General features: G+C 52.9%; 3 protein-coding genes across 7 annotated transcripts; 2 read left to right on the top strand and 1 right to left on the bottom strand.

Annotated features, from left to right (window-relative positions):
• Positions 1-5,927: 5,927 nt before the first annotated feature.
• Positions 5,928-32,163, top strand: RAB3IL1 (RAB3A interacting protein like 1). 3 transcript variants are annotated; one of them, XM_049892191.1, is made up of 10 exons: positions 5,928-6,222; positions 17,919-18,171; positions 18,994-19,089; positions 19,172-19,249; positions 20,009-20,224; positions 21,986-22,114; positions 22,201-22,313; positions 26,952-27,051; positions 30,109-30,175; positions 30,981-32,163. In XM_049892191.1, the coding sequence occupies exons 1-10, from the start codon at positions 6,071-6,073 to the stop codon at positions 31,061-31,063; spliced, it is 1,287 nt and encodes a 428-aa protein (XP_049748148.1). In that variant the 5' UTR covers positions 5,928-6,070; the 3' UTR covers positions 31,064-32,163. The 3 variants fall into 3 exon arrangements, with proteins under 3 accessions (XP_049748148.1, XP_049748150.1, XP_049748151.1); XM_049892193.1 differs by lacking the exon at positions 5,928-6,222 and adding an exon at positions 9,451-9,765 and having other exon boundaries at positions 30,981-32,161; XM_049892194.1 differs by lacking the exon at positions 5,928-6,222 and adding an exon at positions 16,433-16,454 and having other exon boundaries at positions 30,981-32,161.
• Positions 32,164-37,626: 5,463 nt separating this feature from the next.
• On the top strand, positions 37,627-52,146 carry FADS3 (fatty acid desaturase 3). 2 transcript variants are annotated; one of them, XM_049892190.1, is made up of 12 exons: positions 37,627-38,026; positions 45,912-45,968; positions 46,393-46,590; positions 47,006-47,107; positions 47,240-47,362; positions 47,614-47,674; positions 48,343-48,419; positions 49,145-49,242; positions 49,685-49,781; positions 49,942-50,021; positions 50,231-50,356; positions 51,784-52,146. In XM_049892190.1, exons 1-12 carry the CDS (start codon positions 37,820-37,822, stop codon positions 51,833-51,835), a joined length of 1,278 nt encoding a protein of 425 aa, XP_049748147.1. In that variant the 5' UTR covers positions 37,627-37,819; the 3' UTR covers positions 51,836-52,146. The 2 variants fall into 2 exon arrangements, with proteins under 2 accessions (XP_049748147.1, XP_049748146.1); XM_049892189.1 differs by having other exon boundaries at positions 37,628-38,026; positions 45,858-45,968.
• A 10,657-nt stretch (positions 52,147-62,803) lies between these two features.
• FADS2 (fatty acid desaturase 2) lies at positions 62,804-106,765 on the bottom strand. 2 transcript variants are annotated; one of them, XM_049892187.1, is made up of 13 exons: positions 106,430-106,765; positions 96,831-96,941; positions 94,699-94,896; positions 94,479-94,580; positions 86,790-86,915; positions 75,939-75,999; positions 75,391-75,467; positions 66,057-66,154; positions 65,717-65,813; positions 65,323-65,402; positions 64,457-64,582; positions 63,994-64,071; positions 62,805-63,679 (listed from the first exon to the last, which is right to left on the bottom strand). In XM_049892187.1, exons 1-12 carry the CDS (start codon positions 106,634-106,636, stop codon positions 64,020-64,022), a joined length of 1,335 nt encoding a protein of 444 aa, XP_049748144.1. In that variant the 5' UTR covers positions 106,637-106,765; the 3' UTR covers positions 62,805-63,679; positions 63,994-64,019. The 2 variants fall into 2 exon arrangements, with proteins under 2 accessions (XP_049748143.1, XP_049748144.1); XM_049892186.1 differs by having other exon boundaries at positions 62,804-64,071.
• Positions 106,766-114,836: the final 8,071 nt, after the last annotated feature.

The following is a 114,836-nucleotide window of genomic DNA, read 5'->3' as shown; positions in this document are numbered from 1 at the left end:
ATGTCTTTGAGAGTTCCTCTAGTCTCAGTCAGACCATTAAGTCTGGTCTTTTTACGTGAATCTGAGTTCTGCTCCACGCTTTTCTTCTGCATTGTCAGGGACTCTCTGTTGTGTTCCCTGTCAGGGCAGTCATTGGTGTAGCCAGGCATCATCTAGTTCTTCTGGTCTCAAGCTGATGGAGTCTCTCGTTTATGTGTCCCTTTTGTCTTTTGGGCTAATATTTTCCTTGTGTCTTTGGTGTTCTTCATTCTCCTTTGCTCCAGGTGGGTTGGGACCCATTGATGCATCTTAGATGGCCACTTGCAAGCTTTTAAGACCCTGCATGCCACTCACCAAAGTGGGACGCAGAACATTTTCTTAATAAACTTTGTTATGCCAGTTGACCTAGATGTCCTCCGAGAGGTTGGGATTTATAACATATATTTTTGGGGGACACAATTCAATCCATAACAGTAGTCCAGTGCTTTACCATTTGCACCACCCAGGGGCCTCATAGGGTTTTCTTGGCATATCTCCTGGTCTTTCTCCTTTGGAGCTGCTGAGTGGGTTCGAACCGCCAACCTTTTGGTTAGCATTTGAGTACTTAACAATTGTGCCACCAAACCAAAGCCAAATCCGTTGCCATGGAGTCGATTCTGACTCATAGTGACCCTATAGGACAGTAGAACTGCCCCACAGGGTTTCCAAGGAGCAGCTGGTGGATTTGAACTGCCAACCTTTTGGTTAGCAGGCGAGCTCTTAACCACTGCACTACAAGGGCTCCTTAATTCACACATAGCCTTTCTATATTGTGCTCTCTACAGCCTCACTATTTGGAATCCTAGAGCTTCTAAATCTGTTTCATGTGGTTTCTGCTGATTCCCACTCATAGTGGCTAGTCTTCTTCTGTGCTGATGATCTCTGATTGTGAGCTCAGTGCTTGACATCACCCAAAGGGAATCCTGAAGTTCTAAATGTGAACACATTCCTCCAGAGAGGATCTGCATCTGTTTTTGCCAGGAGCCAGGGGATGCTTCAGCCCTCCTTGAGGGTCCTATCTCCAAGTAGTTGCTTAAAACTCAGCTCCCCAGCCTGCTAGCTTCATTCTCACTTTACTTTGTGGATGAGGAAGTGATGTTTGGAGATCTCAGGAGACAACAAGGCCTCAAAGAATCGTGGCCTGTCTTTCCAGAATATTCTTTTTCTGTAGAGGGAGGTCCCTCAGCTCTCCAAGTCCATCACATCATTAGAAGCAGAAATTCTCCAATCCATTCCACACACAATCATAGGAGGTGTCTTTTTGACATGCTCATCTGATCACATCATACTCCTGCTTAAACCTTCAGTGACTCCACTTTGTCCTTACGTATTGTAAAAAGAGCGTGGGGGCAGTGTCTGACCTCCTATAACTTCACAAGGGAGAGGAGAATCAAGATCAACAGCCCAAGGCTGATTCCTATGAGGCGGAGGTCGGACATGCCTTCTCGCTCTGCCTCTTTACCAATTCTGACACCAGCCGTCCCTCCCACAGCACACTCTACTTCTCTGCTGGGTTGGATAATTCATTGTAATGGTCACACAGAACTCACAGACCATACTCACCATTATGGGATTTACTAGGGAAGTAACAGGTTACAATTCAGGCTCAGGAACACTCAGGATACAGTTCTTTCATCAGGACAACCTCTTCCCAGCTGTGCCGCAGGCACACTTCTCTCTGGTCCCTTGGCCTCTGCCCTGCTCAGGGGCAAGTGTTACAGAGCTCTTTTAGCTCTGCCAATAAGTACCCAGAGGCACCCCACTCTGCCAGTAAACCTCAGCTCAAGGGCCCTCAGCTTTCTCACTCTGTGGGCCAGGATGTCCGCTGAGCCGTTTCCTGCTGGTCTCTCCTGCCACCATTTCTTGCTGTCTTCAGTGTTACAGCTGTCTCTCTCTCTCTGTGTCCTGGTTCCCGTAACTTCTCAGCACCAGGATCCCAGGTCCAAAGATGCTCTCCACTCCTGGACGTTCTTCCATGGTGGTGGTGGTGGTAGTGGGATCCTCTCTTTCCTGTCTCTGGGATGGCTCATTTCAAGCCCAGCAGGATGGCAAAACTGACCAATCCCCTTAGTGGGCCACAATTACCCTATTTGCACAGTCCCACCCCATCACTTGGTTGGGAGTTACAAGACCATGGTGAGAAAGGCCACACAAAAACAACCCATCACACATATAAAATTTGAACTCCTTATAGGGTCTCTATGAGTCGGAAGTGACTCAATGGCAATGGGTTTGTGTTTGGTTCTGTGGGGGAAATGGAGAAGTTTAAAAAAATGTAGATAGATTTATTGATGTCTTCTGTTAACTTTTTTTTTTTCCTGTTGAGATCTCTTCAAATGCTTCAGAGTTTAGGAAGTCTTTCCCTCTCTGGGTATTTGATACATGTTCACTTCTGCTTTCGACACACATGGCTGTCAACTTCACCTTCACAAAGCAGGCTCTGGTCATGTCACCCCTGCTCAAAAATGTTCAACAGCCTCCCTGGAGCCAGAATAAAGTCCAAACTCTTTAGCTTAGTGTTCAAGGCTTTTCACGATCTGACCTAAGCCTGCCTTTCTGGCTATTTCTTTTCTCAGCCATAGGGAAGGATCTGCCTGTTTCTCTCTGTGCCCTGCTTTTTCCCATCTCCAAGCCTTTGTTCCTGCTGGTCCCCCTGCATAGAACGCCCTCCCTCTATTTCTGTAGATTAAAATTTCACTTAATTTTCAAGTCCTATGCTCTCTATAAAGCCTCACTTTATGCTTTATCCTGAGAGGGTGGGTGGTGGAGGGATAAGAACAGGAGTTTTGGAGTCGGACAAATCTGGATTAAAATCCTAGTTCCTTCCCTTGTTAGCTGTCAGCCAAATCCTTTAAACTTCCCAAGCCTCAGTTCCCTCATCTTTAAAATGGGAACAGAAAGCAATAAAGGATCACGTTGGGGGCGGTTGCAGGGTTGGAGGGTGAAGTCAGTCAAATAATATATGTAAAGGTCCGGCCTCACCCTGCATTCCACTGTTCTGGAACAAAGACACCAGCTGACCAGGTGTCACTAGCCATGTCTATCCCTGAAGGTTTGGCTGGTTTTCAAATTCCATTTGGTGGCTAAACATGCCTGCTGGGAAGATGGGAGTGGGCAAACAGGTTCCACTTCTAGCCCTGGCCCCCCAGGCACCTCAGCGGGTTCCCATGGTGATCTGAGCCCAAAGGAATGCCCTCCCTCCTATTTTCTTTATTTGTGCGCCAATGGCTTTAGCAGATGGAAAATACTTGAGTAAGTCTCCAAAGAGGTCCACCAACAGCCCCCCCCACCTTGCCATCAGCACCCTACAATATGATGATGAGTCAAGGATAATCTTCCCAGTTTGAAGGTGGGTAAACTGAGGGTCAACGGTTAAGCGCTCTGCTGCTAACCCAAAGCCAACCCAGTGGCTCTGCAGGAGAAAGACCTGCAGTCTGCTCCCGTAAAGACTACATCCTAGAAAATCCTGTGGGGCAGCTCTGCTCTGTTCCGTGGGGTTGTTATGAGTTGGCTTCTACTTGAAGGCACCTAACAACAGCAACAGTAAACTGAGGCTCAAACAATCTTCTGTATACTTGAGTCTAGAACTCATGTGTCTTCCTCAACCAGAGAAGGGATTTCTTCAGGGGGCTCCAGGAGGCCTGGGCAGCTGTGTGGGGGGGAGGAGCCTGGGGGAGCTCTGGCCCCAGAGCAGGAATCCTGGCTCTCAGGGCCTCCAATCCTTTGTCCATAAGTGGGTTTCTGCCCTTCTCTTGGAGCCTGGCTGGGAGCTTTGTCTGCGTATTTTTGTGTGTGTGTGAATTTAGAGTCCCGCACTTGAGAAAGTTATTTTGCTCATGTTGTTTGGGGAACAGCAAGGATGACGGCTCCCTGGCTGGGGTCTGTGTGTGTCCCTAGGGGTGGGGGTGAGGGCAGGGACTTTCCGGACAGTGAGAAGTGCACGCTTAGCATCAGGAGTCCTGGATTTGAGCCCAGGAGTACCCTGGGGCGAGCGCTTGCCCACGCTGGATCCCAATTATCCTATCTGTAAAGCGGGGGTGATGGTAGACAGATGGTCACGTAGGGCCTTAGCATTCTCAAAGTGCTTTCCAGGCCGAGGCCCCGCCCCAGCACAGGATCTTGGGGCCTGACTTCATTGGGTTGGTCTGACCAAGTCTCTGACATAATTTGGCTCTCCACACCCTCTGTCCCACCCTTCCCTGAGGGGCCTTGGCCTGACTCCAGGTCCCCACCGAGGGGTCTCAATCAGGCCTGGGATGAGGGTGGGGTGCTCCAGGACCACGTTTGACCTCCTGAGCCCTCCCTCTCTCCCCGGAGCCATCATCCTTTCCTCCCTCCCTCTTGAAATCCGAGCTCAAGGATCCAGGGAGAGCTCTCACTGTAAAACATTCCATCCAGTTGTCCAAACACTCTGCACAGCTGGCAGAGGGAGGCGCAGCCAGAGCCCGGCTTTCAGGGAGCCCATGGGCTGTTGTTTTCAGGGAAACAGAGGAGTCCTCACTGCACCGGCCAGCCCCTGGCTGCCCAGAGGGAGTTCATAGAAGCTGAAGTGACACGCCAAAAGAGCCTCTCTTTCTCTCTCTCTCTCTCACGCGCTCGTGTGCACACACACACACACACACACACACACACACGCCTGGGCCTGGCCTGGCGGGGACCCTCCAGCTGCCTCAGGGTGGGTCCGGCCAGGTGCTAACAGCAGCCTCCTGCCTGCAGCCAGGAGGTGGCTGGAGCCTCCCCTCGTGACTGGGCTCAGCTGCTGGAAGGTGGGGGAAGGGGGGCAGGAATGACGCAGGGATAGTAAGCCAAGGAGGTGACTTCGGGCAGGGCAGCAGCTCTTACTGGCAAGCAGTCCCAGACCTGGCTGCCTCTTGGCTCCCACTCATCCCAGGCAAGTATCCCAACCTCAGTTTCCTCATCTGCAACAGGATAGGGTAGGGATGGCCTCTTCTGGCTCTGAATTTTCTAAGAAGTCCCAGCCAAGGACAAAGTCCTCACAGCTCCCCATCCAGCCGGGGCTATGTCTGTATGTCTAGAAAGTAACAAGTTTGGCTACACAGTCCCCAGAGCAGCTCTGACTCAGTTTCCCTCTGAGGTGCTATCTGGGGCTTGACTCTCCCATACTTTGCCACCAGCCAAGGCCGGCCCCTTCCCCTCCTGCCCTGTCAGGGCAACTAGGTGATTCTCCCTACTTTTCACACATCCTGTTTTCCATGAATTGTTTCCAGGTGGGCCCAGAGGTTGCCCCACAGAGGAAGGTAGGGGCAGGGGAGAATTTAGTAGGGGGTTCAGCAAGCAGCAAAAACAGGAAGGGGGTGGAAGCAGGCCATGGAAAATTCATTGCCAGGAAAGGGAGGCCAGCATCTGGTTTGCATTAGGCTGAGAGAACTTCGAATGAGAGATATTGTTATCCACAGGGCGGGTGGGGTGTGACGACACTGGGTAGAGAACTGGCAGCTTCTTCCCAGCTGGGGCTCAGAGGCTGACACAGAAAGAAGAGGGAAGGCGAGGGAGAAGGAAATAGGAAACTCAATTCAGTCTACACTGCAGCAGACACCTCACAAATTCTTTGTTTGTCATGACTTCACAGAGCAGAATTGTTCTCATTTTATAGATGAGGGAACTGAGGCCCAGAAAGGTTAAGTGACCTGCCCAAGGTCACACAGCCAGCTAGTGATAGGGCCAGGATCAAACAGGCTTTTTTCAACATTCCAGCCTGGGTGGGGAGGGGACAAACAGCCCCATCTACAGGCCTTGTTGAAGCCTGGGCCTCAGGCATAGAGGAGATAGTCTCAACCAACCCTCAGGTGTCTCCCCTTCCCTGGCCCAGAGCCTGGCCCCCAGCGTCATCTTCTGCCCGCTGAGCCGCAGGAGTTAATAATTACAGGGTTTCAGAAGATAGAGGCCTGTCAGGGAGGTGCCTCCCTTCCAGCCCACTGCTCCTCAGAGATAGCAAAGGTTAGCATGAGGCTCAGCCTGGGGGTGGGGAGAAGGCTCCTGCACCTGCCCACTGGGCTGTCTCCAGAGGGACCCTCAGCCTAGCCCTCCAGACATGGACTGTTCGAAGGAGCCTACCAGGTGCCCCGCCAGAGGGAAGTGTCCCGTGTTCCTGGCCATGAGCTCAGGGGCTATCCACTATGCCCCATCAGGCCTGGGCCCTGTACTTGAGGGGAACTTGGGAGAGGAGCCCTGGGACACAAACAGGTGAGCCAGGGACCTGGGATGTGGTGGGGATGGGGTTTTGCCACTCTGCAGGGGAGTTTGGTGAGAGGGCACTGAGAAGCTGGGCCCCAGGTAGGGGGGGTGGGGAAATGCATGAAACTATGAAGAATTTAAGGAGCTTTTTAAAAGGTCATAGACCTGGTGACATAGTGGTTAAGAGCTTGGCTGCTAACCAGAAGGTTGGTGGTTCGAATCCACCAGCTGCTCCTTGGAAACCCTGTGGGGCAGTTTTACTCTGTCCTATAGTCCACGGCAATGAGTCAAGTCTTACAAGGTCAGCATCAGGAGGTGGCTGATTGTTTTGTGCAACTCGATTGTTGTACCAAGGTAGAGACTGAGGCTCAGAGAGGGCAAGACACTTGCCCTGGGTCACACAATGAGCTGAGAACAGACCTAAGTCCAGAATCAAAGCCTGGTTCATCCAGGCTGGCTGTCTCCTGTTGTCATCTGCCTCCAAGGGTCTGTGGCCAAGGCTGCCAGGCTAGGGGTGGAGGTTGGGGAAGTGAGAGTTTGGCTGGGGCAGGACAGTGGCTCCTGGGCAGGGGACACACTTTTCTCTTCTTCCTCCCTGTTACCACCACCAGGTACCTAGTAGGCACTCAGTAACCCCTTGTTGCCTGACTTTACACAGCTGCAGCTTCCAGAGGACCCTCTGGTTTCTGGGGCGTCTTTTTGGAATACTGGTGGAAGGAGTCTCATCCTCACCACCACTGGCTGTGTGACATCAGGCAGTTTCCTTAACCTCTCTGAGCCCATCCTTTTCAGTTGAGGAGCAGGGCTCTCTGGGCTGCTCAGAGGAGCCATGGTAACTTGATGCAGTTGTTGTTGTTAGGTGCCATTGAGTCGGTTCCAGGTCACAGTGACCATATGTACCACAGAACGAAACACTGACTGGTCCTGCACCATCCTTAAAATCATTGCTGTGCCTAAGACCATTGTTGCAGCCACTGTGTCAATCCACCTTGTTGAGGGTCTTCCTCTTTTCTGCTGACCCTGTACTTTACTAAGCATGATGTCCTTCTCCAGGACTGATCCCTCCTGACAACATGTCCAAAGTATGTAAGACGCAGTCCCACGATCTGTGCTTCTAAGGAGCATTCTGGTTGTACTTCTTCCAGGACAGATTTGTTCGTTCTTTTGGCAGTCCATAGTATATTATTTTTTGCCAACACCACAATTCAAAGGCATCAATTCTTCTTCAGTCTTCCTTATTCATTCTCCAGCTTTCACAGGCATATGATGCGATTGAAAATACCATGGCTTGGGTCAGGCGCACCTTAGTCTTTAAGGTGATATCTTCGCTTTTCAACTTAAAGAGGTCCTTTGCAGCAGATTTGCCCAATGCAAACGCGCCTTTTGATTTCCTGACTGCTGAGATGACAACATATTTGTGGTCAGTCCTTGGAGTGTCAATGTTTCCAGAGTGGCGACCCCACAGTTGTCCTTTGGGACCTCCCTCAAGGGCTTCCTCAGGCCACCAGCCCTCCTTGGGCTGAGAACTCTTCCTCTGAGTCTGTAGCCCTGGGCTGACACCTCCTGCATCCCTTATCACCACTGGTCTGGGGTACCATGACTTGGACAGGTCTTATCTCCTGCCTGGGCTTGTGAAGACTTGGAGGGCAAGGGCCCTGTGCTAGGCTATTTTACTCATCTTGTCTTCCTTCCCCTAAATAGTGTACAGAGCAAGGGGCAGGAAGACAGCAGTTGCTCAAGACTTACTAGAGAAGGATTCAAGTAACAAACATAGGATCAGGTCACTTGCTTGGGGTGGACCCTGTGGTGGGGAACACAGGGCCAAGAAGGAGCTGGTCCCTGCCCTCAGGAAGCCTCAATCATGGAAACAATTGCCCAGTAGAGTGAAGGGCATGGGAAGCCTGAGCTGAATGATCCTGGAAAGCCAGAGGGATGCCATGCAGGGCTATCCAGGTTGTTCACTGTACAAGGTGCTGGCTGAGGGAGCAAGTAAGGCCTGCAATCCAACCTGCCCTCCACTCACCAAGCCCCGTACGTCAGCATGGGCTGTGCTTACCTGGGGAGAGGGCCCTGTTTTCTATTTTGAACAAAGACATCGTTCACTTGGCAAGGTGCGCCTGGGGCAAGCGGTGGCTGTGGAAGTGGGGGTCCTTGGCAGTGTGTCCTCATCCCTCCACCAGACTGGAGCACCAGAAGAGCAGGGTCTGTGTCTGTGTTGTTTCCCTCTGCATCCCCAGCCCTTGCATGGCACATAGTTTGTGCTCAGGAAGTGGTGGCTGAATGTATGAATGATGTATCCCCAAGTGGGAATCCGCAAACTCAACCCTGGAGCTCCTGAATCTGTGGGCCTGGAAGTGGAGCACCAAGAGTTGTGGTGGCATCAGGAAGGGAAGGAATTCCCTCCTTCCATCAAGTTCCTCTCCAGACACTGAGGGTGGGAGCATGGTCCCTGGCAGGAGAGAAGGAAGTTTATGTTCTAAGTGGATCTGTCCCCAGGCTGGAGTGGAGGTGTGTGTGTGGGTTGGTGTGGGGGGGGGGGTGCCTTCTGGAGGGGTAGATGATGGGCCAAGGCAGGAATGAACTGAGGTGTGCTGAGAGGCAGGTGGGGGCCCCTGTGGTGGGAGGCTGGGTGGGAGGCTTGGGCCAAAGCTGAGTTCTCCCTGGGATAAGCACTCAGCCAGCAGGACCCAGAAAACTTGTTTTGAGGTCTGGCCCCCTCGCTCCTCCCAACTTAGCCAGGCTGTTGGACAGAACAGGGGCAGAGCAGGAAGCCCAGGGAAGGACTTCATGGAGGGAAGGAAGGGCCAGGGGCCACCTGCCAGTGGCATATTGAAGGGTATGGCTGGTAGGGTGCTTGTCTTGGGCACAGCTTGGCGGGCGCGGGGCGGGGGGATGCAATGAGCAGTTTCTACTGTCCACAGAAGTTTCCATTGTCAGTTGTGAGAGATCATTCAGCAATTCGTAACTAATTGCTGTAGGCGCTATTTTTCGCAGATAGGCGGCTGGCATGGGAAGGTGTCTGCTGGCCTCGAATGACAACCCTGTGATGATCAGGGAGTCCGGGAGCCATTGCAGGTTCTTGAGCGGTTGAGCGGGAGGGCGGGGAGGCTCTGTCCTGGGGCGGAATCTGCCCGGAAAGGAGTCAGCTGGACGAGCCTGACTGCAGCGTTGGCTGTGAGATGAGCGGGGGTTGGGGGAGAACTTGCACTGTCCCAGGCGGGAGGCTAGCCGGGCGGAGCCCGGGAGCGCGCGTGAGCACCCCGCGCCGGACGGCGGGGGGCGGGGCTGGGCACGAGTCCTTGCCCGCCCCCCCTCGGCCACGTGACCCGGTAGGGCCGGGTCGGGCTGGGGGCCTGGGGACCGGGACGCACAGAGAGACTGGCTGCGGGCAGGACGGACAGGCGGCAGGCTGGCCCGCGGGCCGAGGCGAAGTCGCTGGCGGGTGGGGACGCGGCGCGGGGCGGCGCAGTGAGACGCGGCGGTGGCGGCGGCGGCGACAGCAGCGCGGGGACCGGACGCCCGGGGGCCCCGCGGCGCGGGGATGTGGAGCGGGTAGGTCCGCGCGCGCTCGCGGCCACGCGCAGGATTCCGGCCCGCCTGCTGCAGGGGGAGGGGGTGGGAGTCCCAGCGTGTCTGCGCCCTCCGTCCTGTCTGCGACTGAGGGCGCACCGAGCACTAGGACAAGCAATCCGAGGCGCAGAGAAAGAGATGGAAGGACACTCCGCGGGGAGGGTCAAGAGGCCTCCTGGAGGAGCGGAGAGTGCGCAGCGCCAGCTCGTCCTGTCTCAGAGCGCAAGTGAGATGGGGGGGGGTGTGTATTACCAGAGTTAAGTTTGGGGTACGCATCTACAGTAGGGACCCCCGGGTGAAGGAACACTTGGAAAGCAGTGCAATTGGGAAAGAGGGCTGGGCTTCTGCCAAGACCGCTTGCAAGTTGCTGTTGGGGCTTCCCCCTGGGGGGTCCTGAAGCCTGTGGGCCTCAGAGGTATGAGCCTGGAGAAGGGCAACACAGACCCTGGGTCCGGAGTTAGTGGCCCAGTACCCATGTCTGTCCAGGCCATTAGTTCTATGTGGTGGTCCCAGTCCCTGGTCAACCTGGTGCCTCAACAGCCAGAAGAACTTGGTATTCTCTTGGAGTTGGACACACTTCCTCTTTCCGGTGGCCTGGACAGACCAGGTCCTGGAGGAGATGTGGCCAGAATGGGAGTGGGGATATTCTGTAGAGCACAGACCAGATGGGTGGTGACAGGCCAGGGCCCCTTCTGCAGCCACAGCTGGGGAGCGAGGGGAGGGCACCTGGGTGGTGGCGGGCGGTGAAGGAGTTTTCTCACGTGGGCTGGTTTGCACTTCTTTTGAAGGCACCTGACAAAGCTTGAGTTGGGATGCCAGGGGAACTGGGGGGGGGGGGGTCCCGCGCCCTGCAGGGGGTTGTTGAGACAGCGCTCTCCTGGGAGAGGTGAGGTGTGGGGAGGCAAGACTCTTACAGGGAGGGATTTTAAGCAGAGCCTGTATTTGTTGGAATTGTGCCCCGGGGAATTGGGCTGAGTTTTTGGAGAAAGCGGCTGAGGCAGTTTGTGGTACCTAGAGAGGGTAGGGCAATCCTGCCTGGGGTTGAATGTGTTTGAGGAGGGACTGGAGAAAATTGGTGATCCTTGTGTTGGATGGACCCAAACGAAACAGCAACTCGGTGTGAGGGTGTGGCCTCACGTCTCTGGGCCTTTGGGTGAAATGAGCTGATTGTGGGGTGGGAGTTATCCAGGCTCAGAGAGTGTCCTTCCCTGGGGGTAGCCAGGCTAGGGCCAGAGAGATGAGGCTAGGGGCTGGAGGTAGACTGAGTTCACTTGAAGGACAGTCAAAGAGACCAGACCAGCCTCCTACTGTATTCTCAGGACCCTTCTAGGTGAACCAGGTACCAAACAGACTTCTACATGATCCTCAGTACAGCTTACTTTCTGGATGCATCTCCGGATCCCCTGGGGCCTGCCTGGGTGCAGAGCACTTAGTAGGTGCTTCATAAGTGCAGAGGAATCATGAGCGGGAACCTGGCTGCCTGGGGAGTGAGGGCCACAGTTTGGGTATTGAGCACTGCATTTGAGCACTCCTCAATTGGGTATTGGGAGGCAGGATTCAGGGATCAGGGGCCAAGCTGCCAGCACCCCAGACCCCAGAAGCAGCTAGGAAGGACCCTGTTCGGGGTCATACTTGCCCAGGTAACTATGACTAAGCTTCTGCTCTTATGACCCCCAGTAGCTCACGGCTCCCGAAGCACTGGGCAGATATGCACTTGGGTGTGTTCATTCTACATTAGGAATGGGTAACTCTGGGTACATCATTGATGTCTTTGGAGCTTGGTTTCCTCATCTGTAGAACGAGCCTATCTATCTCTCTTTGGGGACTGTGCTTCGTTAATGGTGAGACCCCAGTGCCAGCTCATCCCCTTGGCCTTCCTGAGGGCCCTCAGGCTGTGGATCCTTGGCTACTTCCTTGTCGGGTGGGTGTCAGTGTCCTGCCTAGAGCCCAGCTTTGCTGGACTCTGTAGGAGCTTGAGTGGATCCTTTTCCTTGTGACACCCAGAGCATGGGCTCTGAGTTTTGCAGCTAGAGCAACTTCGGGGTGCTCTTTCCAAAAACTGGCCTGCTGTCCCCCACAATTCCATATGTCCCCAGTCTTGGGTGCCAAGCCCGCTCCAGGTGATGGGGTGAGGATAGCATCTTGGGTACTTTTGTGTGTAACACGGTGGTGCTAGGCACTTGGGACTTCATCGGCAGAAACCAGTGTTTGCGTTCGGCGGGGGAGGGGGGTTTAGCCACAAAGTGTCCACATCTGTTCTTTTGCACATGAGGTCACTATGAGTTGGAAGCAACTCAGCAGCATCCAATGAGTGGCCGCATGATGCTAGGACAGCCCCTTGGTCTCAGTTTCCCCACCTGATACCCAAACCCGTTGCTGTCGAGTACCTATTTCTGGAGAGGGCCAGACTCTGATGGACTGCCCAGGCAGGAGATGAGATAACCCCGGTCCCTAGGATGGAGGACTGTTTCTCTGCAGCAGGCAGGTTGCTGGAGAGGTCCAGGGCTTCAGGTGCCATGGACTGGCTGTGTGTTCCGGAGCACATCACTTAACTTAACTGCTGTGGGTCTTGGCTACCCTAAGGAGCTTGGATCAGTGTAAGGCCTAAGTCACAGAGGGCTACAGACTCTAAGACAGGATCGGAAGCATGGCGGGGAGCTCCAGGGCCAGGCAGGGAGATTTCCACATTGGGAAGGGGTTGAGCAACCCTCCCCACTGCCACCTCCTGGAAGCCCTCCATGGTGTAACCACTTACCCTTCCACCTTCAGACAGGTGGAGATATCTTTCCTGCTGTTCCTTAGCCACCCGTGTGTGGGACTCAGCCCTTTGGAGTTCTGCTTGTTCTAGACTCTCCCAGCATCTGCACAGGGTTTGTGGCCAGTAGGCCTTGGGAAGGGGAACCAAAATGAAATGAATGTGGTGAGAAAGGGGCTCGGTGATGCTGCCTGATTCTGCATTGTCAGGCAGGTTGGACGGACCCGGCCTGGGGGGTGCCTGGCACAGGATAGGTACATCCTGTCTTAATGTTGGATGTTTGAGGCCTTGGGGTGTCAGATTCTTCTAGGACTGATCAGAGGGGGAAGCCCCAGTGCCCTGCCTTGGACCCCACCCTCTCGGGCCTTGTGCTGGCTCCCAGTATGGGGAAAGGGCCGGATTCCCTCATCAGGGCTGGGCTGCCAGGCCCGGGGCTACGCACGGAGATGCTTGGCCAGACTCACCTGCTTCAGAAGGTGTTGATGTCTGTGCTTACCACCTGAGGCTATTCCTGACCTCCTTCTTCCCCTGCCTGCTCTCCTACAGGGAATTGCTCCTGCCTCCACACCTGCTTCCCCTTCTTGGAGGGGCCCAGCCCACCCTGCCCCCCACCTATCCCTCTGCCCCCTCCTTGCCTTGAGCTCATTGCTCCCAGCCCCACCGCAGGCCCTACCTCAGTGAAACTCACGATCCTCCTTGCCCGTCCCGCCCTGTTGCACTCACCTCCCTGGCATCCCTCTGCCAGATGTATGGCTGGGTTTCCCATTCTTTGGGAACCTTTCTCTGTGGCCTGTGGCAGCAGTCCCTCCAATCTCCAGGCTGGCTGTCTGGCCCTTGGCTCCTTTGACCTTCATTCACCCAGGCTCAGGCTGTGGCTGTCGCTCTGGGCCAGCGCCTCCCAGCAGAGGCCAGGCTGCCTTTTCCTCTCAGCTGCCTACAGGACACAGGATGTCTCAAACCACCCCTTCCCAAATGCCTCACCCACCCCTTCCCTTCCCTGAAAGGCCTCTTCTGGTTCCTCATTTCCATCATGGGTATCACCAGTCTCCTCATTCACCCTTCCCTTGATTTTTTGATTGATCGATTGATTAATTAACTGATGTTAATTTTTTTTTTTTTGATCCCACTTTCCAGTTCCTGGTCCTATCATGATTTCCCCTCTGGTGTCTTTTGTCTCTGTGTCCCCTTGGAGCCCAGGCCCTGCTCCACGCTTTGGGTGTGACCCTCCCCCAGCTGCCCACACACACCACTGGGCACTGTCTCCAACTTCCTCAAACCCGTCTGCATCCTGCCTCACTTCTCTGAAACCACCATTCATCCCCTTTCCCCCTATCCAGACTTCTCTGGGTGAGACGTCACGTGATGCAACAGTGCCTGGGCTCTGGGTTCAAATCCCACCCTGCTACTTGTTGTGTGGCCCTGCCAGGTCGCCGTCCCTCTCTGAACCTCAGATGCCTCGTTGTTAAGTCCAGGCTGGTGAGAGCATCTCCCTGCAGCATTACCGTGAGGCCCACAATTGATGGACACATGGAATGGAGGGTGGACGTGGTGATGTGGACATGGGTGAGAGAGCTGGGGACCTGGTGTGCTTGTGGGTTCTGAGCCCTTCTCCATGGGCTACGCCCCTCGGCCAGCCTCTGGACACAGGTCACTTTGCTGTCAGCCCCAGTTCCCTACTGGACTGTGAAGGGGTGGGAGCCGTACACTCCCTCCAGGAGCAGGTGGTGAGGCCTGGTCTGGGACCTGGGCCCTGCGTCAAGGTTTCTGCAGATGAAACCAGCTGCAGCTTTGCCAGAGCTTGGGCCTGGTGGCCCCGGGCAGCGGGTGCTCAGTCTCAGCATGCCTCCCAGCCCACTCTTGCGTCCCGTTTCAAAGCGGCCTGCTTGTCTCCTCCCCAGCTTATGTAAGAACTCATTGTGCCTATTAGCGCAGGGGACTTTCACTCAACAAGCCAACCTGAACAGGGTCACCTGGGCACTGGCCACAGTGGGGGAGAGGTGGAGGGGCAGAAAGACCCATGGTAGCCTGCTCTGGCCGGGGGCCCTAGGATGGACTGGGACCCCTCAGAAGGGGCTCCAGTCAGGCCCTCCTGGCCCAGTGGGGCTCCTGGTGAGTCAGGTTCAAGTGTCTTCGGCTTCATTCTCTGATGTTTTATGGGCAGGGAAAACCCTGCTGGTCCTGCCAGGAGTAGGCCTGGTGGGTGAGGATGGCAGGAGCTGTGTTTCCTTCCGCTTGTGTGTGTTTCCTGGGGAAGTGACCCAGCTGGGCCTTTCCGGTGTGAGCTGGGTGGGCTCCAGGCAGCAGAGCTGGCTTCAGGATGGGGGATGTTCGCTCCTGCACCTACCTCTGACCTTAACTTACCCTCTCTGGCCCATGAGTAGACCCCATCCCTGTAGTCTGAGGACATATAAACCTCAGCAGTTTATCCCAGACAATGGACTCTGTTTCTGGAGGGGATGGGGACCGAGAAGGTTTGAGTGAGAGCCATGGCCCTGGACTGAGGATCAAGATGAGACCTAATGTAGGAGCACCTCCATGGTAACCCAGACTTGCCCCGAGTGTGAGTTCCCCACCACCTTGGGTATTCAAACCCAGGTGTAGGCCTCTGGTCTGGGGGCTGGAATGTGTGGAGGGTGGAGGCTCTGGCTTGGCGGGACATGAGAGGCCCAGGTCCCTCCTCTGACTGTTCTGAGTTACAGGAGGTGGCCTCACACCCTGGAAGTGGTGAGGGGAGGGAGGAGGGACTGGAAATTTCCAATTCCCTCCAAGTGCACGGTGGCCCTTCTTCCCCTCCTGCCCTTACCACCCCTTGGCCCAGTGTTGGTGATATGGGGTGGGCCTGCTGTTCCCATGCTTCTTGCCACTAGAATTTGGACTTTGGCTTTTCTGCTGAGGACGGGGGGAAGGGTGTCAGGGAGTCTGTCTCAGGCCTCCATCCCCTGTCTGCCTGCTGTTGGGAAAACAGTGGGGGACTCTCGGGCCACACATCAGCCCTTTCCCTCGGGGAGAGCAGAATTCCAGACTCTTGCCACGGCCAAAGGCCCAGATTAGACTGGTGGATGAAGCTGCATCCATGTGGGAGGAGCTGGCAAGGGGAGACGGGGGTGGCAGGGGTGGTCCTTGCAGTGAGAAAGGCATTGGGTCTGGAGGTCTGGGGACCTGGGATCCTGCCCCATGCCCTGTACTCCCCCTGTGCGTCACCCTACCCTCGGCCTGCAGCTTTGGCTTCTTGTATTGAAGTGGGCAGCCCATGCAATGGGGTCAGCTGCCTTGCCAAGCCTGAGTGACTGTTGCCACTGTCTCTTACCTTAGTAAGCAGGGCTGGGCCCAGCGGGGGCACTTGCCTAGGGCCTGTGGTTTCAGCTGCCAGACCCCGATCCTGGCCAGGGACCGTGGGTGTACGCCAGGTATGGCTGTGGATGAATGATATTTACTTGGCACTGTGGGGAGCGACGTCTCATTTGATTCTTATGGTGCCTCCTGCAGGTGGGGAAATGGGTTCAGAGAATTTCAGTCACATTCCCAGGGGGTTCCGTGTACCCCTGTCAGACCAGCCTATGCTCTCAGCCACAGACTCCCTTCCCCCCGGCCCCCCCCCCCCCACCCCCCAGGGCATCCCTCCTGGGAAGGAAGTTTCTGGGCCTGAGCAGAGGCTGACAAGCCAGTTCAGGCTGTAAGTGGGTCAGATTTCCCTGCAGCGGCCACAGCGGAGCCTCCGAGTCCCCTGGGCACAGGACCCCGGACCCTGACCAGACACACTGATTCTACATTTACGCCCACTCCTCTCTGCATGGCCGGAAGGCTTCAGGCCTGGGTGAGGACCTGGCTATAGTCCCAGCACTACCACCAATGGGTGTGTGACCTGGGCAAGTCCCTTCACCTCTCTGAGCTTCGGTGCCCTCATCTGTAGAATGGGGTCAGTATCACAAGGGTTGTTGAGAGTTTTAAATGAGACAACATTGCAGAGCACCCCATGGGAGTCACCTGGATGCAGACCACAGCCTTTGGGGCCACCATAGCACTGTTGGGGGAGGGCTGCCCCAGTCCCTCAGGCCTCAGGGGCCCCGTACTCACAAGATACCCCTCTCCACACCAACAAGGGCGCTAGGAGAGATGCCTGTCTGGCTCACGTGCTGTTGTTGTTGGAGGTCGATGTGGAGTGATGGATATATGTTCCCATCTTATTCATCAAAGCTCTGGGCCCCTGCCTTGCAGGCCCAGACGGGGAGGCCTGGCAGCCACATTCTGAGCCATTGCCAGCCTGGAGGGCAGGCCGGGTTGGGTGGCTGGTTCGGACCTTGTGAAAGGCTGGGAATGAGTTCATGGCTGGGATTTCCTGGGTACCAAAGGGGAAACTGAGGCTCAGGGCTGCTTGGTGGCCCTGTCAGGGTCTTCAGGACAGGGAGGGGGTCCCATCCCTAGCCCTGCATCTCACCCCTCCCCCTCAGCAATCCCGAATCCCGATGATCTCCTTGTCCTTGGCCTTACCCCCTCCTGTGCGGTCTCTATCAGCTCCCCCACTTCCCCGCTGTTATTAGTGTCCCAGCCCCCCACCCCCACCCCGGAGAGGCTCCAAAGTTGCTGGCTCAGGAACCCCTGGCTTTTGCTGAGTGAGCGAGTCCAGAGGTGCTGTCTCGGCACAAACCACCGCTGGCGAGCCATCTCCCTTCCCCCTCCCTCTCCAGGGTCTGCTGTAAGGGCGCAGGAGTGTGGGCGAGGGGGGTGGGTACTCCAACTTCAGGAAAGGGGGGTCCAGAGGCCCAGAGAGGGGTGCTTGCCTAAGGTCACATGGCCCGCAGGGCAGTAGGGGAACTGCAAGGATCTCCACAAACTTCCTGCCTGAGCCCTGCCTGTCTGCTCAGCATCCCACCTCTCTTGACTGCCCTGAATGGGGTAGAATTTGTATATCATTTGTACGAGTAATAACAGTGCCGGCAGCTTCCCCCTGAGTGCCCGGCGGGCTTTACGCACATCTCTAATCCCTTCAGCGACCCTTGAGGTAGGGTCATTGGGATGTGCCCCACTTTCTAAATTAGAAATGGAGACTCCAATTTTCAGCATTGTTGCACTGAGAGCCATGTGTTAGATACACACAGACGGAGCACCTACTGTGTGCTGACCACCTACTGTGTGCCAAGCACAAACAGCCCCAGGCCCTGGTTGACAAAGATGAATGAGCCCTGCCCTTGCTCCCAAGAGGCCTTGTGCTTGGTCACTCTGCCCCTGTGACAACTCTGGCTATAGCTGGTGGTGCTCTTTTACAGGTGGGTGGACTGAGGCCCAGAAGGGTGGGTACATTGCCCAGGGTTGTCCCTGGGTTCAGCTCTCCAGATCTCAGGACCCCACCCTGCATGTGCTGATGCCCTTGTTTGCCTCACAGCCAGCCCCCTGCGGAGGAGGGCCACCCGCCACCCCTTGGGGTTGTCCCAGGCCCCTGGAAGAGCGTCAGCCTCTGCAAAGGCCGCAGGGAGTCCCAGGGAACCCTGTCAGACACCTCTGCAGGGGAGGAGGCCCAAGGGGAGGAGGGCCCTGCAGCCGCCCAGCTGGACGTGTCCCGCCTCCGAAGCTCTTCAGTGGAGATCCGTGAGAAGGGCTCAGAGTTCCTGAAGGAGGAGCTGCACAAAGCCCAGAAGGTGCAGCCTGTGGGCAGGGGGAGGGGGCTCAAGAGGGGGTGCTGCCTGGGAGAGCTGTGGTGTTCCACCGAGAAGTCAGTGACATTAATTACATTTGAGGTCACGGGTGATACAGTGGTAGAATTCTCACCTTCTGTGCCAGAGACCCAGGTTCGCTTTCCAGCCAGTGCACCTCATGTGCGGCCACCATCCATCAGTGGAGGCTTGTGTGTTGCTATGATGCTGAAAGGTTTCAGCAGAACTTTCAGACTTAAGACGGACCAGGAAGAAAGGTCTGGCAATCTCCTTCTGAACATCTGCCAATGAAAACCCTATGAATCACAATGGTCCCATCTGCAACCAATCAGGGGGATGGTGCAGGACCAGGCAGTATTTTCATTCCATTGTACACGGGGTCGCCATGAGTCAGGGGCTGACCGGACAGCAGTTGACAGCAGTAACAGCAGAAATCACCTTCGACATGTTGTATGTCCATCACCACTATCCATTTCCGAAAGTTTTTCATCAGCCTCAATAGAAACTCAATATCCCTTCAGCAATAACTCCCCCTTCCTCCTTCTTCTCAGCCCCTGGTACCCACTAATATCTTGTGACTTTAAAAACCACTTTTATAGAAGTCTTTTTTGAAAGCCGGTACCAAGCTTTAGCGGACTGACAGTATTTTTAAGCTCATGCTATGAGCTACATGGAAAATGGATCATATACTGTCAGGCAACAAAGAAAGTATACTCGAGGCCCTGAGCCTGGTCAGATGGGCCTGGGGCCTCCAGTGCCAGGCCTGGAACCCTGGTGGGGCTGACAGCGCTTGCCTCCCGCCCCCAGGAGCTGAAACTGAAGGACGAGGAGTGTGAGCGGCTGTCCAAGGTGCGGGAGCAGCTGGAACAGGAACTGGAGGAGCTGACAGCCAGCCTGTTTGAGGTGTGTCAGATGAGGGGGCAGGCTGGGGATAGGGTACCCTGCACCTCCTTACCACTCACCCAGAGCCCACCCCTCTTCCCAGGAAGCACACAAGATGGTTCGAGAAGCCAACGTGAAGCAGGCAGCATCAGAGAAGCAGCTGAAGGAGGCACGGGGCAAGGTGAGGCCAGTCTGGAGCTCCCCTCTGCCTCCCAGCTCCAGGAGCACTCATCTTTGAGGCCTAGTGGGATTGTTGCCACGGCCCAGTAGGGTCGGCAGGAATGGGCAAACCAGGGCCCAGAGGGGTGGGAGCACCGGAGACCATGCAGCTGAAGGTGGCTCACTGGGGTGGGACTCCAAGCAGTGACTTTGCTGGGGAGCCGAGGGGGCTGGAGAGTCCTGTGGGTATGGTCATTTCTCCTCTCCCCTCTGCTGTTCCCCTCTTCCAAAAAAACCAAAACCCGTTGTCGTCAAGTCGATTCTGACTCATAGTGACCCTATAGAACAGAGTAGGTCTGCCCCATAGAGTTTCCAGGGAGTACCCGGTGGATTCAAACTGCTAACCTTTTGGTTAGCAGCTGTAGCTCTTAACCACTACGCCACCAGGGTTTCCATTCCCCCCCCCCTCACAAAAGTAGAAACTCCAGGCTGGTCCTGTGAGCTGAGCTGTTTGCCCATCTGTAAAATGGGAGGGTTGGGTTGTTGCTGGCTCGGAGGGGGCCCAGAGCAATCAATGGCTAGCCAGCTCTCAGGCATGCACTAACACATAGGTCGTGTCTCTTCTCTAAACCTCAGTTTCTCTGTAAAATGAATATCTCAGTCCCTGCCTTGAAGACTGCTGTAAGGGTGATGGGTAGGGGTTAGGTGCCGGATCTGAGCTGGGTTGGTGGGCTGTGGCAGCCATGGCGACGTCAACTCTGGGTCATCCTGTCTCGGCCAGATCGACATGCTGCAGGCAGAGGTGACAGCCTTGAAGACCCTTGTCATCACATCCACACCAGCCTCCCCCAACCGTGAACTCCACCCACAGCTGCTGAGCCCCACCAAGGCTGGGCCCCGAAAGGGCCACTCTCGCCACAAGAGCAGCAGTGCCCTCTGCCCAGTCGTGTGCCCTGCTGCAGGACATGCCCTCGCCCCGGACAGGGAGGGCAAGGAGGTGAGGGGTGTGTCGGGCAGTGGACACAGGAAAGGAGAATGCAGTGCCTGCTGTCAGTGGGCTCAGAGCCTGACCCTTCGCTGTGTGACCTGGAGCCTGCCCTGCCCCTCTCTGAGCCTCTTCATGGCCATGAGGCCTGTGCCAGTTCCTTCCCGTTCAGCTTCTGAGACCTAAGGCCTTTGTTTCCCAGTCTCGGGGGTGTTTGTAATCTGGGAGCTCTGATAGCCCTTACCTGTCCTGCTGCTCTGTGCAGTGCGGTGCTCTCTGCTGTGTGGTGAGGGTCTGCCCTGGGGGCCTGTAGAGGCTGGGTAGTGGCTGCTGGGCCTCTGGAGAGAGGCTGCTAGGGCCCTGTGAGGCCACCATCATGAGGCCCAGGACCACCTGGGGACACACCTGTGCACGGTGGTCCTCAGTGCCCCCTGGCTGTGGCACTGGGACAAGCATGGTCTTTGAAGTAGTGGTCATCCTCCCCTCAGGGGGGTGCAGAGGTCCTTGGGCCAGCTTGGACATGGGCTGAGGTGTGAGACTGACACTCATGGCTGTGGTCCTTGGGCACATGGGGCCACCTCTCAGCGCCTCGATTTCCTCAGTGGTAAGTGGGGCCTCACGGGGGCCCTGTGAGGAATGGATCGGACTCGGATGCTAAGAGCTCAGCTCAGGATTGCACCTCGTGAACCCTCACAAGGGATATGGTGGAATTCTGCTTCTGTGGGTCTCTGCCACCAAGCCTGCCCCCAGACTCAGCCCTGTCCTCTGACTCCGGGGCTCCCAGGGAGGAGGTGCTAGGCCTGCTCCTCTCCCATCAGGGCGTAGTCTGACCCCCCAGACCCCCAGAGTTGCACAGGGGAAGCCTCCATCCCGCTTCTGAGCTTCTGACTGGGACACTAACATCTCTTCCTTCCTCCTGTCTGTCTCTCTGCAACCGTCTGTCTGCCCTGCCACTTCAGCCTGCCCAGCCTGGGCTGCCCCCCCTCCTTTCCCTGCTCCTCTGCGTGGTCCCCAGCAGGGCGGTCCATCTCACCTACGAGCCAGCCTGGCAACTTCTGCCAGGGGAGCCTCTCACGACTCCCACCTCTGCTACCTCTCTCTCCTTTTCCCACCAGGTAATGGCTCCTGAGCGGGGCTGCGCCTCTGTCCTCCCGGCCTGGGTCTCTGCATGCGCCCAGGGTGGCCGATGAGCCATCCCCTGGGGTGGGCAGCAGGGGCAACCTGGTGCGTCCCCTCCTCCTGTGTGCATGTGCCTGTGTGCGCCCCGTGTACTTGTGTGTTCTTGCAGGTTAGCCCTTCAACTTTTCCTCCTCAAGGAGGCAGTGAGGGGAGGGTCTTTAGGACCAGGCCTTGGGCCCCAGTCTGCCTGCAGCCTGACTACCTGACTGCTCTGCTGGCCTCCTTTCCTTGATGTGCTCTCCAGCGTCCTCACCTCAGTGTGCTTCTCTTTCCCTCACGTGCGGATTTTAAAAAAAAGGCGGGGTTGGGGGGGAGGTGGATCCCAGGAATCCTATAGTGTGCCAGAAACTTTAAAATCCACCTGGAAATGGAAGTTTTCATTCCATATTCTTTGGTGTACAGGGAAGAAGGGCGTTCTTACTGGGGAACCTCAGACTCGTCTCAGCTGCATGGCCACTGGGCACCGACCTGCTGGCATTCTGGGGCCTGTCCTGCCTCCTCCCTGGCTCCTCTCCTCCTCCTCTTCACCTGCCTCTGCGGTGCGGGGCCTCAACACCCTGACTGCCCCCCGCCCCGGCCCACCCTTTCCCATAGGTGGACACGACCCTGTTTGCAGAGTTCCAGGCTTGGAGGGAGTCACCCACCCTGGACAAGACCTGCCCTTTCCTGGAAAGGGTGTACCGGGAGGACGTGGGCCCCTGCCTGGACTTTACCATGAGGGAGGTGAGTGAGTCCAGGTGGCTGGCAGGGCTCCAGACCCACAGCCAGAGCCTGGCCTCTTACCACCCCCCGCTGCCTGTCTGCCACAGCTCTCGGCACTGGTGCGGGCTGCCGTGGAGGACAACACGCTCACCATCGAGCCCGTGGCTTCACAGACACTGCCCACAGTGAAGGTGGCTGCGGTTGAATGTGACAGCACCAAGTAAGCTTAGCACCTCAGCTCATCTCTGCCTACTGGGAACCGCTGAGCTTGGGAAGACAACCTCGGGCCACCTTCTGAGTCCTGGTGTGAGACTCAAAGGTGCACAGGGGCTGTAGTGTCCAAGCTGGCCAGGGCCCAGGAGTGTGGGGATGTCTCAGTCACACAGGGCAAGGAGCACCTTTGGCAGAACTCCCTGCCTCCAGTCAGGGACCCTAAGCTCTCCAGGAAGTCCCGGGATGGGGTCTCTTTCTTCCTGGCTGGCTGACACATGTCCCTTCCTCCTCCTTCCCACGGTGGGGCTCAGGCCCCAGCTGACACGTAAGTGATGTTAGGTGCAGGCTCTGCCTCTTGCTAATAAACAACCTACCAGCCCTGGCATTTTGCCCTCCTGCTGCTTGTCTGGCATTGAGCAGGCCCAGTAGCAGAACGAAATAGCCAGGGTGGAGCAAGGGGCAGAGACTGGGGAGGACTTAGCAGGGTGGGCGCCATGGTGGGAAGCTCGTCTCGGAGAGGAAATTTTTTTTTTAAATTAATTTTTATTGTGCTTTAAGTGAAAGTTTACAAATCAAGTCAGTCTCTCACACAAAAACTTACGTACACCTTGCTGCGTACTCCCAATTACTCTCCCCCCCCTTTTTTTTTTAATGAAACTGCCTACTTCCTCCCTCCACCCTCTCTTTTCCTGTCCATTCTGCCAGCTTCTTACCCCCTCTACCCTCTCAGCTCCCCTCTAGACAGGAGATGCCAACATAGTCTCAAGTGTCCACCTGATCCAAGCAGCTCACTCCTCACCAGCATCCCTCTCCAACCCATTGTCCAGTCCACTCCCTGTCTGAAGAGTTGGCTTTGGGAATGGTTCCTGTCCTGGGCCAATGGAAGGTCTGGGGGCCATGACCTCCAGGATTCTTCTAGTCTCAGTCAGACCATTAAGTCTTGTCTTATTACGAGAATTTGGGATCTGCATCCCACTGCTCTCCTGCTCCCTCAGGGGTTCTCTATTGTGTTCCCTGTCAGGGCAGTCATGGGTTGTAGCCAGGCACCATCTAGTTCTTCTGGTCTCGGGCTGATGTAGTCTCTGGCTTATGTGGCCCTTCTGTCTCTTGGGCTTGTAATTACCTTGTGTCCTTGGTGTTCTTCATTTTCCTTTGGTGCAGGGGGGTTGAGACCAATTGATGCATCTTAGAAGGCTGCTTGCTAGCGTTTAAGACCCCAGACGCCATTCTCCAAAGTGGAATGCAGAGTGTTTTCTTAATAGAGTTTATTATGCCTATTGACTTACATGCCCCCTGAAACCATGGTCCCTAAACCCCCGCCCCTGCTACGTTGGCCTTCGAAGCATTCAGTTTATTCAGGAAACTTTGCTTTTGGTTTAGTCCCGTTGTGCTGACCATGCCTGTATTGTGTGTTGTCTTTCCCTTCACCTAAAGTAGTTTTTATCTACTAGATAAAAAAAAAAAAAATTGAATGTCCCTCTCCCACCATCCCTCCCTTCCCCCTCTTGTAACCATCAAAGAATAGTTTCTTCTCTGTTTAAACTATTTTTCAAGTTCTTATAATAGTGGTCTTATACAATATTTGTCCTTTTGCAACTAATTTCACTCAGCATAATGCCGTCCAGATTCCTCCGTGTTATGAAATGTTTCATGGATTCATCGTTGTTCTTTATCAATTTGTAGTATTCCATTTGTGAATATACCATAATTTATCCATTCATCCATTGATGGGCACCTTGGTTGCTTCCCTGTTTTTGCTACTGTAAACAGTGCTGCAGTGAACATGGGTGTGCATATATCTGGTTGTGTAAAGGCTCTTATTTCTCTAGGATATATTCCAAGGAGTGGGATTGCTGGATTGTATGGTAGTTCTATTTCTAGCTTTTTAAGGAAGCACCAGATTGATTTCCGAATTGGTTGTACCATTTTACGTTCCCACCAGCAGTGTATAAGTGTTCCAGTCTTTCCGCAACCTCTCCAGCATTTATCATTTTCTGTTTTTTGGATTAATGCCAGCCTTGTTGGAGGGAGATGGAATCTCATTGTAGTTTTGATTTGCATTTCTCTAATGGCTAATGATGGTGAGCATTTCCTCATGTATCTGTTAGCTACCTGAATGTCTTCTTTAGTGAAGTGTCTGTTCATATCTTTTGCCCATTTTTTAATTGGGTTATTTGTCTTTTTGCAGTTGAGTTTTGCAGTATCACGTAGATTTTAGAGATCAGGCGCTGATCGGAAACGTCATAGCTGAAAACTTTTTCCCAGTCTGTAGGTAATCTTTTTACTCTCTTGTTGAAGTCTTTGGATGAGCATAGGTGTTTGATTTTTAGGAGCTCCCAGTTATCAACTTCTTTTTCTGCATTGTTAATAATTTTTGTGTTCTGTTTATGCCATGTATTAGGTCTCCTAATGTTGTCCCTATTTTTTCTTCCATGATCTTTATTGTTTTAGATTTTATATTTAGGCCTTTGATCCATTTCGAGTTGGTTTTTGTGCATGGTGTGAGGTATGGGTCTTGTTTCATTTTTTTTTTGCAGATGGATATCCAGTTAATACCAGCACCATTTGTTAAAGAGACTGTCTTTTCCCCATTTAACTACTTTGGGGCCTTTGTCAAATATCAGCTGCTCATATGTGGATGGATTTATGTCTGGATTCTCAGTTCTGTTCCATTGGTCTATGTATCTATTGTTGTACCAGTACCAGGCTGTTTTGACTACTGTGGTGGTATAATAGGTTCTAAAATCAGGTAGAGTGAGGCCTCCCACTTTGTTCTTCTTTTTCAGCAATCTTTTACTTATCTGGGATGTCTTGCCCTTCCATATGAAGTTGGTGATTTGTTTTTCCATCTCATTAAAAAGTGTCATTGGAATTTGGGTCGGAATTGCATTAAATCTATAGATCGCTTTTGGTAGAATAGACATTTTTACAATGTTAAGTCTTCTTATCCATGAGCAAGGTATGTTTTTCCACTTATGTAGGTCTCTTTTGGTTTCTTGCAGAAATGTTTTGTAGTTTTCTTTGTATAAGTCTTTTACATCTCTGGTAAGACTTATTCCTAAGTATTTTAACTTCTTGGAAAAAACTGTAAATGGTATTGATTTGGTGATTTCCTCTTTGATGTTCTTTATGTTGGTGTAGAGGAATCCAACAGATTTTTGTATGTTTATCTTGTATTCTGATACTCGAACTCTTCTATTAGTTTCAGTAGCTTTCTGGAGGATTCCTTAGGGTATTCTGTGTATAAGATCATGTCATCTGCAAATAGAGATACTTTTACTTTTTCCTTGCCAATCTGGATTCCCTTTATTTCTTTATCTGGCCTAATTGCTCTGGGTAGAATAAGAGTGGTGATAAAGGGCATCCTTGTCTGGTTCCCCATCTCAGGGGGAATGTTTTCAGGCTCTTTTGGAGAGGGAATTTTTGAGCCAGGTCTTGAAGGGTGAATAGCAGTTTGCCAGGTAGGGAAGGACCTTTTAGGGAGAGGGAACAGCATGAGCGAAGGTATGAGAAACTGGAATTGGTGGGTGGAGCAGTGGGGTGGGCAGGGAGTTAGGACTGAGGCTGCAGGAGGTACTTGGGACCAAATTACAAAGGGCCTTAAATAAGGTCTGGGCTTTAACTCTCTAGGCCAGCATTTCAGAGCTCATCAACAGATGTTCTCTGAACAGAGGGCTCCCTGGTCACATCAGAGAGTCGTAGCACATCTAGAAACAGTAAGGCTCTGATGAGTCCAGCAGCCAAGGTGTCTACTTAATTTTCCTTTACTCGGGATTCTCCGGAGTTATTTCCTGGGCAGGAGGGGAAAATGATGGCCTAGATATGGGTTTTTGGAGGCGCCCTGGCCATAACATGGAGAAGAGGTGGTGAGACTGTAAACAGGGGCTGGTTTGGAGCAGCTGAGGGAATCCAGGCAAAAACCCATGCTGGTGTGACCCCACCTGGGGACTTGGTGGCCGAGTGGGGGGTGAGGAGCAGAGAGCAGCAGGCTAGATGAGGCCGATGTCGTCTCTATGGAGCCATAGCCCAGCAGCGGGCCAGGATGTGTCAGTGAGGCTCAGGTTGAGGCCTGTTCAGGGCCACGTGGGCAGCTGCAGATCCATGTGAGGTCCCAGGCCTGGGATGAAGCAAGAAGGTGGCTCAGGCTGGGGATCTTAGTGGGGGCTGGTGCCAGGCAGCACAGAGCCATGGCCTACTAGGGGTAAGTAGGAGACAGATGGGCAAGGCAGATGCGTGCCCTGGGGTTGGGAAGGGGGAGGCAGACAGACCTCAAGTCCTGCTTTGTTGGGCTGAGGGGTGACTGAGCCTGAGGTGTCCAGTTAAGTTTTTAGGGGCTGCTGAGGGTGGGGCTTTGGTGCATCTGATATGAGGTTGGCCAGGCTCTCCTGCCCAAGAGGGGTGGGGTGGGAGTACTAGGCGTGGGGTCCAACTTGGCTTAAAGGTCTATCCCAGGGACTGCTGGGGATACCCCCTACTCTGGCCTGGCACTGGGCTCCTCGGAAGCTGGGTGGGAGAGAGTATGCCAGGCCCACACCCGCACATTTACCTGCTTCTCCCTGTGCACCCTTCTGGCTGCTGCATTCAACATGCGTGAGCTGAGTGAACCCCCAGCCGACCTCTCATGGTCCCCCCTGCTTCCCTGCAGCACGTGTGCCCTGAGTGGGCTGGCCCGCACCTGCCGCCACCGCATCCGGCTTGGTGATTCTGAGAGCCACTACTACATCTCGCCGTCCTCCCGGGCCAGGGTGAGTTGTCGGGGGAGTCACTCAGCTCCTTAGGTCCACCTGGGCTGGGACTCTGGGCCCCAGGCCTGGGAGCACAACCAGGGCTACTGCTTGATCAACAGAGCAGGGCAGAGGCTCAGAGAGGAGCAGAGATGACTGGAACCACACAGTGAACCTGGTGTGTTAGTTATCTATTGCTGTGTAAGAAATTACCATAGCTTAGTGGCTTAGAACAATACATTCATGATCTCAGTCTCCCTGGGTCAGTTAGGAGTTCAGGCGTGCCTTTGCTGGGTCATCTGCTCAGGGTCTCATAAGGCTGCGGTCAAGGTGTCAGCCAGGCCGCGTTCCTTTCTGGAGTCCAGGTTCTTCTGAGCTCACGTGGTGGTTGGCAGAATTTAGTTGCTTATGGTTGTTGGACTGGGGTTCCCCTTTTCTTGCTGCTGTCGGCCGGGACCCTCACAGTTCCTAGAGGCTGCCCACAGTCCCCTGCCACATGGCCCTCTCATGACTTGCCAACTCACTTCTTCAAAGCCAGCAAAGTCTCTCTCTCTCTCTCTCTCCAGTCTGCTAAGACAGACTGAATGAAATGTGATCACAGGAGTGACACCCATCACCCAGTCGAGGAGGTGACACCTGGCCCAGGTTAAAGCTCTTGGCTCTGGACTCCCAGGCTCAGGCTTCAGCTCCAGCCAAGGCTTTTGAGAAGGTCTGGAGGAGTGTCATGCAAGGCTATGGTTGGCTGTGCGTGGTGCAGGCCCTCCAAACCCCAGCTTCTGCTCTCACCTGCTGTGTGACCCAAGCCAGGTCTGGTCACTTCACTGAGCTGGAGGTTGAAGACAAGGGTGATTTCCATCTCTCTGTCCCCCTCATAGACTGTTTTTATTGTTGGGTGCCATTGAGTCAATTCCAAGCCATAACGACCCCGTGTGACACAGTAGAATGGCCGCATAAGGTGGGAGTCTGGGCACACCTTTTACGCTTTCTGAGCCTCCAACTTCCTTCTGGTAAACCATAGGGTTTTCTAGGCTGTAATCTTTATGAAAGCAGATCACCAGGTCTTTCTCCCACAGAGCCACGGGTGGGTTTGAACCACCAACCTTTGGGTTAGCAGCCAAGCGTTAAACTGTTGCGCTACCAGGGCACCTTTCGTAGACAGTTAGGAGGATTGAAACAGATAAAAGTGAACGAGTTTGGAAAATTCCGAAGAGGATTGAAACAGATAAAAGTGAACGAGTTTGGATCCTTCATGAGGAGCCGTCTCCTCTTGGACCTACTAGAGCTTCCCCTGGGGAAGAACGGCTGACGTGGATGCAGCAGCCCAACCGTCAGGCAGCAGACTGGACGTGAGGGCAGTGGCCAGCGTGGTACAGCCATGGTGGGTTGGCCCACAGGACACTCGACTGTATTGTCCTTGTCAGTGGTCAGTTCTCCCAGCAGCGCTTGGAGCTCCTGTTTACCAGAAGGGAGTTGGAGGCTTAGAGAGCTCAAGGGGTGTGCCCAGAGCCACCTGGTTGAGACCTTGGATCTCCCAACTCTGAGTTTGTATTTGTTTATTGCTGTGACCCCCTGTCCCATGGACTTGTGGCCTGAGCCTTGGGTCCCCATCCCAACCAGGGCTCAAAAGAAGGGCCAGTGCAAGACATCCCATGTCTAGCAAGATGACATTACATTTAGCAGGCCTGTGTGTCTGCTGTGCTGGTTAGAGCTGAGGCTGGGAGAGGAAAGAAGAAGGGCCTGAGGTTTTCGGATGTGGTCTACCTCCCCCTGCCCTGAGACAGAAATTGGGGGCTGTGGAGTCAACAGGGAGAGGCGTGTTCTCTCCCCAAAGTGCAGTCATGGGGGAGTGGCTCCACCACCCCCTGCTCCTCCCTGCCCATGACCCTCCCATGGGTCCCCACTGTCACTTGAGAGACACTGTGGCACCCTGGCCTGGCACCACAGCCCCTCCCACCCCAGCCTCTCCTAGATCCCCTCATGTGGTACCCAGTGTACTGGTCACACCAGGCTCATGCTAGCCCTACCACACTCTCACATCTCCCTGCCTGTGCCAGGGCCACCAGCCCCTGTCCCCACTTTGTCCGCCTGTGTGTTTGAGGGCCCAGCCAGAGCATCGTCCCCTCTGTACAGCTCCTCCTCTCCACAGCCTGCGTGCCATCGCACTTGCCATTCCCCTGCAGAGCACAGCTGCCAGCCCCCTTCCACCTTCTCCTAGGCTGGGTTCCCTGGAAGCAGAGCCCAGGGCGGAGATTTTGTGCAGCTCTCAGAGGGGGAGTGAGGGAGGTGGGACAGGGTGGGGGGGTGGGGGGGTGGGGGAGGTGGGGGGAGCCAGCAAGGGCTTGGCCTCTGGTGCAGCCTGTCTTCAGCCTGATCCACAGGGCCTGGGGAGTACAGACTTGGTTGCAGCCCGAAGCCAGAGGCCTGCCTTTTAATGCCCATGCCAGTCAGTCAGTGGCTGAGGTCTGCAGGGACAAGGGGTGCGGGGAGGGGTGTCTAGGAGCCTTACTGGCCACTGCTCCCCAGCCTGGTAGAAGGCACCCTGGGAGGAGAGTCCACTTATTAGTTCTGTGATCTCTGCAGTCCCTGAGCTCCATTCTTGGAGCCTCAGTTTTCTCAGTTTTGGGATGATAAGCGTGTCTGCCTCATTTGATATGTGGGCGTGGTTAGATGTCACCTGCCGCTATTGCTGTTATTAGGGAGAGAAGGGGTATTGCTAGAGTCTCTGGGGGGTGCGAACGGTTAATGCTGCTAACCGAAAAGTTGGAGGTTGAAGTCCACCCAAAGGTGCCTCATCAGACGTGGTGATCAAATTCCCAAAAATCAGTCACTGAAAACACTATGGAGTACGGTTCTACTCTGACACACAGGATTCTGAGTCTACTCCATGGCAACGAGTTTAATAATAGTAGCATTGCTGTTGTTAATTAAAACGGGCCAGCTCTGTCCGACTCAGAGAGCATTTTCTGGCCCTGACGGGAATGTGGGGCTCCCTGCTCTGGCCTCAGATCCACCTTGGCTTGTTGAGGGATCTTGGAGTTGGGGGATTGGCTGGTCACACCCCTTCCCTTCTGCCCTCAGATCACCGCAGTGTGCAACTTCTTCACCTACATCCGATACATCCAGCAAGGCTTGGTGCGGCAGGATGGTGAGCGCCCCCTGGTGGTCGACGGAGGGTTGGCGTCCAGGAGAGGGAGAGCGGGAGGGTGGGTCTATCTGAGCCACTCTGCAGCCCCCACATGGTGGGCCCGCCTGGTGTCCCCTGCACACAGGCTCCACCTCCACCTCCCCGCCCCCCCCCGCCTTTGCTCTCCCTGTGCCCCTTCCTGGCAGCTCCCCCGTCCACCACTGTGCCAGGCCTGGCCTCCCACTCCTCCAACTGAACTCTGTTCCCTGCTGACTCTTCTCCCAGTGGTTTGCAGTCTGCACCTCTGCGTAAGGAGCTGCCCCTCCCCAGCTTGGGGTCGGCTTGCCCTTCAAGGTCAAGGCCAGTGCGCTTGGGGTGTTGACACCTGCCAGGCCAGGGCATGGGCCTGAGAGGCTGCGACCTTGCAGGGATGTGGCTGGACACTGTGGTTGCACTCACTGCTCAGGGACCTGTTAACTGTGGCTCCCAACCAGGGTCATTACCGATGAGTGTGCCGCCGTGGGCTTGGTGTTTGTGTCAGGGTGTGGGTGCCATCACTTCCCCCACCAGTGCCTGCGCACACCTTGTGTGTGTTCAGCATGCAACAACAGTTTCCAAGGTGCTCTCACACCCGTGCTCTCGTTCTTCCCCAAAACGCCCTGCAGCCCCGTTACAGATCAGGGCTGGAGTGTCCCAAAGCCCACAGGCTGTCTGTACCGGGGCCAGGGAAGCCCGAGGGCACAGCACCAGTTGGCCTGTCCAGAAGCCAGGGGAGGGGCCGGGCATCTGCCTGAGCTGTCCCTCAGCTGTCACCCTCTGCCCGCAGCGGAGCCCATGTTCTGGGAGGTCACGAGGCTGCGGAAGGAGATGTCGCTGGCCAAGCTAGGCTTCTTCCCCCAGGAGGCCTAGGGCGTGGCCTGGCCTGGAGGGGGGCTCTAAGCTGGAGCAGACACCTGCCTCAGGACGGACAGACAGACGGACAGGAAGACAGAGTCCTGGAGCCCGCCCTGAGTCAGAAGCCAAACATCTGCCCCAGAACGGACAAATGGCAGGCTCCGGAGGCAGCACTGAGCCAACACCAAGCACCTGTCCCAGGACAGACAGAAGCGACCCTTCTCTCTTCCCCACTGGGTTTCACAACCCACCGGAGTCTTTCAGAAAGCATCAAAGATGGAGGAGCTGGGAGCCATACTCAGTGGGCTCAGCCCTGGGAGGGGCACCTGGGGCAGCCAGAACCTCTCCTGGGTCCCGGTGCCTTGTCGCTGCCACATCCTCAGAGAGGGAGCTGCCTGGGGGTGGCCAGATCCCCTGGGTATCCTGTACCCTGGCTCCCAAGCCTGGGCCACAAGTATCCCTTTGTGGCCATCCCTTACCCCATTCTCAGGCGGCCTCCCTGTTGGACTGACTGCCCCAGACCAGCCCTGGCCTTGCCTGTGCACTTTCCCAGTGTCCCCTGCTGTCTCAGGTGCCAGCGAGGCAGCAGGGCTGGGATGGGCAGGCAGGACCTCCATACCCTCTCCACTCCAACCTGTGTATGGTTGAGAACTGCCCCTAGAAGTTCTTAACATGAGTCAGGACCCCTCCTTCTACCCTCCCCCAGTCTCCGCCTTGTGCTTCCAGGAGGCCCCGGAGCGCTTTTTCTCCCTAAGGACAAGCCTGTTTTCAGCAGTGGGTGGCCATGCAGACAAGGGGGGCTGAGGTCACCAGGCTTGCAGGAGGCACCGGGTGGGGTGGGCAGGACCTGGGCCCCACCTCACCCTCAGCCCACTCGGGCCCAGGGTTAGGGGCTCCAGCCTGGACACATCCCTCACCACGTCCGGATTTCCTTCTCTGAGTGGAATGTAACGCGATCTCTATTTAATAAAGGGTGGCTTTGTTGGTAGGGTCTGGGCTGCCACACGCCTTCACTCCTGCTTGCTGGGGCTCGGGCCAAGGCTTCGGCATTTGAAGGAATGAAACTAAATCCTTCTCTTGCCTGCCCTCATGCTTGGGATTAAACCCAAATCCTGGAGGCTCCCGCCGTCCTCCGCTTACTGCTCGAGCAGTCCTCCCATGGAGCTGGGGCTTACTGGGCAAGGAGCCTGACCTCTCTCTCCCTGTGAGGAGTGGCCTGCTCTCAGGGAGGAGGTGCTGAGGCTGGCTTGGCCACTGCCCCTCCCTGGGTCTTCCTGCCCTCAGCTGAAGGGACTCCTGGCCAACTCCAGGCTAATATAGCCGAAGCCTGGTGCTCAGAGTTAGAGCGTCAAGGATTGATTGGGGATGTCTGGCAGCGGAGCAGCCAGGGCTGTGGTGGCTTGAAGGCTCCGGGTTTCCCAGCCCTGGTTCTAGATAAGTTCTTGGCAAGGGGCAGCAGTCAAGGTAGAAAAAGGTGAGGTGGCCAGGTCCTCTGAGGACCCTGGGTGGGGTTAGGGAGTATCTGGTGGTGGCTGACCCTCCCCACCTATGGGTACCCTATCTGTGGGTGCTCTTCCTGGGGGCACAGCAGCTTCTGGGCTAGTGCTTTCTGGAGCTGGTGACACCTCAAGGGGGCTTCTCCATTGCTGTATGGCCTTGGGGCCATGTGACTGGTAGGCCTGGCTGGCTGCAGGTAGGTTAGGACCCCTTGTCAGGGCCTCTGTCCTGCCACCCTCTCCAGCCAGTAGGCTTTTCCCAAGAGGCCTCCTGCCCCCATGAGTTCCTCTCTCCAAAGATTCAGCCCAGGCTTCCCCCCTCCTCCCCACCTTCTCCTTTCCCCTCCTCCCAAAACCCGTTGCCTGCTCCATCTGGGACGTGCATCCCCACCCAGCCTCCCCAGTACCCTTAGGGCTCACTGGCCAGGACTCCTGTCACACAAGTCTATTCATTCGCTGACCAAATAACTGGGCCACTCTTGTGTCCCAGACACTGTCCCTGGCTGGAGACACCTGGTGCTTGATCTTACACTCTCAAGGGGAGAGACTGGCAATAAAAAAGTGCGTAAGTCACATATCCAGGGTGTCAGTAAGAGGAAAAGAAAGGAAGCAAGGCAATGGGGTGCCGGGGAAGGGTCCCCCATCCTCTGGAACAAATCTTTGTGTCCTACTCTGTGGCAACCCTGGGTCAGCTGGGGGCTGAAGGGGGATGATGACCTGGGCCCTGGAGCTGCCAATCCCTGACCCCTTCCCTGGTCCAGCTTCATCCAGGACCAAGGAGACATCTGCTAACACTTGGGAGTCTTGACTGGGGATCCCCCACCCCAGAGTTGCTCTGCCTGTCCCTTCCTATTGTCAGCCTCAAGGGGGAGCCATTGAGAGCAGGCAGATAACAGACCTCTGGAGGTGTGTGTGCGGGGCTGAGGGACACACACCCTGGCTTCGGTGTCCCCAAACTATAGCTAATCTCAGAACACTATGTGCCAGGCATGATTCTAAGCCCTTTAAATGAACTAGTTCATTTAATCCCCATTAATTGTCGTCCCCCTTTTGCAGGTGAATGGACTGAGGCACTGAGAGGTCCCACACAGGAAATGGTGGCCCCAGGATAGGAACGAAAAAGCCTAACTCTAGATACCCACAGCATCCTAGACCCCTTTTACTGAATACCTGGTGATGCAGTGGTTAAGAGCTCAGGCTACTAATCAAAAGGTCAGCAGTTCAAATCCACCATCCTCTCCTTGGAAACCCTATGGGGTGGCTATGAGTCAGAATCGACTGAATGGCAATGGATTTTTTTTTTTTTTATGGGTATGAGGTGCCTAGCACTGTATTAGGCCCTTCCTTCTTGTTAGGAAATGGAGAAACCGAGGTATCTTAGTTATCTACTGCTGCTATAACAGAAATACTACCAGTGGGTGGCTTTAAAGGAGCCCAGGTGGCACAGTAGTTAAGCACACAGATGCTAACTAAAAGGTCAGTGGTTTGAACCCACCAGCCCCTCCGTGGGAGAAAGATGTGGCAGTCTGTTTCCGTAAAAATTACAGCCTTGGAAACCCCATGGGGCAGTGCTACTCTGTCCTATGGGGTAGCTATGCATTGGAATCAACTTGACAGCAATGGTCTGGTTTTGGTTTTGGGTGGCTTTAATGAACAAATTTATTTTCTCACAGTTTAGGAGGCTAGAAGTCCTAATTCAGGGTGCCCATTCTAGGGGAAGGCTTTTTTGTCTCTGCTCTGGGGGAAGGTCCTTGTCTCTTTTCAGCTTCTTTTCCTCTTTCATCTTCATGTGGCGTGGCATCTCTCTTCCCCCATCTCTGCCTGCTCTGTGCCTGTCTGCATGTTTTATATCTCAAAAGTGATTGCCTTAAGACACAGCCTATACAGAGATGGTCTCATTAACATAACAAAGAAAACTCATTCCCAAAAGGGATTACAACCACAAGTACCAAAAAACCGTGCAACACTATAGGACAGAGAACTGCCCCATTGGGTTTCCAAGGCTATAGTCTTTACAGAAACAAACTGCCATGTCTTCCACAGAGGGACTGGTGGGTTCAAACTGCCAGCCTTTCGGTTAGCAGCTGAGCGCTTACCCACTGCACCACCAGGGCTCCTACCACAGATCTAGAGGTTAGGATTTACAGCACACGTTTTGGGGGGACCCAATTCAATCCATAACATGAGGCTTGGGCAGTGGCTGAGCTAGAAGTTGACTCCAGGTTTATGTCCCATATTGTTGACCTGCCTCACAGATGCATCACTCACCGCTGCTCTGCTGGGGGCAGGGGCCCTCTCCAGAGCTGCTCAGGGCTTTGGAGGCAAGTGGGGTGGGTTAGCTGACATCATCCACTGTGGAAAATCCACACAGGAGTTGTTCTTAAGTGAATTTTCTAGATAACCCACTCAGGCCTCTAAGTGCCCCTGGCCCATAAGAACCATGTATATATATATATTTTTTTTTTTTTTTAATTTTTATTGTGCTATAAGTGAAAGTTTACAAATCAAGTCAGTCTCATACAAAAATTTATATACACCTTGCTATATACTTCTAATTGCTCTCACCCTAATGAGACAGCACACTCCTTCCCTCCACTCTCTACATGAGAACCATTTTAACCCTCCTTGGCCATCTCTTAAAAGCCAGCACGAGCCTCTGGCCTCTGAGGGTGGAGGGCGTTGAACGTGAGCCCAGTTGTAAGTTGGCCGTACCAACAGTAGGAAGGAATCGCTCTTACTGGGTCACACTTTACAATCTGCCAAGTCCATCTTGATCTGAATCCTGCCAGGACTGTGTACCTGGGGCAAGTCACTCCTCTTTGGGCCTTAGTTTTCTCATCTGTGAATTGGGAAGATGAGGCTAAATGGCCTTTGCAGCCCCTTTTTACTCATGTTCTAAGAAGCTCTGCAATGCTGCCTTCTGGGAGGGTCTTTTGTGGCCAGTAGGGCTGTGGTCCCTCCACTAAAGGGCCTCAAAGAGCTCTTGCCTAATTCTATGGCCCCTGCCTCCCCAAGTCCCTCCTGTCTCAGAAGGGTTGTGTCCAGGTCTGACAGTCAAGCCCGTGGCGTGATGAGCTTCAACTTAATGCCAAATCGTAAAGCTCTGACTTGAGCCAGATTGATGTGTCTACAGCAGAACAAATGCCTGGGCTTTGGGACTGCTCTCTCTGATAGGCTGAGTTTTTTCTTCAGTTCTCATGACTGTGGCACTGTTGTAGCTATCCGCCTTGCCCGAGCCCTGCTGACTTTACACAAGCATCACTTGGCTGGTGGTTCCGTAGGGAGTAGAGACTTCAGTGTGTCCAACAAAAGGCCTGTGTGGCTGCTCGTGGCGGGGTGAAGGCAGGCCCAAGCCAGTGCAGCCCCCCCCACCCCCATCTAAACCCAGCACCCTGGCAGTGGCCCCGAGGCAGCTGAGGAATGTCGAGTGAGGCCCTTCCCTTTCCAAATGGTCTGAGGGACCTCAGCTGCCCAGAGTTGGGGGTTTGGGGACGATAGAGTCTCAAGCTCTCCCAGGCCCCCTGATGCCCTGAAAGTTGCAAGACTTACTCACTACATGGAAGCCCAAAGAGGCCAAGTGATCCTGGGAGGCCTGAGGGCCTGCAGGGAAATAACGGGGGAGTTATTCATTCTGGGCTTCGAGGAGGAACAGAACTCCACGTGGCAGGAGGCCAGGGCCACCTCTCCCCCTGCTGTAAAGAAGCAGCTGGAGGGGGTGGCATGGCCCAGGTGTGTCCTTGCTTCACCTCCTGTGGGACCCTATCCAGGACATAATCACCATGTTTCCTCCGGAAGCTGCCTTTCCCATTCCTGTGCCCATGCATGAGCATGGGGGGCAGGGGTGCCTGCAGGCACCAGGGGTCTGGGTTGCGCCGGTCCTCTCCAGGAAACACATGCATCCAAGTGCATGGTGACGTCAAGGGACTCACCAGTTGTCCTGGCAACTGAATGGGGGCTCTTGAGGTAGTCTCCAGGAAAACCAGAGCCCTCCACTTCCCTTCTGTGGGCCCTGGTTCACCTGTTGTGCAAATATTAGCTACAGTGATTGTCTACAAATTGTTAGACCAGATAAAATACTAGCATATCAGAAATAGACTTGGAGTTCTCAAAAGGTAGCAGCACGTCAGCATTGCCTGGGGACTTGCCAACTCTGGGGCCCAGCCCAGACGCACTGCTCTAGATGGTGGAGCCCTAGCGGTGAAGAGGTTAAGAGCCCAGGCTGCTTAAACCAAAAGCTTGGCAGTTTGAATCCACCAGCCGCTCTGAAAACCCTGTGAGGCAGTTCTACTCTGTCCTATAGGAGTCAGAATTGACTCCATTGCACACAACGACAGCTCTGGATGCAATAACAACAGCTCTGGATGGTAAGGTAGCTTAGCCTGACTCTATTCTTGGTGGATGTGAACTCTTTTCTGAACTTTCTGATCTTTATCAAAAAAATACTGAGCGATTTGGGGGAGCTACCTACACTATGAAAAAGACTTGATTTAAGTAAAAAATGGGGGAATAAGGGTAACCGGCAAGCCACAGAGCTAAGCACTCCCTACCCTACCCGCGGCTCTGTATCCACCTCCCCACCCCCCCCCCGGCCTCCCCCCGTCCCCAGTGCCCGCTGCTTAGCCAGTCCGGTGACAGAAGCCATCACCACCGGTCCCCAGGGGAGGGCTGCGCGGGGCCAGGTGGCCGGCCCGGTCCCTCCCGCCCTGACGGCAGCCTCGCCATGCAGATGATGGTGGTCCATTGTTTGAAGGCTGTTTTACAGTCACCCAGAGCCAGTGTCCCCACCTCCGTGCGCTAAGGGAGGAAACGTTCCAGGACGTACGGCTGGAACCCCGGCCCATTCTCGCAGACGGACATTCCAGGGCCTGCCGTGGCCGACCCAGGCTCCGCATAGGGCTCCGTGGGACAGACGCCGGGGCTGTGCAATGGGCCCCGTGCCCCCGCGCCAGCCAAGCCGGAGCCTGGTCGCGGGCGTGGCAGGACTGTGCCCCGGGCCAGGGCCGGCCGCCGGGGCCCTCCAGGGCGGGACCCGACCGCGCAGCCAATGGCGCCCGCGGGGGCCGAGCGGCGGGCCGGCGGGCGCTGACAGCGGGTTGTAGGGAAAGTTCCTGTGCGGAGACCGGCCGGCGCGCGCTCGTACGGCGGCCGCACGGCAGGGGCGGGGCCGCGGCGCTAGTGGCGGCGGAGGCAGCCTGGGACCGCAAGCTCGGGCCCGCTGTCTCGCTCGGACCTCCCTCGGACAGATCCAGGGTCTCGAGGACTTGGGCGCGCAGCCATGGGCGGTGTCGGAGAGCACGGCGGGGGAGCAGGGCCGCGGGGAGCGCCGCTGCCCACTTTCCGCTGGGAGCAGATCCGCTCTCACGACTTGCCGGGCGACAAGTGGCTGGTCATTGAGCGCCGCGTCTACGATATCAGCCGCTGGACGCAGCGGCACCCGGGGGGCAGCCGCCTCATCGGCCACCACGGCGCCGAGGACGCCACGGTAAGAAACCCACCGCGGCGGGGACGAGTCTGTTGCTCGCTGGGGCCTGGGTCGTGAGCGCTGCGCCCCGCTCCACCTGCAGGGCCTTAGCATCCTTCCTCCCTGCGCTGCCTTGATCTTCCAGGATCGGGACCCAGAGTTGGGATGGACGAGACAGGGGCCTTATGCGGAGTGAAAAGGCTGGGTCCCCGTAGGGTGGACCTGCGCACCGGGCCATGTACCAGGGCCCGGCTGGGGCAAACTGTACGGGAGGAAGGGGCTCCCAGGTGGGTGTGTCATGGTGGAACACGGGCCCTTCCTGTTGCGCTGAGGTTCCCTGTCTCAGCTCTGGATCCCCCAGACTGGATCACCTAACTGGGTGCTTGCTGGGTGCCAGGAGTCAGCAAGGAGGTGTCGTCAGATTGGGGGCTGGGCAGCAGAGCTGGGCAGCAGAGCTGGGCAGGGCGGGGAAGTCTGTGGCTTTCCCGGGAGCTGCTGTAAGTGGCTCTGGGAGCTGCTGTAAGTGGGTTCAGGGGGCAGTGAGTCACCTCTCCAGGGCCGGCAGCTGCATGTGAGAGGACTGTGCCGGCCAGCCAGGGTGGGCCTCCTCCCGAAGCAAAGTCACCCCAGGAACAGACTGGCCCCTGGGGACCCCGGCTTTTTCTTCGCAACCATGTCTAGACATGTCTTGGCCAAGGAGGGCTGTGGCCTGGCCCAGCGAGACGGGCTGGCAGGGGGCCAGTGGTGGAGCAGCATATCCAAACCAGACTCCGCACGAGCCCTTTCCCTCTGTCCCCCAGATGGAGAATGGGGGCAGGGACCACGATGTCCTGTCTTTGACCATCCAAAACTCTAAGCTGGCCACACTGGGTACCAAGAGGGTTTTCAGGGTAATGACTCCCAAATGAGGAACTTTAGGCAACAAGAGAGAAGGTGTGCTGTTCCAGCTGCCAGCGTCCCTGTTATGAGGGCTGCTTGTTGTTTGCCCGCTGTCTTCTCCCATGGGTTGGGCAGTCTTTGCAGGACTTGTTTAGGGATAAAAGTCCCTCTTCCCGACTTTACTCCAGGAAGCAGAGGGGTTTGGGTCAGAAATCAGTTGGAGGCAAGTTCTAAAGCTCTAGAAATGGGCAGGAAGCTGTGCCCATGGGTGCTGACCGGCTGGGTGTTGGCAGGGAAGATAGCACAGCCCCAGTGTTGAAGCAGCCTCTAGGCCAATGAGTGTGTCATCCTGTGGGAGTGTTTGTGTGTGTGTGCTCCAGGCTCCATGCCAGGCGTGTGGGTGCATGTGGAGGCCTGCACGTGTGCAAATGCCTTCGTGTGTGTGAAGGGCTGGAGGGGAAGGTGTGTACATGTGGGAATGCCTGAGTGTATGAGGGGGAGGGTAGTTTATATGTGCATACACCTGCATGTGTTTCTGCGTGTGGTTGTATGGGTGTGCATTTCTGCTACGGCACTGGGGGCGTGAGGTACCACAGCCTCTCCCCCTGCAGCCTATCTGAGCCCTGGCTGCCCTTCCAGTGTCCTATGGGGACCTGCCCTGGCCTTTTACAATCTCTGACCTGTAGGACAAGATGGGGGCAGGTGAGGGGAAGAAACACAGAGAGCATTTATTAATGTTGTTTCCGACTTAGTGCCTAGGTCTGTGCTCGGGGTCCCCCTCTTGCATTTAACACAAGACCCCGAGACCTCCATCTGACAGCTTTCTAATTGACTTGTGGCCAGTAAGATCTGATCTGCTTTCTGAGTTTCATTAAAAAAAAAAAGAGTCTCTGTTGTCAGGGCTGGGTCCTGGGTTTGCCATTGGAGGCTCTGAGTGACCTTGAACCAGGTACATCACTCCTCTGAGCCTCAGTTTTCTCATCAGTAAAATGGAAAAATGGGCTGGACAATGAGCCCACTTAGGGTAGGACCGTGTCTTCTCAAGCCTGTGGCCCCAGGGCTGGCATGTAGTAGTTGGTACTCAGTAAATGTTGCTGATGGATAAGCGTGAACCTACCTTGCAAACTGTAGAGTGCAGTGGAACAACTGGGGCACAAACACCCCTTTGCTGGGTGGCCTTGCCTCGTCCCATCCCTGTCTGTAACAGGAAGAGGTTGCCTTAGACCATCACTTAGCTCCCTCAAGGCCCCAAACACTGGGCTGGGGTTGCCAAAAATACCTGGTCAATTCTGGCCAAAGGAGCTATGAAGTGGCTGGGGTGGGGGACCTCAGTCTGTCCGTGATGGGCCCACAGGGCAGACCAGGGTTTGAACTGGCTCATTGTCCTGGCAGGTATGTGGCCAAGCCCAGACCCCAGATGTCTCATCCTCGGCCCTGGAGCTCGGGTAGGCATGGGGCAGCCCCCTTCCCAGGGCTCTGTTCCAGCAGCCACCTCTCACCAACCCCGGCCACCCATCAGCTGTTCTCGTGTCCAGGCAACAGAAGCCTTCCTGCCAGGAAATTCCCAGAGTTCCTGTGCCATGAAGTCAGCCTGTGGCCATCCTGGAATACAAAGCCGGTGCCCTGGGAAGAGTGCTCTGGGCCTCTGGCCAGGTTTGTCTAAGTCATAGGCGGCTTGAGAACAGCGGAGCCAGCCAGGGAGGGGTACTGCCAGGCCACTGCCAGCCACAGTATACCAGGGCCAGGCATGAGCACCTACCATGTGCCAGGCTCTGAACTCGGCACTCGCTTTATAGGCACTCTCTCTTTTATGCCTCAAGATACCCCTATCAGGCAGGTACTACTATTTTTACTCGCACTTTATGGATGAGAAAACTGAGGCTCAGAGAGGCCAAGTGACTTGAAATTCAGTGGTAGATCTGGGATTTGAATCCCCAGCCCACACCCTTAACCTCCATGCTCTACTGCCACTTGGTTTATTTCATTTATTCTTTCTTCTATTACTTAATCATTAAACTCATCAGGAAATATTCAGTAAGCATCCTCTATGTGCCAAACTCTGTTCTAACTGCTGAGGATACAACTGTGAACTAAACAAAGTGTGGAAGATCTGGGGAAACAGAGCTCCCAGCAGAGGGATCAACTAGAGCAAAGGCTCAGAGGTGGGACTGTGTTCAGGGAACAACAAGGTGATTGGTGTGGCTGGAAGGAGGGCAGAGGGGAAAGGAACATGAAGGTGAGACCGAGAGGTAGCAGGGGCCAGGTCCTGTAGGGAAAAGGAAGCCCTAGAGGGCTGCAGAAAAATGAAGGAAATCTGATAAACGTTTACAAGGATTCTTGGGGCAGTTGAGAATCCTGGGTAATTATTTTATGTTGGGGGCAGAGCCAGGAGAAGGGCAGGGGGCTAAGAGGAAGTATGATAGGAACTTGTCTCGCCTGGGGCAGTCAGGGGTGGCCACTTGAAAGAGGTGGCCATTAACTGGCCCTGAAGGGCACATGTGGCCCTGGCAGAAGGCAAAGATGCTGTGGGCACCTCCTACCAGGAGCCATTAGGATTTGGCTCAGTGTTGTCTTTAGAGACAGAGCCGGCCTGGCCTCACTCTATGACCTTGAATATTTCCCTTCCCCTCTGGATCTCAGTTTCCCTGTCAGTGTAATGGGGATAAGAATGCTTTCCTCCTGGGGTGAACTATAGGGATGGTACTGGGTACGCGCGTACCTGGTTATCGTGGTCACCACAGCCCTGTGCTTTCCACAGCTCCTTCATGAAGGGCTACAGAGGGAAAGTCCATCTCCTTGGCCAGAGGAGGATACAATTTCACCACATCTACTCAGGAGATGTAGCAGTTTTATTATCCACTTGCGTCTAGGCAATTATGTAGACAAATGGCTACAGATACTCCTCTCCTCCTCCCCTCACCCCGTACTGTCACTCACCAGCAATTCTTAGTTCAGGTTCCAAAACCTGTGACATGGTGAAGAACAGGTGACACTGTGCACTACAGATTCGTAAGTAAGCACAATTAAGCCCGTGTGTTCCTTGCATATTGGGTAATCTGTCCCTGCCCCAGGGGAGAAGTCGGGATTGTCTTGCACCGGAAGTGATGCTGAGTACAGAGGCAGGAATGCTAGCAGCCAGCAGGGCACCCGGGTGTTTCGGGTTCTGATAAAATAGCGGGAAGAGCCAGAGAGAAGCGTCGGGAGGGGACCAAATGCCAGAGGGCCCCGCCACTTTGGAGCCTCTGGTGGGTCAGCGACACCTGTGAGGCCAAGGGTGTGGGGTGGAGAAGAACATAAGCTGTGTGTCAGTCCTTCACCAGGTACACTGGGGCACTGGGGAGACAGGGCAGCTTCCTGGAGGCCTCTGCGCTTGCGCAGGGCTTGGCTTCATGGGCAGGAGTTCCATGTGCCGTGTTCAGAGTTGTGGGCCTCAGTTCCCTCACCTGTAAAGTGGGGATACTGATAGTGCTCTCCTATCGACCTCTTATGTGGGCTGTCAGGGGAGGACGGGAAGGAGCAGCTGAGTGGAGGGCACCAGTTCCTGGCTAATCTGGTACAGGGAGAGGGAGAGAGGGAGGAGTTTGGGGGGGGTGTCCTCTGAGGAAGGAGCCCTAGTGGCGCAGTGGTTAAGTGCTTGGCTGCTAACAGAAAGGTTCAAACCCAGCAGCTGCTCTGCTGGAGAAAGCTGTGGCAGTCCGCTTTTGTAAAGAAACCCCATGGGGCAGTTCTTCCCTGTCCTATTGGGATGCTGTGAGTTGGAATGGACTTGACCGCAATGGGTGTGGTTTGGGTTTGGAATCCTCTAAGGGGAAGACCCTGGGTGGTGCAGATGGTGAAACACTCAACTACTAACTGAAAGGTTGGTGGTTCGAACCCACCCAGAGGTACCTTGAAAGAAAGTCCTGGCAATCTGCTTCTGAAAGGTCACAGCCATGAAAACCCAATGGAGCACGGTTTTTAGTCTGCACACACGGGGTCACCAGGAGTCAGAGTCAACTCCATGGCAGCTGGTTTGGTTTTTTTGTTTGCTTGTTTGTTTTATCCTGCGAGACATATCTCCACAACCCATGCTGCCTCCTCAGCAAAGGCTTATGGAGGCAGCAAGGATAGACCCAAGACCACCTGTACCCCCAGAAGCCCCACCCATTTCCTGCTCCCCACCCTTCCTGATTTGGAACCTTCTTCTCTTCTTTGGGGAGTGACCAAAAATGCCTGTCCTCCCTGGCCCCCTCCCCCATCGTGTCTCTGGCAGGGAACGAGGCTGCCAGCTCCTTCTATTCCCCAGCCGCAGGCTTGGCAAGAACTTGAGACCAGGGCAGCCGTCTGCACTCTCCTAGCCCACGCCTGAGAGCCCCTATTAGCAGGCACTTAGTTCCTGTAAGTGGGCTCTCCAAAGAAGACAGGGCCCGTCAGAGCACAGGCCCCCATAAAAGCTGGTGCAGTGGGGCACTTGCGGACGCCAGGCAGTTAAGTGCCTTACCTGCAGTGGCTTGCTTAAGCCTCCTAACCCTCCCCCCCAGCAAGCTGGACCCTGGTGGTTCAGGGTGTAGTGGCGTAAGATTTGTTCGGGGAACCACGGGTAACGTGGCAGCTCAGGTTCCACCAGGGCAGGCTATTTCCAGAGTGGCCCCCACCCCTCCTGCCACTGAACCCGATGTTACCCAAGCTCATGGCAGGGATCAGGGCTGGGGCCTGGTTTGGAGCCACTCCAAGGTTTCTGGGGACCGAGGCAGGGCTGCTGGTAGAACTGTACCCTGAGGGAGGGTGGACATCACGAATACGGGCTGGATTCAAATCCCAGCTCTGCCTCTTACAAACTCTGTGACCTGAGCAGACGTGCCCACACTCCAAGCCTCAGTATCTCTCTAGTAAAATGGTTCATTACCCCCTGCTGTTGTCCACATATTGGCACCTGCTCTGTGCCAGGCTCTGAGGATGCTGCTGTGAACAGATCCGCCACTGTGCACAGATCCTGATCCTGCCACCAGGAACTTATATTTAGGGGACCCATAAAAACCCGTTGCCATTGAGTCAATTCATAACAACCCTATAGGACAGAGTGGAACTGCCCCATAGGGTTTCTAAGGCTGTAATCTTTACGGAAGCAGACTGCCACATCTTTCTCCCATGGAGTGGCTGGTACATTCAAACTGCCCTCCTTTTGGCTAGCCGCCAAGCGTTTGACCACTGCACCACCAGGGCTCCAGTATGTTTAAGGAAGCCCTCTTTATTCCGGCAAGTTCACCCAACTAGAGGCCTCAAATGCCACTTTTAAGCTGTTCACAAGGTCACAGGGTTTGGCACACATGCCATTTGGGGATGCCTCCAAGTGCACCAAGGGGACCCCAGCTCCCCAGGCTGCCCCGCACCCAGGCAGCAGCTGTGGGTCCCCAGTCTCCCCTTGCCTCTTCCAGCGTTTGCTGCCCCACTTCAAGGCCCAGCCCTTGAAGGAAGGAATGAGGTCTGCACTTCTGCAGCCCCCTCCCCTGCTCTGAGGTCTGCCTTCCCAAGGGCCCAGGTCATTCCTGAACACCTGCCCTTCTCCCCCACCCCAACCCGGTCCCCGGGCTGCCCTGGGCCAGTAGGAGAACAGGCAGCAGGAAAGGGGACCCCTAGGGTGGATCCTGCAGGTGTAGCCTCTGAATGGGGCCGGAGGGGCCTGAGGTGCTTTCTTCCCCCAGAACACTGCAGAGATGTCTGACAGTGATTCCAGGGGCCCAGCTGTCACTTCTGTTTTAACACACACAAGAGGGTGAGGGCAATAGGAAGCCCTGCTCTAGCTAAGCCTCCTTCAAAGGTACTTCCTTTAGCAGCCATGAGGCTCCTTGGTCACCTTCCCCTGGCCCATGGGAACAACACTGCTTCTGCAGTTCAGGCTGCTGTGTGGCCGTGGCTAGCCCATTCAGAGTCAGCCTCTGAAAATACAAGGATAAAAGTCAGTTGAAGAGCTATGAACAATTAAGTGGATGGTGCAGTTTACACTTGATTACCAACCGAAAGGTTGGCAGTTCGAACCCACCCAGGCCTGGCAATCTGCTTCCGTGAAGGTTACAGCCAAGAAAACCCTATGGACAGATTTACTCTGTAACATATGGGGTTGCCATGAGTCTGACTAGACTTGATAGCAGTGGGTTAGGTTCAATGTTCAAGTTTACTAACACTTTGCAACTGCTGGGGCCATTTCCTGGCTGGTCTCTTTCCCTAGCTCTTTTTCTTTCCTTCTTTCTCCTTCTCTAACCCCTCTTTCTTTTGTTTCCTTCCTCTGCATTGTACCTCACCCCACCCTTGGCTGTCACAGAGAATCACAGGGATGTTAGATTATTTCTTTCATTTACTTTTTCAAAAAAATTTATATTTTCTCCTCCTACTTTTTAAGTCAAATGAATTTAACTGTTCAAGTGTCTTTCTTGCAGCCCCCAGAAGAACTCAGTCTGTGTGGGCCTCAACTGATCTTTCCCCTGTTGGCCCAGTCGTCCTCCATTACGCGTCTTCCTACCCATTCTTTACCCAATGCTTGTGTTTCTAAAAGTTGGGTAAATCTAATATTTGTGGCCCAAATCTTATTTTACATGCAATAGAGAAGTGTGTGATTTAAAGAAAGCTTTCCAGAGACCTTCTTGGAAAAGCCAAACTCTTTCATAAATGGATTTGAAGTCTCCCAGGGAAGTCTTTTCTATAAATCCAGATTTTTGTACCCTCAACCAGGTTTGCAGAGGGGCCCCCTGTGCTGGGCAAAGAAGATGGGGTATTAAGCAGAGCACCCGGGGTCAGGGAAAGACCAGAGAGGCCTATGGACAAGGCCGACTCACTTGGTCTTATTTCTGTGACCACTGAACGACCCATTGACTTTCTATCCATCTGTCTGCCTGCCCTGCCAGTCTGTCAGCAGTCCTGTGCACTATGTCTCTGCCTGTCATCTCTGGGTGCCACTCCATTTGTCTGTCTCTTCACCTGACTGTCCGCTCTCCTTCAGGATGCCTTCCGCGCCTTCCACTCCGACCTCAATTTTGTGCGCAAATTCCTGCAGCCCCTGCTGATTGGTGAGCTGGCCCCAGACGAGCCCAGCTTGGATGGACTCCAGAACGTGAGCAGGGCCCTGGTGGAGCCTAGGCCCCGAGGGGGGTTAAGGGGTGGGGGACACCATCAGGAACAGCTCCATCTGAATTGGCTGGTGTAGGTGGTACTGTAGCGACACCCTCCAGGGTGCCAGATCTGGCTTGGCCAGGCACTTGTGGGATCCCAGCCCCTTCCCTGCTCTGGGCCTCACGTCCCCTCCACAAGGGGAGCTAGCTGCTAAGCGTTTTCGTTTCCCCCGCTGTGGCTTTCTCTGCTTCTCCTGCACCCCACACCATTGAGGGGCCTCCCCAGCTCATACCTGGGCTCTCTGATCCCTCTATCCTGCTTTGGCCCCTCGGACCAGGCACTGGAGGGAAAAGGTGAGGCATGAGGATCAGTGGGGGGCTTCTGGGGACAGCTTCCTCAGCTGACTGGCCACTCCGCCTGTGCAGGCCCAGCTGGTGGAGGACTTCCGAGCCCTACGCCAGGCAGCCGAGGACATGAAGCTGTTCGAGGCCAAGCCTGCCTTCTTCATGTTCATGCTGGGCCACATCCTGGCCATGGAGATACTAGCCTGGCTCCTCATCTACCTCCTGGGCCCTGGCTGGGTGACCAGCACCCTCGCGGCCCTCATCCTGGCCCTCTCCCAGGTAACCCCACTACTGTGCTACAGCCACCCTAGACTGCCCAGCAGACACAGGGCCCGGCCCACATGGCACTCCGAACATATTTGCTGAATGGGTGGGTGAAATGAATGAATGATGAATGAACAGATGAACAAACAGCCAGAGGGCCCCATGAATGAATGAATGAACAAGCAAACAGACAGAAAGCCTCATCAGTCATGTAGCTGTGGGTCAGGCTGCATTTAAAATGAGCCCAAGGAACGAAGCTCCTTATTTAACGAAGCCTGAGTCAGAGGCTCCATCATGGGCTTGCAGCCCCTCAGCCTCCCTGAAGCTGAGTTCTTCTGCAGGCACTAGCCCCCTCCAGCCTGGTTGGAGCTAGGCGCCCCCTCCCGCAAGTGTAGCCCCCTACCTCTCCTGACCCTGCCTGTCTGCCCAGGCTCAGAGCTGGTGTCTGCAGCACGACCTGGGCCATGCCTCAGTTTTCCAGAAGTCTCGCTGGAACCACCTGGCCCAGCAGTTTGTGATGGGGCAGCTGAAGGTGAGTGTAGGGGAAAGGCTGGCAGCCAAGGGCTGAGTGGGGGTAACATGCTGGGTCTGCCCAAGTGTGCAGACGTGGAGCAGTGGGCAGAGCCTTTCTCCTACCCCTGAGAGCCCCCCTCGCCCCCTACAGGGTTTCTCCGCCCACTGGTGGAACTTTCGCCATTTCCAGCACCATGCCAAGCCCAACATCTTCCACAAAGACCCTGATGTGACCGTGGCACCCGTCTTCCTCCTGGGAGAGTCGTCTGTTGAGGTTCGTCAGGAGGGATCTGGATACTCGTGGGCTGGGCCTGCAGTTGAGGGGGACCGCAGTGACGGAGCCCTCCGCTCTGGCTCAGCCCCAGTCCCTGCCCCAGTGCTCCGCCCCACACCTGTTGGGGAAGATGGCCCCTTTGCTAGAGTCTAGAATTGCCTTTTGACTGTTGGTCCCAGCCGGCCTCCTGACCTTGCCTGGGAGGGGGAGGGCATAGAGAACTGCCCTCCCCAGCGCACCTGTCTCCACAGTACGGCAAGAAGAAACGCAGATACCTGCCCTACAACCACCAACACCTGTACTTCTTGTTGAGTGAGTGTCCGTGTGTCCTGCTGGGATGTGGCCGGGGCAGGGAGCTGAGGCAGGGTCCTCCCCATGCAGACCCTGGACAACCACTTTCACCAAGTGCACCCTCATCAAGCTGCCCCCACCCTCTACGCTGGCCACCGCAGCCTGCAGCCCCTACTGACTCCACCCTGGCCTGCACCCTGTACTTACTGGCTGGGCCCCGGCCTGCAGCCCATACTGGCTCTGCCCTGGCTGTACCTTTGCACTGGCTGCTCCCCCTGCCTGGGGTGCCTTCCTGCCAGATGCAATCACACCCCTTCCTGGAGCTTCCCCACACCCTCCTCAGAATCCCTTTCTGTCCTCACATCAGAGTGATCAGATCCCTGGAGGGTTGGGGTGAGGATTCAAGGTGGGAACATGCGAGGCTGGCCCCTAACTGTGATGCCCCTGACCTGCTGCAGAAGGGACATGGGAGGGGGCAGGGCAAGGGCATCTAGGGAAGCCTTGAACACCCAGGTAATGAGCATAGGCCAGGCCTTGTGGGTGATGCAGGGCCCATCCCAGCTGGACGTGACCAACACCAAGCCCTACTGGCAGTCCTGGAGAGACAGAGTCCCACTCTCCAGCTCCCACTGCCCACCCTGCCTGGTCACCCAGCTCTGCTCCTGAGCCCTTTCATGTCTCCTCCTCAGTTGGCCCGCCGCTGCTCACCCTGGTAAACTTTGAAGTGGAAAACCTGGCATACATGCTGGTGTGCCTGCGGTGGACGGTGAGTGGGCCCCTGCTCAGGTCTCCCAGGTGTATGGCTGTGGTAGCAGGAGGTGGGGCTTCAGGAAGGCAGCACCTGTCCATGATGCTAATAGGTGTATGTGTGTGTGCGTGATGGTATGGGGTGGGTGCGTGTGCATACGTGTGTGTGCACTTGGGGGGGTGACCTTGTGTGTGCATTCGTGTGGTATCTGCATGTGTGCAGGTGGGAGTGAGTACATGCGTGTGTGACAGTAGGCTGTGTGTCTGTGTGTGTGCAGGGGAGAGTATACACGCGATACTGTGTGTGTGTGTGTGCAGGGGGAGTGGGTGTGCATGTGTGATGGTGTACATGGGTGTGTGCAGAGGAGTGAGTGTGCATGTGTGATGGTGTGCTGTGTCTGTGTGTGTGCAGGGGGAGACTGTGTACATGTGACAGCGTGATTGTGTGTGTGTATGCAGGAGGAGGGGAGTGTGCATGCAGGGGGCACGGCGTGGGTCTCTCATGATGGGGATGTTCCCTGGACAGGAAGCCTCTGGGCCGGCTCTGCCAGGAATTTGTTTCCTGGGCAGGGGGAGCCCAGGCACCTTCACATGGTCAGCCCCTTGAGGCAGGTGGGGCAGCAGCCCTGTCCTTTTACTCAGCTTAGAGAACCGAGGCCCAGAAAGGCCCACCTTCCAACTCCCAGGCTCCCAGACCCTGGCTGCCTCGAGGCCACTCAGTAACACCTCTACCCTCGCCCACAGGACTTGCTCTGGGCTGCCAGCTTCTACTTCCGCTTCTTCTTGTCCTATGCCCCCTTCTACGGCGTCCCCGGGGTGCTGTTCCTCTTTGTTGCTGTCAGGTACGGCCAGGTTGGGAGTGGCAGGGAGCTGGAGGGCACACGCAGCCAGCAGGATGACCCTCACCACAGCCCTGCATGCTTGGGGGCCTCCATTTCCCATCTACAGAATGGGCACAGTAGTACTGCCTCCCTGGGTTGTTGGGGAATCAAATGAACACGAGAGTGGCAGGAGCCCAGGGGCTGCTGTTCTGGGGAAAGTGGCCAGCCTTGCCAGTAGCCCCATGGTGTCCACCTTCACAAGAAGGGCTGCTCCAGGCTCAGCCTCACCATGGACACGCTCCGTTCGGCTGCTTTAAACCCCTGTGAGGGAGGAGTTAGTGCAGCCCCATTGTCCAGACGAGGAAGCCGAGGCCCAGGTCTGGGTGACAGCCTGCACTCCAGCCTGCACTGATGGTGCCTAAGCGGTGAGCTAGATGCAGGGCAGTGCCAAACTTCCCCACAGGGTCCTGGAGAGCCACTGGTTCGTGTGGATCACGCAGATGAACCATATCCCCAAGGAGATCGGCCGGGAGAAGCACCGTGACTGGGCCAGCTCCCAGGTGGGTGGTGGGGGTTGGGCAGGCTGAGCCTACCCTGGGGTGGGGGTCCCAGCTGGGAGCCAGCTAGCAAGGAGGGATGGGGGGCCTGGCATGGCTGCCAGGTGTCAGGGGTTCATTGGGGGCCAGCCTTCCTCACCTGCACCCCACCTGCTCCTGGCAGCTGGCAGCCACCTGCAACGTGGAGCAGTCCTTCTTCATCGACTGGTTCAGTGGGCACCTCAACTTCCAGATTGAGCACCAGTGAGTGTGGGCTGGTGGGGCCCAAGGGCAGGGGCTGGCAGAGGAGGGCATGAAGCCTGAGCCAGGGGCTGGACCAGGAGCCCCATCTTTGCCCTGGGAGGCCAAGGTATCAGCCCTGAACTCCCTGGGGTCCCTGGGAGAGGTGATGAGTGGGTGGAGGCTCCCTCTGCAGCCCCCCACCTCAGACACCAGTGTGCATGTCCCCCCAGCCTCTTCCCCACGATGCCACGGCACAACTACCGCAAGGTGGCCCCGCTGGTCAGGGCGCTGTGTGCCAAGCATGGCCTCAACTATGAGGTGAAGCCCTTCCTCACCGCCCTGGCGGACATCATCAGGTATGGCCCCTCAGCTCACGTGCCCACCTGCATCCCCATCAGCCCCTTCCCATGCACCCAGCTCTCTGTGCTTACACAGGCCCCTCCCTAAGAGCCTTTCCTGGTAAGCCCACCCCTCTACCCCCTGCCCGTGTCCTCCTTCTGTCCCCAGGGACCATTCACACAGCGAGGCTTTGGGGAGCCTGCAGGCCCTGTCCTAGGTGCCTGAGCATATCAGTGAGCCATGCAGGCTGAGACCTTTGCCTTCGTGGAGCTGATGTGCCAGCAGGGAGACAGGAAGCCAGCAATAAAAGTAATAAATAAGTTACAGAAAGTGTGAGGAGGGGAGAAGCATTATGGCAAGAAAAGAAAAAAAAAGAGGGGGTCAGGAGTGCCAGGGCAGGGGTGCAGTTTTTAATAGGGGGCAGGGTGGGCAGTATTGAGAAGGAGACATCTGAGAAGAGACTTGGAGGAGGAGAGAGGGTTGTCCATGGGACATCTGCAGGAGGAATGTCCCAGGCAGAGGGAACAGCCAGTGCAAAGGCCCTGAGGCCGGCACATCCTGTTAGACGCCAGGAGGTGTGGAGGCTGGCCTGGAGTGGAGTGTGCAAGGGGCAGGTGGGGCAAGGCAAGGTCTGCTGGTATCCGTGAAGACTGGCTTTTACTCTGAGTAAGATGAGGAGCCACTGTGGGCTCTGAGCAGCGGAAGGGCACAGCCTGGCTTAGATTCTAGAAAGATCCCTGACTGTGAGAATACACTGACTGGGACAGGAGTCACAACAAAAAGCAGAGTGGAGTCTCCCGCAGGAGTCTAGCTAAGGTGTGCTGGGGCCCCGACCGGGTGGTGGCCTTGGAGATGGGGAACAGAGATGGGATTCTGGGTATCCGGGCTGGTCTCCACGTTTGAGCTGTCTCCCACCTCGGTGCCTTTGTGCATGCTGTTCCCTATATTTGGATGCCCTTCCTTCTTCTATACTGGTGTTCAGACTCTTGCATCTCCTTCAGGATTCTTCCCAGCTCCATCCTCTGGGCCCCAACACTCGGCCACCCCTAGAAAGCACCTGGCACACGGCTTTGGCCCCGATTCTGGTGGGCAGGTTCCCTCCTTATAGGTCTCTGGGTTGTAGTGCCCAGCCCAGAGCCTGTGTGCATGGGGGGTGGAGGGGCACAGGGAGTGCCAGGTGAAGGAGGGGCAAGCCCTGCCCCAGCTCATGCCTGGTCCTGATTGTAGTCACCCTCCCCCATGCCTCGTTAATGGTTAATGAGCTAATGAGTGCTGAGCCTCTTCTCCCAGCCCAGCCCTCCAGCCCCATTCAGCTGCCTATCCCAGAGGCGAGGGGACTCATGAGGGAATGAAGGTATCTCCACACATGCCCTTCATCGGGGCAGGGGGGGATGTTAGCATCTTGCAGGTGAGTCCCTAACACCCACTTCCACCTGCCTCCCAGGTCCCTGAAGAAGTCTGGCGATGTCTGGCTGGAAGCCTACCTCCACCAGTGACAGCAGCGCCCAGGCGGTCGCAGCAAGGGCTCAGGGTGCCAGTGACCACCAAGCCAGCTCCAAGCAGGACCAACCCACCCTAGCCAGGGGGGCCCTTCCTGTCCTCCAGGGCCTGCCACTTCCCCCTTGGCCCCCTGCCTGTCCACTCAGGGCCCAAACCGGCAGCCATAAGGCTGTGACTCCTCCGCCCAGTGGGACTGGGAGTGGGGGATGGCATATGAAGCCACACGGCAACCATGGCATGTTTTCCTAGAGCAAAGATTTGGGGAAAACTGTTATTTTTATATTAAAATAAACCCAGATATATTATGGAGTGGAGTAATGTATTTGCATGAATTTTGAAGCTGGAGACTACCCTGTACCCCAGAGAAGTTCAGGCCCTTGGGCCATAGGAGGCTTGGGGGCAGGATGGTGACCTCTGCTCCAGGTGGGGGAGCCCTGGGCTTGGATCCACTGAGAGCCTATCCCTTCCTGCCCTTCATCCACTCAACAGCGACCTTGGGCCAGGCGTGCTGAGCTTAACCCACTTTGCCCCTCCACAGAATGGACGGGGCTGCTCTGGGCAGTTCAGGATGAAGGCCAAGGGCTGAGGGCCAGACCTGCAGGTGCTTCTGAAGCGTGGGGAGAGCAGGCCACTGTTTGTTCTGACCTGCACCTCCTCTTCCTATGCCCACTGTGATGAGGGACAGGCAGGTCACCTGCCCATCTCAGTACCCCACTTCACATCGCTCAGGTGGGGTGCAGCCTGGCTGCCCGAAGTAACCTACAGGAGATGACCAGGTCTCATCCTGCCCCGTCTGGGCCTGGGCCCTCCCACATTTGCTGTAGTGAATAGACTGGGCCCCAAGGTCTGGCTTTCTGCATCCTGAGTCCTGGGAATCTGGGAGTGGGATCTGTGGATGCACACGGGCTGGCCAGTGTCCTCGGGCAGGTTGCTGCCTCACACCAAGTCTCAGGCTCCTCAACTGGAAAATGGGTGCGGTGCAGTGGGCCTGTGATTGTCAGTCAGGAGAGGGCTTTGAGTTGCCTCCTGGGGCAGCCTGCAAGTGGGAAGAAGGGGGAACCAAGTTGCTGGGCCCCTTTTCTCCCAGCACCCATATACTTCAACTAAAGGAGGTCCATGCTGAGCTGAAGGTGTCAGGAGCTTTTAAAAAAAACGGGTGAAACTCTGAGCTAGGATTCTCTGAGGGCCCTTCTGCAGCGGGATACTGGCTGTCCACGCTGCAGAGACTGTCCCTGCCTCAGCCTGGGCCCATCCACCTGCCTGGGCTCCCTCCAGGGGTACAAGGGTGCAAATACTATAGTTTTCCTGTTCAGTCTTCCTGGGCCCACCTTCTGTGGGGGTGGAGCTGGGTAGGGAGTGGGAGATGCTCGTGCTGCCCCTAAACCCACCCCCAGGAGGCAGTGGTGGAGGCTTTGCCACAAGGCAGCCCTGGATGTCTGCTGGTGAACAGCAAACATCTTCCAGGACCAGGTTTGAAGGTCCCTGAGTGGTTCAATCGGTTAACACGCTCAGCTGCTAACCAAAAGGTCTGAGGTTTGAGTCTACCCAGAGGAAGATGGAAGAAGAATCGATGCCTTCGAATTATAGTGTTGGCAAAGAGTATTGAATAGACCACGGACTGCCAGGACAAACAAATCTGTCTTGGAAAAAGAACATCTAGAATGCTCATTAGAAGCACAGATGGCAAGACTTCATCTCACATACTTTGGACATGTTATCTGATCTGCCGGTGTTGGGTTCACCAACTCCTGCAGTCACGTAGTTAGGAGAAGCCTCCAGCCTCACCCATGGACTTGGGACTTTATAGCCTCTTCCTGGATATAAATCTCTCTCTCTCTCTCTCTCTATATATATAGACGCTTCACTGGCTTTGCTTCTCTGGAGAGCCCAGCCTAAGACAGCCACCAAATGCATGAGAAGATGCTCAGCATCTTTAGCGATCAGAGAAATGCAAATCAAAACCACATGAGATACCATTTCACTTCCAGTAGGAGTGAAAGGAGCCCTGGTGGCACAGCGGTTAAAGTGCTAGGCTGCTAATTGAAAGTTTGGTGGTTCGACACCTGGAGCAAAGGAGAATGAAGAACATCAAAGACACAAGGAAAATATGAGCCCAAGAGATGGAAGGGGCCTCAGAAGCCAGAAATTCCATCATCCTGAGACTAGAAGAACTAAATGGTGCCTGGCTACCACCAGTGACCACCCTGGCAGGGAACACAACAGAGAATCCCTGATGGAGCAGGAGAAAAGTGGGAGGCAGACCTCAAATTCTAGTAAAAAGACCAGATTTAACAGTCTGACTGAGACTGCAGGTACCCCAGAGGTTATGGCCCCCGGACTCTCTGTTAGCCCGAAACTAAAACCATTTCCGATGTCAATTCTTCAGACAAAGATTAGACTGGACTATAAGATATAAGATGATACTGGTGACGAATGTGCTTCTCAGCTGGAGTAGAGACATGAGACTATGTGGGCAGCTTCTGTCTGGAGGCGAGATGAGAAGGCAGAGGGGGACAGGAGCTGCTTGAATGGACACAGGAAATACAGGGTGGAGAGGAGGAGTGTGCTGTCACATGGTAGAGAGAGCAACTAAGGTCACATAACAACATGTGTATAAGTTTTTATATGAGAAACTGACTTGAATTGTAAACTTCCACTTGGCGGTTCGAACCCACCAGCCACTCAGTAGGAGAAAGATGTGGCAGTCTGTTCCTGTAAAGATTTACAGGCTTGGAAACCCTATATGGAAGTTCTGCTCCACCATATGGGAACCAACTCGAAGGCAATGGCTTTGTTTTATTTTTTATTTTTGGTTTAGGTTGGCTAAGATTAAAAAATAAACAAATGTTGGTGAGGATGTGGGAAAACTGGAACCCTTATCGATTGCTGGTGGTAATGCAAAATAATACAGCCGTTATGGAAAACAGTATGGCAGTTCCTCAAAAAAGTAAAAACAGAACTACCATATGACCCAGCAACTCCACTCCTAGGTATATGCCCAAAAGACTTGAAAACAGGCTCAAACAGAGACTTGTACACCAATGTTCATTGCAGTACTATTCATAACAGCCAAAAGGTAGAAACATGCTAAATGCCTATCAACAGATGAATGGATAAACAAAACGTGGTACATACATACATACAGTGGAATACCACTCAGCCAGCAGGAGAAATGAAGTCTTGATACATGCTATAGTATGGATGGAGCTTGAAGACATTATGAGAGTGAAATAAGCCAGTCACCAAAACCAAAAAGCAAACCCACTGCAGTCGAGTCAATTACTGGCTCGTAGCAACTCTATAGGACAGAGTAGAACTGCCCCCACAGAGTTTCCAAAGAGCGCCTGGTGGATTCCAACTGCCGACCTTTTGGTTAGCAGCCATACTTCTTAACCACTATGCCACCAGGGTTTCCAAGCCAGTCACAAAAGGACAAATATTGTCTGACCTCATTTACATAAAAGGCAAGGAAAGGCAAATGTATAGAGACCAAAGTTTATTAGTGGCTACCAGGGCAGGAGTGACGGGGAAAACGGGGGTTAACTGTGATGGAAAAAATCACACTGATTAAGGGTAGGGTTGCACAGCCCATTATTTTAATTATTGTGAATAAGTTGTACACCTGTAAAAAGTTGAATTGGCAAAAGTTATGTGATAGATATATTTACAGCAAAAAAAAAAAAAAGAAAAAAACAGTAGCTGCTAAGACTGCTTATGTACAACCAAAGACCTCATGGGATTTGGTTCCTTGGTTTGGAAGTCTAGGGTCATGGGTTCATGGGACATCCCAGGTAGTTGGCCTAATAACGTGTTTAGTGCTTCTGTTCTACCTCCTAGTTCGTTGAATAGTGCCTGGGATCTTAAAAGTTGGAAGTGGCCATCGGCCATTGGCCACTGAAGACACAATAATTGGTCTCTACTCACCTGTAGCAACAGAGGAAGAAGGACAGTCAGGAATAGGAGGAGGAAAAGGAATGTGTGGCTAATTGACTCCCTGAATAACTGCCTCTTTTGCCATGAGACCAGAAGAACTGGATGGTGCCTGGCTACCATTACTGCACATCTTAATCAAGGTTTCAGTAGAATAATCTTGATCAGAATGAGGAAAATGCAGGACAGAATTTCAAATTTTCAGGAACTCTAGACTTTCTGGAGCCATGGTGGGTGGATGAACCCCTGAAACTATTGCCCTGAGATAATCTTTAAACCTTAAATCAAAAATACCCCCTGAAGTCATCTTAAAGTTGAATGATAGTTTAGCTTAACTAGTAAAAAAGGTCTGCCTTGAGCATTATGCTGTTGTAAGAACTATCTATAGGGGATCAAACTGACAACAGCAACTCGAAAAATTAGATAGGAATCTTAGGGGACAGCGAGTTTATTGTAATGGGGGAGGAACAACTCAGAAAAGGAAGGTGAGAATAGTTGCACAGCTGGAAGAGTGTAATCAATGTCACTAAATTGTACGTGTAGAATCTGTTGAGTTGGTGTGTGTTTTTGCTATGTGTATTCTCAACAGCAATAAAATAAAATTTAGAAAAAGAAAATGAAGAGGCATATTATAAAATAGACTTGAGAAAATATACGCAGTACATATAACCTGACAAAGGAATTTTTTTAAATCAGGCTACATAAAGAATTCCTTAAAACTTGATACAATACTTTTTGTTTAGATTCTTCTCAAACTAATTTCTGTTAGAGACAGCTTTGGAGTTGTTGTTTTCTATATGGATATCCAGTTGTTCCAGCACGTTTTGTTGAAATGACTTTTTCCACTATTGAATTGCTTTCATGCCTTCATAAAAATCAATTGATCATTAAAAAAAAAAAAAGAGAGAGAAAGATTTATAGCCTCGAAAACCCTGTGGGGCAGTTCTATTCTGTCCTATGAGTTGAAATTGACTCGATGGCAATGCGTTTCTTGTTTTTAAGAAACTTGGTGGTCAAGATTAATGACACTCTAATGAAATGTACTTTAAAATTAAAATTAGTAAAAACAAACAAAAAGATTAAAAAAAAAGATTACAGCCAAGAAAACCCTATGGAGCAGTTCTACTTTGTAACACTTGGGGTCCCATTGAGTCGGAACTGACCTGAGGGCCACTAACAATGACATTGCTGATGTCAGATGGATCCTGGCTGAAAGCAGAGAACACCAGAAAGATGTTTACCTGTGTTTTATTGACTATGCAAAGGCATTCGATTGTGTGGACCATAACAAATTATGGATAAGATTGGGAAGAATGGAAATTCCAGCACACTTAATTGCGCTCATGAGGAACCTGTATGTAGATCAAGAGGCAGTCATTTGAACAGAACAAAGGAACACTGCGTCGTTTAAAGTCAGGAAAGTTGTGCGCAGGCCTGTATCCTTCCACCGTCCCTAATCAATCTGTATGCTGAGCAAATAATCCGAGAAGCTGGACTATACGAAGAAGAACGGGGCATCAGGATCGGAGGAAGACTCATTAACAACCGGCGATATGCAGATGACACAACCGTCCTTGCTGAAAGTGAAGAGGACCTGAAGCACTTACTGATGAAGATCAAAGACCACAGCCTTCAGTGTGGATTACACCTCAACATAAACAAAAATCCTCACAACTGGACCAATAAGCAAGTTATCAAGAATTTCATTTTATTTGGATCCACAATCAACACCCATGGAAGCAGCAGTCAAGAATCAAAAGATGTATTATTGCATTGGGGGAATCGGCTGCAAAAGACCTCTTTAAAGTGTTAAAAAAAAACAAAACAAAGATTTCACCTTCAGGACTAAACCTTGGTGCTTTCAAATTGCCTCATATGCTTGTGGAAGCTAGACAACGAATAAGGAAGACTGAAGAAGAATTGATGCCTTTGAATTGTGGTGTTGGTGAAGAATATTGAATATACCATGGACTGCCAGAAGAACGAACAAGATGTCTTGGAAGAAGTACAGCCAGAATTCTCCTTAGAAGCAAGGATGGCGAGACTACGTCTCACATACTTTGGACATGTTATCAGGAGGGACCAGTCCCTGGAGAAGGACATCATGCTTGGTAAAGTAGAGCGTCAGCGAAAAAGAGGAAGACCCTCAACGAGATGGACTGACGCAGGGGCTGCCACAATGGGCTCAAGCATGACGATTATGAGTATGGCGCAGGACTGGGCAGTATTTTGTTCTGTTATACACAGGGTCGCCATGAGTTGGAACTAACTTGACAGCACCTAACAACAACAATACGATGCTTACAGCTACTACCATAGGTGGTGACACTTGCTCCGTGCAGGGCAGGGGACAACACAGGTCCCCTGGGCTCTTGTGACTCTTCCTTGGGCTCTCCCTCCTGGAAGTTCTCCTTAAGCCTTGGGGCTCCTCCTCTGCGCCCCCTCCCCACAGCATGTGGCTAGAGCCTGGAACACTGGTCTCATTCACTGCCAGAGACTGGTGCCTGCCCAGAGCCTGGCCCTGGAGACCTCAGCATGTGTTTTCTGGGATGGGGAGACAGACAGACAGACAGGGTGTTGGGTCCTGCTTCTCACACCCTGAGCAATGAGTCCTGGCCCAGGTGTGAACAGGTAAGTGGCCTCCTCAGGTGGTTCTTATGTATAATTTCCTGGGAACTTGTTAAAAATGCAAATTCTCAGCAGGGGTTCAAAACTACTGCCTGCCTCAAAAGCAAACTCCTTAGGTCCAGAACTGTTCCCTCTGCCAGGAATTCCCCCTCCCTGTCCCCACCTGTTGAAATCCTATTGATTCCTGGTACCACATCAGCATGCTGAAGCCAGGGAGGGCCCCAGATGGCATCCCTTCCATTCCCTGCCTGGCGAGTCTCAGTCCACATCCTGGCAGATGGTCCGCGGAGTCCCTGTGCTGGCTCGGATGAGCTTATCTGGGAGATGTGAAGGAGGACTCCTGGGGCAGGGGTCTTGGCAGCGCATCCCAACCCAGCAGGAACACTGAGCCTGCAGCGCCACCCAGAGGTATCCAGAGTGTCTGCAACGTGGGGTGGACCATGCTCCGGGCTGCCCCTGGTGGTGGCCAAGGGACAATGGTGGTTCAGTGGTGGAATGAATTCTTGTCTTCCTAGAGGGAGACCTGGGTTCGATACCCAGCCACTGCATGTCATACACAACCACCAGTCATCTGTCAGTTATGGCTTCCATGTTACTATTATGCTGTACAGGTTTCATTAGAGCTTCCAGACTAAGATGGACTAGGAAGAAAGGCCTAGCGATCTACTTCTGAGAATCAACCAGTGAAAACCCTATAGATCACAATGGTCTGATCCATAACCGATCATGAGGATGGCTCAGGAGCCAAAAACAAAAAACCAAACCCATTGCCATCGAGTCGACTTCGACTCATAGGGACCCTATCGGCTCAGGAGCAGCATCCCCGATTTTGTATTTCTAACAAGTTCCATTCCGTTATGAATGAGGTCACCATGAGTCGGGGCTGACTCAATGGCAACCAACAAGAAGTAAGAACCCTTGCGGGCCTGCCCTAAAGTAGCCACCCCAGGTCTCTCCATATTGCCTGTAATCCCACTGCTTGTGGGTCAGCCTTGTGTTCCCACTCTGTTCCCTCATGTTCATGTTCCCAGGGACAGGTCACCCACTCTCTTCTCTGGAGCTAATCTCCCCCTTCCCCATCTGCAAAAAAACAGGTGTCGTCGACTCAATTCCAACTCATGGGACCCCAAGTGTGTCAGAGTAGAACTGTGCTCCATAGAGTTTTCAATGGCTGTGATCTTTGGGAAGTAGATTGCCAGGCTTTTCTTCTGAGGCACCTCTGCATGGCCTTAAACTACCAACCTTTCAGCTAGCAGACGATGTGTTAACGGCTCGCACCACCACCCTATCTATAGGTCTCTTCCCATTCAGTCACAGAACAAACTCTTAGGGAACATATGCCAGGTTTGTAAAAGAAAGGAGGGAGTCCTGGGTGGAGCCTCTAAGAAACCCTGGAACCTTCTTTGTCTGCACTGAGTCCAGGTGTTGGGACTTGGTGGGCTGGGGATCAGAAACCCTGTGGCTTTGTGGGTATTGGGAAAGAGTCTCAGGGGAACAGCAGCACAGGAGGAGGTGACTGGGCGGGTGTGGTGAAACGAGTTCCTTTAGGTGGCCTTTCGCCTTGATTCTTTGGAAAAAGAGCTTGAGAGGTTTTCCCCCTACACCCTGAGCAGTTACCTTTGCCCTAGTTTTCCACCCCAAAAGGCTTGTTAGTTTTCTCCAGGTTGACACTTTCTGGGTAAGCTGTAAACAAGGATGGTTTGATGCTTGTCGCCTGGCCCTGGGCTGCAGCCTGCCCTGTGGTGGGTATGCATTTTTGAGGGCTGGTCAACAATATACTATGTAAATGAAGTGTCTGCGGCAGGAGGGCTATACCTTGAAACTGACAAGGAGTTTGTAGCTAAAACTAGCCAGCCCCACAGAGATTTTTGGGACAGAAAGAAAGAACAGAGAAGCAGAGAGGAGGCAAGGAATCTCCTAAGAGAGCTCGAAAACAATCAAGGGCTGTAACACTGAAGATAGCAACAGGCCCAGAAGGGACCTGGCGGCAGAGCAGGGAGGGCAATAGGCCTGTCCTCAGAGAGAGAGAAAGACCTGCACTGCCGAGAGGAGCTGAGAGAGCTGTCCTGCACTGAAGGCTTTGCCTACGTGTTTCCGCATCCTGATCCCGAGTTGTACCCTGTTCTTTAATAAACCACTTAATTGTAAGTATGGTCTGCGAGTTCTGTATGGCCACTGCAACCGATTAGCAAACCCAGAAGAGAAGTAGAGAGTGCTGTGGGAGGGGACGGCTGGTGTCAGAATTGGTTAAAAGGTTGGAGAGTGGAGGTACGTTTGACCTGTACCTCACAGGGCCTAGGGCTGATTTTGATTCACATCAACCCCTCTGAATTTCGACAGGCACTGTTACTACTACTGCCGTTTCATAGGCAGGCATGGTGTCCCCAGCTTCTTGATCCAAGTGTAGTGATTAGGGGCAAGGCAGGGGTGAGAAGAGGAATCACAGCAGAAGATCCAGGTGCCCGTGGATGTGGGCCAAGATTTATTTTGTTCCCTTCATGGCTTTCGTGTCCACCTAGCCCTTCAGTTCCTCCACAACATCTGCCCCACCACCCTCCCCCTCCCCAGAATCCCTGGTTTTCACCGATGGACCTTGGACTTCCAGCTGGTAGGGGGCCTGGACTAAAGGGAAGAGCTGGTCACCAGCTCTGTACTGTTTCATCCTGGGAGCTGTTCCATCCTGGGAGGTGGGGGGACCAGGTCCAGGTGGGCAGCAGGGATGGATGGAGTGTTCTCCAGCCTGGAAGAGCTCGGAGGGGTCTACCAGGAGGGTAGGCCCAGGGCTCTGAAGTGTTCTGAGATGAGTATCCTTAGAGACTGTCTAGTCCAGGACCTTCACAGGAGACTGTGGCCCAGAGGCCCAGGGAGGGCAAGGCTCTCACCCAAGGCCACAGAGAGTCAGAGGGAGGTTCCTGACTCCTGAGTCAGGGTTGCTTCTGCAACTCCAGGCCCTAATCCAGACACCGTGTGGTCACCAGGGAATCACACAGATCTCAGCTTGGTCAGCTGGCTGAGTACACAAGGTTGGGGCAGCACAAGGGGCACCAAAGTCTACTCCGGCTCCTCCCCAGCCCTGCAGGGAAGAGGCACAGGCCAGGTGGGGAGCCCCTGGGTACTGGCTACTCTGTCCGTCTGGACTCTTCCCTGGCATACCTCACTTGACCCTGCCAGCTGAGCCAGCCTCAGAGATGGACTGTCAGAGAGCACCCAGGGGGCCAGTTCCTTTGGACTCCGCGGGCTCTGGGGTCAGACAGACCTGAGGCCCAATCTCTGTGCCATTGCTTATGAGTTAGTGGCCCTGGGATGGGGTGATCCTGGCCTCCCTGCAGGCTGCCGGGATGGAACGAGCCATTATGGGAGCACAGGGACAAGACAGAAGGATCCTAAGAAGAGTTAGGATTCCAGCTGCCGCCAGTGCTCTATGCGCTTCTGGAAATGGGTGGAGGGAGCCCGGGAGAAGCCAGTTAACATGAGGCTGTGGACCGGGTCATGGACGGACAGTGAGTGGGTCCAGGGGTGAGGGCAGGCTATGCTCGGGGAGATGGCAAATGAGGATGTGAGGAAGGGAGCCTGTGCAAGCCCCTCCTCGCTGCCCTCTGGAGACCTTCGGGAAAGCTTCATGTAGCTCACAGGCATTTTGGGTTTGCATCAGCTGCTGAGGGTCCCTGAGGAGGAAGGTGGCTGGTTTACTTCCACAAAGTTCCCAGCCCAGAGTGCATTTCAGGGAAGGGAAGAGGATGTTCTCTAAGAGCAGAGGCAGCAGGTGGACTGACCACAGGGGAGGGAGGGCTGCCTGTGTATGGCGAAGGAGCCCTGATAGTCCAGTGGTTAAAGCACTTGGCTGCTAACCAAAAGGTGGGAGGTTCAAACCCATTAGCCGCTCCAGGGGAGAAAGATGTGGCAGTCTGGTTCCGTAAAGATCACAGCCTTGGAAATCCTATAAGGCAGTTCTACTCTGTCCTAGAGGGTGACTATGAGTGGGAATCGACTCAATGGCAGTGGGTTTGGTTTGTGTGTGGTGAGGGCCCAGCCGGCTGGGAGTCTGGCCTGTAGGAAGCATGTCAGCCATCCACCCGAGACTGTATACTGAGCTACAAGGCAGTGAGAATAAAATTACCTCTTTTATTGCCAAAAACCATAGGGTGGGGAAGCAACATGGTGGAAAGTAAGATCAGGTCCCTACAGATCTATTCCACCTCTGGGGAAGCGTGAGCAGCTAGCTGGGCCTGTCTCCTCAGTGGAAGGCTGCAGAAAGGCCTGTCAACACTAGATGCGGTGCCTCCACTCTGAGCTCTACATGCCCCCCTTCCCTGAATCTAAATATTGATTAGTGGGTTAGATTTTTAAAAGCAGCAGCTCCAGTGGCAGCAGGCTCCCCTCCCCCTCCCTTCTCACTTTTCTAGCCCCTCTTCCTCCTCCTCTCAGCTCCCTCTACCCTCACAGGTCCCCCCACTCCCCTTGCTCCTTAGGGCTGCCTTGTCCAGAGACTTCCTCTTATCTCTCTGGTGCCCACTGCCCTCCCAACAGCAGGCACTGGGGCCTGTGGTAAAAGGCAGATTGTCACAAGGCCCACCCCCACTGCCATGTCCCTATCAGAGGGCATCCCATAGCACAAGATTAAAATAACATAAAATAAGTGTAAAGACAGGAGAGAGAGAGAGACAGTGAGACACAGCACTTCGGAAATAGCAGCCCCATGTGAGGAGAGGCTGAGAGGACACTTCTTGGCTCCAGTGACCCCCGGCAGCCTGCAGGGCCCGACTCCGCCAAGCCCAAAGGTCCTGGGCTGGCTGGGATGCCTGGATGGGACCACTCAGGGAAGGTGGGGTCTGATGGCCCCAGGAGCTCAGGCCTCCCATCCACTCAGGGGTGGCCTGAACCCATAGGTGGGCTGCCTACTCCTAATCTGGCCACTGCCTCTGCTGAGCCCATGTAAGTGACTCTCCTTTTGGTCCCAAAATCATGGGCTCTAGAGTTTGGTAAGATGGAATGGAACCTGCTAGAGCCCATGGTCAGAGGCAGAGCGGGTGGGGATGGAGGAGGGCAAGTCCCTGGGACCCAGGTCTGAGCTGGCTGCCCAGCAGGCAGAGGGAGTCTGAAATCAGGGCCCAGGGCATCTGAAGAGAAACTGGGCCTGCAGGGAGGCCCCAGTCCCGACGCTGGCCCAGGTAGGGCACAAAGCAAGCAGCCACGCAGAAGGGCAGGGCAGATGTGGAATCAGGCCTGGAGTGCAGGCAGCCATTTTCTTGACTAGCACCCTACCCTGCAGACCCCAGGAGAGTCTGAGGGGCAGAAGGGAGAGTGTAAGGCCAGTGCCCAGGCTGCCAGAAGGGGCCTAGGCTGCATTAGTGGACTTCTGGTCCCCGCCAATTTCAGGGCCTGAGGGCAGAGGCAGGGTGGCACCGGGAGAGGGCCCAGGCTGACAAGGGCAGGCCCCATGAGCAAGGGTGGAGGCAGAAGTGAAGGGAGAAAGGAGAGGAGGAAAAGGGAAAACCAAAAATGGGGCCAGTGAGTGCTGCGTGTACCCCAGCCTCCTGGGTACCCTCAGAACAAAAACCCACCCTTCCCTTTGGCTACCACCCCACCTAGCCCCTACCCCACGGGTGCCCGAGGGCTGCGGCTTCATTTGTGGAGGTAAGCGTCCAGCCACAGCTGCCCAGACTTCTTCAGAGAGCTGTGGAGAGAAGGGAGGGTGTCAGGTGCTTTCCCTCAGCTCCAGGGCATGGCCGCCAGGGGATGCCTGGTCCCTGGGACCTGCAGGGCTGCTAGCTCAGGGCTCGCCAGGGAGGGCCCCCTATTCCCCGGCAATTCCTAACACAGGTTTCGTTGCAAGGGAGGTGCCCTAGTTGGGGGGCCCATGCCAAGATGGCAGATGTGGCCCCTGGAGTGGTTGGCACTGTCTCCACCACAGGGGCCTTAGCTGTTTCTGGGTGGGGCCCAGGTCCCTGCTTGGGGCTGACTACGTGCTTCTCGGTCCCCTCAGCCCCCACCCCGACCCCTGTCCCAGAGGTGAGGAGGGAGTTGCCTGCAGCCTCCACTGGCCTCAAGAGGTCTCTTACCCAATGATGTCCAGCAGGGCCCTCAGCAGTGGCTTCTCCTGGTACTTGATGCCATGCTTGGCGCACAGGGACTTCACCAGAGGGGCAACCTTGTGGAAGTTGTGCCGGGGCATGGTGGGGAAGAGGCTGGGAAGAGCAGTAGGGGGCACAGAGCATGAGAAGCCTAGGACAGCACACTGCTCCCCACCCTCTGGCTGGAGCCCAGGGAGCTGGATGCCAGGACTGGGGACTGCATGGGCCTGGGGCCACCTGGACCGTTGGCTGGCATGGATGTAGAGGGGCAGTGGGGCTGTTCATGGACAGGGTGTTTGTGCTTTAGGCAGGTGGAAAGATACTAGATGGCCAGAGACAAAATATTATGTTTTCCCAAAGAGGAAATGGAAGCAATGGATGGGGGGGGGAGGCGAGAAGAGGAGGCAGAGGAAAAGGGACAGTGACAGGAAGTGAGACAAGGATGAGGGGAGCAGGGCTGGTGGGGAAGGCTTGGGGGCAGTCCCTCGGCTTCACGTCCGGCAAGCTATGTAACCTAGCTGGGCCTCAGCTTCCACATCAATAAACTGGGGTCAACCACTCCTGCCCTGCTAGCCTCAAGGATCAAACAAAATGCCTGTGCGATTGCTCTGTAAACTGTAAAGGGGGATGGCTATCACTGTGACCATGGAGTACAGCACCCGGGACACCGCCCCACCCCTGGGAGACAGCACCAGGGAGCCTCTCTCCTGGCCTCTGTGGGGCTGGCTGCAGAACACAATCGAGGGTTTGAACAGGGACTTTGTCAGGGGACGGGTCACCCCCAGGTGTGGCCCAGCGTGGGACATTTCCTCCCACTGTTTTTTGCCCCCCGAGCCCTACAGGTCCACACTCACTGGTGCTCGATCTGGAAGTTGAGGTGCCCGCTGAACCAGTCATTGAAGAAGGACTGTTTCACATTGCAGGTGGCTGCCAGCTGCCAAGGGGAAAGGGAGGAGTGGCCAGGAGCACAAGGAGGACCCAAAGGCCTCATTTCCATGAGCCTCAGTCTTGCAGCCCAATGGAGGGGTGGGCCACCCTTTGTGCCAGCCCTCCTGCCTGGAGTCCCCACTCCTCCAGAACCCCACCTGTCCCTCCAGAGGCCGCCTGCTGCCCTTTCTTGCTTAGCCCTGTGGCTGCCATGGGAAGACACAGGCAGCCCTGAGGAAGCCCAGTGTGGGCCTGGGTTGGTTCACCAGAACCAAGTTTCTGGGGGCTGAGGACATGGCGACCAGCTCTGGCTGCCCTTACCTGGCTGCTGAACCAGTCTCGGTAGGGTTCGCGGTCAATTTCCATGACGATGTGATTCATCTGAGTGACCCACACAAACCAGTGGCTCTCCAGGAACCTGGAAGAGGGCGCTGTTCAGTGCGGGAGCCTCAGGCAGCCCCACAGGGCTCTCCGTGGGGCCCAGGCCACTGCGGGAACAAAGCCACTCTCCCAACCAGCCCAGGGCAGAGGCGGGGGCAAGTTGGAGCCCCAGTGAGGTCCCAGAGCTGGGGGTGGGGCCCTCAGATGGCCCTCATGCCAAAGCCCCCATAATTGCTAGTGCTCCTGAGGCCCCAGAGATTAACCAGAAAAGCTCAGGCACCTGATGAAGTTGAGGAAGAGGAAGGCTCCCAGGATGCCATAGAAAGGAATGTAGGTGATGAAGAAACGGGTGTAGTAGCTGATGGCCCAGGCCAAGTCCTGCAGGGAGAAACAGGATTAGATACAGGCCAGCCCTGGCCTCCCTGCAAGCATGCCTGACCACAGACCTGTGTACACACACACACAGCCTTTGTTTCTAGAGAAATGCTGAGTGTTTGAGCTGCAGGAAGGGGACTGTGTGCTCTGCTTAGGGAGAAGACAGTGACGGGGAACAGGGACATCAGCAGAGAGGGCAGCCCTGGGCAGGGGCCAGAGGTCAGCAGCCTTTTCATGGTCCAGAAGAATTCTGAAGGTGCATATATAACCTCCACATGCCCCCAACACTTGACAAGTCCACAAAACTGGCCTTCAGCTCCGACTTTGCTCATCAGCACCTGGATCTCCTTCCTCTCTCTCATTCCCTCAGGACAGTGTGGGTCGCCAAGGCCAGTGGACATCATTGGTCCCTTACCTCAGGGCCCTCCCAGGGACCTCTGACACTGCTGGCCCCTTTACCATGCCCCACTTCCCTCCTGTCCCCTCCACTCCAATTTCTTCTTCCTGCCCCTCACTAGGGCCTTTCTGGGATCCTGAGCTTGGGCGTCTTCACTCTTCCTGGGTAAGTGCCTCGTTCTGGCTGCCCCCACTGTCTCTCATCCACTGCAGACTCACAGCCCATCCCTCTCCACCTCCTCTCTGCCCCAAGTCCAAATGTTGTAGCTGGACCATGGCTGTAAACTCCCAGTGGTCTCTTGTTTTCATTTGTGTACCACGGCAACTAGAGTGATGTTCTACACACCAAGCAGACCCTGTTTCTCCCCTGCTAAGGCCTTACGTACACCTGGGATAGCCCACAGAGCTGTGCAGCATCTGGCCCCAGCCTACCTCCCTAGTCCCATCAGGAATGTCTTTCTCCTATAGCCACCCTGATCCACCTCGCGCCCACCTCAGAACCTTTACACTGTCTGTTTCCCCTGCCAGAAGGGCTTGGTACCAGGTCTCCGCACGACTGGCTCCTTCTTGACACTCGGACCTCAGCTTCCTGTCATGTCCCCAGTGACACCTTCCCTGATCACCCGGCCTCAAGTAGTCCCCAGTGTTTCTTCAGAATATTGTTGTTGTTACTGCCACTGAGTCGGTTCTGACTCATAGCGACTCTATGTAAAAGAAAACATTGCCCAGTCCTGTGCCATCCTCAAATTGTTGAGACCGTTGCAGCCACTGTGTCAATCCGTCTTGTTGAGGATTTCTTCTTTTTCGCCGACCCTCTAGCAGACATGATGCCCTTCTCCAGGGACTGGGCCCTCCCGATAACATGTCCAAAGTACATACATAAGACGATGTCTCGCCATTCTTGCTTCTAAGGAGGTCATTAGTGTTCAATGCGTCAAATTATTCATGAGATAGTCTCTAAATTCAGGTAGGGTATACTCGAGATGTTACTTTGGCTTTCGTGGACTTGTTTTAATTTTCTTCAGCTTCACCTTGAACTTGCATATGCGCAACTGATGGTCAGTTCCAGTCGGGCCCTGGCCTTGTTCTGACGGTTGATATTGAGCTTTTCCTTCGTCTCTTTCCACAGATGCGGTCTATTTGACTCCTGTGTATTCCATCTGATGAGGTCCACATGTATAGTTGATGTTCACCCTGAATAGGTCGTTGGTCTTGCAAAATTCCATCATATGAATTCGAGTCGTTTCTATCACCAAAACCATATTTTCTGACTACTGATCCTTCTTTGTTTCCAACTTTTGCATTCCAATCACCAGTAATTATCAATGCATCTTGATTGCACATCTGATCAATTTCAGACTGCAGAAATTGGTAATTTTTTCATCTTTGGCCTTAGTGTTGTTGTTCTTAGGTGCCGTTGAGTTGGTTCCAACTCATAGCAGCCCTGTGTACCACAGAACGAAACATGGCCTGGTCCTGCGCCATGCTCACAATCATTTTTCTGCTTGAGTCCATTATTGCAGCCACTGTGTCAATCCATCTCACTGAGGGTATTCCTCTTTTTCGCTGATCCTATACTTTACCAAGCTTGGCCTTAGTAGTTGGTGTGTACTTTTGAATAATAGTCATATTAACTGGTCTTCCTTGTAGACATGTGGATATTATCCTACCACTGACAGTGTCGTATAAGAAACCCTGGTGGTGTAGTGGTTAAGTGTTATGGCTGCTGAAAAAAGTTGGCAGTTCCACTCTGTCCTATAGGGACACTAGGAGTTGGAATCAACTTGATGGCTACGAGTTTGACAGTGTTGTACTTCGGGATAGATCTTGAAATGTTCTTTTTGTCAATTAATTCAACGATTTGCAATTCCCAGAATAGCAGACCATATGATTGTCCGATTCAAAATGGCCAATACCAGTTCGCTTCAGCTCACTAATTCCTCGTATATCAACATTCAAGCATTCCATTTCATTTTTAACAACTTGCGATTTCCCTGGATTCATACTTCACACATTCCACGTTCTGATTACTAATGGATGTTTGCAGCTATTTCTTCCCATTTCGAGTCATGCCACATCAGCAATGAAGGTCCCGAAAGCTTGACGCCATTCACATCATTAAGGTCAACTCTACTTTGAGGAGGTAGCTCTTCCCCAGTTGTCTTTTCAGTGCTAGATCAGACAATTTTTGCAGAAGTAGATTGCCAGGTCCTTCTTCCTAGTCTGTCTTAGTCTGGAAGCTCTGCTGAAATCTGTCCACCACGGGTGACCCTTCTGGCATTTGAAATACCAGTGGCATAACTTCCAGCATTGTAGCAACACACAAGCTGCCACAGCACCACAAACTGACAGATGAGTGATGGTTCAGAATATTAGACTATTTTATTACCATCCAATCACTCCCTGATAAGTTCTGTTTCTTGCCTAAGGACTGGAACCCAAGCTCTGCGAGAGGAGAGACTTGGTCTAGCTCAGTGCTGTGTCCCCACTATCTGCCACATGGTTGGTGCTCAATGTTGTTGAATGAATCCACTAGTTCTGTCAGGTCTACATTCTAGATGCTTCTCCCTTCCAGCTGCCACTGCCTTGTCTCAGTCTTCTTAGCTCTCACCACCCCAGAGAGACTCAGCAGGAAGAGCCTCAGTGTACAGGCTCTGGGGTCAGGACTGCCTGTGTTCCAGGTCCATCGTTAACTTTGTGTAGCTGTGGGGGATTTACTTAGCTGTGCCTCAGTTCCCCCATCTGCATGATGGGAAAAGAACCTCCCACCTAGGTTGCAACCATAAGCATATCCTTTCACGTAGGAGTGACAATGATTCCAATCCAGTCCCTCCACCACACTGCCTCCATTAACATCTTTCTAAAATGCAGATCGGCCCACATCACTGCCATCTTCAAAGCCACCACTGGCCCCCTTCCCCACTGGCCCCTGGGTAGGATGCAAAGCCATTCCTGTGCCTGCCCACAGATCTAGCATCATCTCCAACCAGTCTCCTGACCTAAGTGTCAGGCTCCTTCTTACTGCTGTGTGTGCACACACATTGCTTCAGCTGCCCTGAGGCTCCTTCTCCCCTTATCCACTTAGCAAATCTATCCTTCAATCCAGCTTTACTCAGTTAAGCTCCGCAAACATTCATGAATGCCTTCTTTCTGTAAGGAACTGAGTTAGGTGCTGGGAATACAAGGTCTCTGAAAAGCCCTCAGTCTAGATGGACAGGCTTATAAAGAGATCGTTGCAATGTCATACGGAAGGTGACAGAGATGGCTGCAGTGGACAATGGGAGCGTGGCGAGGGGTCCTAACATGATCCTGGACTTTAGGAAGGGACCACTTGGTTGAGGCAAACAACTAATGCGCTTGGCTGTTAACCAAAATGTTGGAAGTTGGAGCCCACCCAGAGGTGCCTTGGAAGAAAAGTCTGTTAATCTACTTCTGAAAAATCCGCCACTGAAAACCCTATGGAGCACAGCTGTGCTCTGACGCACACGGGGTTGTCAGGGGTCAGAACTGAATCAATAGCAATCGGACTGGTTGACCATTAGCAGCAGTGCCCGAGCTGGGCGGGCTACATCAGGGATCAGCTGTTCAAGGGGTGGTAGAAGAACGTTTGCAGTAGATATGAACAGAAGCCCAGACGGGCAGGACTGTGCAGTGCGAGCTGGGAGAGACAGGGAAGCAGGGGCTATATATTTATATACAAAGTGCGCATTCCATACACTGCGGCACAAGTGCTGGAGGTGGGGGTGAAAGAGGAGACGGGGAGGTAGACCGCGGCCAGATCATGTCTGACTAAGGAGCCTGACCTTTATCTTAGAGCCAGAGGGGAACCACTGAAGAGATTTGAACGACAGAAGAACTTGGTTAAATCTGTAGCTTAAAATAAATCTTTGCCAACTGGAGAAGGAGAGATTAGGAGGTTATTTCAAAAGCTCAGACAAGAAGCAATGGAGGCCTAAACCAGCCACAGGGCTGATAAGAAGGTGAGATTCCAGAGCTAGTTAGGAGCCAAAAGGTGGCTGCATTCCTGACAGTGTGGTTGTGAGGAATGCAGGCTGGTTCCAGTGCTGGCCTGGGTGACCAGGGCGGGGGCACCATCAGCCAAATACAGAAGGGAGTGGAGCAGCTTGGGAGGGGCTGGGAAAAGAAGAGTCAGAAAGGCCATGAGTGGCTAAGGGCAAGATCTCAGGAGCCAACGAGGTAGCTTCAGGGGGCCGGGGAAGGAAGTATGACAAGTCCTGCCACTACTTTTCATCGAATTATTTTAAATTTCTTTTTGTGAGTTTCTGTAATGCAGTAGTCAATACATATACCTACAATGCAGGTCAGAGTCCTTGGGTAGCACAGTTAACCACTTGGCTACTAATCAAAAGGTTGGCAATTCAAAACCGCCCAGAGGAGACTCGGAAGAAAGGCCTGGCAATCTACTTCCAAAAGATCACAGCCAGTGAAAATCCCATGGAGCACGGCCCTACTCTGACAGGCATGGGGTTGCCATAAGTTGGAGCTGAGTCGACAGCAACTGTTTTTTTGGTTTTTTGTTATAATGGGGGCATGTGCTCACTTATTTATTTTTGTGTCAAGAGTGATGGACTACCAAACGGAGACCACTGAATTCTGGGGTAGGTGGGGAAGGAGATGCAGTGAAGCCACCTGAGCAGAGCAGTCAGATAGATGGGAGGAGACTCAGGAGAGGTGGGACTTGGAAGTCGATAAGGTAGAACTTCAGGAGGGAGTGGCCAGTGGTGGCCAGTGGCTGAATGGCCCTGTTGAGATAGAGCAAAAGTCCAGGGTGCTGAGCCTGGAAAGCATCCCGGAGTGTGGCCACTGGTAACTTTGCCAGGATGGTAAGAATCCCTGGGAAGCCCTCCTCAAAGCCCTTGGAGTTCACCAGCCCCGCGATTCTCAGCCTCCGCACTTTGGACATTTTGGGCCAGGTTATTCTCTGTCAAGGTCCCTGGGTAATGCAAAGGTTTGAACCCACCCAGCAGCTCCACGGAAGAAGGGCCTGGTGATCAGCTTCAGTAAAGACTGTTGCTGTTGAGTCAATACTGACTCATGGCAGCCCCATGTGTACACAGTAGAACCGTGCTCCGTGGGGTTTTCAAGGCTGTGACCTTTTGGAAGCAGACCATCGGGCCTTTCTTCCGAGGCACCTCTGGGTGGATTTGAACTGCCAACCTTTCAGTTAGTACTCAACCGTTGAACCGTTTGTGCCACCCAGGAACTCCTGTTGACAGGCTTAGTCTGCTGCTGTTTTATACACCAGAGCCCAAGGCTGGAAGCCTATCCCCTCCTGGAAGCCTGAATCCTACTCCCCCAGCCCTGGTGAGGGCAAGGCCTCTGGTTCCCACTGCCAGATGGTTCCCTGGGCCCTGAAAGGACTGAGGTGCCCTCTCATATTTCCCTAGCGCTGCCATCAGATCCTTCTGGGACACGGTCTGATTGCCTTTCCTGCTGTCCCTGCTCATTGCTTTGTCCCTTGTGGAACAAGTGCAGGGAAAATGATCAAATATTTACTTCAAGCGTCATCTGCTGTAACCCAGTGCCGTCGAGTCGATTCCATAACAGACTGATTAAAATACCCCCGGCACTATCCCTGACCCAGCACAGCAGGGCTCAGTTCCCATTCTCATGTGAATCCTTCCAAAACCCAGGGGGGCCTCTGCGGAAACAGCATTGACCACAGTGGCCCATGGTCTGGCTTGAAATTTGGGCCACTCGGCTAGTCCAGAAACTTGGAGTCAGTTACTCCCTCTCTTGCCCTCACTGGCCAGAGTAACACAGGGTTAAACACCCTCACGTAGGTGGCAGTGTTTAACTGTGCCTGGAACACAGTAAGTATTGGCAAAACGTTCACTTTTTAGAAAAGAGTACATCCTAGAAGTGAGTGCAGACAGATTTCCTCCTGGCCAGGGCTGGTGGGCTTTGAGTCATACCTCCTCCCCAAACACCCCTACCTGCTCCTGACGTCACCAGGCACGGCCCCTTTGCCCATAATTTCAATGGCAACATCAGACAAAATACTTTGAAGCTCTTAAATTACTAGACAAACATGTTATTACTGTTAGGTGCCGTCAGGTCAATTCTGAATCTAGTGATACCATGTGACAGAGGAGAAATGCCCCATAGGGTTTTCTTGGCTGTAATCTTTACCGAAGCAGACTGCCAGGTCTTTCTCCCAAAGAGTAGCTGGTAGATTCAAATAGCTAAACTTTCGGTTAGCAGCTGAGCGCTTAACTGTTGTGCCACTAAAAAACAAACAAAAAACGAAACCTTTTGCCACTGAGTAGATTCCGATTCATAGGACAGAGCAGAACTGTCCCACAGGGTTTCCAAGGAGCACCTGGTGGATTCAAACTGCCGACCTTTTGGTTAGCAGCCACAGCTCTTAACCACTGTGCCACCAGGGTTTATGTTGCTCCACTAGGGCTCCTCAAACATGAGGTGTTGTCATTTGAAAGAGAGAGAGTTGGCTGGTTGCGGGGGGAGTATAGCAAGTGGCATCAGAAGGTTCTAGTCTCCAGTGCACCACCTGGAGTCACTTGGTTATTACAGATTGAATTGTGCCCCCCCCCCAAAATATATGTTGTAAATCCTAACCCCTACACCTGTGAATGCAGCCCCATTTGGGATTGGTATGCCAAAGATGACATACCCCTGTAGGTTATGTCTTAAACCAAACATTCTTGAGATATAAAAGGAACTCCTTAGGCAGAAAAGCAAGGAAGCTCAAATGGAGAATGACGGATGCCAGATGGAGATCTCCAAGGAACCAAGGAGGAGAAGCTCAAAGAGACAAAGCTTTTCTCCCAAAATGAACAGAGAGAGTCTTCCCTCAGAGCCAGTGCCCTGAACTCGGACTTCTAGCCTCCTAAACTTACCGATGAAGATCATAGACCACAACCTTCAGTATGAATTACACTTCAACATAAAGAAAACAAAAATCCTCACAACTGGACCAATAAGCAACATCATGATAAATGGAGAAAATACTGAAGTTATCAAGGACTTCGTTTTACTTGGATCCACAATCAACGTCCATGGAAGCAGCAGTCAAGAAACCGAATGATGTATCTGCACTGGGGAAATCTGCTGCAATAGACCTATTTAAGGTGTTAAAACAAAGATGTCACTTTGAGGACTAAGGGGCACCTGACCCAAGCCATGGTATTTTCAATCACCTCATATGCATGTGAAAGCTGGACAATGAATAAGGAAGACTGAAGAAGAATTGATGCCTTTGAATTACGGCGTTGGAGAAGAATAATGAACATACCATGGACTACCAAAAGAACGAACAAATCTGTCTTGGAAGACGTACAGCCAGAATGCTCCTTGGAAGCGAGGATGGTGAGACTGCGTCTCCTGTACTTTGGACATGTTATCAGGAGGGATCCATCTCTGGAGAAGGACATCATGCTTGGTAAAACAGGGTCAGCAAAAGAGAGGAAGACCCTCAACAAAGTGGACTGACACAGTGACTGCAACAATGGGCTCAAACATAACAACAATTGTGAGGATTGTGCAGGACTGGGCAGTGTTTCATTTTGTTGAACAAAAGGGTGGCTATGAGTCGGAACTGACTTAACAGCACCTAATAACAACAAAGACAAACTGTGAGAAAATAAATTTCTGTTCGTTAAAGCCACTCACTTGTGATATTTCTGGAGTAGCAGCATTAAGAGACTAAGACTTTGGGCAAGTCTTAAACTTTCAGAGCTTCAACATTCTCAGGTGTTAAATTGGGTTAAAAAATAATAACAAAAGGCCAGAGAGACCTGCCAAATCTAGTTAAGTTGACTGTCCACTCGTCTGCCCCTCCTGTGCCCCTGTCACAGTGAATCCCACTCTGCCAAACCAAGCTCTGCCTGTGCCCAGTACAGTTAGTTTATTCAATCAGCTTATTCAATCCTCTTATGGGAAACCAAGCCTGCACGTACGTAAACCCAAGGATATGCTGAACAGCTCGCTCTGGGGTCCCTTTCTCTCTCTGGAAGCAGAACCCGGAGGCTCCTTTGAGCCTGTCTTCTTAGCCAGTGCCAGGCTTCTCCCCATTTTCCAACCAGAGGGCAGCGGAGCCTAGTTCTCAGGGCCACATGGAGAAAACGGGAGGATGATGGCATTACCACATTGTCTTCAGGAACTTTCTCAGGGGGCTCCGCAAAGACAGTGGCTGCTCTGGGGGGCCCCAGTGTGTGATGAGGGAGATGTTCTTTAGGACGGGCCTGCTGTGGCATCCCTGACTCCTGGTAGCCTCAGAGAAAGTCCCTTCCTGAGTGTGACAAGGCAGCTACCCGTGCGGAGGAGATACCTGGGTCCACCAGGCCACCCCCAGAGGCCCTAGGGTCCATTCACTCCAGTCTCTCTGCTCCCACCCCCAAGCCAGGCCTGCCACCCACATACCACCAAGTCCCCCCAGCCAGGCCTGCCACCCACTCACCACCCAGTCCCCCCGAGCCAGGCCTGCTGCCCACTCACCACCCAGTGCCCCTCCTCCTGGCCCCGAGCCAGGCCTGCCGCCCACTCACCACCCAGTGCCCCCGAGCCAGGCCTGCTGCCCACTCACCACCCAGCCCCCCGGAGCCAGGCCTGCCGCCCACTCACCACCCAGTCCCCCCCGAGCCAGGCCTGCCACCCACTCACCACCCAGTCCCCCCAGCCAGGCCTGCTGCCCACTCACCACCCAGTGCCCCTCCTCTCGGCCCCAAGCCAGGCCTGCCACCCACTCACCACCCAGTGCCCCCGAGCCAGGCCTGCTGCCCACTCACCACCCAGCCCCCCGGAGCCAGGCCTGCCGCCCACTCACCACCCAGTCCCCCCAGCCAGGCCTGCCACCCACTCACCACCCAGTCTTTGCGAACAATCATGGTCATGATGATCTGATACTGGAAGTACATGGGGATGAGCAGCGGCGGGCCAACTGCAGAGACAGCAGAGACGTTAGAGGTGTCCCGCCCGCTCCCTCTGAGCAGAAGGATCAGAATGCTGAGCGGGTGTCTGGCTCTGCACCTCATAGGCAGGGGCAACCAGGGACCCTGGGGCCCCAGACAGGAGCTGGGAGCCTTTCCCATCACTGATGGTATGCAATCAGCACCCACACCCTGCCACCCAAGGGTCACTGAATGGGTGACCTGGGGTAAGCATTTAAGACTCTCTGAGCCTCAGGGTCCCCATCTGTAAAATGGGGCTAGAAGGGCTAGGCCAGGCTGGCTGCTGCGGCTCCTCGTTCTCTAACAAGTGGCCAGCCCAAGGTTTAGGTTGTGGGAACACCTTCCTTGGGGAAGGCCTCACTTTTGGACTACCTTAGCTGTGTGTCAGCGGGAGGGGTGGATGGGCACTCTGGGTGAGAGGAGGGCCTGGGTTCCGGGATGGGGGAGGGAGCAGTGCTCACTCAGGAAGAAGTACTCGTGCTGGTGGTTGTAGGGCAGGTATTTCAGCTTCTTCTTGCCGTACTGAGGAGAGAGGAGAGACTGTGAGCTCCTGGCACCCCCAGTCCCAGCCTCCACACCCTCCCCCACCTCAGGGCAGCCTCTGTCCCTTTCTGTCAACCTGTACCCTAGTCCTGCCAATGCTGGTGCCTCTCCTACCCTCTGGGCTCTGGGCCGCTCCAGCTAACAGCCAGTGATATTTCCTTAGCCTCAGCTGAGCACCCAGCCCTGAGCTGCATCCTGTTCACCCCTCGACTCATTCAGCTCTCCACAACCCCTCGAGGCAGGCGCTTCGGGGGCCGAGGCTCAGAGTCAGTCACTGACCAAAGCCACATGAAAAGTGGGCCAGGCTGGGGTCTGAACGCCCAAAGCCAACTCAGAGCCCTTGTGACAGGCACTAAACAAGTGTGTTTGTTGAGTGAATGTACACGGGCACAGCTCACACAGCGGCAGACACATGGGGTGGCTCCGGGGTGTCTCCGCTCCTTGGGGAATGAGCAAAGCCCCCTGGTCACACTGCTGAACCTGCCTCAGCCAGGAGAAGCAGAAGTGAGGGCCTGGGGAATCGTTGACAGTCACCAGGCTGGGAGCGCCTGCCTCTGCTCGCGCTAATCACACCATCCCAGGTGGAGGCTTTACCCTGAGGTTGCCAGCAGGAGCGATGAGGCCACAACAGGTCTTCCTCGAGCCATATCTGGTATCTGAGCTTCCTCCAGAGGCACCGGCCCCCACCCCATTGAGCCTGCACTCTGCCACCCAGAGACTCCAACTGAGGGGGGCCAGGCAGAGGCTTGGGGATGCTAATTATATGAAGCTGCTCAGGCCACTCGGAAGATGAGCCAAGTATGGCCTTTAATTCCATGGGCTAGTCACAGGGGACCAGGTCACCCTGCTCCTCAGAGACTGAGACCAAAAGGTGAGGCTCGCCAGGTGGCACCTGAGATTCTGGGGCCATGTGGGGAGGCCCGGGCATGGCACCAGATGACTTGTTCAACTCCGCCCTGCTTCTCACCAGCCCCGACCCCTGAGCAAGTCTCTGAGCCCTTCGGGGCCCGCCTTGGCCCCCAAATCACTGGATGTGAAGAGGGGCCAGAAAGAACATGGATGCGGCTGCCAAGTGCTAACCCCTGAGACACTGTCCCCACCTGCCACTCCCGTATCCAGGGGCAGGAGCTGCCCTCCCCGGAGGGGTCTGGCCCTGCTTTGTGGTCAGGAGATCAAAGCATGTTACAGCAGGAGAAACCTTGGCTGTCGTCTAAGCCACATCCTTTTTCTCCAGGTGAGAGCAGGGAGGGAGTGAACCCTCAGAATCACAGGGAGTCACAGGATCCCCACAGAGAGAGACCCTGGATCAAAACAGAGTCTAGCATGTCCCCAGGACGTGCCTCTCAGCGCCAAGGGCATGTTCACAGCACACCTGGCCAAGGCACCACCAGAAGCTGTCGCTTTGCTCCCTGTGCCCCCTAAGCCTTGTCAGGGATCCTCACTCGAGCCCATAAAGGATGTCATTTGCAGAAGACTGTCACCAGGGCTGGAAACCCTGGTGGCATACTGGTTAAGAGCTATGGCTGCTAACTAAAAGGTTGGCAATTCGAATCCACCAGGCGCTCCTTGGAAACTCTATGGGGCAGTTCTACTCTGCCCTATAGGGTCACTATGAGTTGGAATCCACTTGACAGCAACAGGTTTGGTTTTTTTGGTTTGGTCACCAAGGCCAGGGCTGAGGCTGGCCTTGGAGAGGTCCGAGCTAGGGATGACCCAGAGGGTAGCTCTGACGATTTCCGGGGGCTGGGAGGGGGGTGATCAGGAAGGCCTGGCAAAGGGGGCTGTTGTTCAGTGTTGTTGAGTTGTTTTTCGACTCATAGTAACTCCGTGTGACAGAGTAGAACTGCCCTATAGGGTTTTCTAGGCTGTAATCTTTTTTTCTTTTTTTAATTCTTATTGTGCTTTAAGTGAAAGTTGACAAACCAAGTCAGTCTCTCATACAAAAACTTATATACACCATATTCCTAGTTGGTCTCCCTCTAATGAGACAGCACTCTCCTTCCCTCCATTCTCTATTTTCATGTCCAGTCGGCCAGCTTCTGACCTCCTCTGGCCTCTCCTCTCTTCTCCAGACAGGAGCTGCCCACATAGTCTCATGAGTCTACTTGATTTAAGGAACTCACTCTTCACCAGTATCATTTTCTATCCCACAGTCCAGTTCAATCCCTGTCTGAAGAGTTGGCTTTGGGAATGGTTCCTGTCTTGGGCTAACAGAAGTTCTGGGGACCATGACCTCTGGGGCTCTTAGGCTGTAATCTTTACGGTAGCAGATTGCCAGGTATTTTCCTAAAGAGTGGCTGGCTGGGTTCAAATCTCCAATCTTTCAGTTAGCAACCAAGCACTCAATCATTAGCCACCAGGGCTCCTAGGATGGGGGTGCACCCCTGAAATGGCCAGCTTAGGGTGACTGCAGTGGCCTGGGGTTTCTGGGAACCCATGACCCACAGAACAGACCTCCTGGCCCTGCACTAACCTCCTTCCAGAAGACAGGGAACAGGCCCACGGTCAGAAGGCCCTTCCACCACATCTCTGCCACATGGGGAGTCCTCTCCGTAGGGTTCAGCTCCATGTGGGGAGTGAGCTCAAAGGGCAGCCCAGGCAGGTCAGCAGAGACCAGAGGGTTCCCGCAGAAGGACTGAGGTTGGCCAAGCAGGTGTGTGCAGGTGGGGGAAGCCACCTGGGGAGTTCACATGAAGCTACATTTGCTCAGCAAGACACTGTTGTCATGGCTTTATGGTGGTCTTTGGGGTATGATAGAGATTATAGGGCTGAAGCTCCCCTGAGCTTCCCCTGGCTGGTGGGCACTGCTGGCTCCCTATGGCCTCCCATTTCACCCCTAAACTGACCTACAGGAGCCGACAGTATTTCTTGGCCCCTGGCAGTAACAGGCCTCTCCACTGGGGCTGAGGTCTGCTGATTCCCGGCCTTAGGGACAGAGGTTCAGGATCCGGAAACAGATTTGTGATCTGAGCAGACGGCTTCAGCTCCCTGAGCTTCGCCTCCTCGTCTGTAAAACGTGTAGTGCATGCACGGGGCTGTCAAGAAACCAGCTGGTGAGGTAGATGCAAAAGCACTTTGGGACTGCCACGATATACTTGTCACGGCTACACGTGTGCGTGCACAGGATGCCACGCCACACCACTGCTTGCCCGTTCCAGTAAACTGGCACCTCCCATCTTGATGACCTCAGTTGGGGGCAACTAAAAGGTCATCTGTGAGGGCAGGGCTGACCCACTGCACTCGTCCCTGCAAACCAGGAGAGCCAACTGCAGGCTAGGTGAGGCCACGCCCTGCCATGTGCCTGACCTGACTTGGGTTTCACACTCTGGCTCTTTGTCAATACCTAGCTGTATAAGGAGCCCTGGTGGCGCAATGGTTAAGCCCTCAGCTGCTAACTGAAAGGTTGGTGGCTCAAACCCACCCAGCCATTCTGTGGGAGAAAGACTTGGCGATCTGTTCCCATAAAGATTACAGCCTACAAAACCCCACGGGGCGGTTCTACTCTGTTACATGGAGTTGCCATGAGTCGAAAACCGACTCAACAGCGCCCAACAACAGCAAGCTGTATATGGAGGAAGGGTAGAACAGGAAGAAGTATTTTACAATGTTCCAGGCTCGGGGGATGAACTGAGTTACCATCAACAAACACATTTACTGAGCGCCTTACAGGTAGTGGCCCTGGCAGGGTCCCGAAGGACACACAAGTTCTGGCTTTGGAGCCAGACGGCCTGGGATTGACACTGTCTGTTTTTTTTTAGCTGTTACATTCAGTAAGTTACTTCATTGCTGACAACCTCAGCTGTTCCATTTATGAAATGGGGTGGTTGCTCCTTCCTCATGAGTTGGACTAGTACTAAGTGATGTCACACTTGGACAGTGCTGGCCCCTGCACTCACTCACTCCCCAGTCTTCCTCCCAACTGGGGACCGCAGGGCCTGAAGGCAGGGTATGGAGGAACCCACAGATCTCCACTCCTCCAGGGGAGTCCTAGTCATACCCAGGAGAAATCCCAGGAGACAGGGTCATGGGGTCCCTGGGTGGTACAAATGGTTAAGCATCCAGCTTGAAAAGTTAGTGGTTTGATTCCACCCAGAAGTGGCTTGGAAGAAAGGCCAGGCAATCTACTTCTGAAAGCCCAGCCACTAAAAACCCTACAGAGCACAGTTCTACTCTGACACACATGGGGTCACGCAAAGTCAGAATTGACAACAACTGGTCAGAGTCCTGGGGTTGTGGGAATGGTTAACATGCTTGGTTTTGAAGAAAGGCTGAAGGTTTGAGACCACCGAAAGGCACCTCAGAAGAAAGGCCTGGCAATCTACATCCAAAAAAACCCAAGCACTGAAAACCCTATGGAGCACAGTTCTACTCTGACCCACACGGGGTCCCCATGAGTCAGAGTTGACTCAATGGCAACTGGTTTTTAGGGCCCTGGGGGAGGAGAGGCAGGGAGACAGGGAGTACTTCCCATTATTGGTCTGCAGATGAGGGGGCTGGTGGCTTGCTATGGCCAAACTCCAGGTAGGAGACAGTGGCACACACAGGGCTTGCCTTGAGTAGGGGCGGTGTGTTCCCAAGTTGACACCGATAGCAGAGGACTCTGGCCAGGGTCAGGGGGAGGAGGGGAGCTCGCAGTCCCGGTGGCCTGGCTTCCCCGAGGCAGGCTGACCCTTCTGTGGTCTACCTCTCCACAGGCCACATGGCCGGGCTTGGATGACGGGCTGAGGGGGTGTCAGGGGCCGGAGGAGGGGACCTTTCAGCTTTGGAACAAAATGTCTGAGGAATGACAAGAGCCTTCCTTGTCTGCCCAGGGTTGGGGGAGGAGGGCTGTCACACAGCCAAGTCCCTTCCTCTGGGAACCTGCAAACTCACACAGAGAGCTACGGCGACCTGGCAGCCCAGGCGGGAGCAGAAGGGAGGGACCCAGTGTGCAGTCTGTTCCGCATGAGGAGGAACGGCAGCTTTGGCCTGTTCAGTAGGCCTGCCTGAAGCAGGAGGCCCGGAGAGACAGCTGCAGACAGGTGGCGGGGCAGAGTCCCAGTGTAGGAACACAGGCGGGGGGCAGGGGGCTCTCCCAGCTTCTGAGAGCCCATGTACAGTGCTTCCAGGATAATGGCCTTTCCATTCCCCTCAACGATTAAAAAAAACCAGACCAAACCCGTTGCTGTCAAATCGATTCCGACTCACAGCAACCCTATAGGACGGAGTAAAATTGCCCCGTAGGGTTTCCAAGGACCAGCTGGTGAAGTTGAACTGCTGATCTTTTGGTTAGCAGCCGAGCTCTTAACCACTGTGCCATCAGGGCTTCCTCAATGATAAAGCAAAAATAGAAAAGGATGAGCAAAACAAGACTGCCATCGATATCACCACTATTGAATTCTACGAGAGAAGTTCCAGCCAATGTCATAAAAATCAAGCTGGAAATAAGAATGGGACTGTCAAAAAGGTAAGGAAAAGACTAAATTTGTACTATTTTCAAGGATGTGATCGTCTACCCAGGAAACTCAAAAGAAAACGGAACTGACAAAACCCAACTGAAAAACAGCAAGATTTATAGACAGGATGGACACTAGTTGGACACAGAGGCCAGTGGTGGTTCGGTGGCAGAATTCTTGCCTTCCATGCGGGAGGCCAGAGTTCGATTCCCAGCCAGGACACCTCATGTGCAGCCACCACCCGTCTGTCAGCGGAGGCTTGTGTGTTGCTATGATGCTGAACAGGTTTCCGCGGAGCTTACAGACTAAGACGGACTAGGAAGAAAGGCCTGGGGATCTACTTCCCAAAACTCAACCAACAAAAACCCACTCAGAAAAAAGTTATAAATTCAAAAATGAAACCATAAAAAACTGAAAATACAGGGTGATAAAAATTTATTTTTGGAAACAGTGGCTACAACTGCACAGCATGGTAAGTGTGGCTAATGTCACTAACGGTGCACCTGACTCGCTAAAACATTTCCCGTAATTAAAAAAAAATAAAATGATAATAATAATATGAACAAAGAATTTTCTAAGCTTAAAAGAAATTAATCTCCAGGGAAGGAAATGAATACATTTTGCTACATTAAAACCAAAAATCCTCCTGGAAGTCATTGTTGTTGGGCGCTATAGAGCTGATTTCAACTCATAGCAACCCCATGTGACAATGCAGAACAGTCCCAGAGGGTTTTCTAGGCTATAATCTTTACAGGAGCAGATGGTGAGGTCTTTCTCCTGCAGAGCCCCTGGTGGGTTCAAAGCACGAACCTTTCAGTTAGCGGCTGAGCGCTTAACCATTGTGTCACTAGGGCTCTTCTGGAAATCGTAAACAAGGCCAAAAAGCAGAAAATTAACTATAAAGCGAGTTTTTCTGTCAAGACTCCCCTGTTTCAGTAATTCCATGCTGGGCTGCCCCTTGGCACTGGCTGGCTGGACCAGTTTGTTTATCTATCCCATAAATAAGAGCTGGCATCTTGCTCCAGGTGCTGGGATGGTGGCTCCAGACCCCAAGGCCTGGCCGTCTCTGGGGCCGGATAGATGACCCTGGTGTGGTGGATGGGCCCGGCATGAAAGAAGTGTCCTCAAAACCAATCATCACCTCAGTCAAAAGACCAGAGCCCCTTCCAGGGCACCACAGCCCTGTGGGTGCCAAGGCCCAGTTCAACCAGGAGCCCAGGAAACCATCAACCCTTTTCCCCCATGAATTTGTGAGAGAGGATTTCCATGGTCTTCCCATTGCTATTGGCAACTGAATCACTAGATCTCCACAACCTCCCATCTCACTGCCCCAGCGCCAAAGCTATATAGCAAGGGGACGTTGGAAGAAGCTCCACTGGCTACCACGCAGAGAGAAGAAAAGAAGCCTTCTTGCCAACATAGCTGGTGAGTCTGTTTTGTGGTTACAGACACAGAGAATGTCTGTCAGGATGCCCAACTACTTGACAACACGAAGCCCTCAACGATAAAGGGAAGCCTTTGTCTTCGTTTATCAGAAGGCAACAAGTTAAGCCAGTTCTATCTATACACCTCTAATCAAAGCCAACAAATTTTCCTAGAAGAAACACAAAAGCTTGTATTTTGGCAGAAAATAAAATTCCTGCCCAGCCAAAAAGACTCAATGCTTCCAAAGTACTGAATTTTGGCTCATTTTGCCTAAATTGGCTAAATCACAGAAAAGCCATGTTTCTGCTCAGATAGTCTCTTGGAAACAAGAAGAGAGAGAGGGGGTACAAACCAGAATTGGGGGAAGAGGCTCTCTGCTCTCGCTGTTCCAAGTCTCGGATGCCAACACAGTTGGGGATACTACTGTGTTCAAGAGGCAGCTCTTTAACTGAGGACTAATTCCTTGTTTGGCAAATGCTCACTGGCCCATACCCTGCAGCACTGTGATTCTTAAGATTTGCGTAACAGCAACAAGGATCTTCTAAATGTTGGTTTACATAATTGGTGTATTTCCAAAAAAGCAAAGCATATGTCAATTTTTTTTTTTTTGGTATACTGAACTTTACCAGTCCTTCTCAGAGAAAGGCTCTACCTTAAAAAAATGTTAATTGAAGGTATTCTTTAAATGCTTTGGGGTGCTTTTATTAAAAGGAAATTTAAGGTTTAAAGATTTTCTCAGGGCAATAGTTTTGGGGTTCTTCCGGCCTCAATGGCTCCAGAAAGTCTGGGTTCCATGAACATTTGAAATTCTGTTCCGCATTTTCCCTCTTTTGATCAAGATTCTGCTCTAGACTCTTTGGTCAAAACATTCAGTAATGGTGGCCAGGCAGCATCCAATTCTGGTCTCATGGGAAAGGAAATACCGTTCACGGACACAATTCGTCACACATTCCATTTCCTCCTCCCGTTCCTGAGTTTCCTATTTCCTCTGTTGCTCCAAGAGAATCAAAAAAAAAAAAAAAACCAAACCCACTGGCGTCGAGTTGATTCCAACTCATAGCAACCCTGTTGGACAGAGTAGAACTGTCCCATAGGGTTTCAAAGGCTCTAAATCTTTGTGGGAGCTGACTGCCACATCTTTCTCCTGCTAGAAGCGAGCTGGTGGGTTCAAACCATCTACCTTTTGGGTAGCAGCCTGAACTTAACCACTGAGCCACCAGGGTCCCTTCCAGGTGAATAAAAAAAACCAAAACCTGTAGCTGCTGAGTTGATTCCAATGCATCTCTATAGGATAAAGGAGAACAGCCCCATAGGGTTTCTGTCATGGATTGAATTGTGTCCCCCAAAAATATGTGTATCAATTTGGCTAGGCCACGATTTCCAGTATTGTGTGATTGTCTGCCATTTTGTCATCTGATGTGATTTTCTTATGTGTTTTAAACCCTACCTCTATGATGTTAATGAGGCAGGACTCAATCTACAAGACTGGACTGTGTCTCGAGCCAATCTCTTTTGAGATATAAAAGAGAAGCCAGCAGAGAGACAGAGAGACTTCATACCACCAAGAAAACAGTGTCAGGAGTACAGTGCATCCTTTGGACCTAGGGTTCCTACACAGAGAAGCCCCTAGTCCAGGGGAAGGTGGATGAGAAGGACCTTCCTCCAGAGCTGACAGAGGCAGAAAACTTTCCTTTGGAGATGACACCCTGAATTTGGACTTGTAGCCTACTACACTGTGAGAAAATAAGTTTCTCTTTGTTAAAGCCATCCAGTTGTGGTATTTCTGTTATAGCAGCACTCGATAACTAAGACAGTTTCCAAGGAGTGGCTGGTGGATTCGAACTGCCAACCTTTTGGTTAGCAGCTGAGCTCTTAACCACCGCACCACCAGGGCTCCTTCCAGGTGAATAGAGATCAAGTAATAAAAAAAATAAAGAATGTCTGCCTTGAGCACTACGCTCTTTAAAAGAACTATCTATATGGGCTCAAATGGACACCACCAACTCAAAAAGTTAGATAGGAGGCTTAGGGGGCGGTGAGTTTATGTTAATGGAGGAGGAACAATTTGGAAAAGGAGAGTGAGAATGGTTGCACGACTTGAAGGATATAATCAGTGTCACTGCATAGTACACGTAGAAATTGTCAAACTGGTGTGTGTTCTGCTGTTCTCAACAAAAATAAAAATCAATAATTTTTTAAAAAAGTAAATTTAAGAATTAGCATCATCCAACTTGCCTGTTTTAGAAAATAGTGTGGACCATGGACTGTTCTGACACTGTATTGTATATTCCAAATACAATAGAACACTGCACAGCCTCCGAGAAGGAAGGATAAGGCCGATTTACGTGTACACTTGTGGGAAGGGGTGCATATTTGGCCAGGTGGCAGGTTAAAAAACAGATAAATACACCAGGTGCCATCGAGTCGATTCTGACTTATAGCACCCCCATGTGTGTAAGGGTAGAAATATGCTCTGTAGAGTTTTCGACACTGATTTTTTTTTTTGGAAGTAGATTGCCAAGCCTTTCTTCCAAGGCACCTCTGGGTGGGGTCGAAACTCCCACCTTTTGGTGAGCATGTTAACCATGTGCACCACCAGGGACTCTGGAAGGATATCTAGGTCATACTTAACAGTGGGTATCCTCGGGGCCGCGAACATGACTCAAAGAGGGGGTGGTGGAGACAACAGACTCGCCTCCTTACTTTGTACATTGCTGTATTATTTCAATGTTTGTAATAAGCATACTCTGTGTTTATAATAGAAAATAAACAAATACGACAGCAAGGCAGTATGGTGGAGTGCAGGGATCCCTTGCCAGCAGAAGATCTGGGGCTGCATGCTAGACTGGCCACTAAATGATGAGGTCCCATCCTTAGCTCAAGGAGCCCTGGTGGCACAATGTGTTAAGTGCTTGGCTGCTAACTGAAAGGTTGGCAGTTCAAATCCACCAGCTGCTCTGAGGGAGAAAGATGTGGCAGTCTGCTTCTGTAAAGATTACAGAAGCCTTGGAAACTCTATGGAGCAGTTCTACTCTGTCCTATAGGGTCACTAGGAGTCAAAATTGACTTGACGGCAATGGCTGGATCCTCATCTTTCGTCGAGACTTGCTTTCTCACCTATTTGTAAAGTGGACTGGACTAGACTACCCCTAGGATCCCCTGTGCAGAGGACTATGATCCTCCAAGCAAGGTTTCCTTAATGTGAGCTGGCCTGTCGGGGACCAAGTTTGTGTCCTGGAATCTTCCCTTCCTGCTAAACTGGAGCCAGATTTCCATCTCCTCTGGGGAGAAACAGAGGACATTGGTGGTTCAGTCGTAGAATTCTCACCTTCCATACGGGAGACCCAGGTTTGATTCCGAGCCAATGCACCTCGTGGGCAGCCACCACGTGTCTGTCAGTGGAGGCTTGCCTGTTGCTATGAGACCGCAAAGGTTTCAGTGGAGCTTCCAGACTAAGACAGACGAGGAAGAAAGGCCTGGCAATCTACTTCTGAAAATCAGCCAGTGAAAACTCTATGGATCACAACAGTCTGATCTACAACCAACCATGGGGATGGTCCAGGGCCGGGCAGTGTTTCATCCCATTGTGCATGGGGTTGCCATGAATCAGAGGCCAATTTAATGGCAGCTGACAACCAACAGCTGGGAAGAAACAAGCCAGGAGCTGCTCCTCCCTGGCCCATGGGAAGGAGGAAAGCACCTAGCACTCTGATAAGAAAGTGCTTCCATTATTTACACATAAGGTCATTCCATATAAATGCCAGCTTGAATTATTCAGGACGTGTAGGAAAGGTTTCTGGGAAGCATCAGATGTGGACTCATCTGGTTGAAGATCTACCCTAAGAGATTCCTGCCCTGCTCCCCACACAGGCCAAACACTTCCCATCATATCCACATGGCTCCTCCTACCTCGACGGGCTGCCACTCGCCCAGGACAAACACGTGTAGCATGTTCACATCTGGGTCCTTGTGGAAGATGTTGGGCTTGGCGTGATGCTGAAAATGGCGATGGTTCCACCAGTTGGCTGAGGCGCCCTGTGGGGGGAGGGGACAGAAGGTGAGCAGTGCGTTCTACGAGGGCCCTGAGGTCCCCTGTGGGGAGCCGCTGCCTCAGGACAGTTCCCAGCATCTCCAACACTCAGGGCCAACGTCGCCTTGAGGCACAGTGCCATGGGCCCCCAAAAGTCAGAACGTGGCCCTGACACCAGAGTCCAGAGTAGCTGGCCAGCCCCTATGGCCAGGACTACAGGGCGGATTCAAGTCACTCCATCCCTCTAGGCCTTAGTTTCCTCATTCGTAGAATGATGATGGTGGCTGAGAAGTGTTAGTGTTGGGCCACATGGGAGCACGTCAGCAAGAGTGGGGCTGGCCTGACCCCAGGTCCCTCTTCCACACCTGCTCTCCCACTGCAGGTCTCCTGTGCATGGTGTCGTACAAGAAGAAGAGGTCTCAGGATAGCAAGAAGCGATCCCTCCCATGTGACCCTGCAATTCCTACGTACATACCCAAGAGACATGAAAATGTATCCACGCAAAAACCTGTATGTGAATGTTCTCTGCAGCACCGTTCACAATAGCCAAGAAGTAGAAACGACCCAAATGCCCACGAACTGATGAATGGATAAAGAAAATGTAGTACGTCCACACCATGGAATATAATTTGCCCATAAAAAGAAATGAAGCACGGACACCAGCTACGACACAGATAAACTTTGAAAACGTTACGCGACTTGAAAGACTGCCAGACATGAAAGGCAACATTTGTGTGAAATGACCAGAATAGGCAAATCTCTATAGAGAGAAGGTAGATTGGCTAGGGCTGGAGGGGGTGGGAGGTTGGGGCTTGATGGCTAAATAGTGTGGGGTTTCTTTTTGGGGTGGTAAAGTTGTCCTAAAATTGATTGTGGTGATGGTTGCACAAATCTGTGCATACAGTTCGTGCCACTGATTTGCACACTTTAAATGGGTGAATTGTGAGGTGTGTGAACTGTATCTCAATAAAGCTGTTAAAATAAAGTGGTCCCTGCTCTCTGAGAGCTCCTGGTATAATTGGCAAGAGACAGCTGAACAGTCAGACATGCTACTGTGAGAACTTTCTTGGCTATTTAAGCATAAAATTACAGTTCCATGAGGCAAGAGGAGTCCCTAGTGCAAACAGTTAATGTGCTTGGCTGCTAACTGAAAGGTTGGAGGTTTGAGTCCACCTAGAGGTAACTGAGAAGAAAGGCCTGGCGATCTATTTCCAAAAACTCAGCCATTGAAATCTCTATGGATCAGCCAAAGATTAGGCAGGCCCATAAAACAAACAAAAGTACACGTAGCTCAACCATACATATGAGACTAAATGGGCACACCAGCCCAGGGGCATGGAGGGCAAGAAGGCAGGATGGGACACAAAAGCTGGATGAATGGAAACGGGGAACCCACGCTCAAGAAGGGGAGAGTGTTGACACATCGTGGGGTTGGCAACCAATGACACAAAACAATATGTGTATTAATTGTCTAATGAGAAACTAATTTGATCTGTAAACCTTCAACTAAAGCACAATAAAAAAAAAAAAAAAGAAAGAAAACTCTACAGAGCGTAGCTCTACGCTGACACACATGGGATTGCTATGAGTCAGGTCAACTCGGTGGCAACTGGTATGAGACAAGGAACACGGCATGGGTATTTCAAGGCCACAGATTCCTATGTCCCAGCTCAAGCTCCTGGCACATTTTGCAGAAGCGTGTCCCTCAACAAAGCTACCCAGTTACACACAGAAGGAAACAGACTTTTCTTTTTTTTAATTTTACATTTTATTTTATTATTGTAGCCTGAAGATTATACAGTGAACTGTCGCTAGAGAGATGCTTTGGCTAAGGGTGCGGCCATCTATAAAATGGCCTATTTGCTAAAACAAGCATTTTACTTGGGAGATGCTTTTGGCACAAACATGGTCTCTGCAAATTCTGCCACCGGTCACTGAAAGCCATGGGTGGGAACGGCTATGAACAGCTGCAGGCCCGGCGATGACCTCAGGCCCTGGGAACAGGCAGATCTCAAAACACCCAGAAAACATCAGAGCAAAAACATGTTGAAGAGTGAAAGCTTTGAGGATTAAGGAATTAGAAGACACATTTGAGTTTCTGGTCAAGAGGAACAAAATTCCTGTGAACAATCAAATGGAAGTCTTTGGCACAAAGAAGTTGAGGGACAAGGCAGGTTATAAATGTTTAGAAAATACCAACCAGTAGATGTTTGTTGAATGAATAAGCATTGGGAAGAAAGATGGGCCATGAAGACCACGTGCAATGGGATGAGGGTCTGTGAGGCTGGACAGTCGCAGCTCTCCCTGCTCTTGGGATCAGATGTAATGACAAAACATTTTTTTGTTCATGCTATTTTCTGCCAGGTCCCTAAGTGGCGCAAATGTTTTGCACTTGACTACTAACCTAAAAGTTGGCAGTCTGAAATCACCCAGAGACTCCTTGGAAGAAAGACCTGGCAATCGACTTCCACAAAGATCATTGTTGTTTTGTGCCCTTGCGTTGATTCAGACTCCTGGAGGCCCATGTGTTACAGAAAAGAACTGCTCCGTAGGGTCTTCTTGGCTGTAATCTTTACAGAAGCAGATCGCCAGGCCTTTTCCTCCACAGTGCCACCGGGTGGGCTTGAACCTGCAACCTTTTGGTCACCAGACAAGGGCAAACCATTTGCACCACACAGGGACCCCAAGAAAACCCTATGGAGATCAGTTCTACTCCGTAACACGTCAGAATCGACGCGATGGCAATGGGTTTGGTTTGGTTATTTTCTGTCCTGATTCCCTTCTATACTTCAAGAACTGCTCCTTCCCTGGCGCTGTGAGGCCCTGGCTGTTCAGGAACAATGACCAGCCCTCCGTGTTCCCAGAATGCTGTGCTGTTGCCGCTGCTCTGGGCCAGCCACTTTGCTGGGCCCTGGGAGGAAGTGGAGAGCCAAGACACAAAGCCCTTTGCCCTCAGGGAGCTTTGGGCTAGGAAGGCGAGTCCAGCATCACACCAAGCTGAAATGGGGATGGGAAAGAGAAAGAAAGAGAGCAGCTGACAGAACTGGAGAAGCAGGAGGTGGCTAGAGTGAGGAGTGCTTTCCCAACCAGGGGGGAGGAGCAGGAGAGCACTGACTCTTTCAGAAACCCAATGAAGGCCCTATGGTGAGTCAGAGACCCAGGCAGTGCTGTGCCAAGCAAGCATCTTGGAACCTGAAGCAAAAGGAAAAAATGTCCACTCCTGGGTTTAATGGACGCAAACTCATCAGTAACATTTTCAAAATCTAATTTTTTGCTCATCTCGTTTTCAAACAGAGAGCTGCCATGTTGGACAATTTCTCTTGACCAAGTGATGGTCTTAAATTTTAATGAACTTAAGTAAAATGATAATAAATTTTTTGGTGTAAATAAAATAAACTTAAAGTAATAGGGTGACTTTTAATACAGCGACTTTTCAATTTTTAAATATTTTTCAACTACTTTAATGTTCTGGAAAAAATATCAGCCATTAAAAAAATACATACGAACACATATATAAACGCCAACCACGAAACCCATTGTTGTGGAGTTGATTCTGCCTCATAGCGACCCTACAGGACCGAGCACAACTGCCCCATAGGGTTTCCGAGGGTGTCATCTTTACGGAGGCAGACTGCCACATCTTTCTCCCACAGAGTAGCTGCTGGGTTCAAACCGCTGATCTTTTTGGTTAGCAGCTGAGAGCTTAACTGCTGCGCCATCAGGGCTCCTAAACAAGTACACAGCGGCACACATTTTTCCTTTTACCTCTGGTTCTAATACGGCTCAGCACAGCCCAAAATTTATTTAAAATTTTGATATTTTGCTCACCATGGATTTTTTTGCATTAATTTTGATTTTGCAATATACTGCATTAACACACTATTTGGCACCCATCAACAGATGAATGGATAAACAAAATCTGGTACATACACACAATGGACTATTTCTTCAGCTATAAAGAGAAATGAAGTCCTGATGCACGCCACAACACGGATGAGCCTTGAAAATGTTACGCGGAGTCAAATAAGTCAGAGGACAAATATTGTGTGATCTTACTTACAGGAAATTAGCAAATATATAGAAACCAAGATTATTAGTAGCTATGGCTCCACAGGAAACCCTGGTGGCGTAGTGGTTAAGTGCTGTGGCTGCTAACCATGAGGTTGGCAGTTCGAATCCACCAGGCTCTCCTTGGAAACTCTATGGAGCAGTTCTACTCTGTCCTATAGGGTCACTATGAGTCAGAATTGACTCTACGGCAGTAGGTTTGGGTTTTATGGCTCCATGAGAGAAAGGACTGGCAATCTGCTTCTATAAAGATGACAGCCAAGAAAACTCTACGGGGCAGCTCTGTTCCACAACGCATAGGGTCTCTATGAGTAGGAATCGACTCCACAGCACGAGAGAATATCAGTGACAACCAAGGGTGGGGGAGGAGGGAAAGTTTTTGCTTAGGGGCCTTGAGATCATGTTAAAGGTGGTGAAATCATTTGGAAAAAGCAAGAATGACTGCACAACTTGAAGGATGTAACCAATGTCACCGAATTATACATGGAGAAATTGTTGAATTGGTGAATGTTTTGTTGTGTATATTTCCATGACAATTAAAGCCAAAAACATTATTTAGCTTGATTACTGAGGTTTTTGTCATCCCCTTAAGTTTTGCGCCCTAGAGGAGTGCAGTGCTTGCCGTACCCTAGTCCCAGAAATGAGGCTATGGAAATGACAGTGGAGCTCCATCCACATCTCCAGGGAACAGGCTTCATGCTGAGCATGTAAGTGCAATGCCCGATGATTAAAGGGTTTTAAGCGGTGTGTGACTGCTGAGAATGGTCTTTGTAAAAGACAACCCTCTGGAAAAAATGTCCGCCAGAGGTGGAAAGGGAAGTCGGGAAATGGTGAACACCCCGTGAAAGCCTTCCACAGCCAGGCTGCCAGTGAGAAGTAGACCAGCCCCTCAAGGCCCAGGCACTCTGCTCACTATCTGAAGCAGCTGGAGCCAGGACATTGGAGTTGGCAGGGTGCTTGAGGGCCTCCCTACAGCCAGTCCCTTTTCTCTCAGAGAAAGGAACAGAGGCCTAGAGTGGCTTGTTCACGACTGTGTGACTGTGGAGTGACTGGAGCCGTGGGGCAAACTGTGGCCCTACTGGGGAGCCGCATGGCCACGCCACTGGCCTATCTCAGTGACACACCACCAAGGACACAGCTAGCAGGGGCTGGTGAACCCTGAGTGAGACCCACTCCCCTGACCTCCTCTAACACCTGAGCCCAACCGCCCTGTCCTCATTCCAGAGTTCCGATTTCACAAGCAGACATTCTACATGGAAGTCTGTCCTCTGTCTTGACCTGGTCTTCCCAATGATGCAAGAGCCGTGTTCCCGGGGCCCCTCAGGGACAGAGGGCCACCGGGCAGGAGAGGCCCTCCCAGGCCAGCCCAGGGTCTGGGAGCAGGACACAGCCCATCTTTGTTAAGTGTGGGGGAGAACATGGGTCAGGAGTAAAACGTTATTTTCTAATATTGGAGAGAGTTTTATCCACCAGAAAGGAGCATGAAATGAAACAAAGCGCTCTACTATTTCGCCCTCTGAAATTCTGGAAAGAAACCAGGTTCTCAGGCCGTTTCAGGCTTAGGGCCAGGCAAACTGCTCGCTGTGGAACTGGCTATAAGCTCAGGGGTGGTTCACCCCAACCACAGACAGAGCAGTCAAGCCTAAGGCTCAACACAGTCTGCACCGCAAGGCTGACCCTTGGCTCTTCCCAGCCAGGTTCCAGAGGAATGGGAGTCTTTATTGTTGCTAGTTGCAGTCACATTGATTCTGACTGATGGTGACCCCATGTGTGCAGAGCAGAACTGCTCCATAGGGTTTTCAAGGCTTTCAGAAGCAGATCGCCAGGCCTGTCTTTCGACGTGTCGCCAGGCGGGTTCAAACCACAAACCTTTTGGCTAGTAGTGGCACACTATGGAAGTCTTTGTTGTTGTTAGGTGTCATTGAGACGGCTCCGACTCACAGCAACCTTATGTATAACAGAAGGAAACATTGCCCTGTCCTGCACCATTCTCAGATTCATTGCTGCATTTGAGCCCATTTTGCACCCAGTTTTTCTCAAGAGCTAGATGCCATTTGGGGTAGGGCTGGGGCAGGAAACAGACAGTGGCAAAGACTTATTTCCAAAACGCCCATCAGATCACCACGAGGTCATCAGCAAGTCAAGTCTGTCTTTGTTCAAACTGGCAATGCGGTAACGCTTCTGTAGCTTCGCCCCTCATCTGCAGGGTGGTGAGAGTAGAAGGCCTTACCTTCTGAGTTTTACACAGGTTGTGTCCATTAGCTCAGTTGGTCATTATACTGTTTGATGACCCTGATCTGTAAGGATGTACATAACAGTGCCTACCTTTCAGACCCCACATACTTCCCAAACATACTGGAGACGGCTTAGGGTAAAGGACTCATATCTAATGGAATGACTAAAATAAAGATACGAGCTTACTGGCATGTGACAGGAGGGGAGGATACGTACTACATCCCCAAAACTTGGCCTACAGAGTTGCTGTTGCAAACTGCTTTGCGTTTCCTAGCACTCAAAGAAAAAAAAGAAGAACCAACCGCCCCCCCCCAAAAACCAAAACCAATTACCACCGAGTCAATTCTGATTCATGGCCACCCCTCGTGTTTCAGGGTGGAACTGTGTATAAAGTTTTTTCAATGGATATGACCTTTTGGAAGCAGATTACCTTTCTTTCTGAAGTGTCTCTAGGCAGACTTGAACCACCAGCCTTTTGGTTAGTAGCCTAGCGCTTAACTGTTTGTGCCACCCACGAAAATAGTTCATATGACCCAATGAAAGGAAGCACACCAATTCATCAAGAGAGATAACTCTTTCACTGGCCCAAAACTAAAAGGGATTTATTAGATATATCCTTAGGTTATTGTTGTTGTTGTTAGCTGCCTTCGAGCTGGCCCCCAATTCGTTGCAACCCTGGGCTCAGTCCTGTGCAATCCCCATAATCAGTTGTGGATCAGACCATTGTGGTCAGCATGGTTTTCACTGGCCGATTTTCAGAAATAGATCACCAGGCCTTTCTTCCTAGCCCATCTTAGTTTGGAAGCTCTGCTGAAACCTGTTCAGCGTCACAGCAACACACAAGCCTCTACTGACTGCTCATGATACGGTGCACTGGCTGGGACTCCAACCTAGGTCTCCTGCATGGAAGGCAAGAATTCTACCACTGAGCCACCACGGCCCCGTTCAGTCCTTAGATAAGGGGTACCAAACAACATAATGATCAACCAAGCCAACAGACAGAAGAGGCACACGCCTGTTTTTATAACTAGTGAAGCCAGTTGTGGTTCTGTGCGTCTGCCTCGATACCGAGACAGGGCCTAGGACACAGAGGAACGGAGAAGGGGCCGTAGCATGGGCCACCCAGTAGAACGCAGTTTTCATAGGCGGACCTGCCTTGTTACATCAGGGCACTGGACTGAGAAGGCTGCTTGTCTCAGAGCAAAGTTTGATGGTGCCACCCCCACCTCTACCCAACAGGACGCCCAGGGCTGCGGACATTTTACCTTCAAGTGGCCAATGACGAACTTGTGGACAATGTGGTTCCACCTGGACTTCTTGTAGACAGAAAGGTGGCCATAGTCGTGTTGCAGCCATCCAGCCTGAGCCTGGGGAGAGAGGGCCACAGATCCCATCACTGCCTCAGCCAATACGTACCAGACCCCTGCAAGGTGGCGGGCAGGAGTGTGCCGACTCCCAGCGACAGGTGAGGGTGTCACGCCTCACCTGAGAGGTAGTAAGGACAAAGGCTGTGATGAGGGTTGGAATCCAGCCATTGCCAAAGTAAGAGATGATGAACCATGCGATGGTCTCCATGGCGACGATGTGGGCCAAGAGGGAGAGGAAGAACAGATGGTTGGTCTTGAACAGCTTCATGTCCTCGGCTGTCTTCCTCAGGGCCCGGAAGTCCTCGATGAGGTGAGACTGTTGAGCGAGAGCCCCGGGAAGGGAGTCAGCCACCCAGCCACACTGTAGAGGGGACCAAAGCCTTGTGACCACAGTACCACCAATGGCTGCCATCTGCCTTGTGCCTACCATGTGCCTGGCATGGCCATGGGGACTCTGCCCCTCTGTCCACAGCTAGTTGAGTGGCAGAGAAGGGGTTTGACTCAGAGTTTGCTTTTTTCACCCCACTCCACTGTCTCTCCAGCTCTGGGTCCTCCATCAGGTCTCCGGGGGGTTGAGGTGAGGGAGACACAAATAGCCCAGGATGAAGTCCCTGCCCCCAGAGAGCACAAAGGAAGGCAAGAGAGGACTTGGTGACCACTGGGCCTGTGCAGCCAGGGAGAGAGGCAAGCCAACGATGGCTCTGGAGAAATGACAGCATTGCTGGGAGAAAGAAAGGAGTTGGAAGCAGGGGCAGGCAGGGCAGGAGGGAAAGAAAGCAGAGAAAACGGGACTACAGAAATCCACTGGGACATCTCCAAGGGGGCTTGGAAAGGGCAGCTTTGGTGGTGCGTGTGTGAAGACAGATCTGGGAGACTGGTGATAAGCAATGAAGAATCTATCCACGTGAGCAGCTGTGACAGGGAAGAAGTAGTATGGGAGCCAGAGAAGCAAGGTCAGGAAGGAGGGAGCCTGGGAGAGCACTGGGGAAGCTCAAAAGGGAGAGAAGACAGAGCCATGTGTGGAGAAGGTGGGATGAGACCTGGAGGTCAGTCTGAGCAAGTGGAGAAGGTAACAGCATGAGGAGGGGCAGAGATGTAGAGGTCGGGGGAGGGGAGGAGGAGAGATCACAGCCCCTGGAGCATGTGCGAAATGGCCTAGATCTTCTCAGGAAGACCAGGTACAATGACGAGGCCACTGGACAAGATGGAGCGACCCTGTGCCCAGCCTGGCTCTGCTGAGACACCTAAGATGAAGAGGTCAGGGATGGATTACTCCAAGGTGGGGGGGTCAGCAAGAGGAGGAGGGGCTCACTGGGGAGAGGGTCTGGCTTCACTGTGAAATGTTCCCATCCTGAATGGATATGAGAAGTGGGAGCTCTGAAAGAACCATCCCTGTTGGGCAGGGCGAGTGCTCCAGCTACCCTGAGGCAGAGCCAGCAAAGGGACCCAGCTGCCCGCTAGCACCAAGGCCGGGCACAGCCTCCAGGGAGGCGGGTGGAGTCAGGTTTCGGGTCAGTTCTGGTGACACAGGCCAGAACAGGGGAAGTAGGGATTTCTGCAGTGTCATCCTCAGCCCTGGGCTCTGGCACCAGCTCTGGGGTCACAGGTCAAGTGCAGACCTGCACGCACTGCCCTGGGTGAGGCTAATTGGGCAACTCCCAGAGTGAACAGGGCTCTCAGGTCCCACTGGTCCAGGCTAGAGCCAGGCTTCTGGAGGGTGACTCGGGCAGGGGAAGGCTGGGATTGAGGAGAGCAGAGGGGGCAGGGAGGGGGACTGGACCATGCTGCCCCATTGTGGACATGGGGTCTTACTCACATGCTCTTTCGTTGTTTAACAAAAGAGCCCTACGAGGCCTCAGGTGTTGCTATTTTTACTTAATGTTGTCTCGAAAGCCCAGCACCTGGCCTGGTGGCTGACATGTCCTAGACCAGGAGCAAATGGCTAAGTGGCAGTGATTCCTTCTCAAAGAGGTGCTCCCTGACCACTCAGGCACCCCACTTCCCCACTTAGCGGGTCACTATCTGCTGTCTTCTTGTGTGTTTCTGCACTGTCTGTCTTTCTCCTAGACTGTCCTGTCCCAGACCAGCAGCTGGCACCTTTATGGGAAGAAAGGAAGGAAGGAGAAGGAAAATGCAGCCACCAGCCCAGCTCCTGGTGCGACAGGCAATGCCCCTCCTTTAAGACTGGCACAAAGGCCCCCCTCCCCAGGCTGAGCACCCCCCTCCTTCCTCTGCCCCCACCAGACTCACGTTCTTGCCACGATCCTGGCTGGGCTCCTCCGGGGCCAGCTCCCCAATCAGCAAGGGCTTCATGAACTTGCGCACGAAGTCAAGGTTGGGGTGGAAGGCGCGAAAGGCATCCTGGGGCGCAGAGGGGCAGGTGGTGAGCCTGGGACTCCACCTCTACATGCTCCTCCCCTCTTGGAGACATCAAACGGGGTGTCCCTCCATCCGGCCCCAAATGTCCTCTCCAGCCTCATCCCGGGCAGATCCCTCAGTGCCCACCTCCAGCCGTCAGCCACCCGGGCCTCTGCCCTGATGAGGGCAGGCTGAGCTCACCAAGGGCTTGTGCATGGATATGCGGCTGCCTCCAGGGAGAGGCACCACGTAGGCACAGGTAGGGGGAGACCAGTGCAGACAGGGCCTGCACCACCGCGGCTCCTGAGCTGGGTGCCCTACTGGGGCGCGAGCGTACCACCCACCCCGCATGGCAGCTCCTTTCCCGCATCATGCATGGTGATCAATGACAACAAGACTGAAGACTAATACTGCACAGAAAACACCCTTAGGCGATAATGTGAAACAAATCAAAGCAACTCCGAAACTATCCCCGGAGCTGATTCTTTGGAAGTCAATCACCAGGGCTTTCTTTGAAGCGCCTCTAGATGGACTCGAACCTCTAGCCTTTTGGTTAGTTAGCAGCCAAGCTTGCATTAACCATTTATACCACACAGGGACTCCAGGTTAACCCCACAGGTGTCATAATGATGCATTTCAAAATGGTTCAGCCAAAAAAATGAAAATTGCATGTACAGAAACAGAGAGAAAACAAACGTGGCAGAATGGGAATCTGGGTTGAAGATGAAGGTATTCATTTATGCTTTCAATTTCCTATATGTTCGGAAATTTCAAAAAACAAAAGGAAATTGAGGGGAAAATGCTGACAATGCATAAAAATCTTTTCACCTCCCATCAAAGTATCTCCCAACAGTAATTGCCAGTCTCCTCCTGTCTCTTTACCACAGCCCTAGCTTCAAGTCCGTTTGCCTGGTCTTTGTTCTATTTGTGTCTAGAACAGACTTACAATGCAACACTTTGTGCAGAGGAAAACTGGGCCCAGGGTTTTCTTAAAAAAAGTCTGTTCTTCTAGTTGAGCAAAAAAGGACAGGAGTCCCTGGGTGGTGTAGGCAGTTAAGCGCTTAACTACTAGCCAAAGAGCTGGCAGTTCAAACCCACACAGAAGTGCCTCGGAAGACAGGCCTGATGATTTGCTTCCGAAAGGTCACAGGCTTGAAAATCCCATGGGGCAGTTCTACTCCACACACATGGGGTCGGAATTGGCTCAATGGCAACCAGCAGCAGGGATCAGATCACGTATATTTTCAGAGAAAGCAGACATGCTAGCCCAAGGGCTCTGGGCAGGCAGTCCGGCGGCCCAGGTTCCAGGGCTGACAAGCTCTGCAGGACTGAGACTGTCACCTCCCCACGCACCCCCTCCAGTCCCAGCTTCCTCTGCAAAGTGAGGACCCTCCCACGTTAGAAAGCCCTGGGAAAGGCCCAGCGGAAGCTTCCAAATTCAGGGCCGGGGGCTGGGCCTGAAAAAGCCCGTTCATTGGTTCTCCTCACATCGGACGATAGTTTTTATGCAGTGAATCGGAAGTCCTTTGTAAGACAGCCATTTCCTGAGGAACAGCTGCTGTCTCAGATAACGAAATTATTACCCTTCGTTTCTCGGTGAAGGTGAAAGTTGAGAGCTTGTCAGGGCATTGATCGCAAACCCATATCCCAACCCCTCAGATCCAGGTCACCCTTCCAAGGCCCTGCTAGGGCTGGGGGCCTGGGGGAGCAGACAGACACATCTCTGCCCTCATAGAGGAAGGCCTGCTGCTCAGCCGTGTCCAGAGGGCACTCTGAATCCTCTCAGGCAGCCACACCTCCCTGAGGCCACGAGAAGGAACAGGCACGAGCCAGGCAGGGAGCCAAGAGCATTGTTTGTGTTACCACACGGAAGCTTCAAAGTCCACCTCTACAGATGAAGTAACCTGTGCTCAAGTGGCAGAGCCAGAAGCCAAGCCCGGATCCACCTGACTCCAGCAACTGCTCTTTCCTGCACACCACTCTGCTGCGTCAGCTCATTGTCGGTGTAGATCTGCCAGCGTCCTGAGGCTCTGAGCAGGCGATCCTTCAACACACCAAGCCCATTCCCATGCCAGCGACTTTGCATCCCATATCATGGCGCCGGCTCCATTTAGGTCTGGGCCCCAAAGTCACCTCAGAGAGGTTTTTCCCAATCACTCCATCTGAAATTGTTGTTGTTAGCTACTGTCAAGTGGGCCCCCAACTCGTGGCAACAAGGAATGAAACGCTGCCTGGTCCTGTGCCATCCCCTTGATTGGTTGCGGATGAGATCATTGGGATCCATTGGGTTTTCATTGCCTGGTTTCTGGGTGCAAATCTCCAGGCCTTTCTTCCTTGTCCACCTTAGTCTGGAAGCTCCACTGAAACCGGTCCAACATCGTGGCAGCACACAAGCCTCTGCTGACTGACAGGTGGTAGCTGCATGTAAGGTGCATTGGCCGGGACTCCTGGCTTTCTCTGGGGCGTTACCCTGTTTCATCTTCATAGCAGTTATCGTGATTGAAACTATGTTATCTCCTCACTTCTTTATTGTCTGTCTCCCCAGCTAGAACTTAAGCTCTCCAAGGGAAGAGCCATGTCTATCTTACTGTCTGCAATGACCCCGGTGCCTACAAAGGTGCCCATCTAGAGGGCTCAGAACCAAGGAATGAGCCCAGTATCCCCCAGCTGCACAGCCTCTAATCCCAGGAGACTTGGCCACCATGTTCAGATTCTTCTCCTGCCATTTTACACCACTTGGCTTCTGGTTCCAAAACACCAAGAATTCCTTGCCTTCTCCACCCATCCAAACTTCAGGGCTCGAATAGCTGCTGTGTATTAAGTAGGCTAGCCGCTGAGCTAAGGGCTTCGCACACATAACCCCACAAATCTTTAACAAACTGTCAGGTAGGCCATATTGTGTTGCTGTTGTTAGGTGCCGTCAAGTCGATTCCAACTGATAGCCATCCCATGTGACAGAACAGAGCTACCCTACAGGGTTTTCTAGGCCTGGTGGCACAGTGGTTAAAGTGCTTGACTGCTAACTGAAAGGTTGGCGGCTTGAAACCACCAGTGGCTCCGAGGGTCAAAGATGTGGCAGTCTCCTCCCTGCCACACCTTGGAAGCCCTATGGGGTCCCTATGAGTCAGAATCGACTCAACAGCCGTGGGTAATCTTTATGGGGGCAGATCACCTGGTCTTTCTCATAAGGAGCCATTGGGTGGATTCAAACCACCAACTTTTCGATTAGCAGCCGAGAGCTTTATTGTTGTACCACCAGGCCATAATGCAGAGATGCGGAAGAGGCCTAGGGAGGTGAAGTTATTGCCCAGAGTCACATTCCAGGAACTAGTCAAGCCAGAATTTGAGTCAGGTGTGTCTAACTCCAGAGCTCTTTCCCCTGACACACAGTCGGCCCTCTGCATCCGCGGGTTCAACCAAACACAGATCGAAATATTAAAAAAAAAGAGACTTTTTTTGTCATTATTCCCTAAATAATACAGTATAACAACTATTTACATAGCATTTACTTTTTATTAGGTATTATAAGTAATGTAGTGATGATTCAAAGTATAGGGGAGGATTGAGTAGGTTATAGGCAAATACTACGCCTTTGAGCATCTTTGGATTTTGGTATCCAAGGGGGACCTAGAACCAGTCCCCTGCAGACACCAAGGGACGACTGTGCAAAGGCCTCAATCAAATGAGCTTCCTACTCTGTTAGAGTGGATTACTCTCCCTCCAAAAGGCCACACACTTGCAGGTTCACACACTGTTGGCTACAGAAGCGCCTGGCTGGTGCAAGGCAGGCCACGGTATGTGGCAGCACAGGGCCAATCCAAACGTTCATCTTGGAACAAGAATTGGAACCAGGCTCCATCCTTGTCTGACAGGGACAGCAGTCAAAGGCTTCTTAGGAAGAGGACCTGGGACACAGGTGGAGAGAAGGAAGAGCAAGATAATTTGTCTGTAGGGCAGACAGGTTGAGAACAGAGCCAGGCTGGCCCCCAGGAATATAGATAGGGGTGGGGTGGGGATTCAGGCTGCAGGAGGAAGCATCCCAACACCCAGGTTCCTAAAAGGCAGATATGTGTATGTCACACTTACTGATCTCGGCCAATTTTGGCTTCTGCCATCGCCCAGCTCCAACATCAGCCAACTTTGTGACATCAACCCTGTCCCCACCCCACCCCGGGTGGAACTCCTGGCTCCCTCTGCACTCAGCACCTGGTGCCATGATGTTTCTGGATGTGTGACTCCTTCTTGCAGAGATGTGAGTGCCTCCTGGGTCAGGCCAGTCTCTAATCCAGCTCTGCATGTCCAGGACTCAGGGATGGCGGGATGAGCCAGATCGGGGAAAGGAGCTCTGGGGACCAAGTGCTTACGGGGGAGAGAATGCAAAAGGACTCTTTCCTCACCCTGGACCCAAGCTCTCGGGGGGTGGAGACTGAGAAAGAGCAGAGACAGGGTTGGTGACTTCCTATTGGCAGCAGAGATGCCAGCAGATCAGGTCGCCCGAGTGCCATGTCCCCGGCAAGGGAAAGAAGCAGTGGAGGCTGGTGGGGCTGTGCTCGGGGACCAAAGAGCCCCTCGACGAGATCGTCTCCACTGACACAGGGCACACGCACTGCCTGGGGGTGGAAAGTTTGCACAAGAAGCGGGCCCCTACGAAGGGAAACTGGGGGTGAACGGGTTACAGAGGAAGCCACCCCCCAACCCTGCTGATGTCACTTGCCACAGTCATGTCACGAAGCCAATACCAGGGATGCTGGGCTGGGCAGGGGCTCCCCACTGTGGTGGTACAGAGGCCCAGCCAGCAGGAATGGTCCCACCGAGGGGGTGGAGCTGCCCTCCAATTGACAGGGGCGGGGGTGGGGGTCACGCACAGCAAATGTGTATTCATTCAGCAAAATGGGGTCATGAAGGTCCCTGTTCCTCCTGTTCTTCATTTTCACTGAACTCCCTACTAGGGGCACTAGGGACTACATGGATACTAAGTAGATAAGGCGCTGGTCCCCTACACCTGTACAGCGTGCTGAAGTTTGAAGAGTGATTGCACACTCGGTCCATTTCAGCCTGATAACCTCCTTGTTATTCCCATTTTACAGACCTGGAAAGTCACCTGCATAGGGATTCATAAAGCCGGGACTGAAACCCACGCACTCTGCTCGAAATACCGCGACCCTCCTGCCTCATCTGAGGAGGACAGAGTTGTTCCATCTTCAATCTACTGCCTCTTCACAAGAGCAGCATTGGACCAGACTGAAAGACAGAATGAGTCTCTGAACTGTTCTCACCTTCCCATGGTCCTACAGGCTGCAGACAGGGCAAGAAAACAAGGTGGTGGGGGATGGGGTGGGGTGGTGGCATCTGGAGGTGGATGTTCCAGATTCAAGTCCCAACTAGAGAGAGAGAAGCAAGCCCAGTAGATTTGGGTCACTGTGAATTATTCATCTCTGCACACAGGGCCCAGCTCAGAGCCATGGAGATGCCCATAAATGTTTGATAAATTGCCGTTGAGGATGACAAGTCCTGAGGGGAGAAAGTTCTACAGTGGTGGGGTGCTGCTGGGAAAAGAACAGAGACACTCTTGCGACATGGGTGAAGGTTCTTTTTGGCAACAGCAAGGCAGAGACAAGAGAAGCGCCAGAGGACAGGAGGGAAAGAGACCAGAGAGGTGGGTAGAGGGAGGAAGAAAGAAAGGAAGGAAGGAACGGAAAAGAAGGAGGGAAGGAAGGAGGGGAGGTAGGAAGGATGAACCAGGCAGGCTCAGTTACAAAGACTTGAGCACACAGCTTGGGCAAGGCTTTCAAACAAAATAGCAACCAGAGAGCCTAGAGGATTGATCTGAGGATTAAATGAGGTAGTATATATATGAATGTGGAAACCCTGGTGGCATAGTGATTAAATGCTATGGCTGCTAACCAAAAGGTCGGCAGTTCGAATCCACCAAGCACTCCTTGGAAACGCTATGGGGCAGTTCTACTCTGTCCTAGAGGGTCACTATGAGTCAGAATCGACTGGACAGCAACAGGTTTGGTTTTATATGACTGTGCTTTGTGAGTTGTGAAAATTAAGCAACTTCATTATTACAGGCAAGGCCAAGCTCTAACTTCCACGGAAGGACGAAATGCCAATTGCTCTTACCCTTCACTGGTTCATCCCTCTTGGGAAGAGGTAGGTCCTGGCTGCTGAGGTCTTCCCTTCTCAGAAACAAGAAAGCCCCCAAGCTGAGGCCCCAAACGGCCCCAACAATGACTTCCCTGACCTCTGGGCTCTCCTCCCACACCTCTGTTAGGATGTTACTGCACTGTGATTGGCTCGTAACGACGCACTGACGTGTCCAGTGTACCAGAGGATCCAAACTAACTGCCACATCAGTCGTCCCCTAAATTGGCATGGTCCCTAAATACCGTCAGTCCCAAAGCTCAGAGGAAGAGAAGTCTACACCCCAAGGGACAAAGCCACTTGCTCAGCATTAAGCCTAGACAAAGCCACAAGTCGAGTCTCTTGCTCCCTAGCCTGTTCCTGTCTCTCTCCAAGTCCCCTCCCCAAACCGCCATGCCCTTCTTCCAACCTGATCCCAGATGGTTTAAAAAAAAAAGAAAGAAAAAGCCAAAGAGAACCCAGCGGCTCATTCCACTGTTACTCAACTTGTAACCCAAGGTGGTGTATTTCATGCACAAAAAGTCTTCTTTAAAAAAAACAAAAGGAACTCTTAAGCAGTAAGCTTCGGGGACAGAAATTGTCTCTTTCTGTCTTGCTACACCAAATAAGGATGGTGTAGATTAAAAAAACTTTTCTTCCAAATTCCTTTTTTTTTTTTTACAGTCTAAACCAGTTGCCATCTAGTTGATTCTGACTCCTGGCGACATCACGTGTGTCCGAGTAGAACTGGGCTCCATAGGGTTTTCGGAGGCTGATTTTTCAGTAGATTGCCAGGGTTTGATTCCGAGGCACCTCTGCATAGACTTGAACTGCCAACCCTTCAGTCAGCAGTCCAGTGCTTACTGTTTCATAATCTTCACTCTTAATTCTCATGTGTGTGAAACACTACATTGCATTTATCTAGCACTTACAGTTCACGAAGGGCTTTGCCATAAATCTGCCTCATTGACATAAACACAGGAGTATCTGACAGGGATGGAAAGGGGCTCAGTAAAATGATAGCACGCAGTAGACAAACCCAGGGATCAACAGTCTGGTTGCATTTCCAGGGCTCTTGGGATCCTACTCGGGCTCCCTCCGTTCTTATAACAGGGCAGCTAGCGTCCAAGATGCCAGATTTACAGTCAGTGAGATCTATTCAGAGAGCAGCGGGGGAAAGAAATGAAAAGACTGCTACATTTTTAGCTCAAACTTATGAGACTGAGAGGGAGGGGGAGAACGCAAGGCATCCTGGTAGCCTGATGGGGTAGATCTGAGCACTGATTTTGGAGGAAACTCATGGTAAAGGCCAGGTAAGCAATGAGAACACACTGAAGAAAGATGAAATAAATCTCATGCCCTCGTTAAAACTATAAAGTTCAAGGCAGATGCCAGGCTGAGTTCCTCAGAAGAAAATATGTTTACTTAACGATATGGGCTACTCAGGCCAATCTATCATCTTCGGCTTATCTTGCTAGGAAACTTTTTGGTAAAGGTCAGACAGGGCGGAAACCTTTTATAATGTCCCTATGAAATCATGGACAGGCCAGCACAAGTCCAGCAACATGGAAGGGTGGAAAGACACCAACCAGGAGATCAAAGATCTTTTTTATTAGGAATTACCGTTACCCAACCACCTGCCTGGGTGGTGCAAATAGTTAACACACTCGGCTGTTGAGGGTTCCAGTCCACCCAGAGGTGCCCCCAAAGAAAGGCCCCGTGATCTACTTCCAAAAAATCAGCCACTAAAAAACACCCTGGAGGGCAGTTCTACTTTGGCACACATGGGGTTGCCCAGAGTCGGAATCAGCTTGCTGGCAACTGGTTACCCTTATTCAACCTACTCACAGGTTTGTGGCAAGGTCCAAATGAGGTAGTACCTAGATGAGTGATAACCTATACCCACCTAACTTATGGTTAGCATCACCAGCCCGGGGGGCTGAAGCAGTCTTCACAATCAGGTAAAAGAGAATGGAGCCAGAAGCTGTAGGAGATATGGGCGGACCATCTTCTCAAGCTTAAATAAGCCTGGGCCCTGCTCACCAAGCAGTGAGCCAGGAGTGAACAGCCTGGATTGCAGTTGAATGGTCTGGCCTCCCTGGCTAGGCCTGCCAGGATGAGGTGGGAGGAGGTCCGGTTGTGAAGAATTTCACCAACTGACAGGGATCCATTTATCTTGGACAGCCAAGGCTCACAAAGGAGTCAGCACCCTAGACCTCCAGGTGGAGTGATCTTCCTCAAGGAGTTTGCCGCTTCGCCGCTTCCTTCAGCCTCTCCTCATTCACCTTTTCCTGCATTTTCTACTCTGCCACACCTTCTTCTCTGCTTCCAGCTCACTGCCACCAAGAGGCCCCTTTCTTTCCTCTGTGCCTTTGTTCTTTTCTCTCGCACCCCTGTGAGTGCACGGGGTCCTAACTGCACCTTAAAGAAATGTAAGGCTCTCAAGCTAAGAGTAGGTGACTGCAGTGGGGTGCCGTGGGGGTGCCGCAAAGTGACTGTGCCCCACGTTTGGAGCTGGTGAGATGGGCAGCCCTGGCTCCGGGGAGGCCGCGCGGCTTCTACCTCCAGGAGTGCAGGAGCAGGAAAGGGCGTTCCCGGCAGGGTTTAGAGGCAAAGAAGGCCATTGAGTTGAACGTCCGCGAGTAACCTCGGGCGCAGCTCGGACCTAGCCAAACCAGGCTGGTGTCGGTAAGTTCATCAGCTCCCGTTGCCCTCTCGAACTGGTTTGGCAAACTCTAGCCCTCTCTCCTTCCATCAACCCCCCACCCACTCCCCAGGGATGCCGACCCTCGGGATCGATCTTGGTAATCCTTGGGAGCGTGGGAACGGGAGCTATCAGGTGGTCTCTCTCCCACGCAGCCATCGCAGACCTTCTTAGACAAGAGCCAAAGGAGGAGCGAGCCCCGGTCTGGCGGGAAAGCGCGGGACGCGCGCCGAGCCCCTCCATCTAACTGCCTCCGCTCCCGCTTTCTCCCGCGGCGCCCAGGGGCGGCCATCTTCCTCACAGGGGGCTGCCAAAACCCGAGCGCCCCCTTTGGGAAGTCCCTGGCTCCGAAGGCACCCGACAGAGGCGCGGACGTGGGTCTCAGCGCGCGCAGCAGATCCAGCACCGCTCTCTACCGGTCGGATCTCCACCGCGGCGCTGCCTGTCGGGGTCCAAAATGGGACCCCCACCCTAAGTTCACCCACTTGTCCCAGGAAAGGAAGATTCGGGGCGAGTTACGTGCGCAACAGACGCACTTTCCTTCCCTCCCAGGCGCCCCGAGCTCGTCAGCGCCAGAGGTCTGGTTGGCGCCCAGGGACCCAGGGTGCCTGACTCCGAACGGTAGCAGAGAAAGGTGGTGGGGGATCCCCCACACCCTTACCGTAGCATCTTCCCCCGCGTAGTGCCCGATGACCCGGCGGCCCCCTGGGTGCCGGTTGGACCATGTGGTGATGTTATAGACTTTACGATCGATGACGAGCCACTTGTCCGTGCGTAGGTTGTGCTTCTGAATCTCCTCCCAGCTGAAGGTGGGCATGGGCGCCTCGCGCTCGGGGCCCCCCTCGCCCTGGTTCCCCCCCTTCCCCATGCTGCCTGCCAAGCGGGATGCTCTGTGAGGTGCGGCCTCCCGGCGCCAGCTGCTCGCTACACAAACAGCCCCTCCTGCCAGAGTGTGCGGACCGGGCCGGGCTCGCTTTCGGCTTTTGTCTTCTTCTACTCCGCCTCCTACCGCGCCCCCTCCCCCAGCCCACCCTCCTTCCCGCCGGAGGCTCCCAGGCCTCCCTCGGCAGAATCCTGGGCTTCCCAGTGCCCTCAAGCGGTCCCCTCCTCCCCGCCTCCCTTGGCCCGCCCGGATGGACTTTCGCCTCCAGTAAACTCCGGTGGTGCTCAGGGGCCCCCCTGCCCCGGGCTACACATCCTCCCGCGTTCCCCGCCGCCGGGGTTTCCACAGTGATCAGCAGAGCGCCTGCACCAATCCGGGCTCGTCGCCCCGCCTGCCATTGGCCCAGGAGGATCTTTCGAAGGCCAGCGGGCTGGAGCTGTGGTCTCCGGCTCCCCCGCCCGCCCGCGTGGAGTCGGCCCTGCAACTAGGACGGATACGTGTCGGTCCGCCTCCTTCCTCCGCTGCAGGCCGGGACGCGGAGGAGATCCCCGGGGTGCCGGGAGCCGCGAGTGCGCCCGCGCGCCCGCGCGCCCGCGCGCCCGCGGGGTGGAGGCCAGCGGTGCAGTGCGCGCTCCGGGCGCGTGCTCGCACGGTCTGCGTTCCCGGGCTTGCACCTGATGCCGGCACAAAGAGGGCTCCGGCGCGCGGCCAGGGCGGCGGGCTAGCGGCGCGGAGCCTCCGGCCCCAGCTCCACTGCTGGGCTAAGTAATGCCCGCTGCGGCGCGATGGAGTGGGGACTCCAGTCGCTCCACATTGTCCGCGCTCTGCAAATTTTCTAGCGGCCTCCTGCAGCGTCCTGGAGAAACGAGCCGCCTTCGGGCTCGTCCAGGCTTCAAACCTGTAATCAGACAATCTTAGAAAATACTTGCCGAACCTCTGTGCTGCTTCCTCGTGCTAGACGTCCTGGGGAGGGTGAAGGGGGGTATGAATGCAAAGATGACCATTACACAGCTTCCTCCGGCCCCTCCTCCGCCCGGGCTCAGGAGGGAGACAGAAAATGGAGGCAATGTTGTTAGGTACCCTCCAGCTGCCTCCGACTCATAGCGACCCTCTGTACAACAGAACAAAACACTGCCCGGTCCGGTTCCATCCTCACAATCCTTGCTGTGTTTGAGCCCATGGTTACAGCCACTGTATCAGCCCATCTCATTGAGGGTCTTCCTCTTTTTCGCTGACCCTCTACCAAGCTTGATGTTCTCCAGGGACTGATCCCTCCTGATAACATGTCCAAAGTATGTCAGTCAGAGTCTCGCCGTCCTTGCTTCTAAGGAGCATTCCGTTAACTTGGCAACATGTACAGATTCTAGGAAATAAAAGATGTATCTATTCTACGAAACAAAGAAATCTTTATCAAAGATTACGTATCAAAAGGACAACGGGAGGGACTGGTTTTGTACGCGTGGGGGCAGTGCAGCCCCCACACTCCTGCTGGATGGAGCTGCTCAGAACCACCTCCTGGAGCAAAGGGTTCGCTGGGAGCCTTGGGAAACCTGGCCTGACTGAGTCTGGAGGGCTCACTGGGAGGAGTAGAAAGTAAGGGTGAACAGAGGGAGGTGGGAGTGCAGAGGGCTTTGGGAGTTAATAACCAAACCACTGCACCACCAGGGCTCCAAGGAGTTAATAAAATAATTTAAGTGAGATAGATTTACATAATAGTTTCCAAAGTGTCTCAAACATATCAAAGACCCTGCAGATGGCATAGGACTGGGCAACATTTAGTTCTGCTAACCAAGAGGTCTGCAGTTCAAATCCTCCAGGCGCTCCTTGGAAACTCTATGGGGCAGTTCTACTCTGTCCTATAGGGTCGCTCCGAGTCGAAATCGACTCGACGGCAGTGGGTTTGGGATACATAACGTGCAGTGGTTAAGAGCTCGCCTGCTAACTGAAAGATTGGCAGTTCGAATCCACCAGCTGCTCCTTGGAAACTCTTTGTGGCAGTTCGACTCTGTCCTCTAGGGTCACTATGAGTCAGAGTCAACTCAACAGCAAAGAGTTTAGTTTGGGTTTAAGGAGCCCTGGCGGTGCAGTGGTTAAAGCAATCGACTGCTAACCAAAAGGTTGGTGGTTCGAAACCACCAGTAGCTCTGTGGGAGAAAGATGTGGCAGCCTGCTTCTGTAGAGATTTACAGCCTTGGAAACCCTTTGGGGGTTGGTACAACTCGGAATCAACTTATTGGCAGTGAGCTTGGTTTTGGTTTTGGGAAACTTAAGGCTCTCATGAGTCAGAGCAGAATGGACCTCAACTAACAGCAATAACAACATATTTCTGTGGGATTTACAGGTCCCGAGTGTTAGCACACCTTTCTTGTTTCTCACTCTAATCTAGTGAGGTAAGCAGAACTCATGTTGAAGCAACTCAGGTCAGGAGAGATGAAATGGTCAAATTCGCACGGTTAGCAAGTGGTACAGCTGGGCCCCTTCCAGGCACCATGCTGCCCCTCTCTTAATGAGGTCAGTGGAGAGGAACTATGAAGGGGGGACATAGGAAGATCACCCTGGCTGACCGGTTTTGGGGAGTGGGCAGTGAGGGGCTATACAGTGTCCCTTGCTTGCCGGTCTCACAGTCACCACCTCCCCCTGTTCACCCTCACTTCCCACGTGTCCCCAACCTGCCCTCCGGACTTAGTCAGCCCAGTTTCCCCTGGCTGGTATCATTCATTCCACTACCTCCAGACGTGAAGAGAACATGCCTCTGGCTTTGAGGAACAAACAGTAAAAGCCTCACCCCGTGTGATAAGAGAGAGAATATGCAAGTACCAGGGGAGAGTCCACTGAAATGGAACTAAGATTGTTCTTTTTTTTTTTTTTTCAAAAGGTGAATTGAGACAGCATAAACAAACAAACAAACAAAAAACCAAACCTGTTGCCATCAAGTCGATCCTAACTCAGCGATAGGACAAAGTAGAACTGCCCCACAGAGTTTCCAAGGAGAGCCTGGTGGATTTGAACTGCTAACCTTTTGGTTAGTAGCCGTACCTCTTTAACCACGCTGCCACCAGGGTTTCCTAAGACAGCATAGCTAACTTTAATGAAAAATTTTATAAGGTGCGAAGCTCAGAGGAGGGAATGATATTGAAAGGGAGATCCAGGGAATGTTCCACGGAGGAGCTTTGTAGGCTGAACAAAGAGCTTGTGGAAAGGTCCAGAAGCCCAAAAAGGCTTTTTATTTGGGGCAGGTGAGAAGTGTGGATGGATCAGGGCAAGCAATTCCCAGCAGATCCCAGCTAAGTGCAGTGCCTGGCCCAGAGTGTTCTTATTGTTAGTTGTTGGTCAAGTCAATTCTGACTGACGGCAACCCCACGTGTGCCAGTGTAGAACTGTGCTCTATAGGGTTTTCTTGGCTATAGTCTTAACAGAAGCAGATCGCCAGACCTTTTCTTCTGCAGAGCCACTGGGTGGGTTAGAACCGGTTGGCAGTCAAGTGCAAACCATTTGTATGACCAGGGCCCAGGGCTTAAAAAAAAAAAAAAAAGAAAGAAACATTGCTGTCGAGTCGATTCCTGCTCATAGCGGCCCTATAGGACACAGCAGAACTACCCCATAGGGTTTCCAAGGCAGCTGGTGGATTCAAACCGCTGAGCTTTTGATTAGCAGCCAAGGCCCCTGAAAAACATTTGTTAAAGACTCGAATGAATGAATGAACAGTGAGGAATGGCTCAGATGAGGCCAGCAGTGGGCAGAGTTCAGACTATGAAAGGCCTTGCATGCCCTCTGAACCAGCCAAGTGAGTGGGGAGGTGGTTTTTGGGAGACAGGGCTGTAGGATGGAGCCCAGGCCACGAATCCCCACTGAATGGATGAGGAACGCTTTCCATCTTGTTCTCACAAGGCGCCTCTGATGTCCCCTGGTAGACTGGTGCAGTCATGAAAGGGAAGGGACTGGGATGATCAGCAGGAAAGTGAAAATGAAAGATACCCACAGGGTAAGGCAACCAGAGAGGGGATACGATACTGACAGGTCAGGACCAGCTGGCAGAAGCAAAATGCTCTTCCTGGCAGCTCCTGTCTCTTCCTTTGCTTGGTTGATAAATATGGCCAAGTCACCCCAAACTTCAGAAAATCTTCAAAGATGCGTTTCTCAAGCCATCACCCCTATCTTTCACAGTTCGCTGATTGTTGAATTTGAGGAACAAAGTGTTAACTCTCTTTAGATCTACTTTCTGTCTCCCATTCATTTTTCAGATCATTACAATCTTCTCCAATTCTAACAGTAGTGATAACAATTCCTCCCATTGGTCCATTACTTCAGAGCGTGCAAAGGACTTTCATATAATGGATAAATGTACTTGGCGCAATGACTGGTACAGAGTAAGCCTGCAGTAGATGGTGGTTTTTAGACTTCGTTCTCATACTCTCATTCCTCCCAACAAAATGTAAGGTAGGTATTATCACTCTGTCTTTGCAAATGGCTACACTGGCACTCAGGGAGATTAACAAGCCTGGCCTGTCAACTGGCGGGTAATGGAAACAAATCTTGGAACTCAAACCCCAAGCTCTACATGCAGCCCTCTTGCCCTGCTCTCATCAAGCCTTCAGGAACCCTCTCTGAAAGGTCACCAGCAAGTCCAGTCGCCCTTTCTCAGACCTCTGGGAGGTATCTGGCATGCTAACATCTCTTTCCTCTTGATCTGCCATGTTCTCTTGATTCTTTGACAATACCCAATCCCAATTTTGTTGCTGTACCTCCCCTTTTTTGTCTTTTCCATTTGTTTCTCTTCCTCCTCCTTCGCTCTAAATGTTTTTGGCCCCTTTGCTCACTCAATATTTTCTCCTTTGGGATCACATTTGGGGTGACACTACACTCTGAATCTGTATCTTCAGCACCATCTCTTTCCCAAAGCTGGGACACATTTCCACTTACCCGCCTGCACATGCAAAGCTCAATGTCCCACTAACACCTTCAAGTTCAACGTGGCCTCCCTGAGTCAAAGGAGGGGCCTCACCAGATACATTCTTTGAGCTTTTTCAGGTCTAAGCTTTACTATTTCTGGTGCAAAACTGAATCTGTCATCTTCCCTTCCCAAATCAACCCTTCCTCTTAACTTCTCCATTTCTATTAATAACACTACTCTTCTTCCTACTACTCAGCCTCAGAATTCCAGAGTGTGTTTTATGTCTCTTCTCCTGCCCCTGTCCCTTGCAGGAAAAGTTTTCATGTCAGACAGATTCTACCTCCCAGAGTGTTTCTGATCTGCTCTTTTTCTTCCATTGTCACTGCTACTGTCCTGATTGAGGCCCGCTAACGATACCATGGCTCACACTGCCTCCGGGTTCCTCTTGCTGAGTCCAGCTCTTACTACGACTTCCCTTGCCCCAAAACCTTCAATAGTTCCCCATGGCCTAGTGAATTCTGTAGGGATGCAGTGGGAAAGAAAAGCACATAAATATCAGTAGTAGAGGCATTGGCCTTGCCTGCAGCTCCAACCCAAAAGGCTAAAAATATATAGGATGTCATCAGAGAGGCTGCTAGGGAGAGGAATTACCTCATTTTGGGGCAAACTCAGTTAGTGTGCCAATGCATGGAGCAAGAGATCTGAGGGCCTTCAGGCTGACGCTTACTGGTGGAATGAGGTACCTCCAGGCACTTACTGGTAGAGTTAAAGAGCTTTCTAACACTTACCTGAGCAGGGCAGGGGTGCTGAGGACTAGGGAGAGGCCTGCCTATGGACACGGCTGAGAACAAGCTGTCCTCACCAAAGAACTGTATCCTGAGTTGTTCCTGATCCTACTTACTTCCCTAATAAACCCCATCATCATGAGTATTGTCTGTGAGTTCTGTGTAGCCATTACAACGAATTATCTAGCCCAGCAGAGAAGAAGAGAGCACCATGGGAGGGATGGCTGGTGACAGCATTGGTGAAAGGTTGGAGAGAGGAGGTATGTCTGACCTCCACCTCACAGGAATCAGCCTTGGGCTGATGTTGATGCTGATTCTCTCCTCCCCCCTGTGAAATCAGAAGAGGTCAGATGACCCCAACACCATTCTTACAAGTTCTGAAAATAGCAGTTCAGGCAGAATAGGTCTTTGAAAGCCAACTGATATCCAATTAGAAGGATGTTTTACTGCAAAAGGATATCCCTCATTAGACTGAAGACTGAAGGAGGAACAAGGAATAGCGAAGGGTGGGCTAAATTCTAGAATACCAAAATAAGAGGAGCCTCCTTAAGACCCGAAGAGGAGAACTAACACACGGTATACATAAAAAGAAGGCTAACTTTATCTGTTGTCTTTAGTTGCCACTGAGTCAACTCTAACTCATGGTAACCCTATGTGTGCAGGGTAGAACTGTGCTTCATAAAGCTTTCAAGGCTGTGGCCTTTCAGAAACAGATCACCAGGCCTATGTTCCCAGGAGTCTCTGGGTGGGTCTGAACTGTCAATCTTCTGGTTAATAGATAAGCACTTAACTGTGTGTGCCCCCAGTGACTTTACTGGGAACAGATGTTCAAGAATGAATGGGTGACACCCATTCTAGAGAACTCCAGGTTGGGTGGGAAGTGCCTAATCTTTGATTTCACATCTGATAAGATCCTTGTGCACTTTCACAATGTGTCCCTCAGTGTTCTCGTCAGGGAGGGACACTGGAATGTTGTACTCTAGGCCAGACCCCAGAAAATACTGTTATCAGAAGGCCCAGATTCTAGTCCAAGCTCTGCCTCCTATTGGCTCTGTGACCTTCCTTAACCAGATCACTTTATTCCCTTTGAGCCTCAGTCTCCTCATCTGTAAAATGGAGATAATACCTACCTCAGCCCCCAGGTGTCTGTCAATTTGTCGTACTGTGGGGGCTTGTGTGTTGCTGTGATGCTGGAAGCTATGCCACAGGTATTCAGATACCAGCAGGGTTACCCATGGAGGACAGGTTTCAGCTGAGCTTCCAGACTAAGACAGACTAGGAAGAAGGACCCGGCAGTCTACTTCTGAAAAGTATTAGCCAGTGAAAACCTTATGAATAGCAGTGGAACATTGCCTGATATAGTGCTGGAAGATGAGCCCCCCAGGCTGGAAGGCACTTAAAAGATGACTGGGGAAGAGCTGCCTCCTCAAAGTGGAGTCGACCTTAACGAAGTGGATGGAGTGAAGCTTTCGGGACCTTCATTTGCTGATGTGGCACGACTCAAAATGAGAAGAAACAGCTGCAAACATCCGTTAATAATCAGAACCTGGAATGTACGAAGTATGAATCTAGGAAAATTGGAAATCGTCAAAAATGAAATGGAACACATAAACATCAATATCCTAGGCATTAATGAGCTGAAATGGACTAGTATTGGCCATTTTGAATCGGACAATCATATAGTCTACTATGCTGGGAATGACAACTCGAAGAAGAATGGCGTTGCATTCATCGTCAAAAAGAACTTTTCAAGATCTATCCTGAAGTACAAAGCTGTCAGTGATAGGATAATATCCATACGCCTCCAAAGAAGACCAGTTAATACGACTATTATTCAAATATACGCACCAACCACTAAGGCCAAAGATGAAAAAAATAGAAGATTTTTATCAGCAGCTACAGTCTCAAATTGATTGAACATGCAATCAAGATGCATTGATAATTACTGCCGATTGGAATGCAAAAGTTGGAAACAAAGAAGAAGGAACAGTAGTTGGAAAATATGGCCTTGGTGATAGAAACAATGCCAGAGATCGAATGACAGAATTTTGCAAGACCAACGATTTCTTCATGGCAAATACTTTCTTTCACCAACATAAACGGCAACTATACACATGGACCTCACCAGATGGAACACAAAGAAATCAAATTGACTACATATGTGGAAAGAGACGATGGAAAAGCTCAATGTCATCAGTTAGAACAAGGCCAGGAGCCGACTGTGGAACAGACCATCAACTGCTCATATGCAAGTTCAAGCTGAAACTGAAGAAAATCAGAGCAAGTCCACGAGAGCCAAAATATGACCTTGAGCATATCACACCTGAATTTAGAGACCATCTGAAGAATAGATTTGACACATTGAACACTAGTGACTGAAGACCAGACGAGTTGTGGAATGACATCAAGGACATCATCCATGAAGAAAGCAAGAGGTCACTGAAAAGACAGGAAAGAAAGAAAAGACCAAGATGGATGTCAGAGGAGACTCTGAAACCTGCTCTTGAGC

The sequence above is a fragment of the Elephas maximus genome, chromosome 7, assembly GCF_024166365.1.
Source record: "Elephas maximus indicus isolate mEleMax1 chromosome 7, mEleMax1 primary haplotype, whole genome shotgun sequence".
Classification (NCBI taxonomy): Eukaryota; Metazoa; Chordata; class Mammalia; order Proboscidea; family Elephantidae; genus Elephas; species Elephas maximus.
The sequence above is the reverse complement of the archived record's forward strand: the minus strand, read 5'-3'. Positions and strand labels throughout refer to the sequence as shown.

Bases quoted from the DNA above. Each gene is read 5' to 3' on its own strand.
- RAB3IL1 (XM_049892191.1), top strand. From the start codon at position 6,071: ATGGACTGTTCGAAGGAGCCTACCAGGTGCCCCGCCAGAGGGAAGTGT. The intron at 19,250-20,008 runs GTGAGGCCAGTC...TGTCTCGGCCAG, and splicing joins TGAAGGAGGCACGGGGCAAG to ATCGACATGCTGCAGGCAGA. The intron at 27,052-30,108 runs GTGAGTTGTCGG...TTCTGCCCTCAG, and splicing joins CGCCGTCCTCCCGGGCCAGG to ATCACCGCAGTGTGCAACTT.
- FADS3 (XM_049892189.1), top strand. From the start codon at position 37,820: ATGGGCGGTGTCGGAGAGCACGGCGGGGGAGCAGGGCCGCGGGGAGCG. The intron at 45,969-46,392 runs GTGAGCAGGGCC...CCGCCTGTGCAG, and splicing joins GCTTGGATGGACTCCAGAAC to GCCCAGCTGGTGGAGGACTT. The intron at 46,591-47,005 runs GTAACCCCACTA...CTGTCTGCCCAG, and splicing joins TCATCCTGGCCCTCTCCCAG to GCTCAGAGCTGGTGTCTGCA.
- FADS2 (XM_049892186.1), bottom strand. From the start codon at position 106,636: ATGGGGAAGGGGGGGAACCAGGGCGAGGGGGGCCCCGAGCGCGAGGCG. The intron at 96,942-106,429 runs GTAAGGGTGTGG...TCTGCGCCCCAG, and splicing joins ACGCGGGGGAAGATGCTACG to GATGCCTTTCGCGCCTTCCA. The intron at 64,072-64,456 runs GTAAGAGACCTC...TTCTCTCCACAG, and splicing joins GCCCTGCTGGACATCATTGG to CTCTCTGAAGAAGTCTGGGC.